The sequence below is a fragment of the Podarcis pityusensis genome (genome assembly GCF_964106645.2).
Source record: "Podarcis pityusensis genome assembly, chromosome: 3".
Lineage (NCBI taxonomy): Eukaryota > Metazoa > Chordata > Lepidosauria > Squamata > Lacertidae > Podarcis > Podarcis pityusensis.
The window spans coordinates 96,593,570-96,715,465 of NC_138026.1; the positions used below are offsets into that span (position 1 = coordinate 96,593,570).

The following is a 121,896-nucleotide window of genomic DNA, read 5'->3' on the forward strand; positions in this document are numbered from 1 at the left end:
CCAATACACTTGTCCAGCTCAGCATTGATGGAGAGGTTGTGTGGGTTGGTTTTACTGCTATTGTAAATGAATATTTTATAACATCTTGCATAAACCCCTCAGAGATTGATTAAGTGGCATACAGATTTTGCTAAATAAATAACGTTAGGTTGATGGGCAGAGCAAATCTAACTTCCTCCAGGGGACTGAAGAGGCAGAACCGCCATGGCATCTTGAGCCCCGCTGCTCACATCAACCGGGGCAAAAGGTGGAGGTGGATATAGCTGTGGCTTTTGCTGCACCAGGTCCAGATCAGACTCTTTTCTAGGAACTGGCTTGACTTAGGATCCAGCAGGTCCTTCAGCTCTGCCTCTGGCCCACTCTCCAGACACCAGTGGGGTAGCATTGCAAGTGTATACAAGCAATATTCATGAAATTGCTGGGGACTTCTTGTTTATGTATAATTAACAAACACTGATTTTTCTACTCAGAAATACTGTGCAACATATTCAGTTGATCAAGCTTCTTTCCTCTGGAATAAAATAAACAACCCAACGAGGTGGTGCCTTATTCCTCTGGAATGTTATGATTTTGATTTTCATGGTGCAACATATGTTTAGTCAAAATGGTTTCCCTTGCAATCCTATAAGAATTAAGGGCCCAGCTATTTGACCAACCATCAAGTTACTTTCCTAATCCTACTCCCATGAACGTAATTTATATATTGGACTATAGGAGACCATTTGCCTTAAGAATTTTTTCCCAATTGTGTTTAAAAACAGCACCGGGACAGAACAGCTGAGGTTCTCCCAATGGAAACAAATTATGGCAATAGAGATATAGAACAGTTATTCTGAGTATTAGTACATGGTAGGCAGGCAGAAAGGAAAGAATAGTTTATTAGGTGGGAGGAATAATATGAGCTAGTTGATCCTTATCTTTCCCCTAAAAAACTATGGGCCAGAGCACAGTGCATTCTAGATAGATTAGTGTGTTTTTAAATTTTTCAATTCAGCAGTTTTGCTTGCTTCTTCTCTATGTTATCCACAAAAGTTTGGAGGCAGGAGAATCAAGAGCCGATATAACAGCTTTGCTGCTTTAAGCAAAATTTTGAGAATCTGATGGTATCCAACAGAGGAGCAAATGGTCAAAATATTAAAGGATCTCTAGTCAAAATTTTAGGATGCTCTCTGTATTTAATAGAAAAATCCCCTTTCCCCCACCGTCCTCTCCCTGTCTTGAAGCAGATGAGAATTCCCGTCAGTAATTTTGAACATGCACTGCCAATTGTCTGCAGCATCTTGGGTCTTACAACTTATCTGTGGACCTGAACCTCCATCTCTCAGCCTAACCTACGAGGGGCATTCATTAAAGATTTCCCCTGACGTGCTTCCCGTGGACTGAGACAAATGAAACTGGGCACAGTTATTAGTCCTTCTCTACATAGATACCAGCAAGAGTCAAACACTTCTCCCATCGCTTTATGCAGCTGTGGAGACCTTGTCTGTAGAAGTCGGCAGGTTGCGTCAGAAGCCACAACTTGTCAGACATCAGCATTTCATCGTCTGGAAAAAGCTTGCCCTTCAAAAATAACTTCGTGGTTGGAAAGAGGTGGAAGTCCAATGGTGCAAGGTCAGGAGAATAAAGGGGGTGAGGAAGGATTTCATAGCCACAGGACCATGCTTCCATCTGAGTAACATGCAAGTTGTGAATCGAGGCGTTATCCTGCAGGAGGCAGACACCTTTGGTCAGTATACCATGCTTCTCAATTTTGATGGCCTTCCACAATTTCTGCAGCAGTGAAGCGTAGTATGTCTCGGTAATTGTAGTACCCTTTGCCAGGAAATCCATCAGCACTACTCCGCACTGGTCCCAAAAGACCATGAGCTTGACCTTGCCCACTGACAGTTGGACACGGGCCTACTTTGGCAGTTGTGAGGCAGAGTGCTTCCATTGTTTGGAGTGTGATTTAGTCTCTGAGTCATAACGATGGACCCATGTTTTGTCTTGAGTCTAATGGGGCCTTAGTCTGGCGAAGAGGTCATCATGGTTTTCATGACACATGGCCAAAAAAGCCCATGAGCATTTGACTCATTCCTGCTTCTGGAAAGGCGTCAGCAGCCAGGAAACCCATAGTGCGGACACCTTTCTCATGTGCAAATGGTCATGGATGATTTTTTCTACAGAGCCCACACTGATCTTGACATCTGCATCTAGTTGGCAAACGGTTATGCGGCGATCCTCCAAAATGGCGGACATGCCGCATGGTGTCTTCATCAATAGTGGACTGTGGTCACCCAGGAATGGGAGCCTTTCCACCAAAGTCCGACCACACTTGAACTGACGATGCCAGTGCTTGACTACGTCATACGATGGGGCATCCTCTCCATAGTCCCTTTCATCTCATCGAACGTTTCCCATGGTGTGCGCCTTTCAAGTACAGGAACCTGATGACCGCTCTGGATTCAACTGGTTCCATTATCAGACGTTACTCCATGTTAGCACCCGTAACAGAGAAACCATTAGGAACTCAGAGCTACAAATTACCACGTTACCTATGGAGAGAGGTATCATTATACATGTGCAATTTCACCCTCCTACAATAACCAGAAGTGGGTCAGGGGAAATCTTTAATGAATAACCCTTATAACTCACAGGCTTGTTGCGAGGGGAACAAATGGGAAATTGGGGAGCCATGTACACCACCTCAATCTCTTTGAATAACAACAAAAACCAATTTATGTGTTTATACAGGCAGCACCAGCCCACCCCCAAAAATCCATATTCCCCTCCCATGGGTTGAAAAGCAACTAATAAACCCTTCCTGCATATTGCTGCTACAATCAGTTACCCACTGGTCCATCCCATTGGCCTAGAGAAAACACACACATACCAAGAGATTGGATAGCAACACAATGAACATTTTTCTCAATTCCACTATCCCCTGCTCTACTGTAAAAACAACAGCAACAAAACCTTTGGACAACTTGATATATATGAAAGAGTAGCATCTGTTACTGTATAATCTGTAATACAGCATAGGCCAAAAAAAGAGATGAATAGAGACTAGAAATAAAAAGCTCACAAAACCAGGAAAGAAGACAACTTCCCACCTTCCATGCTTTGATTGCTACACTCCAAGTTAGGACAGCTTTGCCAACAACTATCCATATTAATCTCTGAGCTATAAAACCCATTGACTAGTAAAGGAAAGATTAGTGCATAAGCATCAGATCAATCGTTAACCTTTTGTTTGCAACGACAGGATCATGGAAGGGAGTCTGCATTTAACAATTATGATGAAATGCTTTTTCCAAAACAGGAAATGAATGGTTCTCGTCTTTTTCATGGCTCTTCTTGAGAGGCTTTTCACATACAGTATTTCCAATAAAATCTTTTCAACAAAACCACAAACGCACACCCTTTCAGGAATGGACAGCTATGAATCTCCCAGACAAATATCGATCTCCTTTGGTAGGACTTTGATTCTCTGTTCATCTTTTATGCTAGTTTGAGCCCAGGTGCCTTAGAAAATATATTGGGATTTATTTTTCATGGGTTGGGAAACCTCAAGTCCTTTCCCCCATTTCTTTCTGAATATATGATGGGAGTTGTACAGGCATTTGAAAAGACATGGATGGCAGAGGTGGGAACATCATGCTGGATGGGCAAGGAGAAACTACGTTCACTGCCCTCCATGCAGGCAGCCAGTGGCTGTTGCTTCTCAGTGTCTTGTCTAGGTCCAGTATCAAATATTATTTTCATTCCATTATAGGAGCTTAGGACTAGTTGAGCATGAAAGACATACTACATTTTCAAGAGTTTTTCAGGATGTTGTTAACACAGCTTGGGCACTGCATTATTAAGGGATTTCCTTCTACTATGTACAAGTTCCCATTAAGATCAGCTAAGTCAGGCCAGTTCCAAATTCTGGCACTGTTAGATCCTTAGGGTCTTGAGATTGGACATCTTTAGCATGGAGTTCTCTAGGCAAGGATGCTCCCTCAGCTTCCAATAGCAGCTTATAACTTTTTCTTTATTTTTTTGAAACCTCTTGTCCAAAATTGAGGGATGCATTTTAAATTACCCCTATTTGTTCTTACACCCACCCACCCACATTCAAAAGGCATGTTTTTACATTTTAGCATTTTAAAAGTGTATAGTCCAAGACACTCTTTCTGTGTGTGTGTGTGTGTGTGTGTGTGTGTGTGTGACACACACACAGAGAGAGAGAGAGAGAGAGAGAGAGAGAGAGAGAGAGAGAGAATGATTTTTCTTAGGTCACATTCCATTGCTTCACTTCATTTCAGTTATGTAGTTTTGGCTGTTTGCAAAAGATGTGACCTTTATGGTTGGTCCTTTCGATTTTTTTACATTTCTACATATTTAGACAAAGATACATTCCTACTTCGGAATACAATGAAAATGAAAATAGGGCAACAGAACAGCAGGAATTTCTCCACTGTAAAAAGGGCAAGGACTAGAGACTTGATATCGCAGTTATGACTGTATTAAGTTGCCAGATGAACAGTTCACAAAATAACTCTTCTTTGTAAATGATTATTATACTTCATTGTTCGTAGCAGGGCCGGCCCACCAATGAGACAATGTGAGGCAACCGCCTCAGGTGGCAGGATCCAGAGGGGCAGCAGATCCCTATATAATCTTTATTCCACCCCTTGTTCCTGATGTAGATCTCCACTCACCCCTTCTTCCCTGGCAGGGAGGGGCTGCCATTTTGTGGTTTGCCTCAGGTGCCAAAATGCATTGAGCCAGCCCTGGTACATAGAAAGCAATTTTCTAGAGCTTGGAGGTGGGGAAGGGGTCTGCGGGCAACAACCCATCACTACCTAAAGCCTATTTGGGCCCCCACAGGCTAGGCCAGAAGTTGGGCAGAGCCTTTTAACAATCTTTTCCCCTTTTTCATTTCACTATTGCGGCCCGTCCCCCACCCCCACCCCCACCCTCTGCTTCTCCCTGGTCCAACTGGTTATTGGGAGCTAAACTAAGTATGCCAGCTCCAGGTTTGGCCTAGTTGTCTCCCATGCTAGGGCCACACCACTCAGTCCAAAACCACCCCTGACACCCTCCCCAAATGCCCCATTTTGACCCCCTCACACTAATCTCAAAGCTCCAAGAATAAGCCAACAAAAATAGTGGAGCTTTCTGTGAACACAAAAGAGAGGCCTCTGCATGTGGACCACCCTGTCTGAATGTAGGGAGGAGGGTATGAACATCCTATGACCCCTAAGACCCTGAGACTGCTCCATTGTGCTCTACCTAAGAGCTGCAGAAAACTCAAGCTGAATAAAATGACATAACAGCATAGACCACCTCCCCACTTTTTAAATGAAACTACAAATATTAGTAGAATTTATTTTCCAAAAATTCATACTGAACCTCTACCTTTCCCCCAACACAGAACTTTTGTGACATTATTTTATTCATTTTTTGGTTTATAAACCAGCTCCTAAACTCCTAACAATGGGTTACATATTAAAAACAAAATGCACCTGGGAGCAAGTTCTATTGACTCAGCGGCACTTGCTTCTGCTTAATTCATAGGACTGCACTGCAAGTTTATTTTCTGCCTGAGTCTTACTTTTTCTAATATCAAGAGTGACAAATACAGTCTTTCCCCCCCTTTCCCTCCATCTGTTTTTTCTTTTTCTTCTTCTTTCTCTTTCTGCTCTGTGTTTTTATTTAGATTAGTTTTTTTTTATCCTTGGTAAAAAGAGATCCAATATTAATCTTTGTAGCCCCCCCCCCAAAAAAAATTCAATAAAATTTATTCAACAAGAGAGAAAGATAAATACAATCAAGCAAGGGCCGAGGCACCACTCACTCCTCAACCACAACCACAAATTCCAGTCATGGAACAGAATTCCATGCTTGGTGATCAGGGCCGTCTTTAGCATATGCGTCGACACAAAAATCGGCCCAGCGCCCCCAAATTTAGTATAGCTGCTCCCAGTTGTTGAGCTTTTTGGGGAAGGGAGAAAGCCAAAGTTGTTGACCTTTTTTGGGGGAGGAAAATTGCTCACCTATAACAACGACACAGTGAAAATAACTGCTTTTGTTTCCTGACTCATCAGGAATATTTGGCATTACGGTGTATCAGAGCGATGGAGGAGGGGGGTGGGGAATTTTGCTCCATTGCTTTTCACTGCTGCCAATCGAGAGGGACTGGTATACAGTAGGTATACATTTGGCGACCCCCCAGAATACATTTGCTGCCCCCCCGAATTTGGCACCAAGGTGCACCGCACCCCTTGCACCCCCGGGTAAAGACGGCCCTGTTGGGGGTGGCCAGCAGCCCATTATCCCAAAACCAACACCATTCCTACCACTTCTGGTCCTGCCACTCCACATACAAGCAGGCCTTCTTGGGCTGGAGAAGGATGATGCCCTTTTTCTGGGGGGGGGGGAGATGTCATAATACAAATTCTTAGAAGAATAATTGAAAATCAAAGAGATTCATGTACATGATTTAGTAAAATAAACAGAGCATCAGCAAGTGTGTTTGTGTATGTGTGTGTTTTGTGTCCGCAGTGTCGACAATTCGAAATCTGTAGCCTGCAGCGGAGAGGTTTCTCTGCCCTGGCACAGGAACGTTCGGAATCCATCTCAAATGTTATTGTGCTCTTGTAAAAACAGTATTGTGTAACATGCATTGCAACACTTAGTTCAACCTGGAGTTTCTCAAGTTGGGGGATAATTCGTATAATTCCCCTGTTGATAGGACTATGAGGGTAAAATTGAGGTTTACTAAAATAAGCTGCATGGCAAAAGGTTCATCCCGATTCCTTCACTACCAATCCAGGCCTTTACTCAGCTCCCACAGGACATGCATCACAGAGTAAATAAGAGTGTCAAAGCAGTTGCTTCACTATCACATGTACTTTAGCAGTGACTGACTAGGACTGCGTGCTGTTGCAGCAATAATTCTTCTTGCCTTTGTATAATTCAGTGCAATGGTTTAATTACAAGTGGTTCAAATTTGCTATGAATTAATTTAGATGCAAAAGTGACCTGACTATTTTTCTTCTGGGTATGGGGCATAGCAGTGCTTAGCAGAACTAGCACTTTAAAGATACAGGGGTTTGCTTAGCCTTTTGTTTTGGTTTCTGTGCTAGAATGCAGGCAAAGATGAAATCAGCTTCTGGGTTGGGAGTGAAGTAAGCCCTCTTGAAAGGTGAGGCCATGATCATAGTTTTGAATCTATGTCCTATGTGAAAAGATCAAAGCTGAAGAAGTGTAGAGCCTAGGGATGGATTTCAGTTTCTCATTTTCCCAGTCTTAAATTCAGTTCTCCACGTTTCCACATCGGTCTGCAATTTTTCTTTTAAAGAGTCTTCATGGCTATTTATTGGCATTTTGGCGCAAATTTCTCCTAATGTACACATTTTTGAATGCAATTGTCCCCGATGTACATAGTTTTGCAAAGCAATGTCCCCTGATATAAAACATTTTTGTATGCTATGTTCACTAACATATACACTTTTATGCACATTTTAGTATATGAATTTTTGTACACATTACTTGACTGGGGAATTGCATTGCAAAATTTGTGAAAGTTTGAATTCTGCATGATGGCTGTGTTTTGGATCACACGTTGTTTCAGAAATTACCAATTAGGTAGGTTTGCCTTTAAATGTGAATGGAATCAAAATTCTACTCCATCTTGAACAGTGGTAAATCTAAGGATACAATCTCTATACTGGACATGCAAAATTCAGAATCCTTGAATTCCACCACCATGTTTGGGTGGTGCTGAACTCTCAGAAGGTGTGAAATATTTTCAGTAGTTACAACATGCGGTTTCAGTATCCTACATAGATCTGTATCTGTACCCTATGATTGGAAGATGCAGAATAACTGTATACAAAATAAACAACTCAAGACTTCTACGTTTGAATTAATTTGTATAATTTATGCAGGTTCCTGAGCTTCTATTAGCACTGACTATTGATATTCAAAGGGACGCGGGTGGCGCTGTGGGTTAAACCACAGAGCCTAGGACTTGCTGATCAGAAGGTCAGGGGTTCGAATCCCCGCGACGGGGTGAGCTCCCGTTGCTCGGTCCCTGCTCCTGCCAACCTAGCAGTACGAAAGCACGTCAAGTGCAAGTAGATAAATAAGTACCGCTGTGGCAGGAAGGTAAATGGCGTTTCTGTGCACTGCTCTGGTTTGCCAGTAGCGGCTTAGTTGTGCTGGCCACATGACCCGGAAGCTGACCCGGCTTCCTCGGCCAATAAAGCGAGATGAGTGTCGCAACCCCAGAGTCGGTCACAACTGGACCTAATGGTCAGGGGTCCCTTTACCTTTACCTTTATTGATATTCAGCACATATGCAGCATGGGTAAAGCAAGAAGGTAATTGAGAGATAATATGTGAATTATGCTAATATTTTCTTTGAATATATTGTCCAACTTGGATTCCTCTGTCTACTTCAAACTCACATTGATGCTCTCTGAACAATTGTCATGCTGCTAACCTTATATTTAGATATATACATTGCATAAAAAACCCTTCATTTACCTGTAAGCCCAATTAACCCTCTGGTTTCTCAATCTTTTATATGCACTGGGTGAGAAAGAGACAAAATCCAGAAGCAGCTGTGGTCTGAAGACACAGATCAAGGGAGCCATTTAGCTGGCTTGCTCACTTGCAAGTGCTAGCCCTTCTTAGTACAAGCATCTCAGCTGATACCCTGGGACCCTGCAGAACTGAGATGTTTGGCTTTCTGAGCATGAAATAAGAAAATGAATCCACAGTGAAGCAGTTGCCCACATCAAGGCTATCCATGCCAGGATTTTAGGTGATGCAGTGAAGCAACAAGGGGACTTCCCCAATGTCTGCTGATTGCTTATTATAAGTAGCATACCGGGAAAAAGTAGCTCATCATGCGAAAAGGTCCTATGTGTACCATTCTCAGGAATTGCTAGGGATGGAAATAGGAAACCACAGACCTAAATTCTGCTGCCCCACCCAGTGAGTCACTCAGGGCTGTAAAGGGAAAGATTCCCAATCTGTATGAGCAGATCTGCTATATATCTAAAGCACACCTAGCACACATTTAAAGCAAATGACTCCTCCCCCCAAGAAGCCCAAGAACTGTAGTCTGTAATGGGTGCTGGTAATTGTAGCTCTGTGAAGGCAGCGGTGTCAGAAGCTGTGGCAGGACGGAGTGTGGAGGGTGAACAAAACCTGCTGTGCCAGCCCAGCTCTTGCCGTCACCAGGCAGGCACGGGGCATAGAGGGTTCACAGGGTCACGCTGTACCACCTGCCTGCCCACCCACGCAAGGGGGAGCCCGGCCGGCCAATGTGCCCCTTGGCGGGTGCATCCCCCCCCCAACACTAGCCAGGTGGTCATTCAGCAAAGGGGCTGGGGTTGCGTCGGCAAGGTCAGGCCAGGCTCCGGAGCCCAGAGACCCCCAGCAACAGGCAGGGCAGTATGCAGATCCCTGGGGGGGGGGGCGTTGCCTGGTTTTCACCCCCTCAAAATTGTACTCCCGGGGCTATGGCGCCCCTGCCATCCACTCTACACCCCTGTGTGAGGGGAAAATTTAGGGGAAGTCATGTGTTTTGGATATGCAAATGCCCCTCCACATGTACCAAATTGTCAGCCCTCCCTTCAGTCCTATATATTCTTTAAAATCACATTTCTCATTAAAAACAAAGACACTTTAAACTATCACCTTAGATTAACAGGGCTACCCCTCTCAAAAATTTCTCATTAAAACTCTGTCTTGGGTGTTTTAATGCTAAATTTTGAAAGAGGTAGCCCTGTTAGGCTACTTTCCCTTCAGTCTAGAAAACGTGAAATCATCTATTTCAAGGATCCCTACAGGGAATTCTGTTTTTATGTCACACTATATTTTCAGAGACCTGTGGTCACTTCATTCTGTAAGGGGCAACCTGTGCCGAGATAAGGATTGAGTATCAATAAGCTCGTCTTGAAGCACAAGCCAAATCAGATGTTTTGGTTTAAAACTGTGAGATTTAAAAACTGTTGAACCAGAAGAAGCACCCTCCCCTATATTGTTTCTACTCCCAGAGATAAGCACTTTCGATAAGCAGAGTTAACAAGCTCCCCTCATTGCAAACTGCAGATTCTGCAGATGTGCTCAGGAAGATCAAACTTCAAAGTAGAAAGAACTAGTGTCAAGGCAGGGAACTCTGGTGGAGGGGAGGGGGGGAAATGCCAGAGTGCTATATTTTCTAAGGAATGTACTTACTCTGCTTTGAAGGGGGAATTCATGGGTGTGATTCTGCCTTCTTTCAGTCTTCCCAAAGGCACTCATTACCGAGCGCATACTGAACAAGGAGGAGACGTTGGTGTGACTTTACCTTCCTTCCTCTCCTGCCTGCCTGGTCCCCCCCCCCCCCGATGAATAACAATAAGCTAACAGAATTCTTAGCACTGTTGACAAAATACAGCTTCCAGGATTCATTGAGAGAAGCCGCAATGCACACCATTCATTCCTGGACCCACTTACCTGAGGAATGTATAGGATTGCACTGTTTCTTCAAATTGGCAAGTCTCATTTGACAGCAACTAGAAATTATATCTTTAGTACAGAGCTTTCCAAACTGTGTGTCATGACATGTTAGTGTGTTGGCTGCAGTGTGTGGATGTGTCGTGTGAATGCTCCCCGCATTCCTCCCGAGGCTGGAAAGCGGTTAGTTTAATAATAATAATAATAATAATAATACTAATAATAATAATAATAATAAATTTTATTTATATCCCACCCTCCCCAGCCGAAGCTGGGCTCAGGGCAGCTAACAACAATCAAAATAATCCAGCATTCTAAAAACATTCATTATAAAATTAATTAAAATCAAATTGATGGCAACCATTAAGCAAAATTCTGTGCAGAGGAGGGGGTCAGGCTGCGCCCTGACCAAAGGCCTGGTGGAACAGCTCTGTCTTGCAGGCCCTGTGGAAAGATGTCAGGTCCTGCAGGGCCCTGGTCTCTTGTGACAGAGCATTCCACCAGATTGGAGCCGCGGCCGAGAAAGCCCTGGCTCTAGTTGAGGCCAGCCTAACCTCTCTGTGGCCTGGTTTAACCTCCAGTTTGCTAGTAAAACTGAATTAAAGGTAAAGGGACCCCTGACCATTAGGTCCAGTTGTGACTGACTCTGGGGTTGTGGCCTCATATCACTTTATTGGCCGAGGAAGCCGGCGTACAGCTTCCGGGTCATGTGGCCAGCATGACTAAGCTGCTTCTGGCGAACCAGAGCAGCGCACAGAAACGCCCTTTACCTTCCCACCAGAGCAGTACCTATTTATCTACTTGCACTTTGATGTGCTTTTGAACAGCTAGGTTGGCAGGAGCAGGGACCGGGCAACGGGAGCTCACCCCATTGCGGGGATTCGAACCGCGACCTTCTGATCGGCAAGTCCTAGGCTCTGTGGTTTAACCCACAGCGCCACCTGCGTCCCTAAAACTGAATTACTATGTTGCAAAATGATGTGTAAAAAGTGTGTCACCAACATGAAAAGTTTGGAAAGTTCTGCTTTAGACTCATCAGCCCTGTAATGTGGAATGTTCTGCCATCAGAGATTCAGCAGGTGGCTTCTATTTCAGCATGACCAGCCCTCTCCCTGTCATGGCCCGCTGCATGCTGAGGAATGGTGGGAGGCACCAGCTGGGGAACCCCCAAGAGAACCCCCAAGGGAAGAAGGCTCAGAATCAGGGTGGTGGGACAGACGTCTTGGAAGCTGAAGAGCAACAGGGTTTAGTGAACAAAAAAGAGGCTGTGGCAGAGGGCAGTCCAGAATGGGAGGCAGAAGTGGAAGCTGGAGAGGAGGGGAGCCAAGAGGCAGAGATGAGTCAGGCTGGTGAAGAAGCCAAGGGGTCTCCCGCTCCTGCTGCAACCAGCTCCCCTCTCCTCTGGGCTCCCAGAGACAGACGAGGTGTGAAGAGGGAGGAGCAAAGACAGACACGATGACTTGGAAAGGAACCCAGGGAGGAGGAGATGGGGAACTTCAGTCCCCACAACTGCCTCATAGGGGGCAAGATCTGCCAGGATGAGTTCCTGTGCTGACTAGGCCTGGCCTCCTGAGCTGACCTTGTTTCCTTTAATAAAGAGCTAACTTCATGCCATGTGATTTATTGTTGCCTGCTCATGACACTCCTCAATGCAACTCTTCGAGATCCTCATCCAAGGCACTACCTCTCCACCATTGTGTCATCAGGATGATTGACCAATCCACTATTATTTGCATATGCCAATCTGGTAGTCCCACCCACCTCTTGGTTGAACTCTGCTGTGACCAAAATACAGTGACTATTTACGTATAGAAGGCAAAGATGAGATTTTTATTTTTATTTTTTAAATTATCCTAGCACTGCAACTGAAAAATTCTAGTTTGTATTCTGTCCTAGAACAATGACAATATTTTTAATGCAACTTGCAGTTGAACCGTTTGGTTTACTGGGATACTAAGCTTCTAACACCAGGTCAAGATTAGTTTGACCAGGTGTCCATTCTGCTACATTTGCCAAATAATCAAGGAGAAGATAAATCAGGCCGTGGAAGGGTGCCAGAACGGAACATTGCCTTCCTATTGCTTTGAGTTTCCCATACTTGCCTCACTGTTTTAATCAGCTGTTTACAGAAATTCTTACTCCACTCTTCCGATACATCTACTTCACCTAGAGTGGTTTACAACAGTTAAAATCCTACGTTTGTGATGCATGTAGTTAGTCGTCAGTCTAGCTTAAATTTCATCTCTTTGAATGGGCACTTATATCAAGCAATTGACTTTTAGTTGTAAGTAACTAAACACATTCCGTTGTGGGCTGTGACTTCAAAGACAAAGAAAGTTATGTACCCCCCCCCCCAAAAAAAAAGCTCTGATAAAATATGAGGGACAAAAGAGAAGTTGGTATGAAATGACCCTTACACAATGGTATAAAATTCATTGCTATAAAGTATTTTACTGACAGGTGAGGCTGAAGGGAGACTACAGCTGAAATCCTGTACATACTTGATGTGCAACACAATCCTGTGCATATCTACCTGGAAGGAAATCCCACTGAATTCAAAGGATTTACTCCCAAATAAGAGAGCATGTGATTGTATCCCTAATCACGAACAAAAATGCATTCCATATAATGAGTTTGGATTAATTAGTCTAATACATTGGCATTTACATATTATGATATCCAGAGGCTCCAAAAATTAGACATACAAATGTTTCAACTTTTAACAAATAGTGGCTGCAGTCCTAAACACATTTACTCACAAGGAAGTCCCATAGAACTAAGAAGAACTTAGCTGTGAGAAAATAGGTTTAGAAATGCATTGTATGAGGTTCAGCATCAGTTAAGGTTGCATTTTTTGTCAACTGAAAATCACAATAATAGAAACATAACAAATTGAGTTGTTGGTTAAGTATTGGCTGGTGCATAGGAACAATCAATGTTCAGTAGCTCCAAAGTAGGTTTTATTTATTCTAGTTCAAAATCCCAACTCTGGAGTTCAGACATTCTGAATCACCAACACATCACAATGGTTGTGATAATTGCATTTTGATTTGTAGCAAGGATACTTACAATGGAAGTGATACCGTGCTTGAAGGTTCATCATTTGGTGGTGTAATTAGAAATCAGCATGCTTTTTTCCTTCCTTGGATAAAGTAGTATTGTATTTCCTTCCCATTCCTCCAAAAAGTGATTCACTTTGAGCCATTTCCTTCAAATAGCATGTTTCATTCTTAAGTGCATGCAAATTTTGTGTGCTTATATTTCCTTTCCTAAACAATCAAGCGATCACCCACAAGTCAATAAGCCATTAGTGGTGTTAAATCTATCACATTTGCATGATGATTTACATCTTCCAGCACTTTACAAGGGATGCTTGATTTAACTGCAAAATATTCCTCATGGAGGTGCCTCTGATAAGTGTCCCTTACGACAATGGGGAAAAACACAAGTAGGTAATCCTCCAGAGGAGATTAAAAGGCAAGAGCTTGTGCATGAGTTGATCAGAAAAAATATTTATTTTTACTTCCTACCCAACCATTATTCACGCATAAGGCGTGCCTGTGCTGAATGCAATGCCGCTGCTACTGTAATAGTATCCAAAGAGTTGTTAGAGACTCAGCGGGGTTTGAAGTACATAATATTTTCCATTCTTTAAAGGACAACAAGATCTACATGGCCAAAGTTTATTTTTAAGATCCCGTGGTCACTAAATGAAATCACAATGTGATGTGTGTGTCTCTGAAGAGCTGCTCCTCTCCTGTTATTTCACACAAATAAAGGCATCTGGACATTTTATTTAAATAGAAATGCCTCGTTAGTTTTAAACTCCAAAACTCGCCATCAGGCACTACCTTTCCTAGACCAATCCAAACAACACAGAATGGTGGCAAACTTTCAAGGCCTCCAGAACTCATCAGGCAAGATGTTATACAACATAGGGGGAGATGGGGGAGAACAAGGAAAAACAAGAAACAAAAAAGTACAAAAACTATATTTGATGTTGTAGTCGTTGTTGGAAGTTCAACAGCTAGGATCAATTAGTTTGTAACTTAAGGGTTAATTACATTATATTAAAGTCAGCTAGCCAAGAGGGGGCTGGCTGGAAATGCAACCAGGCAGAGTGCCATGATCCTCACTGAGGTAACACATGCTCTGATTGGCTGTATAGTTCTGAAGAGTTTTCCTCTGTATGTTTGGTTGTATGTCTCCCTGTAATATACAACACCCAAACTAAGAAAGTCAAAACCTCTCCTCAAATAATACACCGGGATTATTCAGTTTGCTCAACAAAGTGTTATCCAACGTTTTCGCTCTGGTTTCCATTTATGTTAGTTATTTAAGTGAACAAAAACAGTGTGTAATCACACACCCAGGATTCTGGAATAAAGAAGCAATGGCTGTTCCCCATTTTTGAAATTTACCTGATCTGTCACTAGCATCACTGCAGCTTAGGTTAGTGTGGTGCAAACACACTGGATGAGCCAATCCAGTGCTCTCTCAGTGTGTTTGCACCACACTGACCTCACTGCCACCTCCACCTCCCAATAAGCTGTTGCAAGACCAGTGGTGGGAGGCCAGCTAAGCGCCCTGCCCTGCCAACCACTTCTGCCCCTCTTCATGCCTGAATAGGCGCCAGACTGATTTATTGCTGCTTCCATGGGTTTAGAGGATAGAAAAGAGAGGTGGGGTTGCATATCACATGCATACTAGTGATACTTCAGCCCAGAGCTCTAGATAGCAATTTATTGTCTTTTCCTAAAGAGATGAAAATGTTAAGATAATCTCTTTTTTCTTTAATTGCCACCTTTGATGCAGTTCTGTAGTCTCCCCTTTTTAATCTTTGCAAATTACATTTATCCCTGTGTTGGGGGAGAGGGGAACTGCTTAAATATATTTGTCAACACTTCCAAATCCACATTTCCCCACTTTACTAAAAGAAATGCCTCCCACAAATGGTTTCTGTCCACCTCTGACTTTTCCTCTTGCCAGCCTCTGAAGAACTATATCAGCTTTGGCTTTTGACTTCGCTGAAGTAGAAATCTATTTATGCAGCTGGATCCATTTGTTTTCATTTAAAGAACAGGGAAAACCCACAGGAACTAAGAAGCATATTTTAGCCTGATTGAAGGGGGAAGAAAAGGTATAGCTTTAGGTATTGACAGGAAATCCCAATTAAGAGAGGTTGAAGAATATACATGAAATTCTAAGCCCACCGAAGTCAATGAGGAAATAAGGTGCCTGGGAGTTAAAGTGGCACCACAGGGAGTTGATTTGCAAGCATACAGATAGAAATTCTTTGTTAAGGAATCGTAGGAGCTAGGGCTTAATCCACAAAAAGTGGTCCCTTCAAAGTAGACATTATGACGGGAAGCAGGGTTGCATTATTTAGTACTGTGAGATACAGTGGTACCTCAGGTGAAGAACTTAATTCGTTATGGAGGTCTGTTCTTAACCTGAAGCACCACTTTAGCTAATGGGGCCTCCTGCTGCCGCCGCGCCTCTGCTGCACGATTTCTGTTCTCATCCTGAAGCAAAGTTCTTAACTCGAGGTACTAATTCTGGGTTAGCGGAGTCTGTAACCTGAAGCGTCTGTAACCCAAGGTACCACTGTATTTGGGGGATGCCTTTAAAAAAAGTTTATGCCTCTCTAACATAACTGCCTACCTAAATAAATATGCTTGCTAAATTGTTGAACCCGCCCCCTGCCCCCGGCCCATACTCACATCATGAATTCACCCATCCATTGCCAAAATTCCAGACAGTATCAAATTACAGTGGTACCTCAGGTTAAGTACTTAATTCGTTCCGGAGGTCCGTTCTTAACCTGAAACTGTTCTTAACCTGAAGCACCACTTTAGCTAATGGGGCCTCCTGCTGCTGCTGCGCCGCTGGAACACGATTTCTGTTCTCATCCTGAAGCAAAGTTCTTAACCCGAGGTACTATTTCTGGGTTAGCAGAATCTGTAACCTGAAGCGTATGTAACCCGAGGTACCACTGTATTGCATTCCAGAATTGTCATCGTTGCTCTCCCGCAGTTGTTGTTGTTGTTGTTGTTGTTGTTGTTGTTGTTGTTGTTGTTTTAAAAGGCCTGGTTTGCAGAGATTTTTCTGAACTTGAATGGAATAGCAGCACATGTGGATGGACTGAACTCTATTGATTAACCTGGCTTGCATTTCTGCCATTGCACGCCCTTCACAATTACATGTCCCCATTCCATTTGCAGCCACTCTGGATTGTATGTTGTTACTACTACAACAACACAAGAACGGCTCTATCATTAGGCAAAGGGAAACGTCTGTCCCAGGCAGAAGATGCTGGGATGCTGGAGGACATCTACCTGAAACCTCTGAAGTGTCCTGTATTCAGTTTTTAAGGAAAGTTCAGCTGCCCATCTGGTTGACTTCTGCACAAGGAACTGGGGGAGTAGGTATCTTGTCCTTTGCCTCAGGCAGCAAACTTTCCTGGGCCAGCCCTGAAGCTACTTCATTGTACAGAAGCACAGGAGCAGCAGTATTTTTGTTTAAATCATTTGGATGCTAGAAAAGGGAAAGAAGGTATGAGCTTAACCCTGCAGCTCTGAGCTATGAAGAAGCCTGCAAGCAATGAGAGGTCTTACTGCTTTCTAAGCCTCTCAGAGACCCAACACGAGTGAGGGAGAGTTCCTTGTTCTTTCCCCCTCAAGAGCACAGGAAAGGGGGGATTTCTTTAACTTACATCTTGCTGAGCTGTGGGAAGACATATTTAACTGTTCTATAAGTCTCTCTGCAGTCCTACATAAGATCTGAAAGGTTGGGAAAAGGTTGGCAGATTTCCCAAGAATAAAAAATGTACATGACAATGAACTGGGAGTGCATTAAAAAACAACAACACATCAGCACTATGATCCCTTCCCATATTTGTACAGATCTACGTTATGACCTGTGGGTCCTAGAAGCTGTCAGCATGCAACAGTGGCCACATCCTGGGAATGGCTTCGATTGGCCATTTAAACCAGGTGAGGGCAGCCAATGGGATCTCAAGCCCTTGGTGGGTTGGGGTCTTCCCTGCCTGCAAAGTCAGGCTCCAACTGATTGAGCAGACAAGACTGATAGTGAGTCCTATGGTCATGAAGATGGCTTCTGCACATACTGTAGAGGGTGATGAGGGGCTGATGGGGCTTGTCACCCTGGGAAGGTAGTCCAGCTAGGAGAAGGAAAAAATCTGATCCTAAACCTCCATTGCCTTGCAGGATATCTTCAAAAGAGGCTAAGGAGTAAGAACCCTACACAAATGCAGAGTGCGGTCCCCAGATGGTTGGATGGTGCCTTGTACACCTCCATCTGGCAACTCCTGCAGCTAAGCCAGTGCCAAACATATAGTTCTGCTTTCCTTTGGGCCACATCAGCAAGGCGAGAGGGGGGTCTTGTCATCTGGGCAGCCCAGGACCACAATACACACTGCCCAGGCTTGCACCCCAGGGAATTCACTTCAGTGCTACGGATGCAGCAGTTTAACTTCACCCCCAAGGGCACATTTCATTGTCTCTTGAGACTGATGGATGCCATACTTGGAATACTATGTAGAATTGTCGCTGCATCTCAAAAAGATTGTTGCTGTATGTTTTTGGGGGAGGCTAGTTTAGATGTCATCTTTGGGGTCGCCTCCAAACCTATGAGTGCATATCTCTATTTTCTGCAAAGAAAATAGGGCTGTTAAGTTAGTGGTTCTAGTCTGCGCCTGTGAAGAAGTCTTGAACTGGGCTGAGAAGAGCCTCTAAGTTGAATCCAAACTATGGTGCCTAGGCCTCCCTGCTAGAAACCTAAGGTTATGTTTGTGTGCAGATACAAGATATGTTGGGAGTGTTAATGCTGTGCACCTTCCATCTTATGCTCAGCCAGTATATATGTATAGATAAAACTTACAAGGAAAACGCCATCCACCTCCAGTGACCTTCATTCTAAGGGACACCTAAGATCTCTTACCACTAGGAGATAGGGGTGCACATAGCAATACTGTGCAGCTGGAAAAGAAGCAGGAGTAAGAGGCAAACCAATATGAAACAGGGTTGGAGAACATAAGGGGTGCTACCATGGAGATGGCGATGGCTTTCTCATCCTGCTTGCAGACTTCCTAGGGGCATCTCATTCACCAGTGTGAGAAGCAGAAGGCCCGTTGGTCTAACCCAGCAATGTTCTTCTTGTGCTTTGGGGTTCTTTATTTTCTGCTCATTGTGTGTGACTGAGTTCACGCTGAGAAAGCACTAAAAGATTGATGTATTGCTTGGAACTCCAGCAAGTGGAAAATCAAACAAATGAACTTCTCTCTCAGCAAAGATCATAATGCACTGGCTATGAGTAATAAAAGCCAGCGCAGGTCATTACCGAAGAAGCTGAGAACATGATCACTGTTTGTGGCCTGGGGCTGCAGGACAGAGTTTCAAGTCGCAACTTGAAGCAACTCTGACTTTGTACAGGTAGCTCATTTAAAAGAAGAAGAAGAAGAAGACATGAACTACTTCCTGATCATTGTATTTCAGGAGACAAACAGTGTAATCCTCTACCTATCTTCTCAAGTTTGTTGTAGGAACATAGGAAGGCACCTTATACTGAGTCAGACCCTTGGTCGATCTAGCACAGTATTATTTACTGGCAGCAGGGTGTCAGATGGGTGGGGGGTATCTCTCCTAGCCTCACCTGAAGATGCTGCAGATTGATTCTGGGTCCTTCTGCATTCAAAGGAGAGGTTCAGCCACTGAGCTATGGACCACTGAGTTGAATCAAGCTTACTCCGAGGTTATGGGATTGTGGCCTAAATAATCATTAGTGACATTATTGAGGCACTCACTTCTAGATGTTTCTGATCAAATTGGGGCAGGTCAGGCAAATAAGTTCAGATTCAGTAGTACCTGGCTCACAGGTGGACTTATCAGGTATAGCAACATATACAAGGTAAGCTCAGTTTTAAAAAGAGATTGGCATGCCTAATCTGAGTGATTTCAGTGGGTTAAATCTGCATGGGTACAGTCTGCACATGAACAGCTGGGGTGTGATGTGGGCAGTTTATTCACGTGACTACTTACACTGACTAAAATGGTTTTGCTCTAATATGGCTGATATATAAGATAACTATATTCTTGCATGAGGAGGACAGAAGTGCCTGGCGTGCTCTGGTCCATGGGGTCACGAAGATGAAGAAGAGTTTGGATTTGATATCCCGCCTTTCACTCCCCTTCAGGAGTCTCAAAGCGGCTAACATTCTCCTTTCCCTTCCTCCCCCACAACAAACACTCTGTGAGGTGAGTGGGGCTGAGAGACTTCAGAGAAGTGTGACTAGCCAAGGTCACCTAGCAGCTGCATGTGGAGGAGCAGAGACGCGAACCCGGTTCCCCAGATTACGAGACTACCGCTCTTAACCACTACACCACACTGGCTCCTGAAGAGTCGGACACGACTAAACAACTAAACAACAACAACATATTCTGCATGAAAGAGTGAGAAAACGCTACAACAGGCGCACCAACTCAAGGGGGCCAATGTGTCTCCAGCCTCCTCAACGTTGCAACCACTGCAGTAAAAGTATTTTGCTTTGTTCAGGACAGATGCACCAAAATGGCCAAGGAGTTTCCTTTTGATAGCACTGGGAGTGAGGACGACATAGAAGAGGAGGACTTCAAGAGGTGCAATTGGTGAATTGTTCCCTCCTGCTCATAATACGCCGGTCCTACCTTGCATTGTATTCTTCTCAGCCATCAAACCAACTTTTTACTCAAGTGACATTTTCACTGGGGTCAATGGAAGTTCTGTCTAATTATAACTTCAGGATTTGGCCCATGTGGTAGAATGTTCAACACACTTAAACTCCAGTAATGAGATTTCACACTAGGTAAAAATACGATCTGCTCTCAAGGAGAACAATAACATTTAGCACTATTTCCTGCAAGCACCATCCTTTGAAATGTTTTTTGCTAAGGCAGTTTGTGGACTATTTCCTAGGACGTTCTTCACAAGCTCACTAGAAATGTATCATGTGAGGCAGGTTCTCTGTATCCTTTATGGTAAAAGAGGACACGCTGTTGATTCACCCTGTGCTATTATATTGGGGAAGAAAATTAATATATACTTTCGTGTACTCCAACTATTCCTATTTAACAGGGACAGTCTCTGCAGCTTCTGCCATCCCTGCCCATTGGCCATGCTGTCTGGGGCTGATGGGAGTTGGAATCAAACAGCACTTGGAAGCACTGGTGGTTGGTGCCCATTGAGAATGGTAGGGCAGGAGGTCAAGAGTAAGGAGAGGCAGAGCCAATGAGAGGTGGAGCCCACCAAGTCTAGTTTTGCCCCCATCCTCATCTCTGTTTAGTTCTACAGTGATTGAGGAGGGATAAGCTGACTTCCAGAACCACGTACTGGACTGGTTGGATGTGAGAAAGAAGGGAGGCAGGTGGGGATTGACTGAAGGCAGACCAAGGTCTCTTTCCTTGGCGGATGTATCCCAAGCAGCCTCAAACTACGTCGGGGCATTGATAATCTCTGTTCCTCCATATGCATCACCCTGCTTGTCCTTGGAGTAAAAGGGGGAGGGAGCTTATCACAATAGACAAGGCGGACTCCTGGGATCCTCCTGCAGCCTCTTACACATCTCCTCTGCTTCAGCCTCTCAGTCTGTGCTGCTCCATCACAGGCTATCCTTGCTCACTTAAGCCCAGGTGCCCCAACTCCTAGGGGCCGAGGCAGTTTTGGGGCCCCCAAAGTATTTTTTAAGGGGACCAAGCCCCCTCAATATTCAGGGGGAAATCAGCTCCATCCCCTGGCTCCTCACGGCATTGCACACATGAAAAGTGTTGCCCACTCCTTCTCTAATGGCAGGGCCGGCCCAGTGTTGGCCTAAGTGAAACTGTTATTGAGTCCCGAGTTTTGGAAGCTAAGAAGAGATTGGATTTGATATCCCGCTTTATCACTACCCGAAGGAGTCTCAAAGCGGCTAACATTCTCCTTTCCCTTCCTCCCCCACAACAAACACTCTGTGAGGTGAGTGGGGCTGAGAGACTTCAAAGAAGTGTGACTGGCCCAAGGTCACCCAGCAGCTGCATGTGGAGGAGTGGAGACGCGAACCCGGTTCACCGCTCTTAACTACTACACCACACTGGCTAAGTGTTGTTTAAGCAGCCTGTACTGATTTAATGATGAAGAGGGACTGCTGGCAGGTATAACTTTTCATGCAGGGATGAGAAAAGCTGCAGGTGCAAAATTCCATCTTCTGTACCACTGCTGAAGAGATCTGCATCCTGCCTTGCTTTGTATCTGGTCACTGTGTGCTTGACATATAACAAAGCCCTTAAATTAGTAAATTACTTTGCATCCTGAACTTGCCTCTGCTAGTCTTCCTAAAGTCATCAAGCCTATAGGAATAACAAAGTTGCTGCTTAATAACTTAAAAACAGCCAAGAAGCATTGAGCTGTCATGAAATTTCATCTTTCTTTTTTTTTACTCTTCAGTACGCAAATAAACAACAAGCCTGGCTTAAATGCATTATTAAAGGTTACTAACAGACCAAGGATATTGAATTTGAAAGTCCCAGAGAGCAAATGATAAATGCATAAATAAGATGACAGGGTTTGATGCAATTATTATGTCCTGAGATTCTAGAGAAAATGATTTTCAGTAATCATTTCCTTCTCAGAAAGCCTAACCAGGCAAATAAAGGGACAAATGATCCGGAGAACGGGAGGCAGGAACATTGTGGCTTATAACCTTTGTGGGGAAATTCTGTACCATGGTTGGCTCAAACATTCCCTGTGGTCTACTTACCCTACAGAAACAGAAGCATCTGTCTCCGAGAGATGTGCATCATGCTAATTCATAAAACACTCAAGAGTTTTGCAAAAAGAATAGAATTGCAGAACAGGAGTTTTTAATGTCTAGCATTTCCATGAGTTGGAATGCACAAAGCCTTTACCATAAATCAAATATAAGTCCATTGCAAAAACAGATCCATTTCCTGGAAACTATTACCATGATATTTTAAGAAGGGAGGGGATTCCTCTGATGGCAGATGGTGGAGAGGTGGCGGGGGGGGCGAGCAATGGGGAAAGCGAATTACCCTGTAGTTTGTAGAGAAGTAAAGGGCTAAAAGAGGAGAATGAAAGAACTAGGAGTGAGTCGAAGTTGCAGTCCAAACCCCAGTTTGCTGGGAGTAAACCCCACTGAATTTAATTGGACTTCTGAGTAGACATTGCTAGGTTTGCACTGTTTGTTATTGTTATAGGAGGAAGGGGGGTCCGTCTGGGTCCCTTCCAAACTTGTGATCCTGGGACTGTGAGGTTAACCTCTACAAGAGGAAACCTGGTCAGTCTAGTTCTTTTGTTCAGGTAATGGCCTTAGCTGGCCAGTTAAGTGCTCTCAGCATCTCAAAGAGTAAGCCATGTTGCCATGGTGCTCTCTGAGCACTAGGCAATACCTCCACTCCACCCCCTTACCTACCTGGGTGCAAATTCATCCCGGGATGTAGAACAATAGGCCAACGGAAACTGTGTATGTGTGAGTTTTGGCTGTTGCTGGAAGTCAGAGAGACAGAGGCATGTCTTGCTCAGCGCTGGACCCAAAGCTGAGCTTGGAGCTTCTCTGGAAAAATAAAGGAAAGGCAAGATCTGTTGGAGTATTGATGCTGTCAGCCCTCACATTCTATGCTCAAGCTGTATATATGTGTAAATAAAAGCATGGCAATCTCCACTGCTGCTCAGAGATTGGGGTGCACACAACATTATGTAAGAAAAACCTTGATGTCCAAGAATATAAATAGCCTGGACTAGAGATTTGTTTGTGAATCAGATGTTGGGCTTGTTCTTCTTTATGTTTCTCTCTTGGGAATAGGGGACACAAGCATCATATTATTCAGATAATTTTCAGTTAATCTTCTATCCAAGTGTATCTTTCAATTCCAGGTTATAGCATGGCGGGCAGGGGGATTATTATTTCTTTACGCTGTTTCTCAGCAAGGACTCCAACCATTTATTGCAATCTTGTCTCAATTCCTTTGTTTCCCAGGGGATAACTTTTTATTCGGCATCTCATTCAGGGAGGGGTGTGTCATGTTCCCGCACTGAGGAGTCAGTGAACCAATTTCAAACTATGATGGCGTCCAATTATGGCTAGCCAGCCAATTACAAACCATGGGTTTTCGATCATGCCAAACTGTATTCAAGTTTCTTTAGCCATGGCTTGACGTGATGTCTAAACTGAGGCTATAAAGAAGGCGCACAAAGAGTCTGAGGTTTGGCTAAAGGATTTCCACCGTAAGCAAGAAAGCTTAATTATTTGGATTGCATCTTGGTAATATCTCCTACAACAGGGATGGGGATCCTGTAGCCTTATATGTTCAAATGCTGCTCCATTGCAGAAGCAATCCCTTACACTGTTGCTCAGACTGTTAGTTTGTTATGTGGAGAAGCTTTCTAGCTTGCAAGGAGGCAGAGAAACGCTTGAAGTCAGCAGTGGTACAGCCCTGGCAGGTTTACTACTTCAGTGACAACCAGGCCTTAGATATAGGATGGAAGGGGAAGGCACTGAACAAAATATTCCTACAGTAATCCATAAGATACACCAATGACAGCTTGCACATTGTAAATGAGCTAATTACCCTTTCTTCGTTAATGCCATTTTCCCATAATCAAACTGCACAGCAGCGGATTAAATGCCAGGGATATAGAAAAGTATAATGTCAGCCATTTGACTTTTTAATACCAACCAATAAAGCAGATAACGATATTTCTCAAATGCACTCGTGAATATCTTGAGTACTGCGAGTAGACCTTATTGTTAAGGTTATGCTTCCACTTGTACATGAAATTATCCCTAGTTAGTATTCAGCTGCTGTCAGTTCAGGGTAATGCACTTGGATATATGAACTAAAGACTTGGCCTTGCAATTATTATTTAGGTCAGGAGAACTTTATGGAGAAGAGCAGTTCCCAGCCACTAGGGCAGGCTTCCCAACCTGGTGCCCTCCAGATGATTTGGACTATAATTCCCTTTTACATCCTAGGGTGCCTGACCAGAAACAGATTTATTTACAGGAAGGTAGAATGCTTGAAATGGCAAGGGGGAAGGGCATTACCTGCATATACGTTCATTCACATGTAGGTGCTGCAACCTGTGTGTGAAATGGCATTATAGGAAATCTTGCAAACAAGTTTACTTACTTGCATCTTGCTATTCAGTTTGAAGCAGGCAAGGTTGAAATCTCGCAAAATCTGCTCAGGCAGGAAAATTAGCACGACTTTCATAGTAACATAGCACCTTTTCCATTACAAAATCAGTAAATTGTGTTAGGTCGCTCAGATACATGAGCCCAAGCCACATGTTGTGGGATGCAGTTATTTAGGAAATTCCTTGGATGTATAACTTAATAAATTTGGGGGTGGAATTTTGGCCACTCTTAGTATTTAAAACAAGAGCTAATATGTTTTGCCACTTCACTAATGTGTAATTGCCTGTTTCTCATTTTGACAAAACAAAATAAACTCCCTTTGGCATAAAGAATGGACCACCAAAGAATAGGAACATGTTCCTTTTTGCATATGGAAGGTGATGCCCTAAAACTGCAAAAGGAGCCTGAATTAAACTGGGTTTCCCCCCTTTGCTCCAGTTAAAAAATCTGAATTATTTTCAGATATTCTCATAGTGTACTTGACTTGCAATTGTACTTCTTATAGCTGCATTTTCTCCAAGGTCCAGATAAATAAATAAATACAGTGGTGCCTCGCAAGATGAAATTAATCCGTTCCGCGAGTGTCTTCGTCTAGCGGTTTTTTCGTCTTGCGAAGCAACCCTATTAGCGGCTTAACGGATTAGCGCTATTAGCGGTTTAGCGGCTATTAAAGGCTTAAAGGCTTAGCGGATTAGCTGCTAAAAGGCTATTAAAGGTTTAGCAGCTTAGATAAAGGGGGGGGGAAGTGAAAAAAAAATCTCAAGACTCGCAAGACATTTTCGTCTTGCGAAGCAAGCCCATAGGGGAATTCGTCCTGCAAAGCAACTCCAAAACGGAAAACCCTTTCGTCTAGCGGTTTTTCCGTCTTGCGAGGCATTCGTCTTGCGGGGCACCACTGTATCCCCATTCACCAAATGCTAATATTGAGTACAGGGGCTCTGGACACCATTTTCAAGGCAGTGACCTGAATGACAGCATTTGAATTTAGTGGAGAACTAACTCGGTGAATATTTATTTCCCCCAAAAGTTGATTCTCCTGCTGCCTTAGATTTAGAGGCACGCTTTGCACTCCTGCAAAATCAATTCACACTGACAAGAATTTGAACCCCTACGAACGACGTGTGTAATTATTTAAAAGTTTGGACATTTAAGAAGGGGTCTGGGGCAATAAGCTTCCCAGTCTTAGCCTCTGTAACCTAGATGTAACTTTTGTCTGAGCGCTCCACGGTTTCAAAGCTGCAGAATGATAAAGTGCAAATGGAAAGGTCATTTTGCACCTGCCCTCTGTCAAATTACCCTCTCAGCAAATTCATCCCAAGAAGCCATTTTAAGAATGTCTTATCAAAGGTGGATCTAAGTTCAACATCAATCTCCTTTATTATAGAAATCATTGAGGTTTTTCTGCTTCTTTTTAAGCCACCAAAAAAGTCCAGCGGAGGAGAACATTTAGAGAAGAGAAAATGAGGGAAATTATCCTGGCCTAGCTCCACCTCCAAACCTGAGAAAAGTAACAATTTAACAGTTCCACACAAAAAATGCACAAGAAAACACCCAAATCCAAAATACATTTTCAATTTTTGTTTCCCCCAGTTTTGATTGAAGCTATAATCCCCAACCTGGTGCCCTCTACATGCTTTCCAGTACAACTCTCATGATTTCTTCCCATTGGCCATGTTGGCTGAGGTTGATGAAACTCTCCTACAACAAAGAATTCACTAACACGAGATCAAGCGATGGACAGCTTTAAAATGAGATAAAACAAATTAATGGACAACGAGGCTCTCCATTGATGTTAACTGCGATGGCTAGACTTCCTACAGTATCAGGGACACTATGCCTCCAAATACCAATTGCTAGAGAACATGAGTGGGGGCTGTGCTTTTGAGCTGAGGTCCTGCTTGCTGGCTTCCCATGGACATCTGGTTGGCCACTGTGGGAACAGGGTGCTGGACTAGATGTTGGACTAGTTTGTGGTGTGATCTAGCAGGGCTCTTGCGTTTTAACACCAGGTTGAGGAAGGCTGAATGGAACAGAAGAATATCTTTATCTGTGACTCTCAGTAGACAATGCTTATGGCAGGCTTTCTCCATCTTGAATACATATGGATGACATAGAAGAGATATTCCTCACCAAGAGCATGCAGTTCGTGAGGTTATTGTCATTGTAAAGTTATGCAATATAATAGGACACTTTGACTTAGCTGGGGATGGATAGTGTAACCTGTGAAAAGTATTTAAGATCGCAAACAGCAAAGAAAAAAGCAAATTAACAAGTAATCGACTCTTGTTGTTGTTGTTTAGTCATTTAGTCGTGTCCGACTCTTCATGACCCCATGGACCAGAGCACACCAGGCACTCCTGTCGTCCACTGCCTCCTGCAGTTTGGTCAAACTCATGCTGGTAGCTTCAAGAACACTACCCAACCATCTCGTCCTCTGTCGTCCCCTTCTCCTTGTGCCCTCCATCTTTCCCAGCATAAGGGTCTTTTCCAGGGAGTCTTCTCTTCTCATGAGGTGGCCAAAGTACTGGAGCCTCAGCTTCAGGATCTGTCCTTCCAGTGAGTACTCAGGGCTGATTTCCTTCAGAATGGATAGGTTTGATCTTCTTGCAGTCCATGGGACTCTCAAGAGTCTCCTCCAGCACCATAATTCAAAAGCATCAATTCTTCGGCGATCAGCCTTCTTTATGGTCCAGCTCTCACTTCCATACATCACTACTGGGAATACCATAGCTTTTACTATACGGACCTTTGTTGACAAGGTGATGTCTCTACTTTTTAAGATGCTGTCTAGGTCTGTATCGACTCTTACAAATAGGATAAACCATGATGCACTAAACTGAGTCTCCAGATGATAAGTCTCCCTCTCATCTCCAGCACCCACTTCCACTAATCTCTCATGTGGCGCTGTCTTTTATCTCTTCCGTAGAACAGGGGATGGGAAGAGAAGAGAAAGTGGACAATTGTAGGAGGGGCACAAACAAATTTAGAGGAGCAGGACCATTTCTCTGCAGTTTGAAACAAGCATATTTCAGCGTGTGACCTTATATTGCAGTTTTCTGCTTTAAAATCTGGAAGGATTGTCTTACGCACATGTCCAAGGTTTTTGTTCGATTTCACAGAATTAGGCAGTTGAGGAATTACTGGAATGAGACAACAGTTCTCTTCCTGCAAGGAAATGAGAAAGGGCCGCTTCCAAAAGTATGACACTTACTGAGCGAAACCTTGTCTCTCCATAAAACTGTCGGGTTCTGCAAAGCGGCCAGTTTCACGCTGTTGATTTGGTATGTGCTTGCTTTGATCAAGGCCACATGGTGTTGAGCCCCTGGCTGTGAGTGGCAGTTCAGCAAACGAAGTGAAGAAAGAGGCAAAATGGACACACAACACACTTTGAACTGAGATGGGAGCTGGCTTGAACCATTAAGATTCCTGCTGTTCCGATCAAGGTTTCGAGCTGGATCCTATCTTTAAACTAAATTGTGAAAATGTTGGATCCAATCTGGATGCCACTAAACCCAGTAGTGATGTCAGCTGAAAGCAAAATCTAGATTCTTCATGACTGGCAAACAAGTAGTCATTTTTTTGTGGAGTCGAAGTGTGCATGCACACGGAATCTTATACCCAGAACAAACTTAGTTGGTCTCTAAGGTGCTACTGGACAATTTTTTTATTTTTATCTTATTTATTTCATTTTTAATGTTTCCTGTCCTCGGTACAGGTACTTGTACTTTCAATTAAGCAGCACCCACTGGCTTCCAGTCGCATTAGTAGATCGGGTACCATAATTATTTGATTCTGGCTGCGTACACACTTTACTTTTAAAGTTCGTTTGAAATGCATTCTTTCCCTCAATGAATTCTGGGCGTTGTAGTTTACCCCTGACATATTCACAGTTCCCAGCAACCCTTAACAAACTACAGTGCCCATAATTTTTTGAGGGAAAGAATGCGCTTTGAATGTGCTTTAGTGTGTGCTCAGTCTCAGCGTGGTGAGGTAGCTGAAGAATGGATATTTGGACCTTTTTTCAGATGTCACTTTATTTATGAACTGTGTGAGCAACCTGATGAAAATCATTCGTATTCTTGGCCCATCATCAACAATAATGCCATATTTTGTGGAGTCGTTATGGACCTGAATAAAATTAAGCAAACAATGGTGAATATGTGCCAATACTTTTATTACGATCAAGCAAAATGTCACAAAATCATGGCAAGCTTTCAAGTTCCCCAGAATTCTGTTACATAAAGCAGGGAACAGGGAACCACTCCCTGACCTGAAAAGATGCAGGCATTGGTTTGTGGGTATGCATTTTGAGGGGTTGGGGGAAGGGAAACCCTGCCTCTTGCAAACCCCCCCCCCCCCATTTCAGCATTTGACAAAGGTGAGTAAAACAAGAATAAATATATTCTCCATTCATACTGAGGGCAGGGAAAATGTCTGACTGGCATTGTGGCACTCATGACAGTATCAAACGGTCTACACCATTCCTGATTGGTTTTATCATACAGCCAGAATTTTTTTAAATTGGAATTGTACCAAAGCATCCGTTCTCGATTTTAATATTTTTTCTAGCAGGTCCTTGAGGGCCATGACATGATTCTCCTCACCCATTTCCCATTCTCTATGGACCTTGGCCCCATAGTAGATTTAGTGGGGGGGAAGTGGGATTACGGAACCTTGAGCAGTGAATATGTTTTCTGTTGTTGTTGTTGTTGTTGTTGTTGTTGTTGTTGTTGTTGTTGTTATAGATTATTATCTGCCCTTCACCCTAAGGTCCCCAGGGTAGGTAAGAACATTAACACAAGTTTAAAATAAATTATTGACACAAGATCTACCCACTTTGGAAGAATGGCAGATGAAGGTGATGGACTATATGGAATTGGCAGAAATGACTGGCAGAATCCGAGACCAGGGAGAAGAGTCGGTGTCGGAGCCAGCCGTTACAAATGGCACAGTTTAGCATAAAATAAAGACACAGAGAGCCAGCAATATTTTCAGGATGGTATGAGCAGCTCCTTTCGAACTTCCCTCTCCTCCCGGTAGCTTTTTTATTATCCTTTGTCTCTCTCCAGCCTCATGGCCGTTTGCCAATGTCTCACGTTACCTCATCCGGTCAAGGCTTTTATTGCCCCCATCACCATATAGGGTCATCACTGCCCAGAGGAAACACAACTCCATTTAAGGTCAATACATTCCAATACATTGTAAAGCTCAGAGTGCTGGTCAGCCGAGGTCAGGGGGCACCCTGCAATATTACAAGCCTTTACCGTGGCTTTATGACTCCCACATGCCCTCTTTCTTTATTTTATTTCAGAGTCATATATGTCAGTACCAATACAGTTATATCGAGCGCGATAAGCGACTCTTTGACACCAGAAGCGGGCCGCGGACTGGAGAACCATGCAGTACATATAGAAATTAAAGAAGGAATACATTGGATACAGCAACACAAAATAATGCAAATAACTACTATAATGATCACTAAAATCAATAAATGTCGAAGCCAACTTCCATCCGGAAGCCAAGAATATAAGAATTCTGATTCCAAGCTGCATGGTAGGCTTCCTTTCTAGTTTATTAGCCATGCACTGGTGTCACTCCTATAGCACTGAGATTGGTCACTGTATGTTCCTGTAAGAGAACAAGAGCTATTAAAAGTGAAATTCAATGTATATTGACAGTTTGGATATATGCCCCATGATTCTTTCCCCTCTTTAATTTGAAAATAAATGGGGGCAGGCTCATGGAGGGTCAATTGTACTGGAGGCCAAAAAGTTTGCTTAGGGGATATAATATTAGTAAATTGAAAAGATCCATTGACAGGCACACCATGAAGCATTATGCCGGAATGACTGGCATACACACCCAACATTTAGAAGCATGCAATAAACTGGCAAACATATCTTGTACAAAAATATTATTCCTCCATATCTTATGATAATTTTCTCCCCTAAAAGTCTTATTCAACAGCGCTGTTCTTCTAGTTCGAAAGTGGCTGAGCCGTGGATACTGCCAGCCAGAGTAGGAAGCTGACAACAGCTGCTTGCCAGCCGATGAGGTGAAATATGGTGGTTTCAAATGGACAGGGTCGTCTGCTTCTCTTCCTTGTATAACGGTGCAGCAAAGGATGGCAAGGCAAATGGTTAGGAAGGCAAACACTGCCAGATGCAGCTCGTGTGCAGCACCTCTAGGTGGCGCATGCGGAAAGGTTTCAATGCTTCACCCACAAAATGTTGACAAAGTGTAGGGGAGTTCCGCATGCCTTGAGGCAGGACAACCCACTGATATCACTGGGTGGGCTGCGAATTGTTATATACTGGCAATGTAAAAGCAAACCGTTCCCTGTCTGCTGGAGCCAGTGGGATGAAGATGGTTCAGTGTGGCCGAAAGTCAATTGTTCAGAAATAAGCTGGTCAGAGATAGCTGGTGCCGCTGCTGCGGATTTTTCTTTTGGTAGAGGCCACTGTTCTACCCACACGGGGGTATCGGTGATCCTGGTTTGCCACACTGGAAACAAGTTGTATCGGTGGCTACAGGCTGGTTTTCATTTAGCGCTGCTGCCAGCAGATGAGCCTTGTGGGTGGCTGTAACTACAGACTGACAAATGCGAAGCATGGCTGCTGTGTCTGTGGCAGGATTGTGTATTATCGGTCGCAATGCAAGTTTACAATCCTCATTGGCATTTTCAAAGGCCAATTGTTTGATGATTATTTGCTTGGCTTCAGGATTTTCAATTTGGTGACTCACTGCTGTAAGCAGCCTATCCATAAAGGAAGAATATGATTCTCTTGCCTCTTGCCTGATTGAACCCCACCTTGATTGAATACTGGGTTCTGGGATTTTTCTCATGGCTTGTTTAGCAGCAAGAGCAGTGTCCCTCAATAAGATTTGCAGCAGTGTGGCTTGCACTGAAGCTTGAGCGAAGGGACCACGCCCCAACATGGCATCTATGATGTCTGCGAGGGTAACATTTGGATTATTTCCTCTGACTTGTTGTAACAAGGCTGGAGCATAAGCACGGCAGGCAGTTTCCCATTCGTGGGCAAACAAAACACCAGCTGATGGGGGTAACACTGTATGGGCCAAAAGCTTGATGTCCTCTGGAACCAAGAGCTGGGCTAATGTGGCTTCTAAAAGCGCCTGCGTATATGGGGCTTGGAGTCCATTGGCCTTTACTGACTGTTGCAGCTCTTTCAAAATCTTAGTCAAAAGGTTGGTGTTGGGCTTGGGTGCCTGCCGGGGCACCAGCAGGAGGCACAATAACAGGGAATGCCATAGTATCCTGAATTAAGGAACAGGCAAGGACTGCACATTGAAAAGGGGTAGCTGGTTCTGCCGCTGAAAGAGCAGGGTCATTTCCAGCCAGACCACGGTATTTTTGCAGGATTGGGTCCCCTGGTGAGGAACTGTAGTCCGGAGGTTTGGGGTCTGGAGCTGCTGGCAAGGCAAGTATTGGAACAGATGGCAGCACAGCAGGCTGAATTAAAGAAGCTGAAGGTTGTGTTGGCAATGCAGCCATGGAGATATTTTTTGGTGATAAAGAGCCCATGGCGTAACGAACCTTGCACCATGCATTTAGAATCCGAACACCTATGCTGGGGTGCCCATGAAAATGTGCCCCAATCTTGTCCCAAAGTTTTAATTCCCAAGTCCCATCTGCAGGAAACCAGGGGGAATGCTCTTCGATGGCCAGAATGAGCTGTATCAAATCACCCTCCGGAACTTCCAATTTGTTGGAGGAGAGGAGAAATTTTAAGTCTTTAAAAAAATTCTGTTGGGGAGCAGACAAAGAGCTGCCCATTTTTCTAAAATCAATATAAAAAAAGGGATCGAACTCACCGGGATCTTTTTAAGATGATTAGCGCTATGCAACCCTTGCCGGGCGTGGTGAGCCGATGATATCTTTTGCTTGGATCGAAAAACCTCACACGGTTTCCTTTTAAAATCCTCTTAGTCTGCCTCAGACTGTTTTCTTTAAGTTGCCTCACACGGTTTTCTTTTAAAAGCCTCAGACGTATTCTTTTAGTCAGCCTCACACGGGGCACCACTTGTCGGAGCCAGCCGTTACAAATGGTGCAGTTTAGCATAAAATAAAGACACAGAGAGCCAGCAATATTTTCAGGATGGTATGAGCAGTTCCTTTCGAACTTCCCTCTCCTCCCGGTAGCTTTTTTATTATCCTTTGTCTCTCTCCAGCCTCATGGCCGTTTGCCAATGTCTCACGTTACCTCATCCGGTCAAGGCTTTTATTGCCCCCATCACCATATAGGGTCATCACTGCCCAGAGGAAACACAACTCCATTTAAGGTCAATACATTCCAATACATTGTAAAGCTCAGAGTGCTGGTCAGCCGGGGTCAGGGGGCACCCTGCAATATTACAAGCCTTTACCGTGGCTTTATGACTCCCACAAGTCGGTGGAAGAAGATTGGAAGAAATTTAAAGACTATTTACAGAAATATTGTAAAATTAATGAATGATAGAATGATGTTGGATAGTAATTAAGCGGTTTCCAGCTGTAATGCTCTAAGAGAATATGAAAAAAGGGTTATAAATGGGTTAAAATCTAATGGTAAGGATTTGCTGAACCAATAAATTGAAGTGGAATACAAAAAAGGGAGGTACGAGGAGGTCCGGGAAACAAGCTAAAGGAAAATAAGTAATAGAAAATATGTGTGTTTTTAACTGTTTTTATTTTGTATTTTTCTTTTTTCTTTTTCATTTTCACTGCAATATTTCAAAAAACCTTAATAAATATCTTATATATATAAAAAAGTTTAAAATAAATTATTATCAGGAATGTAGCATGTGTTCTGACACCTCACATGATAATGCCAGAATAGAGAGGTGTGCCTTCAGCATTTGACAAGAACCGCACAGTGAAGGTGCTAAGCTCACCTTTGTGGGGAGGGAGTTCTACAACTTAGGGGGTGCTACAGATAATGCCCTTTTCTGGGCTAGCCCCACCCCTGTGTTTCTGGAGGCGGCGGCGGCGGCAGAACTATCAAGAGGGGCAGCTCTGCCAGTCTAAAGACCCGGAAGGGTCTGTAGGGAAGGAAACAGTCTTTGCGGCCTATGTCATCCACGGCTTTAAACACTATCATGAGAACCTTACTTTGGTTTGGAAATAAACTGGCAACCAATGCAGCTGTTTTAAAATGGGGGTTATATGAGATCTAAAGGGAACTCCAGCCAGCAATCTGGCTGATGCATTTTGGACCAACTGACGTTTCTGAGGCATATTCAAGGGCAGCCCCACGCAAAGCACCTTGAACTGTTATGGTCCTCTGTGACGGATTTAAATTTTCTGTGGTGTGGATTAAGCACCCTGCCTTGCAGCAGAGGGTTAGATTAGACAGCCTTCTACCTAAAAACATTAATTCTGTCTATTCGGATGCAGGGGGGACTCCGCCGATACTCTCCTGCTGCAGTGTTTATAGTTCATAGGTTAACACATAATTTCCTGGGGATAGCAAGTAGAGCTGTGAAAATTGAGACAGGATGTATCCCAAGAGGGTCAGGATCACACGGTACAGGACAAATTGTACAACACGCTGGTTGATATTGTCACTGAAATTTACATTAAATATACACGGTCAACAAGCTATTTGTGGCTTTTCTTTTCATTCACATCCTTCCTGTTGGTCCAGGTTTCCAGATCCTTACTTTAAATTGGTGATTAAAATATTAACAAATTAGACTTCCTGGCTAAAGGCCTGGCCAGTATGTTTTAGTAATTTATTGTGCGAAGAAATTGCAGAATTCCAAGAAGCATGCGGTGCTATTTATATCTGCAGGATGACAGATACAGACAGATATTTTAGATCAAGTGCCAGTCAAACTGGTAGCTCTTGTTGCTTCAAGTAAAAACCTGTGTATGTGTGTCAAATGCAGAAATGATATGAAAGTGAGTGGAGTTGCTTAATCACTTTCAAGTCATCGCTTTTATGCTGTCACCAGTTTATGGCCTATCATGCGGTGAAGGTTTACAGCAGGAATGGAAACCTGTTGGGGGGCGAGGAATTGAAAAATAGAAAGTATTTTTATGAGATTCTGGGTACTAGGCACTTCTGATTCCTGGATTCAGCAAGTGTTATAATTGAGCCAAGGTTTAGGGTGTTAAACTGAGTGTCAGACTACTCTAATCCCTGGATCTAGCAAGTGTTAGCAGCTAATTAAGCCAGGCTAGCCTCCTGGTTGCTGGGCCATTAAGGAAACAAAGGATCAAAGGGTTTGTGCTAGACAGGAAATGGTTGCCCCCACCTCTCAATAGATAAAGCAAGCTGGAGAGAGCAGGGGAGAGCAACTGTGGGTCTGAATCTAAGGCTGCGGCTATGGGAGAAACAAGACTCTCTTGGAGTGTTAAAGCTGAGAACCCCTCCATCGCTGGCTGAGGTTATATATATCTGTAAATGAACCACGTATCATGAAGGCAACACATAAATTTGCCTCATTCCCAAAAGGGAACAGGAACCCTGGGTAAGTGCCAGGAACCCCTAGATCAGCGGTTCTCAACCTATGGGTCCCCAGATGTTGTTGGACTACAACTCCCATCATCCCTGAGCTCTGGCATTGCTAGCTAGAGTGATTGAAACTGTAGTTCAACAACATCTGGGGACCCACAGGTTGAGAAAGGCTGGACTAGAATCTCGTGCTGCTTGGAGATTGGGCTGGCGTGCAACAGCTTTCCATGAAGAGTGACTCAGCCATTTTTTATTGTATGTTATATGCGCTTGAGACCAGGGGCGGAGGAAGGGGAGTGCAGGCCACCCTGGGTGTCACCACTGAGGGGGGTGACAAAATGCGGGCGGCACTCATCACCGGGCCTGGGAGAGACGCAGTGGCTCAGGCGCACGCAGGCTCTGCACTGCCCAAACGGTCCACCCCGCTGCCTTGCCCCCCTCCCAGCTGTAGGGTGGCTGAGTGGGACGAGGCAGGCAGACTCCGGAGGCCCTGCGGTGCGCCCCGCTCCTATGGGTGGCTTGCACCGCCCCAGGCGCCGGAGCGGCTTCCTCTGCTGCTGCTTGAGGCCAGATTTTAGACTGTTATGTGTTGTTAACTTTAACTATGTACAGACATACCTTGGGTTACAGACACTTCAGGTTGCGTTTTTTTCAGGTTATGGACCGCCGAAACCCGGAAGTACCAGAACGGGTTACTTCCGGGTTTCGGCAGTCACGCACGCGCAGAAGTGCTAAATCGTGCTTTGCACGGATCACGTTCACAACCCGAGCATTCACTGTATGTTGCTGTTTTCAGATTTTTTGTTGTATACCAATAATGACGATAATAGGGGCAGGAATGGGAAGAGGAGCCGCTTCTCCCTAACCTTTGTCAAACCTAGGACACCTTTAATTATTTTATTAAATTCATATATCGCCCTTTGTCTGAAGACCTCGAGGCAGTTCACAAGCTGAAAATACAGGATAAAAGCACAAATAAATGGTTAGAACAAAAACATACCCAAACAATAACCCCCACCCCTCTTTGTCCTAGTAGAAGTGACTTGTCAGGTGGGACACAGCCAGCATGCTAGTTCTTCCTGGCAGATGGATCAACATTTCTGACCAAAAGGGAGGAGGGGCAAGGTGGTGGGGAGATTGGCACTGTGCAAACACAACTGCAGGAGCACTAGACTGGCTTCACTGGTGTGTTTGTACCACACTGAGGTCACTATCTCACCCACCTTTGTGGAAGGCAGCTCAGCAGCTCTGACCCACCCTGTTTGGCCAATTCTGCCTCCTAGGTTTATGACACTTGGTGGGAGTTCTGATTGGCTTTTGGAATGAACAGTACAGTGGCAGTGTTTATTCTTATACATTATATTCTTCCATTTGAAATATATTTTTGTTTTGGGGTGGGGGAAACTGCTGGCGTGTGCTCGCTTTTTGAAGAAATTTCTTCTCTGAGGTTGCGGGGCGGGGGTGGAGATTATCTTCTTGTTGACTCTCCTTGTGAGAATTCTCTTGAATGTGCCATGTCATCATAGCGCAGGATAACAAACACAGGCAAAACCAAAACTAATAGGTATAAGCTGTGTTCAAAGCTCTGGCTTGCTGTTCTGCTCAAAAGCATTCCTTGGTGTTGATCCTACTTGTGGTTTTAAAAATTAGTAGAGAGGAGGAGGGCAAGAGAACGAAAGCTTGTTAATGTTCACCTTTTGGTTTGTTTTTATTTATGAATCACCCAGCAAAGAATTTGCACTAGCTAGTGTCCTGCAGTTCAGCCATGTTTGTACAGCCAGAGAGAGTGCTTCACAGAAAATGCCACTATAGCTAAATTTGACCAGGGATGTGTTTTGCAAAATGCTTAAGGTCTTTAATTCCAAATTCCAGCTGATTGAAAACATGCATTACCTTCCTGAAATTGCACAGAAAATGTTCCCTTGATAAATGGGCAGGGGTGGTCCTTTCGCTTAAATGGATGGGACAGCTGCCTAGGAATCAGCTCCGTAGGGAACATAAAACAAGTCGCTTGCTGAGTTCTTCCTCCTGCAGCACCAGGTGACTCTGTTGCTGCTAGAAAGGGAGGGGTAGGTAAGCACAGGATACATATGCTTATTCGAATGCACGCATCATAGCATGGGGCTGCCTGGGAGACAGGCTGAGACCTTTCCAGGCAGCCAGATTTTTAAGCGTGGTCTTGGCAAAAGGTTGCACACCAACACAGAGCCTTTGCAAACTCCCCCTGCCCCTGCACTTAGCCATATTAAAATAAAAAGGCAATAATGGCCATAAATAATAGCACTGCCAAAATGTCGCTACAGTTATGTTTGATGTGCAGAGCTTTTGTTTTATTTATTTGCCCTACCCTGAAAAACGACTCTTAAGTAGGGAAGGAGCAAAGAAACGATATTGCAATGTTTGATAGCTGACATTCCACCCTGGGTATATAAATTATAAATTCAATTCAACTAAAAGTCCTACTCTACTCAGAGTAGAGATGGAAATGAATGAGCCTAAGTTAGTCAGGTCCATTAACTTCCATGGGTTTACTCTAAGTAGAACTAACATTGACCCCCCCCCCATTCATAGTAACTAGTGCAGCACATAATGACAAATAAAGGGAAATGGGCTTTTAAAAAAATCAGTGATAGAAGCTGATTACGTACTCCAGTGTCATCCTCAATGTGAGGGCTATTTCATATTTATGTTCGTTTCCAATCAGTATACAGCACAATGCAATAAAACACAATATTACAGTTTTAAAGACAGCATAACAGTTAATCAAACAAGCATCCAAACAACCCCAAAATTTAGCAGATCTGTAATCAACAATAAATAGCATAGTAAATAACAGGCCACTTGAGGAAAAAGCCAGCACGTTTCCGAGCACAATTCAAAATGTTGGTGCTGACCTTTAAAACCCTAAACAGCCTTGGCTCTGTATATCTCCTCTCCCATCATTCAGCCCGGACACTGAGGTCCTCCTCCGAGGGCCTTCTGGTGGTTCCATGACTGTGAGAAGTGAAGTTACAGGGAAACAGAAAGAGGGCCTTCTCGGTAGTGGCGCCCGCCCTGTGGAACACCCTCCCATGAGGGGTAGTTATGAAGGGGATATCTTTGTTTATTATTATGGTATGTATTTTGTGTTTTCATATTGTAAACTGCCCCGTGATCCTTGGGTGAAAGGTGGTATAGGAATAATAATAATAATAATAATAATAATAATAATATGCATCAGGACACACACACCCCAATTAGGTCTGTCACAGATTTCCATAATGTGGATGTGAGACCATTGCAAAGGAAGGTATGCAAACTCCTTTGCTCCATCCCTTTGCCTCATGCCATCTCAATGCCTCCACGTGTGTACTGCAATCTGTGATGTCAGACGCTACTTTCAAGTTTTAATTAAACTCATATCGGGGAGGGGCAGTGTTGTGTTAAGTTATTGTTTTTTATATGCTGCCTTTCAGCAAAAACAAACAAACAAACGCCCCCAAGGTGGCTCACATGTGCAAAATTCAAATGCGATGCAAACTGTAAAAATTCAAGTCAGCAAAATCTTAACGTATGTATTAATGACCCAGTGCATTGATGCTCTGGGCAAAGGGCAGTGCCCACAAAAATATATCAGAGAAAGAAGTAAATTCTTAGGCGGCAGCTTCTCCTTAAAAGGGTCCCAGGCTGGGTGGGGGTTGCTAGGCAGTTTTAAAAGCTTGCCCCTGGGGGTTCCAGCAGTCTCTCCCCTATAGCAACCTGCCCCTTGTAGTGGGCCGTACAGTCTACTCACACACACCCCTCCATCCCTGCCCAAGTCATGAAAACTGAGGGTTCTACTATGCATGGGAAGACTTTATGGATTTCATTAACACTTTCATCAACTGGCTCAAGTGAAGAAGAGAGAGCACACAATGACAGAAGGCTTTTTTGGGCAGTGTGGGTATGTTTCTTCTCAAGCACAACTTGTTAATCACACATCCCAAGCGCTTTGCGTTTTCTCTCAAACCTGAAAATCCGCATTGATTTCTCCCTAACTCTCTGCACGCACACACGCACACACACACACACACACACGGGCATACGCTTCTAATCTTTATTGCAGGAATCTTGAGACTTGGGACTAAAAATAAAAAAGTGTTTCTATAAATAGAGATAATTAAAGCAGCTTTTAAAACTCCCAAATAAACGCGACTGCTTTGAAATAAAAATGCATTTTTTATGAAGAACTCGGTGGGATTACAAAAATCACTTATTTGGAAGAGAATGTCTCCTAAACCAGAGCAAAAACTGTCTGGGGAGTGCTGCCTGCAGCGCAGAAATGATGTCACTAAGGTAGTAAGGCAGTTGCTCACAGACAGCTTTACCACCTTGAGTCGGGGATATAGTGACAAATTTTGAAATATAAAAGTTCATTGTGACAGTTCCTATAGTCATGCTCCCAAGGAGATTGTACAAAAATGCCAGTCCAAAATTTTTTCTAGGATTGGTTTTACTTTCTTCACCCCACCTTTTCCCAAATAATTTCAGAAAAGCCTGCATGCACACTGTACATTTAAAGCACATGTCTGCCTCCCAAGAATGTTGGAAACTGTAGTTTGCACCTCCCAGAACTACATTTCCCAGGACCTTTAACAAGCTATAGCCTTCAGGATTTTTTCAGTGGGGGAGAGCCATGAGTTTTAAATGTAAAGTGTGTACGGAGCCAAAGTCTTCATTTCCCCACACGCGTGCTCTTGCTCTCCAGAAAAAAACAATTCCACATGGACTTAAAAGCATTTCAGAGCAGAAGCCGGTCTGGCCTAGAATGACCCAAGCTCTGAGGTTTCCAAGTAGAGGCCTGTTTGCCCTGAACTGTTCATTGCTCCCTGGGTGACAGGTTTGTAGTTCCTGTTGTTATGGGAATAATCTCACTGCTCACTAACACCTTCCTATAGCCTTTGCAGACTTCCTGAGAGAACGCTGAGAAACGCACTCACTTTCCTTTGCGCCCAGAACGAGACGGTTTTAGCCATTTCAGCAGGGTAAGAAAGGATCTGGGCTTGTTCCTTTCTTTCTTCCCCACTTTCCTCTTTACTAGAAGTCTGTTTGTTCAGCGAGGGAGGGAGTGTGTGAGAGAGAGAATCTTGTTTTTAAAAGCTCGAATTGAAGCATATGTCTCTTCCCTCTCTGTTCTGTTTCCAGTCTTTGCAGTAGCTCTCAAAAAGAACAGGAGATCTGAGGACACCAGGAGTTGAGTGGGTTTTTGTTGTTGTTCATAGCACAAAATTAGCAAAATTGGTCTTGCTTCACACACCCCACACCCCTTCCCATCAAATGCATTGTATTCTCTTTACATATGGACTCCAGCCTTCCTTGCATGTCTCAACTGTTCCAATTTGTCAGCATGGTGTAGTGGTTAGAGTGTTGGACTGGAGCCTAGAATAAAAAGGTAAAGGTAAAGGGACCCCTGACCATTAGGTCTAGTCGTGACCGACTCTGGGGTTGCAGCACTCATCTCGCTTTATTGGCCGAGGGAGCCGGCGTACAGCTTCCGGGTCATGTGGCCAGCATGACTAAGCCACTTCTGGCGAACCAGAGCAGCGCACGGAAACGCCATTTACCTTCCCGTCGGAGCAGTACCTATTTATCTACTTGCACTTTGACGTGCTTTTGAACTGCTAGGTTGGCAGGAGCAGGGACTGAGCAACGGGAGCTCACCCCATCGCGGGGATTCGAACCGCTGACCTTCTGATTGGCAAGTCCTAGGCTCTGTGGTTTAACCCACAGCACCACCCGTGACAAAACTCAGTGACTGACCTTGGGCCAGTCACTCACACATGTTTAATAGGCATGTAAATATTAGAAAGCACACAAGAAGGAGGTATCAGCAAGCTAGAGGGATGCCCAAGGTTTGCAAAAGTTACCCTCAAAATATTTATTAACTATTTTATGACATTTGCATGTTGTCCCATAACATAAAGTTATCTAGGCAGCTGGGGGATTTTAATCAATTTAAGACACTCACTTTACAAGAGTTTTAGCTGAGTGAATTGACATACGGTAAATCTGGCTACAACCACCTTTTCCAAAGGCAAGAATTGTATTTTGTTTGTTTTTAGCAGATGCACACATCTTAAAGAGGGCCTTCCTTCTGCATGTGGGAGGAATGAGAATACTTTTTCTTGGACGGTGCTTGTGTTCTGCAGTTTTTATAAGCGTGTGCACCGCAGATCATTACAAAAATCTGCCCAGTTCATTTACTGTTTTAAAAGTAAGTTAATAGTCTGAAAGATCTATTATTCTAACCAATTAATCAACCACACACACTTGTCAATGCATTGTTGTCCCTCCCCAGTGCCAACGAGATCCAACCAGATCCATTCCGGGACTGTAATTCTGTAAAAGGTTATTAAGGTATGAAAAGCAAACTGTTAATGGTCATTTTACAAATGTACCCCGTTTCAGAGGCTGCTGCAGAACAGGCTGTGCAGTGTGACTGAATGCTGCAGAACAGCAGGCAGAGAAGAACCTTCTGTGATGTGTGATAATTGTAGAAGGAGTTTGTAGGCGGTGATACTTGGTGTCAGAATAGAGGTATTATATGTGCTTAAGAGTGTCCCCGTTTTTGTCTGCGGAATGTTAGCAGCATATGCTAAAGAGCTCAGAGAACACTGACATGGAGTTGTCGAGCAGCCTCTCGTTCCAAGATAGAAGTATATCTGACATTATACTCGGGGCCTGGTATCTCATTCCAGGTTTGAGAATTTAAGAGCGTAAAAGCGCTCCTGGATCAGACCAAAGGCACATCTAGTTTAGCATCCTGCTCTCAAACTGGCCAGCCCGCAAGCAGGAGTGCAAGAACGCTCTGCCCACTTGTGAATGCCAGCATTCAAAGGCATGCCACCTCTAGGACTGGCAGTAATACATAGCCATCATGGCTAGTAACTGCTGATAGCAGCATACTGTATAACTTTTCAGTCTACCTGTGAAGTCTTTGTATTGCTTTTTAAAAGGCATAACTAGAGCGAGTCAAATACATATTTGTTGTAGCTCGAAGGTTGCATTTTTTCTTCTTTTTAATACAGTGGTACCTTGGGTTAAGTACTTAATTTGTTCCGGAGGTCCGTTCTTAACCTGAAACAGTTCTTAACCTGAAGCACCACTTTAGCTAATGGGGCCTCCCGCTGCCGCCACACAATTTCTGTTCTCATCCTGAAGCAAAGTTCTTAACCTGAGGCACTATTTCTGGGTTAGCGGAGTCTGTAACCTGAAGCGTATGTAACCTGAAGCGTCTGTAACCCGAGGTACCACTGTACAGTCATACCTCGGGTTACAGACGCTTCAGTTTGTGTTTTTTCGGGTTGGGGACCGCCGAAACCCAGAAGTACCGGAACGGGTTACTTCTGGGTTTTGGCAGTCGTGCATGTGCAGAAGTGCTAAATCACGCTTTGCACATGCGCAGAAGCACTGAATCGCAACCTGCGCATGCGCAGACGTGAGTTGCTAACGTGCATCCTGCACAGATCATGTTCGCAACCCGAGCGTCCACTGTAGTGCAAATTAGCAAAGGGACCTTAACAGAGGATGAATCACCAACAGCATGGCATCCAGTTTGGCATTCTTGGCCCACCCTCTATAACATTGGCACAGCCCTACTACAGTCTTGTTCGTTTTATTTGCTAACTATTACATTTGTATCTTACTTCACCTTCAAGGAGCTCAAGGTCCCTCTCAGCATTTTGTATTCACAACAACCCTATAAGGTAGGTGAGGCAAAGAAACAGTGGCTTCATGTCTGAGTGGGAATTTGAACCCCGATCTCCCAGCTCCGAATCCAATGTTTTAATTGCTATGCCACACTGGCAAAATGACAGGCAGAATGGGATAATGGGCTACTTCAACTGGTAGGGACTGGGAAACATCATAGCTGTGTTTCCATGAGCCATTTTGCCTGCCTGCTGATTAAAACTGCCCTGAACAATTGGAATATTTGCATTCCTGATGGCCCTGCAGTCAGGGCAGGACACGGTACGATTACAGAATCCCCAGCAGTATTAATATAGTCCCGAGAGCAAGGCTCTTGTGGACATGATCCAAAACAAATGGGGGAGAGAAAAATGAGATACCGGTTCTTTGTTGTCTCGTTATTGAACCAGCATCAGGAAGAGTTACTTCTGTTCTCTCCTCCCCTGCAACCATCTCTTTTGTGACTTCTCCTTGTACTGCACAAAAGGCGCCTTTGTTACCTTTGTAAGAGATCAGGCTCGGCGCTGCTCACTGCTGGGAAGCAATGGGGATCAGATATGATTGGCTCTATCTGGAGAGGCAGCAGAGCTCCAGACAACACACACAACCGGCCTGCATCCGGCCACACTGGTGGATAGAACAGCTGTGATTTAGAATCTGATGGGCAGTCAATTTGTGTCAGGCCTTGACACACGGAGACTTTATTGAGCACCAGCCCATCGGGCAATAATATGCCGCTGTCTCATTGCTTAATAAAATGAGAGTTGCTCTGTAGCTCTTATTAAAAAGTGCTCACTGCTGGTGTTTGTGTGCCCAGGGCTCATTAACACAATATTGGAACGGCGGTGTTGTGATTAAAGCCCGCACCTTCATGTGCTGAAACTTACAGCGGTGGAACAATTAGTAGGAACCTCGGGTGTTAATAGTGGAGCAAATTGTGAAGCAAATATTGCTGATCCATGAAGCTAATCCTTGCTAGTTTTCGGGTTGACGTACAGCAAAGGCCAGCAATTAGCAGGTCTACAGTCCATCGAGAGGTGTCCTCAGTCACTGGCCTCTCTTCCGAAAAAAGACACTCCTTTTTCCTTTTCCCCTATTGGATTCCCGGAAATAGAGCGAACGTCTGCACCGAGACAACATAAAATTGTATTGCTCTACGATGCGGGGAGCGGGGACACTTTTAGGTATGTGAAATGGGAAGGTTGTGTTCCCAATTCTGCAAATCATTTAATGGCAGGCTGTGAAAGTAGCAGGGGCCAAGATTTGTCACTGGTTTAGTTGCTCCAACAGTCATTTTACCACAGAACATCTCTTTGCGTTGCCAAATGGCCATCAGAAGGGAAGAAGGAGAGTGGGGACCACCATGTGTAACCCCTTATATTTTAAAATGTGAGGTTTACACAATAACGTCTCACCTAACAGCCAGGAAGAGAGACACTCTAGATTTAGATAGACAGCATGTACCATCTGTAGGATTAATAGGGAGCCGGGACATCATTTTGGGAGAGGAAAAGCATAAGGAAACTTTATTTTCCTGGATGCAAACTCTGACCTTCCTGCATCGTGCCACCTACTGGCCCTTGTGCATATGCAACTAACACCACAACATTCACCTAGTCATTTCTTTCTTTCCCTTCTTTCCCTTCTTTTTATAACTATCCCTATTAATGCCAATACATTGGTAACAGAACAAACTGATTGTTTGGCAGTAACAGGGCTGTTTTTCCAGGGATGAATGCTGTATTATCATTCATTCTTCTTTGTGGGGTTCATTTTAAATAAATTAAATTTTTATGGTTTTAAACTCAATATTATACGTTGGAAGCTGCTGTGGGATGGGTTAGCCCCTAAAAGGAGGCCAACAAATAAATGCATTTCAGCAGTGTATCAAAGAGACCCATGCCTGCAATATGTATGGCAGATCCTTCAAGTGTCCCTATTTAGAGAAGCCATCTCAGTTTCTGATTTGATCCTGGAATGTCCCGCTTTTCTTTAGGACATCCCCATTTTCATTGGAGAAGTGTTGGGGTGTATGGCATGTTGGTATATACTCCCATTCAATAAAATGGGAGTAAGGTAAAGGTAAAGGGACCCCTGACCATTAGGTCCAGTCGTGACCGACTCTGGGGTTGCAGTGCTCATCTCGCTTTATTGGCCGAGGGAGCCGGCGTACAGCTTCTGGGTCATGTGACCAGCATGACTAAGCCGCTTCTGGCGAACCAGAGCAGCACACGGAAACACCGTTTACCTTCCCGCCAGAGCGGCACCTATTTATCTACTTGCACTTTGATGTGCTTTCGAACTGCTAGGTTGGCAGGAGCAGGGACCGAACAACGGGAGCTCACCCCGTCGCAGGGATTCGAACCGCGACCTTCTGATCGGCAAGCCCTAGGCTCTGTGGTTTAACCCACAGCACCACCCGCATCCCTAAAATGGAAGTACCCCCATGCAATAACAATTGCTGGTGCAGGTTCTCCAAATCAGGACCGTAACACTAGGAGGCAAAGAGCTAAAACCCTCCAACAGGTTTTCCCAGCCCTCAGCCAGGGTGTGAATCCAGATCAGGTGTTCGCATTGGCTGTTTCAGCCAGAAACATCCTGCACTCAAAGCCTCTTCAGTGTATTGTGTTGTCTGGCCAAAGATGCCGGTTTTGTCCATGTAAGCATCTGATGCAGCAATAGCTCTTAAATTGAACTTATCTCCAGGACAGAAGACACAGCGATATTAAATGGTTAAAAAACCCCATGAAAAATAAAAGTTGTAGCTTCAGATTAGCACATGTTAAAAAGCAGTAAGATGCAAAATTTAGAAATTCATTCTTTTACTGTCCACCACAGAATTAGCACCTGTGCGTCAATTGCATCAGGAGGAAGCAAAAGAGACAATATTTAAGAGAGAACCTACTGAACAAACTTATCACAACTGGAACAGTGAAAGGGTAATCTGTATACATTTGCATTTTAGTGTGTGAAGTCTTAACCATGTGTTTTAACTGAAGGTTGGTCTTTTTGTTTTGCTTTTTGCCACTGAATCTGTGTGCTACTAATGGCAGAAGAATAGCCACTTGGCTTTGATTAATGGCTGGTCTATTTTTAAGCTCTAATCAATCCATTAATCGGTTAATCAACTCTATTTACCGGTAAGTGTTTGTAGCTTTTAAAGCAGCAATTGCATCCAAGTACCAGCAAACCCTGAATCTCAACATGAGGTTTGATTGAGAATGCATTAAGATACCTTTTTAGAAAGGGAATAGATAACTGAAGGGAAACACTTGTGTGCAGCAGCAGCAGCAGCAGCAGCAACCACTGCCTCTATCTTTCCAAAAAGGTCAAGCAACAGTAGTAATATCTGGCAGTGAAATTCAAAATTTCCATAAGGCAAATTGTGCTAGCAGATGGGTTAACACCAGGAGCAAATTCTGAGTAGCATGGGAAATGTTGGCTTTTAGATTAGCGCTGGGCCAAATTTCTTACTTGAGAACATTCAGCAAGATTTTGGGACGGTTCACATGTGAAACCATTCAGTTTGCATTTCAAGGTGAGTTTGCCTAATTCGCACTTACTGAACCAGTAAGTGAACTGAATTGTAGCCATTCCTTGAAATTTGAACTTCCCTGAATTTTGCAATGCAATTCTCTAGCCAAGTAACATACTAGATATTCTAGGGTAAAAATATGTGTAAAGATGTACATATTATTAGTGACGATAACATACAAAGGGAAAAAAGCTTTTCAAAAATTTCATTTCATATTTCATTTTTCATTCACTTTTTAGAGTAAAATGTCTCAAAGAAACCTGGCAAAAATAAAATGCAGTGTATTTAAAACCAGAACAAATTAAGACACTAATACAAGATGCATCAAATGCTCATGCAGCAATAATTTTGTAAGGACCAAGTACTACTCACCCCACCAAAAGCTGAGCAGCACTATAGGAGGCAATATTAATTAACCAAAGGCCTGGGTAATCAGAAAAGTCTTAGTCCAACACCTAAAAACTGACTAGAGAGAGCACCAGGCTTGTCTTCCTGGCAAGAGTTTTCCATAGATGGGTGGGCCACCACCGAGAAGGCTTGTGTCCACCCTCTGCACTTCCCTCAGAAGCATCTGGCTGGCCACTGTGAGAACAGGATACTGGACTAGGTGGGTCATTGGCCTGATCCATCAGGCTCTTCTTATGTCCTCCCGAAGCGACGTGTCTTTAACCATGCTTCACTCATGATTTTGGCAGGTGTTTTGCTAGTCATTTTACTAATATTGCATTGATAAGATATTCTACTCTCATTCATAGAGCCTGCCTTCCTATCTCCCCCTTATCTGCACCAGAGACAAGAATCGTATCCCCCCTCCCCCTTGCTAATGGAAACTAGCAGAAGTGTTTTGCTTCCACAAAGCTTTGGCTCCGTTGGGCTAAAAATGTCTTTTGCCATCAGTGGGAAAGGTGTTTAATTCCTCTCCTCTGCGACATCTGTAATGAGCCCCACAGCATGGCTGCTAGTCTGAGAGGTGCTTTGACTGTAATAGAAAGCAATCAGGTTCTCCGGTCCTTCCCCCATGTGGAGGTCAAATGCTGATGAATGGACTGCCTGGTGTGTTCTCCTCTGCTGAAAGCCTGCGTGCTGCCAGTGGGGCCGACAGAAGTGTAAATTTTATTATGCCAAAAAGTTATAAAATGCAATCCCTATTCAGACAGAAAGAAGGAGAAGAGCTGCAAGATAAGAGGGGACACATGACTAGCCCCTTGATCACCAAAGAAGCACAGGACCATTGCAACATCAGATCTTTTGTGTACCAAAGGTCAGGTTCTGTCCCTGACATTTTAATTTAAAGGATTCAAAGGGAGCGGGGCTGGAAAAGACCCCCCACTGTCAAAGGCAGTATGCTTCTGAGCACCACTCACTGGAAACTGCAGAAGGGGACAGTCCTCTTGCGCCAACAAGCTTCCCATAGGCATCTGGTTGGCCACTGTGAGAACGGGATTCTGGGAAAGACAAACCATTGGCCTGACCCAACAGGTTCTTCTTATGTTCCCTGCCAGACTGATAAGGCAAGACTGGGTTAGATGGACACACAGTGGCTGGGCTCTGACATAATGTAAAACTATGGTTTGTGCCAACCATAGTTAAGATAAGAATTCGGTGAAAATTAAGACTTCATAAAAATCACTGCAAAAGCCCCTCCCCCACATGACCTGGGTTGCTGTGCGTAAGAGAAACCTGGTAGACAAGGAAGAGGCAAGAACAGGTCCAGCTGCTGTGTCCAACCATGTCTCTGTCTCACATGCCAGGTCAATTCCCCCATCCATGCTCAAATCATGGATGGCACTGGTCTTATTAATCATTGACCTGGTATTACACAGCACCACTTTGAGGTCATATGGGATGCCACTGTTGATACCTGTATTCCTCTGGCCAAGGCCAGACCTGAAGGCAGGGATAGTCTTCAGACAGTGACTATACCTGCCTTCTTGGTAATGGCATGATCTGGCCCTCAAGCAACCCTCCTCCTGCCCATCATCACTGAGGTTGGGTGTCCTATTGCATCCACCCTAGTGGTACCTGCCCCAGCCATTATGTTGGCTAAGGCCCACTCCCGGGGCAGCCTTGACCCTCTGCCCTTAAAAAACAAACTAACTTATATGAAACTAAACTAATAAAAAGTTTACATGTAACAATTTCACAATTTAAAACATCCCCACCTCCATTAACGCCATTATGGATACTATTTGCCTGTTCCCAAGGAAGCATTTTTTCATGTCTCTCAAAGCTCAAGAGGCATGATAGTTCAAACACACCCCTGTCCCATCCACATATATATACAGGAACCAGGCTCTGGATGAGACGATAACAGCAACAACAAAGGCCATACTTCTCATTGTACTTCAGGAAGATTAACCAGATGTCTCCATAGATGGAACCAGTTCTAAGAGAACCATGATGCAACTTATGTTATTTATCAAGCACAGTAGGGTCAAGCCTGCTCTTACAGAAGATCTTTCAAAAGTACAAGACCTTCTGTATTTGATTAATATCAGAACTTGCTTTGCGATGCTTCCAGAACTGGTGCCATCCCAATTTCACACCACTGTAGTTTCATAATGTCAAGCTGAAAGAACGAAACCATAGTAGCTGCAACGCAGCTTAGACTTACTTTAGAGGATTTGCTAGTCATCATTTCCTCATCCCTCACAACGCCCATAAAGATTGTATAAATGACGGCCAGCATTTTTGGCAACCCTACCACAATTCTAAAAATAAGAGAAAGTCACTAGTGCGACACACACAGCCTCCCTGGGCTGTTTTGCCTCTACCTCACTTAGGCAGTGAAATATACTCGGAGTTGAGAGTGGATTTTATGCTCTTTATTCAGCTCATAGTGGTGAGGAGGAATGGAAGTTCCCCCACAATATCTGCTTTATATACATTTTTTACACAATGGGCTGCACGTGATTGGCTAATTCTGGGATTCTCCTGTAGGCCAATCAGGTTGTGGATTCACTTTCACCTGGAGCTGGATTGGGTGGCTCCTGCAGACCAATCATACTGCTGCATTGTTCTAGGACCAATCAGACTGCTGCATTCTGAATCCTATTGTTCTAGGACCAATCAGACTGCTGCATTTTGGATCCTATTCAACTCAATACATAACAGGCAGGAAGCTAAAGGCTGCACATCGTAGGTGCAGAAGGCAGAACAATACCTACAGTATAACACTCTGTTGTAGCCAAGTCTGTGCCCCACTGAAGCCACAACTCTTTCCCCTTTTCATTAGCTCTTGTGTCTTTAACAGCAATGTGTTGTAGAAGTTAGGAGTTGATGGTGTTTTAACTTTGTGCCATGCAAAGTTTCACCTGCTGATTGCTGTGGACCAGGCTGCCTAAGGCACAAATGTATGCCAGGCTGTGTCCTACTCACACTGCAACCCCACCACTGGTATCACCCTGGTCACCTCTGCATGCCATAGATGCTTCAGGCAGCTAGCTAAGCTGCTGCTGCTGGTGGTAGTTTTCCTGTAGCGAGAAATAAGAACAGTGCATTAAATTATAAATGGGATGATATTTAAGTATGCACCTAAAACATGAAGGAAAGCGGACTTCCCAGGAGGAAGATGGTGGACTAGAAGGAAAGCTATTTTTGCACCCAAACCCCAGGGTCTTTTATTAGAGAATGTAGGAACTGATAGAATCTAAGCCAGGGGTCAGCAAACTTTTTCAGCAGGGGACCGGTTCAATGTCCCTCAGACCTTGTGGGGGGCCAGACTATATTTTGAAGGGGGGAAAATGAATGAATTTCTATGCCCCACAAATAACCTAGAGATGCATTTTAAATAAAAGGGAACATTATATTCATGTAAAAACACGCTGATTCCCGGACCGTTCATGGGCTGGATTTAGAAGGCAATTGGGCCACATCCGGCCCCTGGGCCTTAGTTTGCCTACCCATGATCTAAGCAAATAGAAAAAAGCACAGAACAAACAAAATGAAAAGGCTTGTGAATTTGAACAGCTTACTAGAGCCTCTCTTCCATTCGACGACTGTATTTTCAAATCAAGTTCCTTGCTTGCTTCACAATTTATTGCTACTTGTTGAAGGTAAAATCATAGAGCCCTGGCAGGGAGCTAATTAATTTTCTTGGGTCCCCATGGTGGTGTCTTCTCTCTCTTTTCTGTTTTCAATCTTACTTTACTCAGGGCAATAGCTCACCGAACTCTTCCGCTGCAGATTTGACAGAATAAGCTCCAAAACAAGGACTTTTGGATACAGCAGAACCAAATAAATTAACAGTGGATCTCTCATTTCCCCATACTCTTTGGGGGGGGGGTGTATATAATAGCCTTTCTGGATTTATATATGAATAGATCATCCAGGATCATCATGTGAAGTATAGCATAATCATGAAAGGGTCCTGTATCCTCTCTGTCTGCCACCTAATAATTTGCCGGACTGGAACTCAAGTGTTATGAAATCTGATTTGTGACTATTTGTGTATTACTCCCAAAGATGGCTACACACATCCCATTCTCCAAGTGCTAAGAGGTTTTGGGGGCCCCAACACAAACTTTGGGTTTGGTTTTCTTGGAATGAAGACAGATGGAGATCGGTGGTGTTTTCTTTGATATAAGGTTTATGCACACAGATGTACTGATTGAGCATGAGATGGAAGGCTCATAGCACTAATGCTCCTTCTCCTCCCAATGGGTTACAGGGGTCCCCACCACAGCATTGGTTTCCTCCGTGTATCAGTCCCAGTTCCAAACTGCCTGACAATTCTCGCTCGCAGACACCTAAATGACATTACCTCCAGCCAGGAATAGGGAGAAAGAAAGACATGTCCAGGAAAAGAAGGGCTTCCAACTATTTGGTTTCTTCACCTGTACTTGGCCTACTCTTTATTTATGCAAAGACTCATTCTCCAAAGGCAAGGGATGGTGGGAGCTGCAGGGGGTGAGGAGGAGATGGTAAAGGAGCAGGGAAACGCCAAAGCTTGGCTGCCACTCAGCGGGCACAGCAGCCAGGCCAGCAACCAATAGAAGTGCCCCAACCAGACCCCCCCCCAGGGCGGCTATAGCCATAGAAGTGGTGCTAGAACTCCCAAATGGGCACCCAGTCAAGGTGAAAGGGCTGTTGGATTCAGGCAGTTCCTGCGATTTCTTCAGCAAGGACTTTGCACTAGAGCACCAGCTCCACCTGCTGCCCCTGGATTTCCCCTTGCAAGTAACCACCATTGATGGCAGGGAGCTTCTGGGAGGGGAAGTGATGCACCAGACCCCACCAGTGAGAATGAGGGTTTCCAGGCACACGGAGACCATCGCCTTTCACGTAGCCTCACTGGCAGGGCCCCCAATAATATTAGGGATGAGCTGGCTAGCACAACATGATCCAGTGGTGGCATGGCATCAGAGAACGGTCACCTTTGGGTCCGCTTACTGCTTGGAACACTGTCTAGGGGGGGAAACCCCAAGAATGACCGTGGCCAGGGTGGCTGGGATAGCTGTGGAGCCGAAAGGGGAGGTGCCACCACAATATGCTGACCTGCAGGAGGTCTTCAGCGAGAAGGAGGCAGATAGACTACCCCCACATAGGCCCTTTGACTGCCAAATCAACTTGCTCCCTGGGGCGCAGCTACCGGTGGGTAAACTGTATGCCATGTCGGACAGGGAGATGAAAGAGCTGCGGGAATATATTGACAAGAACCTGAAAAGAGTCTTCATAAGAGAATCAAAAGCGGTAGGGGGCAGTCCAGTGTTCTTTGTGGACAAAAAGGACACTAATCAACCCAGGCTCATTGTGGACTATAGGGGGGTCAATTTGGTATCGGAACCAGTGACCTTCCCAATGCCCAGGATTGACGACATTTTAACACGGGTGAGGCAGGGGAAATTTTTTACCAAGCTTGATCTCAGGGGGGCATACAACTTGATTAGGATGAGGGAGGGGGACGAATGGAAGACCACAATGTTCACACCCCTGGGGGCCTTTGAGTACCTAGTTATGCCTTTTGGATTACAGTCAGGCTCCGCCTGTTTTCAAGCTTTCATGCACCACGTGTTGGGGTCCCTGCTGTACAAGAACTGCGTAGCCTTCCTGGACGACATCTTAATCTATTCAGACAATGAGGAGCAACATGTCAGAGACGTCAGGGAAGTGCTAAAATGACTGCAGAAGCACCAGTTGTGGGTCAAGCTGGAAAAATGTAAGTTTCACGCCAGAGAAATCGAGTTTCTGGGGTACAAGTTGTCAGACAAAGGCTTAGCGATGGACCCAAGCAAGGTGCAGGCAGTGCTGGAGTGGAAGACGCCCAAAACCCGGAGGGACGTGCAGAGGTTCCTAGGGTTCAGCAACTTCTACAGGAAGTTCATCAAGAACTTCGCCCACTTGACAGCACCCATCACAGATTGTCTCAGTAGCAAAAGGAAGTTCGTCTGGACAGAGGAGGCCCAGCAGTCCTTTGAAAAACTGAAAAGGGCGTACGCATCGGAAGAGCAGCTCCTGCACGTGGATCTGGAGAAACCCATGAGGCTAGAGACTGACGCGTCCGACAGAGCCATTGGGGCGGTTCTTTTGCAGCCAGGGAGGAGCAAGCAGGAATGGAGACCGTGTGCCTTTTTCTCGAGAAAGCTGAACAAGTCGGAGCAAAATTATACTGTGTATGACCGCGAACTGCTTGCGATCTATGCGGCGTTTCGTCGATGGCGCCATCTACTAATAGGGGCGCAGCACAAGATCCAGGTTTGTACAGATCACAAGAACTTGGAATACTGGAGGACCGCACGAGTGCTCAACCAGAGACAGATTCGATGGGCACAGGAGTTCTCCAAGTTTTCCTTCGAAATCCGATACATGCCAGGAGAGGAAAACGTGAGAGCGGATGCTCTCTCCCGGAAGCCGGAGTACTTGGAAGGAGAGGGGCCACCGGAGATACGACACGTGATCCCCGAGGACCGATGGGTGTGTGGGGGAACCTTGGTGGGGCAACGAGAACTGGCTGGACTTACTAGAAACGACGTGTTCGCACAAACTAAAACCCGGGAACTCCGAGACGGTAGAGAAACCCAAGGAGGGTTTGAGGAGAAGGAAGGGGTGCTGTACTATAAGGGGGCGCTGTATGTACCGGGGGAGGCTCTACGGGGGAAGGTACTCAAACAACTCCACGACAACCCCACAGCTGGGCACTTTGGACAGCACAAAACCATGATGCTCGTCACCAGGCAGTTCTGGTGGCCCAGGGTGAGGGAGGATGTACGGGAATATGTACGGGGGTGCGACCGCTGCCAAAGGGCAAAGGGGGAGCGGGCTGCCCCCGCAGGATTACTGGAACCCTTACCCACGCCGGGGAAACCGTGGGAGGTGGTGTCCATTGATTTTATGACCGATTTGCCCAAATCCCGGGGGAAGACAGCGGTCATGGTAGTGGTCGATCTACTAACCAAAATGTGCCATTTTATAGCTTGCTCACATGCGGTCACGGCAGAGGAAACAGCCAGGTTGTTTGTAGACCACATCTTCAGGTTGCATGGGGCTCCTTCGAGGGTTATCTCCGACCGCGGGAAACAATTTACTTCCCGTTTCTGGAGGAAGCTCATGAGCTTGCTGCAGGTCGAAGTGGGCTTCTCAACGGCGAGACACCCAGAAACCAACGGGCAAGCAGAAAGAGCGAACAGTATACTCCAGCAATACCTACGCTGCTACGTCAACGAGAGGCAGAACGATTGGGTAGAGAAACTAGCGCTGGCTGAATTTGTGTACAATAACGCTGAACATGTGTCAACGGGAATGAGCCCGTTCCTGACCAATTATGGGTGTCACCCCAGGGCCTTCCCGGGGAGTGGGGAGGAAGGTTGGAGCGTACCGGCGGCAGAGCAGTTTGTGGAAGAAATGGAAGCCCTGCACCAGCAACTTAAGATGAACTTGGAGCGGGCCAAGGAAATTTACAAGAGGCAGGCAGACAAGCGCCGTAGGGAAGGGGAGACCATAAGGGTGGGAGATCGGGTGTGGTTGTCAACCCAAGGGTTACCTTTTAAGGGGGGGGTGCAAGAAGTTGCAGCCCAGGCGGCTGGGACCGTTTGAGGTAACACAGCAGGTGAACCCAGTGGCATTCAAGCTCAAATTACCTGACAGCATGAAGATACACCCGGTGTTCCATAGGTCCCTACTCTCACCGTACACGGAAGGACGGGGGTTCCCGGGGCGAGAGGGGGAAGTCACCACACACCTGCAGGTAGAAGAGAGGGAGCACCGCAATTTGGCCACGGAAATACTCGGGTCGGAAAACACGTGGGTTCCCGCGGAGGCAATCACTGACGGGTATCTGGTGGAGGAATTTCACCGCCTGTTCCCGGACAAACCCAAACCACTAGGGAGATTCTGGGAGGAGCCATTTGGAACCACAGACAGTTAAGAGGATTTTGTGGGTTTTTCTGCCTCCGAAGGGGAGGGAGAAGAGGCTTCGGAGGAAGAAGGATCAGACTGGGAGGCCCACCCAGCGGGAAGGGATCAGAACAGGTGGGAAGCGGGTTTTGAATCCTCAGAGGATGGTGACAGCTCCTTCCGGGGGTTCCCCGCATCGTCGGCCGAAGAAAGGGACGAAGTTGGATCAACAGGTTGGGCCGGGGGTGGAGGGGGTCCTGGGGGGGAGGTGGATGTCAGGGAACTGATATCGGAGCTAGAGGCAGAGGGAAGGCTCTCAAATGATGCTGGAGAAGGGCCCAGCAGGGAGAGAGGCAGCTCAGCAGATGGGGAAGCAATTCAGCGCAACACCAGGAATAAAGAGGGGCAGATGGGGAATCGGTGAGAGGGCTCCCAGACTCTTCACTGGACACCAGCGGGGAGAGCACGGGTCCTCCACTACCCACGCCCTCCCTGCGCAGAAGACTTCTGCGCAGAGAGAGTAGGAGGAGACTGGGTGTCAAACAACTTTTATGTTGGAAAAGGTTTAACGCCCACTGACGAATTCGGCTAGCGACTGAGGCAGCCACGAAGTGAAGGGCTGTCCAGACTGAAAGGTTTAACAAGGCAACAAAGCCAGGAGAGGCGGCAACTTACGCACGAGCAACCCATACTCTTTACAATAACCAAAGCAACATAAGCAAGCAAACAAACTGAGTAGTCCTGTTTTCCTTACTCACATCCACTGTATGATGACAAACAATAAAAATTGTCATTCTAAGTATTCATTACTTATGCCCATTTTTTCCTCTCTCCTCAAGGGTCCCAGATAGCCATGATCCCAAAGTATTCCTTGATGGGGCCTTTCAGAGGACACATGAGTATCAAAAGTAGCTGTAAGTACTAAAGCATTCTTAGCAAAAACAAGTGCTACAGTCTTATTTCAAAAACACCTTAGTGCTCATTCCCATGTTATTTGCTTCCAGAAAAAACCAACTGGTTTTTGAGGAAAGGGCTTTTAAATAATGCTGTGCAGTTTTTACTATCTTTGATTTAATAGGTTTGTTTTTATATTGTTTTAATTCTATTATAGTTCAATTACTTTATTATTATTATTATTATTATTAATATACCACCCTATACCCGCAGGTTTCAGGGCGGTTCACAAGACAAAATTACAATATAAAAACACAAAATACATAATCAAAATATAAAGAGCCGAATAACCCTCCAAAAACACATGAAAATGTTTAAAACAATTAAAAATAATTAATTTATTTTTATATTAAAAAAACAATTAAAAAGCAGTTTAAAAGAAAGTAAACAGTACACTCTGCTGGGCAACAGCAGTCCTGTTGTAGTCTGTCAGGCCTGGTGGAGAGAGGCAGGAGCAGGACCCTCAGACTTTCAGCAGGTAAATTACCCTTTACAGTCATACCTCCGGTGAAATATGCTTCGAGCTGAGCACATTTGAGTTGCGCTCCTCGGCAACCCAGAAGTAACGGAGCGCATTACTTCCGGGTTTCGCCGCTTGCGCATGCGCAGAGGCTCAAAATGACGTCACACGCATGCGCAGAAGCGGCAAAAAGCGACGCGCGCGTGCGCAGACGTGCCGTCGCTAGTTACGTTTACCTCTAGATGCGAATGGGGCTACAGAACGGATCCCGTTCGTATCTAGAGGTACCACTGTATATGTTATTAGCCTTTTTGTCTTTTATTTGTGTGGTTTTCATTTGCGTAAGCCGCCTTGAGTCCTTGTCTAGTATATTAACAACAGCAGCAGCAACAACCTCAGTATTATCCAAGCTGACTGGCATCACTTCTCCAGAGTTTTCAACACCTACCTTTCCCCTGGAGATGTGAGGGATTGAACCTGAGGCCTTCTGCATACAAAGCAGGAGTTTTGCAGCGCTATGGCCTTTCCCAAATGAAACACAAGCCAAAGTGACTCATCCCATAATCCAGCTCCAAGCTTCCAGAAATGCCACTCGTTTCCTGCTTTCCTGTATATGTTACTCATCCGTTCCAACCAGCAGGGCTGGACTGCTGCGGCCACAAGTGCCGGTGCAAATGGGGAATGCATTCAGGAAAATTACTTTAATGGTACCACTTTAACTTGGAGTTGCCAGAAAGGGTTACTGTGACCCACACTGCCCATCACATATGGACACCCACTTCAGATTGCTTTTATCCCTGCCTTCCTACCAAATAAAAATGCTGGAGCCTAATACTGACAATTAACATTGCCCCTTGTTGGCACAAAGCATTCAACAGTCAGTCACTTTTACAGCTCCAGCTGCCATCGCAGACTTGAACTGACGTAGTGAAGTATCTGTGGGTGAGAGCCAGCATTGCACCAGCAGACATGACAGGCCTTGCCTTCCCCTTGCAGGCCCCCCATGCCCCTAATTCTCTCCAGGAGGGGGTAACCCAGCCATCTGGAACAGATTGGGGGCACATGTGGGGGTGCAGGGGGGATAAGAAAGTCCTGTTGGCATGAACAGAAGCCCATGAATCAAATGGACCCACACAGTTGGATATCACTCTATCTTACTTACTTACTTACTTAGGTAGAGCATTTGTAATATGGTTACCAGATTTTTTTCAATGAATCCGGGGACACTTCTTCTTCTTCTTCTTCTTCTTCTTCTTCTTCTTCGAAGCAGAGTAGGAACAGGGAATCAGTAGTGGGGATGGTGAGGCAAAAGACCCTGGGCTCAAGCACACATGCATATTGTATAAAGGAGCAAAGCCCTTCTTTCGCACCCTGTGAAGCTCTGAGTTTTTTTAAAACTGGGCAAAAACTGGCCAACTCCTGTGACATCTGAGCCTCCCCCGATCTCCTGCCCACTTCCCCCTTTGTTTTGACTGATCAGGGGACATTCCGGGGACAGATTTGCAAATCTGGGGACTGTCCCCAGGAACTGGGGACATCTGGTAACCCTGGTTTGTAAGCTACCCTTTAGGCAAAAAGATTGGCTTGCATACAATTAAAATAAGACTGTCCCTGCCCATAGGCTTACAATCTAAACACACACACACACAGCACACAAGGGAGAAGGGACAGAGCGGGAAGACGAACAGATCTAATTTGGGCACCAACAATTAAACAGTTGTTCTTATAATAACCAGTTGGTGCAGCTGAGGGCTAGAAGGTTCCTGATACAGGCGGTCTTTCAGCAAAGCTAATGGAGTGAGCTCTGCTTCCCACCTCTCCCATGGAGCCAGCCGGATGCCTCTAGGTGATGGTTGAGGGAGAGGAAGCCTAATGGAGCAGGTCGGTCACTGAAGAGCTGGTGGGGTGAGCTCTGCTTCCCATCTCTCCAACTTCTGTTTCCAGCAGAAGACCATTGGTACTGGTAGGGCAGAATGCAAGGAGGCTGACAGGAGATTTTTTTCAAATGCAAATTGCAGGCGTCAGGGACCTGACCTGGACCTCAGAGGAGGGCGTAAGGTTAAAGCCTGCCTGTATTGCATGTCTGGGTTCCAATATAGATCACGCCCCTGCAGCTGCTATTTGCATTTTAGGGAGTGGGGGAGAAGCTCTTACTGCAGTGAAGATCCACAATTCTCCAAGGTATATAAAACAAAACCTGAAGGAGAAAAAGAATATTGTCACTTTGCAACTGGCCCCAAAGCAACCCTCAGCTACAGTTTAATTTAGTTTATGGTCAGCTAGTGACCCTGTTTACAGGACTACAGTTACAGTTACATGATGACATCACATGTGATGAATATTTTAGAGTGGCAACTTTGGAAAGCAGAAGTAATGGAAGAAGGTATTCAGATTTCCCGAACTTTTATATGTTTCTCACTTACTCATTTAATCTAAAAAACAAAGTCCTGTCTGCATATTTGTAGTGCAGTGAAAATAGGCATGCGTACATTTCTTTCTGCTTTTCCGCCTCCATCCCTTTTAAATCTTTCCAAATGAAGATGATATTGAAGATTAAACAACAGCAAGCACCATGTTCTCATGAGAGCTTCAATGGCAGATGATACATAAAAATTGTGATTTAATAAGAATACAGAGAGAGAACTCATACATTATTTATTGTAAACTATACTGACTGAGTAATCAAACAGGAGTGGAGAAGCTATGCTGAATTATCACTTATTTTGCTTCAGATTTCTCATACAGTGTATTTCTTTGTGTAAGAATCCAGATCTTTCAAAATAAATGAATGTGCAAGATACTTCTTAAACCCACTGACTGAAAAAACTTTTTGTTTTTTGTTTTCTTAGCCTTTTCTCCCAGTTCTTCATGCAAGTTGTCAAGCCAGTACATCATTCAAGATCACATGTCTACACATTACAGAAAATTGCTATCTGCCAAAGGTATTTGGACTGTCAAATAATAAGTGTGTCCATCAAGCTGATAGCTACAATCACATAACGGGACTTGTTTCTTTGGCGGTTGACTGGCATCTTAGCAACTGGCAGAAAAACTTAGGCCTAAGAGAGTATTTCTCAAATGCAAAACCAGAGTGTGAGAGTAATTTCTAAGGGATCACATTTCCAAATGTTATGTCTCAAAATCTTAAATACATATTGAGAGTTGAGTTTTAATTCCCTGTTTCGTCTAGCAAGTGAGGTAGTCACTACTTAGAACAGGGATGTAGGTAAACTGTGGTCCTCCAGGCATTATTGGGCTTCATCAACCCCAGCCAGCATGGTTAGAGATGGTAAAGGTAAAGGACCCCTGGGCAGTTAAGTCCAGTCAAATTTGATTTTGGGGTGCAGCGCTTTCTCCACTTTCAGGCTAAGGGAGCCAGTGTTTGTCCACAGACAGCTTTCCAGCTCATGTGGCCAGCATGACTAAACAGCTTCTGGTGCAACAGAACACTGTGACGGAAGCCAGAGCGCACAGAAACGCTGTTTACCTTTCCACCACAGCGGTACCTATTTATCTACTCGTACTGGTATGCTTTCACACTACTAGGTTGGCAAGAGCTGGGACAGAGCAACAGGAGCTCACCCTGTCCCACAGATTTGAACTGCCGACCTTCCGATTGGCAAGTCCAAGAGGCTTGGTCGTTTAGACCACAGCGCCATCCGTGTTCCTTGGTAGGGATGATGGGAGTTGGAGTCCAACAACTTCTGGGGGGGTCACAGGTTCCCCAATCCTTGATTTAGAAAAAAAAACATGTGACCATGAGCAAAATCTGTGTTGCAGTCCCACCTACATGAATGAGAGACGAAGGTGATGATGATGATGATGATGATTTATTATTATTATGTCATGGCATCTTTTATTATTTCCTGGGCCTGTGGGTGTACTGATTCCTGGTTCGTTCCAGTTCTGTTCCTTAAGGCAATTCCATCATGCTTCCTACTTAGCACAGTCTGGTCTTGTATGTTAAATATGCTTTGAGGTTCCAAGACCAGAGTCCTGTCTTGCATGATGCGGTGAGATCTTGGGCCTACAGTTCTCCTGCTGAAATCTTGCAACTGGTGTATATCACAAATATTGGAGGGTCCAGGGAGGTTGGTCCTACTTTTGTTGTGCTGAAGTGTAAGAGTCCCCTTCCAGATAGCAATAATGCAGTAACATTTGGGAAGTACAGTGGTACCTCAGGTTAAGTACTTACCAGTAATTCGTTCCGGAGGTCCGTACTTAACCTGAAAGCACCACTTTAGCTAATGGGGCCTCCTGCTGCCGCTGCGCCGCCGGAGCACGATTTCTGTTCTCATCCTGAAGCAAAGTTCTTAACCTGAAGCACTATTTCTGGGTTAGCGGAGTCTGTAACCTGAAGTGTATGTAACCTGAAGCGTATGTAACCCAAGTTACCACTGTATTGAAGAACTAATAAAGAAGAATGATTTGTGGATGATCCTGTATAAATCCACTATTATTGCATCAGTTACATGTTACAGAATATGCCTACCAAAAATACCACAGGTGTGTTTGTGTGTTTTCTCTTTTAATATGCCATCATGCATAGGTACCCCTACCCGTTTTCCGTCTGCAGTAACATTTGTCCACCTTTGTCCCCCAATGCATTTAAATCACACAGAAACAGCCAGGATTATTGCAGGCAAAGCACCCAAACTTTCACCATTGGAAATCTCATGCTCATAAATGTTCAGAAGCATCTCAACTACGTGAGGGGAGGCATCCATAATTCACACCTGCTAAGTGAGAGATTTTACTTTCTTGGGCTCCGTGATCACTGCAGATGGTGACAGCAGTCACGAAATTAAAAGACACCTGCTTCTTGGGAGAAAAGCAATGACAAACGTAGACAGCATCTTAAAAAAGGTCCGTATAGTTAAAACTATGGTTTTCCCAGTAGTGATGTATGGAAGTGAGAGCTGGACCATAAAGAAGGCTGATCGCTGAAGAATTGATGCTTTTGAATTATGGTGCTGGAGGAGACTCTGGAGAGTCCCATGGACAGCAAGAAGATCAAACCTATCCATTCTTAAGGAAATCAGCCCTGAGTGCTCACTGGAAGGACAGATCCTGAAGCTGAGGTTCCAATACTTTGGCCACCTCATGAGAAGAGAAGACTCTCTGGAAAAGACCCTGATGTTGGGAAAGATTGAGGGCACAAGGACAAGAGGAAGACAGAGGACGAGATGGTTGGACAGTGTTCTCGAAGCTACCAGCATGAGTTTGACCAAACTGCGGGAGGCAGTGGAAGACAGAAGTGCCTGGCGTGCTCTGGTCCATGGGGTCATGAAGAGTTGGACATGACTAAACAACAACAAAGCTGAGTAGCACCTTATCTCTGCTCTCTGCCCCCACATTGTGAAGATGGAAAGAAGAGGTTCCCAACAGAACATGAAGGAACTAATTCAAGGACTCGCATGACCTTCAGCCAATTCTTTCAGTCCATTACATTCATTGAAGCCGAAGCCAAAATTTATAGGGACGAATTCTTCACACGCCAGGACCTCGGATGGAAGATTTCATTTGTCCAAATCAACTTCAAGTCTTACTTTTGCTCCCACGTTGAAACTGCTCACTGGAACAAACTCTAGCATGCTCTTTTTAAGCTGCAAACCCTTTTACGCAGAGTGGCAAGTCGCAGCTACATCTGACCCAGGTTTCAGGCATTCAGAAGAAATCTCCCTCAAAGCTCAGTTTCAAGCATTTAAACTCTGCACAGAGTCATTGGAAAGAATCAAAGCACAAAATTAAAACCTGTGAAGGATTTCTTTTCATGCATTGCAAATCTTTTCCACCAGTTCCCTACTGGGCTAAACAGGGGAAATGGAGAAAAATGGCAGGCATGCTTAAATAAAAGCTCTGCATGTGAAAATATAGGTAGTGCACTGTTTATGACTCCCCCTCCCCATAATGCCATTGTATCCCTGAGGTGCAGGTATTGAAATAGTAAAACTAACATCCATTGTTCCCTTAGGTATTCCGGTTTTAGTATGAGTTGTATCATGCCTAAGAACAGAAAACATTCATCTTGAATGGAAAGGTTTTGCTTTCACTCCCAAGCTCATTTACTGACATATTTTGGATTAGGGAGGCATTTTCCTTCCAGTCAGGTTGTCTTATTTCGATCCTGGGAATTTCACATTATCTTGTAGTTTGGCTCCCAGAGCCCACCTGGTGTCCCTTAGTAAGTAGATAGCTTGTTATATATGTGTGTAACTCGGGAGATTCAAAGCTAATTTGAAACAATTTTATAAATATATATAACGGATTCCATGCATCTGACCCTACCAAAGAACAGTAATTCTGAGGTGGGCTTGAGCAACACCTGGTGACTTCTGACAAGGATAAGGTGGCTGTTGCTGGAGCAACTGAGGAAGACTCCCATCCATGCATGTGTTTCCACGTTTGCTTGGGAGCCATTTGTCCAAACAGGTCTGCAGAATAAGCCCTTCTGTACAGTACCCTTGATTTCTCAGGGCTCTTAGCAGCCAATTTGTAGGCAGAACAGCGAGGCTTTGATTAGAATGGAAGCAGAGGAAGGTTAGGATTTTGTTATCTCAGGAGGTTCCAGACTAGCTGAATATCAAAACAAACAAAAAGTTTGCCAACCCTGAAAAATTAACAAGCTAGCAATGTTCTAAATATGTGCGGTTTCAAAACTTTAGTGTCTAAAACTACCAGCCCACAGCCTACCCTACAGGACTGTTGTGAAGATAAAAGTGGGGAAGGGGAAGACAATTGTTATCTACTGAGTTGAATAGGATCCAAATGCAGCAGTCTGATTGGTCCTAGAACAATAGGATTCAGAATGCATCATGGGCTAATTTAAGTGACCTCTGCGAAAGAAGACGACGGGTTGGAGAAACAGGAATATTTTACGATGAAGATACACCAAAGGCTGGGTATGTTGACAACGGGACTGAATGGGGGGGGGGGGACCTTTTTTACTTTCCTTTTTTTTTTAATATAAATTTTATTTTATAACACCATACAAACAAAAAAGACAAACACAACACATTCACACCAAAAAAAACTAAATAAAGAAAAATATATATATAAAAAATATATATATATACTCCTGACATAAGACAACAACAAATTAACTACATTAACTACATAACACACAACACTGACTGACTTCCCTTCATCTCGGTTTCGGAATGTGTTATAAAATTTTTCTATCTGCAGTTTCTTTTCCTCAAAAAAAAATTCTTTACATCACAAGTGTTATATTGCACCTACTGTGTTTTTTAGTTTTTTTTACCTCTGTTTCCATGTATGCCATGAATTTATTCCAATCTTTATTAAACTTTGTGTCTTTTTGATTTCTTATTTTCTGTGTCATTTTTGCCAATTCTAGATAGTCGAGTAGTTTCGATTGCCATTCATTTATGGTTGGGATTCTTGGTGTCTTCCAATTCTGCGCTATTAGAGTTCTGGCGGCCACTGTCGCGTACTGAAAGAGTGTTTGATCTTCCTTTTTGATTTCCTCTCCAATTATCCCCAGCAAAAAGGCTTCAGGTCTCTTTATAAAGGTATATTTAAAGATTTTTTTTAGTTCATTGTAAATAGATTCCCAAAATTTTCTAATAGGCTCGCACAACCACCACATATGATAAAAATCGCCCTCCTTAATCTTGCACTTCCAGCATAATTTATCACCAGTTTTATATATTTTTTCCAGTTTTACGGGCGTTACGTACCACCTGTACATCATTTTGTACATATTTTCCCTGAGTGTTGTGCATGCCGAGAATCTCATACCTTTATTCCATAGTGCCTGCCATTTATCAAACTCTATGTTATACCCAAAGTCCATTGCCCATCTCACCATTACCTCCTTTACTTCTTCATCTTTGGTGTCCCATTCGAGCAACAGGCTATACATTTTCGATAGGAGTTTTGTTTTACTTTCTAATATTTCAATCTGGAATCTAGATTTTTTCTCACTTATCCCATTTTTTTTATCCTCGGTCCAGATAGAGTTGATTTGATGAAATTGGATCCAACCTGTCAATTTGTTCTTTATTTCTTCATATGGCCTAATCCTCCAACCGGTCTCTGTTTTTACTAATAAATCTTCGTAGGTCTATCTTCCTCCTTCGATATTTGTTTTTTTTATTGTCAGGATATCGATTGGCGAAAGCCACCAAGGGGTATTCTGTTCCAATAATTTTTTATTTCTTTCCCACACCTCCAGTAATGGCCCTCTGAAGATATGGTTAGAAAATCCTTTATGGATCTTTCCCTTATTACGCCATAGGTAAGCGTGCCAACCGAATCTTAAATCAAATCCTTCTAAATCTAGCAGATCTTTATTTTTTATAATAATCCAATCCTTGACCCAACAGAGGCATGAGGCTTCATAATATAACTTTAAATTTGGGACTGCGAATCCTCCTCTATCTCTTTGGTCTGTGAGTAATTTGAATCTAATTCTCGGCCTTTTTCCTTGCCAGATGAATTTAGAAAGTATTTTCTGCCAGCCCTTGAATATTGATGTTCCCCTGATTATTGGTATATTCTGAAATAAGAATAGCAGTTTCGGTAATAGACTCATTTTTATTGCCGCCATTCTCCCCGACCAGGATAGCTTTATTCTATTCCAGGTATCTAAGTCCTTCCTTATTTCTTTCCATGCGGTTGTATAATTATCTTCCATCAAATTAATGTTCTTTGTCGTTAACCAGATTCCAAGGTATTTTACTTTTTTGGTTACTTTAATTCCAGTCTGAGATTCAAGGTGGTTTTTTACCTTCTCTTCTACATTTTTAATCAACATTTTAGTTTTTGTTCTGTTTAATTTAAAACCGGATAGTTTTCCGAATTCTTCTAACAGATCTAACACCTTACTGACACTCTCTTCTGGATCCTCCAAAGACAACATAAGGTCGTCAGCATAAGCTTTCAATTTGTATTCTTTCACTCCTATTTTTATTCCGCGTATCTCTGAAGTTTTTCTTATCTTATTTGTAATTATCTCTAACATCATAATAAACAGAAGAGGTGACAGAGGGCACCCCTGCCTAGTACCCTTCGAGATTTCAAAGGGTTCTGTTAAGTTATTATTAATAATTAGTTTAGCACTTTGCTGTGAGTAAATTGCTTTTATTCCTTCCAGGAATGTGCCCTCTATCCCTGTCATTTCCAAACATTTTATAAGAAAACGCCAGGATACGTTATCGAATGCCTTTTCGGCATCAATAAACAGTAAAGCTGCAGGGATTTCGTTTTTGCATTCTAAGTACTCAATGATATTTATTGTATGTCTTATGTTGTCTTTTATTTGCCTATTGGGTAAAAAACCAGCCTGGTCGGTATGGATAAGATTAACTAGGCATTTTTTAAGTCGAGTCGCCATTATATCTGCATAGATCTTATAATCATTATTCAATAGTGAAATCGGTCTGTAATTCTTAATATTCAGCCTATCCGAGTCAGGTCTCGGTATCAGCGTAATGTATGCCTCTTTCCATGACGCTGGTGTTCTTCCTTCTCTTAAAATCTCATTCATTACTTCACATAGCACTGGTGTAATAAGTTCTTCTAGGACTTTATAATACTTGGCTGACAATCCATCTGGGCCTGGGGCTTTCCCCAGTTTCATCCTCTTTTTTACTTTCCTTCTATGTGATTTACAAGAACACCTCCTCATTAGAATCATCGGTTGAACTGACCCAAGCAGGATGATTAAGGTCTGTGTGGAGATAAACTTTAACCAAAAGTATGCTTTATGGAGATCGAGAAGCAATAAGAGCTTTTGGAATGGCGCAGCAATTAATTCGGAGTTGCCATCTTGCCAAAGGATTTATAGCCGAGAGAAGGAACGGACTTGTTTTCAGACTGCATTCCCAGTGAATCTCCTCAGAGGTTTTGAGAAAGGAGGCAGATTGGTGAAGATTAATGACGCTAAGACTGTTTTGATGTATGGAAGTGATGTTACATGGAAAACGTCTGGATATGGCTACTGGATAAAAAATAATAATATCCACACAGGATTACAAACTGTCTAACCAGCTTGTGGAGACTATCAGAGGTCACAAAGAGAAAGGAAAAATATATGAAAATAACAACAAGAGATGTGGAAAAACAATAAGAAAGGACTGGATAGTACTGTGAACATCATAAGGTTAGATTTGTGGACATTAAAACAGCAGTAAGAAGCAAGAAGTTGATTGGATACCCTTCAGAACTTGAAATATGGGTACCCCCAACAAAAAATTAAAATTCGGCTTTGTAATTTGGAATTTATGTAATTTGGTTTGATTTGATGTGATTGGTCGGTTAATAAAAAATTATTCTTTAAAAAAAAAGGATTCAGAATGCATCAGTCTGATTGGTCCTAGAACAATAGGATTCAGAATGCATCAGTCTGATTGGTCCTAGAACAATAGGATCCAGAATGCAACAGTCTGATTGGTCCACAGGAGCCACCCAATCCAGCTCCAGATGGAAGTGAATCCACAGCCTGATTGGCCTACAGGAGAATCCTGGAATTAGCCAATCACATGGGGCCCATTGTGTAAATAATGTATATAAAGCAGACATTCTGGGGGAACTTCCATTCCTCCTCACCACTATGAGCTGAATAAAGAGCATGAAATCCACTCTCAACTCTGGGTATATTTCAACAATGCAGCCTTGAGCTCCTGGGAGGAAAATCAAGATGCAAATATACAACAATGAACAACAAGTATGTGCAGTTTCACGACGCTCAGCAAAACATATGTACACACAAAACATTCTCCCTATATGTGTATGTGTTCATATGTGTATGTTAAAATTCTTATAGGCTGTACGAAATGCGGTATATCCTTGTGTAGAGCCTATAAGAATTTTAACTTAGAAAGTGTTTAATTATTTTATGGTTGTATTTGCTGATTCATTGTGGAAAGCTCTCCCCAGGATGCTCGCCTGTTCTTTATTTATTTCATAAAATCTATTCACCACTTGATTGTAAAAAAAACAAAAACCCTCAAAGATAAAATAGTATATGCAAGAAAAAATAAAGACCCTGTGTTAAGGGAGTTAGTTCTGAGTAAAACATCCCCAAACCAGCCAGTTGTGTTTTATTCTGCAAAAGCTGGAACACCTGGGGAGTGACTGAAATAGTGTGGACACAAGAAAAGTGCTTTAATGAACATACCCCAATATTATCCACCATATTCGCCTACATTCCCTGCTGCTGTAAGGTGGCCCCCTTCTGTGTCCCAGGTGGCAGTGGTCAACACTTTTTCCACTGTCTGCCTAGCAACGGTGATTAAATATCCTTAGCAGTGGTGCTGCCTACCAAGTGTCAAAGCATCAGAGTTGCTTCCACATGTTCTAACTTTCTTCAGAAATATTTGGCTGACATACTTAAAAACACACACACACCTAAAAATGAAGAGTCTGGGGTCCCTGCTCTACCCCCTGTATGCAGCCCTGGACACATTTAATTGAGAGCAAACCCCTCTGATGTTCGCTTCAAGTGAGTATGCACAGACTGTACAACAAAATAATTGGCTGGTGTAAATCACAAGCCCAGTGACTACAGGGAGCTGAAAGTCTTCTGCTCTTTAAGCTGGCTAAGGCATACCACTGCTGTTGTTTGCTCATAGGAATAGAGTAAAGATATCAGAATACCTTGCATTGCCCAAACTCAGGAAGGATTCTGCTTGCAGTCAGTGAGCTGTTAAACACACCCAAAGGAAGAAAGCCATTCAGAATATAAGGGATTTGACCCTTTGGCTTTCTGATGTGTTGAATACACTTTCTGTATGCTCTAGCCAAGTTGTGGCTGAAGTTATTAATTTGGATGTTTGGTCCTATATTAAAAATAATATATTGAGGGTCTCCCCCCCCGCCGCCATGGAATAAATAACATTTTTTGAGGCAATTAACCATTGTTTATTACATTGGAACTTTTACCTTTGCGTAGTACAGACCCGCAAAATGTCTGGCTTGCTTAATGCATGATATACTATTTACTCAGTAATTACTAAGGTAACAGCTGAAGTTTTTTTAAAAAAAAAATATGTATTTTTTATTAAAGATTTCTTACAAAAGTATGTGCAATGTCTCTTTTTTCAAGTTACATTTTCTACAGATTAGTTTCATTTGTTGAGACATTAGTGTTACATTAGGAAGAAAAGGGGGGAAGAGGTGGAGGGGGCCATGGTGGATGGGGGTGGGGTCGGGTAGCGATGTTTCTATTTTACTTAACGTATGCGTGGGGTTTTGCGTCGGCGTCGCTTGTGCAGGTTCTCTTTGCTATTTGCTTGTGTTCCTTTGGTGGTGAGAAAAGTTGGGGTTGGCCTAGGGTGTGGTTGTTTGTGATTGGCTGTGGTGATCTTTGTTTTCATGTGTGAGTGGGGTGGGTGGGTGTTTTGGATTGCAGGTTAGCCATATTGATTTGTATGTTGTTGATGGATTTTTGTCATTGTCTTGTTGGGCTGTGTATTTGATAAAGGAGAGCCATACTGGGGTGAAGGCGTCTTCCTCTATTTGTCCCCGCACCAGTTTCAGTTCATTGGTTGATTTTTCTAGTAGGGCTGTTTCCCATACTATTTGGTACCATTGGTCCATGCTTACTCCTGACAGGTCTCTCCGGTGTCTGGTTATGGTGTTTCTGGCTGCTGAAAGTAGGTGGGTTATGAGTTCTTTGTGATGTGAGTGGGCATTACTGTCTTGGAAGAAGGTAACAGCTGAGTTGAGATGTTGAAAGATAACCTTATCACATCAATGTCACATGCAATGCTTAATCTTTTAAAATGCAGGGCTCTGGCAGTTGTTCATGGTAATGAGATGGAGCCATGCAAGCATCTTAACTGTGAGCACACTATCTCTGTTTCAATCATTAAACCAAGCCTGTGTAGGGAGCATGATGCTATGCACCCCAGGTCACATTCGTTCTTCCATATGCAGCCTTAGCCACCAAAATTTTAAGCTACAGCTGAGGATTTGGCCTCATAATCAACGAAGAAGAAATAGAAACCTACCACAAATAATTTCCTCTTTTATATATCCCATATTGCGGTTAGATTTCTAAATAAAAGGTTTAGAGAAGGAGGTTACTTAAGAGCACGCTTTTAATTGAATCCAGACTTTCAACAACCCTATCGCTTAGAAGCAGGTCATACATTACTCTTTCCTGTAATTTGAAAGCAAAATACTGCAAACATAGATAAACAACTTTTTGTTTTGTTTTGTTAATTCAGCTGCTGTTGATTCATCTGCTCCAAAGAGTTTGAACACGAGCATTAAATGTAAGTATAACTTGTTTTGCTTTCAAAATAACGTCTGGCTTCACCTTGTTTGGTCTGGAAATATTTGCTTTGGATGATCCCTCTCGTTCTCTCCTAAAACCTTCATGCCATTTCCCCCAAACCACAATACTTTCAGCATCCCATATAGCACTGACCTGTTGGCAAAGAAAAATAGCACTGTCCGTTACTTTAGTATCGTCTGTGTTGCATGGGAAGGGTGCTGTTGCATCTGAATTATTTGCATCTGTTCATTAAAGTATCCTGCTAACATGTATTTTAATCTGATTCTCACAATAGTGGTAAAATCCAAAAGTCTAAGCACAAAGTGAATTTTTCAAGTTTAAGGCTGCAATCCATTATAAGACATTTATTTATAAGCACAGGTGCATTCCTTTGCATCCCAACGCCCCCTATAGGCAGGAAGTGATTCGTTTAGATACATTGAACCTCCCTGTTGAAAAAAAAAATCATGGATTATACAAAAGATAATACTGATTTCAAGTTTGCTGCTTCAAAGTGCATTGAAACCTCTTGCACTCTTGGGGTGAATGAGTTAAATCCAGACTTAAAAGCATTTACACCATGTTTTAAAAGAGAGGCAGGGACCCTTTTTTAGAGCATGAGGGCCGCACTCTGTTGCAGATAAATTTCCAGGGGCCACATTGCAGTGGTGGGTGGGGGCACAGGGGAAGGTTGCAATAGATATGGCTTTGACCTTTGTACGTTATATTTCAATAGCACAAAATTCAGGAATGGTTACACTCAGACCTCTCCATCCTCCATTCAGACAAGTGAGAGGTTTGAAGACACATTCCAGCCAGGCAAATACATCCAGGAGCATGTCCTGGGGAGAAGGAACATGGCCTAGGGAGAGTCCCACAGGTCAGCACAATCCTACGCATGTCAATTTAAGATTCAGTGGCACTGCAGCCGTCTTCAGGCAGTCGCCCTCCCACCGTTAACAATAGGGTGTAACCTGCCCTAGGTGTGCATAGGCTCCCTCTGTGATTTAGAATCTTAATCAGGCAGAGTTCTAACCAGGGGACAGGGAGCCTACCCACTGAGAAGAGAGTTTACTCCAGGCCATCCCTCCAATGTGTGGATGATGAGGGGGAAGGGCTGCCTCACTGCCCCCCTCACATGGTTTTAATCCCGTGAGGGCAAACACCAGAAAGGGGCTTGGGTTCAAGGGGATTTATTCTTATCTAAGTGTGTGTGTGTTAACTATGCTTCCACATATCAACTTTCCTGTGGTCTTTGTGTCACCTGTCTGACTAGCTGGATAATGGCGCTGCCACCGATGTGTTTGGCGCCATGATGGGGCAAAACCTCATTCATGAAACCTCCTTCATAGGGAGGTGTGCCTGTTCCCTATACATTGGTGGCATTTGGACACCAACTGTGAAAATTTCCATTCACCCAGGCTTTTGAGAAAATCAACGTTTACTAAAATTTTGGCAGCTCGTATTCCATTGCACGTTTTTGTTGTTTGTTGTTTTTGTTTTAGAAATATATTTTATTGCATAGATTGTGTTTTTATGCCGTTCACTGCCCTGAGCTCCCATGGGAGGAAAGCTGGTAGAGAAATGAAATGAATAAAATTATTTAATTTTTTTTGTTATTTCCATAAAGAGCCTGCAGAAAGATGTGCAGATTGTAAGCAACAAATAAGAAATGGATGAAATGCTTTTTGCACGAAAAAGGATGGTGTGTGGAAGGGCCCCTGGGAGTATGATCCTAATTCTGGGGAGTGGAAAGAGGAAGCCATTTCATAATTCTACAGCCCTCTAGATTTTCTGGTTTGAATAAACTCCAAATGTCACAATGGGTCCCATGCAAGCAGACCTCTCCCACCTCACTCCACACACAGAGTTACTACTGAATTCTGGGTTGGCTTCTGGACTTTATTAGCTACCCCTCGTATTACCTTCCAGATTCATTCTCATTACTGGGCAGATTATTTGCTGAGCAAGCATTCCTCCCGAAACAACGTTCCTTGCAAAAGTGCCTTAGAATGATTAAAGAAGCGCAGTCCTCCTCCTTATGAGAGAAACAGCAGGACTTGCATAGCGTAGCGAAAAGGTGGCTGAGAAGAGAAGGAGAAGATTGTACGACATAGCAAATGTGTTGCTAGCTCTGCCCTTAATCTGGAAGTTAGTCTTAGCTCATTAAGTAGCTTGTTCGTCAATGGCATTGAATCTGCTCCTCTGCCTCTCCGCTGTCTGTGGCAGAACACGGGTTGCTTGACTCTTGTTGTGTCTCTATGGAAAAGCAAGTTAATTGGGGAAAATATTGTGGGTTTGTCTTATCTGCTGCCATTGCACCCACTGCAAGCCAAATCTATGGATATAGATGATGCAGGAGCAAATGGAGCGTATTCTTGGGCTGGATCTGCACTGACTCTTTTATCGTTATTAGAATGATGTTAGATACATCATTCTGAAACATCACAGGGCATACTGGTAAATTTAAAATGTTCCTTACCTTGTTGTGTCCGTAATAATGCAGTTTCCCTATTGCCAGTTCCTGGTTGCTCTGTTACAAGCAGAACACAATGTGTCCATCTATGTTGTGAAAATCATTCCTTAACCCTTCCTTAATGTTATAAACCATTAATGTAGATCCGCCCTACGTCCACCTCTAACCAATGGATACCACGTCTAACTTTTCTCACTATACCTAAGAAGAGCAATTCTGCTGGACCATGTTAATGTTTTACACAGCAATCCAAGCAAGAGGAAGCCAGAGTGATTTATGCCAAGGTAAATTATGCCGGTGGAGCTTCCTTGTTCCAAACTCCTTTCAGAAGCAGGGCTACTGCTGGCTTAGGTGGCCTAAACTTGGCAGAGGGGAAGCAAGACTTTCAAAAAGAGTTTGACTTGCACCACTCTTTTTGCCAAGTTAACTACTGTGGGGTTGCCGGGTCATGTGACCAAGCTGAAAGGAGACTGGAATGGGATAGGTCTCCCCTGCCCGGCCCCAGAACACCCCTTTTTTGAGATTTCAGCTCAGCCCTGGTTCATCTGCGATGGAGGTCCTACATTGGTATACAGTGTCTCTGGCTTTAGCTGGTGTAGCTCAGCCAGAGATCTGCCTACAGTGGTACCTCGGGTTAAGTACTTAATTCGTTCCAGAGGTCTGTTCTTGACCTGAAACTGTTCTTAACCTGAAACACCACTTTGGCTAATGGGGCCTCCTGCTGCTGCCGCGCCGCCGGAGCACGATTTCTGTTCTTATCCTGAAGCAAAGTTCTTAACCTGAAGCACTATTTCTGGGTTAGCAGAGTCTGTAACCTGAAGCGTATGTAACCTGAAGTGTATGTAACCCGAGGTACCACTGTATTCGAAACCTCCCTCCTCCCAGCACATCTTGGGTTTTGATTTGATCCCTTACCCTCTAAGATCCTAGGCAGCAGATTTGCCATAGTTCCTTTCAAGGATAGGTGCTATCCTTGTAATCATTTGAGATTTTGAATCGGTGTCTCCCGTTCTTCTACTGTAGATTTTATCAGTGAGTTAGATCAATGGTTCTCAAACTTTTTTTTTTTATCTGGGCCACACTTTCAAAATAAAAATTTGCTTGACCCACAACAATTTTTTTTATATAAGAAATACATTGGAAAACAAAAAGAAGTAACTCCTAGCAGTGCTGGATTTTTAACATAGAACACTACTTTATAATATGATCATGGGACAGCCAGAAAATATAAAACAATGCAGCTACATAAGAACATGAATCATTTGCGAAATATAATATTGATTGTCCTTGAATCTTCCCAACACATTTGCCATCCTCTCCTGCCACACCCATGTGGTGTGCCACATCCTTTGAGAATCACTGGATTACGTGATTCACAATGTGTTTCCTGGTTCATTCTTTGAGGCCACATTGAGTATTTTACTTCACAGGCCTATTACTGAAGAGGTGGCAAGATATCTGAATGTTGTCACATCGCTGAGATTTGCTATGATTGTTAATTCCTAGCATGTCGACGCTAGTGATTAATAACTTGTTCTGCTGAGGTTATGCATTTGTACATTATATTTTGTACTCTGTTTATTGGTTGGACAACGGTAAGGAACACTTGATTGACTGAAGTAATGTCAAGAGAGTTTTTAGGCTAAAGAAAATCAGTGCTGTGAGATACAGAAGATGCTAACAAGTATAAAGCCAAGATCTGGGGGGATGTAACAATGACTGGATTAACCGCTTAGAATCGTTTTGAACATAATGTTCTTTGTCTCAACATGCATTGGGCTGTGTCAATATCCAGTCAGCTAAACTCACATCCAATCCACGCTTTCATGTAAATCAATCTTCAATTTATTCATTTATAAGGTAAAGGTAAAGGGACCCCTGACCATTAGGTCCAGTCGTGGGCGACTCTGGGGTTGCGGAGCTCATCTTGCTTTACTGGCCGAGGGAGCCGGCGTACAGCTTCCGGGTCATGTGGCCAGCATGACTAAGCCGCTTCTGGCAAACCAGAGCAGCGCACGGAAATGCCGTTTACCTTCCCGCCAGAGCGGTACCTATTTATCTACTTGCACTTTGATGTGCTTTCAAACTGCTAGGTTGGCAGGAGCAGGGAGCGAGCAACAGGAGCTCACCCCGTCGCGGGGATTTGAACCGCCGACCTTCTGATCGGCAAGTCCTAGGTTCTGTGGCTTAACCCACAGCGCCACCCGCGTCCCTCATATTCATTTATACATCATATTTATATCCCACATTTCCTCCAGAAGGAGCCTAGAGCAACAAATATCTTTGACAAAATTAAAATTAAAAGCCAGACGTATTTTAAAAATGGTTCAAATACAGTAAAACGTGTGACCAAATCTTGTGTCTCAAGAGGCCCAAGAAAGCAGAAATGTTTTTAGCGGGTGTCTGAAAGAATACAGGGATGCTACCTAATATCAAGTGGCAGGGAGTTCCAAAGTACAAGGAATGACTTCTTACAAGTGAAGAGCAGGCATTGCATGCCACATGTAAACAAGCAAGTTCTGCAGATCCAAGCAACTGAGTGGGCATATATGGGGTAAAGTGATCCCTTAACTAAACTGGTCCCACAACATTAAGGGTTTCAATACCAATAGTAACACCTTGAACTTGGCAGCCAGTCAGAAATCCTGTCAGAAATACTGCTGCAGGATAACTTGTAATAATTTAGCAGTAACTTGAGCACAACCTGTACATCAAATAATCTGCAGATGATCCAAGACCTAGCTGTAGAAGAAGGAATAATGGATGGCTGAATCTGACTTGAGATAAAAGAGATGGTGGAGATGGGGTGAAAGGTCAATGCAAGGCCAGCTGCAAATCAGTTTTCTTCTTCTGACCTAAACAGGATTAAATTGCTACATAGGGATAACCTAAGGTGCGATCAGTTGCTAATGGATTTACAGAGAGGAAATTAAAGCAGTTCTAAATACAGAGACTAAGGGGGAAATAAAACAAACAGCACAATGAGGCAGAACATCTACTAGCTGAGGGAGAGAAAATGTTCTCAGTTCCCAAAACATACAGAACAAATGTCAAGGAAGGGTAATTTTAATATGTTTCAGTAGTTACCTGTTGGAGTTTGGATTCCCTCCTCCAAACTAATTTTGTTATTGGACTAGATAATTCCCAGTGCTATTGAAACCTTACTTACAGTTCTGTAAAAGTAAAGGTGAATCTACACACAGAAAAGCCCCCTGCTATAAATAAGTCAGAAATTAAATCATTACAAAAGAAAAAAAAAACGCAATGGAAAATCGCATAGAATTTTTTTTTGCTTTCCAGCGCTATCTGGTGTTTTTTGACTAATATAGCTGAGTCTTAACTTTCACTTTTGCATTCATGGTTGTTGTTGTTGTTTCCTTTAAAAAAAAGAAAAAAAGACTGTACTGATTTACCAAAATGCTCAGTTCACTACCACAGGTAAGTCAGATCTGAGGTGGCTCTTGTGACCTAATGAACTCATTTTATTTATCTAAGGCAGCAATTCTCTACCTACTTACCTGGGAGTAAGCCCCACTGAATGCAGTGGGACTTATATCCATTAGGACATTATAGGACTCTAGTGTAACATTTCAAATAAGGCATCCACTCAAAATAAATACTGTAAGGTGCTCACTCAATGTAAGCTCTAGGCACAGAGTTCATAGGCCTAATGAGCAAACAATTCTTTAGACATAAAATGACTTAATATCTACCAGAAGAAGGTCCTGATTAGTATTTGCATTTGTAAAGCTACTGGATAAACAAGGAGTATGTCAGAGTGATGTGGGGACATTGTCAATTTTCTGTTGTGTGAGGTATGCAGTTACCTCTTTAATACATTTTAAAATGATAATGGAGAAGACTTGTCCCTGATTAACGACATTACCACTGAATAAATATGGAGTCATTTTTTAAAAAACCCGTGAAGGTTACAAAAAATGGCAAGTGCCATGATAAACAAGGGCCTTAACATAATCACCCGTCATACTGAATGGCACCAGATTTTTATCCTTAATCCATGAAAGCTCATAAAGATGCATTCACTCTTTGAAAGCATAGCATGTACGTCACCTGTCCCACAGATGGAAAACAATAAATTCAGGTAATAACAAAAGATAAACGTATAAATTGTTCAATGGTAGCTGACAGGGTTTTTTCCCCAGCTGGAACTCAGTTCCGGCAGCTCTCAGATGGGTGCCATTGCAATTATAAGAGAACAAAGGAGGCATTCATGGAGAGTTCTGGCACCCCTTTTTGTAGAAAAATAGCAGTCGTTCTTGATGACTTGATAGGGGACTTACAATTGCCTCTCCCCCCGGTAATTACAGTGGTACCTCGGGTTACATACGCTTCAGGTTACATACGCTTCAGGTTACAGACACCGCTAACCCAGAAAGAGTACCTCGGGTTAAGAACTTTGCTTCAGGATGAGAACAGAAATCGTGCTCCGGTGGCGCGGCAGCAGCAGGAGGCCCCATTAGTTAAAGTGGTACCTCAGGTTAAGAACAGTTTCAGGTTAAGAACGGACCTCCGGAACAAATTAAGTACTTAACCCGAGGTACCAGTGTAGCTTGGGGTGGGTGTGGGAGAACCCCCAGAAAAGTACACAGGGAGGGGGATTGTTCCGTCTGGCAAGTTGATGTGCTTGTGCAGATGGAGCATTTATAATAGCACCATGTTGAATTCCACCCAACGTGTCCTCAAAGTGCGGTTGGACTACAGCTTTGTTGAACTATAACTTCCATCATCCTTGATCCATGATGGCTGTGTACAACCTCCAGGATCCACCTGGGATGCCTCTGCAATACCAGCACCTGGCTGGCAACTTTGAGAACAAGGTGCTGGACCAGATGGGCCTTTGGCTTGCTCTAGCGGGGCTCTTATGTTTTCATTGGTCGTGTTGGCTAGGACTGGTGGGATTCCAACAACATCTGGACTTCATCGTGTTGGCTGTCCTTCACATACAGCAACTAAATTCAGATTCAGCGTAGATCATCATCATCATCATCATCATCATCTTTTATTTGTATCCCACCCTCCCCGCCTGAGACTGGGCTCAGGGCGGCTAGGATAACAACAAATAGGGAACATTATCTATTTAACAATAACCGAGATGCCTAAAAAAATGTAACGCAAATGGGTCTGGGACCATTTTTCCTTCCTGAGGTAAATTCCAAGGTATCTAGGGGTAATAACATATCCAAAACACATTTTTAATGTATTTTTGAACAAAGAACTGTACTGCGAAATGCATAAATGTGCAGAATCCAATGGATAATTACATTCTGATACACATACAGTGGTGCCTCGCAAGACGAAAAGAATCCGTTCCGCGAGTCTCTTCGTCTTGCGGGTTTTTTCGTCTTGCGAAGCAAGCCCATTAGAGGTTTAGCGGCTTAGCGCTACAGTATTAGCGGCTTAGTCGGCTTAAAGATCAGCTGATAAGCGGCTTAACGATCAGCTGATAAGCGGCTTAAAGATCAGCTGATAAGCTGCTTAACGATCAGCTGATAAGCGGCTTAGCATCAGCTGTTAAGTGGCTTAAAGATCAGCTGATAAGCGGCTTAGCATCAGCTGTTAAGCGGCTTAAAGATCAGCTGATAAGCGGCTTAGCCATCAGCTGATAAGCGGTTTAGCGGCTTGGGGAAAAGGGGGGGGAGGGAAAAAAACCCGCAGGAACTCGCAAGACATTTTCGTCTTGCGAAGCAAGCACATAGGAAATTCGTTTTGCGAAGCACCTCCAAAACGGAAAACCCTTTCGTCTAGCGGGTTTTCCGTCTTGCGAGGCATTCGTCTTGCGGGGAACCACTGTATTAGTTCAGGACTTGACTTACATCAGAATTTTAGAAACTGAATTCCTGTGGATCATGCAGGATCTCACAAGAGTTCTAAGGGGATGGGTTAGCCAAGATGGGTTAGCCTGTATAAATCCCACAGTTGCCCAATAATCGTCTTTGCCTCTTCAGGTAAACTGAATTCTGTTTTTAAAAGCTACATTGGAGCTAAGATTAGTCCTTTAGGCTCTTTGATAGCCAACCTGACAAACTGCAAGCAATGCTTCCATCCAGTCCAGGGAACAGCTATTAGCTTCGTCTTATTTGTTCCCCTTGTAGAACTTAGCAGGGAGGAAGATGGGGACAAAATTAGAATTAGTTGGCTCTGCCTGTCATTGGCTCTGGCGCCACCTAGAGTTGGCCTCCTTGCTTTGTGCCAAATGGGCACCAGCCTCCACTGAGTTCTACTAATTGATATAAAGCAAGTACAGATGAGACAAAAATGTGCATGCAGCTTCTTCTGTACTAATATATAGTTGTTCATATATTATGATGATGATGATTTTTGTTGTTGCAATTGTGGAAATCTGAATGAAATGGCACTTGGGTCATCATTAGCATTACACTCAGCTTGTGGATACTGGCAGAATCAATGAAACATAACATGCTGTGTTTGTTTATAGCAGATAAAGATGGTCACTGGCTAAAAATAATACTTGCAATGCATAAAATTAATAAGCTTGGGTCAGCCACAACACAAAAGCAAAGTTTAGTACTACTTCCGGGTTAGCGCCATCGGCTAATGGCGGAGTTCCTCTGACCGGAGGAACCCGCTCAGTGGAAACTGGGTCTACCCGCCGCGGCGAAGGTGGGGACCCTATAGAAATCCCAGGTGGAGGAAGCCTGGGAACGTGGGATTTGGCAGGGCACCAAGAGCGCCTCCCCTACTCGCGGGGGAATCCCATTCTGGGGCTCCGGAGCAAAGTGGGGTGAGTGGAGCGGTGCTGCGAACGGACTGCTACTTTCACAGAGTGAAGCCGCACAGCCGTTGCCGGAGAGCACTGACTTTTTCCTGTGGACAATTGGATTTAAAAGTAACTACCCGTGAGTAAAAGTGAAGAATTGGAGTTTAAAAAACGGAATTTGACAATGAACGGGGGGAGGCTTAAAACAGGAAGTCCGCCTTCCTCTTTTTGTAAATAGTCGGAAGCAAAAAGATTTAAGTTAAAGTCTATTCTAAACACCTAAATTTCCAGCACAAAATAGCAAACCCCCCCTTGGAAGCAGGGGAAAAGGGGGGAGAGATTTTTGGACGTTATTTGCCTGCCAAAAAAAAGAGAGGGAGAAGCTAAATTTCCATCGCTCGGAACCTGGGAACGGCAGCCATTAAATTTGCTGTACTTCGGAGCTCCGCATAGACTGTGAACAGATTGCTTATTTGACTGTCAGTGAAATAGTGAAACTAGAGGGATACATTGTTTTAACTATCTTCTACTATCTTTTACTGGCTCAAAAGTTTCAATTACCTTCTCTTGATTTAAAAGTCGAGATTTGATACTAAATATATTGGTGCAATTGAAATTTCTTTAAAAAAGGGATACTTTGGACTAACATAATATAAACAATAACAATTTCCCTCTAGAGGAGGACTTTGAAATTGCTACAAGGAGTGGAATTTTCCAACTTTAAAGATAAGACTCTGGGACTGTATTTAACCTTGAAGGGCCTAAGTGTTATGGCAGATGGGAAAGGAAAAATAGATCCCCCAATAACAAGGTCTGGGAAGTCTTTTCGAAGAGCCTCTACATCTGACCCCCCTGTCTCATCTGCAGCTGCATTAGTGCACTCCAAACCAAAAGGAATGATTTCAGAAGAAGCTCTGGCACTTGCTCTGAGCAAAATTAATAATTCACTGGAACAAATGAATAAAAAATTGGATCAAAATACACAAAGCATAAATAGTTTGGGACAAAAAGTTAATTCCAATACAGAAGCTATTGAGAAATTGGTCAAGGAGTCTAATTCAACCCGACAGATTGTAGAGGAAGTTAAGGAAAAGGTGGTTACTGTGGAAGTGAAGGTAACCCAACTGGAGACAGAGAGAGTTCCAGACTTGCAGAAGCAACTTGAGGATCATAAGTTGGCCCTTTCTATGATTGAGCTTAGGAAGAAACAGACAAACCTGAGGATTAGAGCTGTACCTGAACTAGAAAAAGACTCTCTGGTAGATTATCTTACGGAGGAATTTACAGTCCACTGGGACTTGGATCTGGGAACAGAGGAGTTTAAAATCGTGAGGGCCTTTAGACTCGGAAGAGGAGGGAAGAAGGAGAAGAATAGAATAAGAAACTGTTTGATTACCCTCCGATCTAAAGAAGAGAGGGACAAAATTCTGGGCTGGCACTACGAGAAAACCTTGGTAATACATCAGTCAAGAGTGGAAATATTCAAAGATATTCCAAAACACCTTCTGGACCTCAGGTTCAACTTTGGAGATCTAGTTGCTTTGCTGAGAAGGAACAAAATTAACTTTAGGTGGGAATTCCCTCAAGGCCTATCATTCAGTTTCAAAGGAAGGAAAATAAAAATAAGATCTGTAGAAGACAAAGTAAAGTTTCTGTACAATCACGAAGAAGATCTACAGAAGGGAATTGGAAAAGAGCCAACAACACTGGATGGAGGATCATCAGACAGAGGACCAGAGCAAAGTGCAGTGGAGAGAACATCACCAAATAAAGGAACGTTGGACATATCAACATTATCTTTTGGATTGGACCCCCCAGTGAACGTGCCAACATCATCACCAACAGAAGAGGAGCAAGCTTTGGGGGCAGTGGGGGGCACAAAAGTAACTACATGATGGCACTGCAAGTTCTGACTTGGAATGTTAATGGACTGAACAGCCCAGAAAAAAAGGCGGAGAGTATTTCATTTATTGAAAAAAGAACATCTGGACCTGATTTGCTTACAAGAAACACATGTGATACGGTCACACAGGAAGTTATTGAATAACAAAAGACTAGGCCAAGAATTTATCTCATCGGATAAGGTTAAAAAAAGAGGAGTGGTCCTCTATGCAAAGGAGAACCTAGCACCAAAATTTAAATTTAAAGATGATCAAGGAAGATTTGTAGCAATTGAAATTCAAACGCAAGGAGAAAAATTCCTGATAATAGGTATTTATGCACCAAATGAAGGAAAATCGGAATTCTTTAAAAAACTACACGAGACCCTGACGGACTATATGGACTATAATATGATTTTGATGGGTGATATGAATGGCGTAGTGTCTACAAACATGGATAAGGCACAAAGACAGACACTTACTAAGGATGGAAGACTACCAAAAACTTTTTTTGACATGACTGAAAATATGGACTTAATTGATATTTGGAGAACGAGGAACCCTTTGGGAAGAGAGGGAACTTTCTTCTCCGAGGCTAAAATGACATGGACAAGAATTGACCAAATTTGGGTAACTAGAGGACTGGCCCCGAAGATTAGCAAAGCTGAAATTTGTCCCAAAACCTGTTCTGACCACAATGCCGTGAAGATGGAAATGAAATTGATGCCAATTGGTTCCTTTAGATGGAGGGTGAATGACTCTTTGTTTAGGAATGAAGAATTTATTAAGAAGGCCCAAAAAACTTTGAGAGACTATTTTGAGATAAATATGAACACTACTGTGGAAAAAAGAGTAATCTGGGATGCAAGTAAAGCTGTTATGAGAGGATTTCTGATACAACAGAATGCAATTAAGAAGAGAATGCAAAATGAGAAAAAAGATAAGATCCTGGAAAAAATAAAGGAAGGAGAGAAGAAATTGAGGGTGAAACCAAAGTCCCAGGAGATCTTGAAAGAGATAAAGTTATATCAAGTACAATACATGAAAATGATGAACCAGGAAATAGAATGGAAGATTAAACAGATGAGACAAAAGACATTTGAATCAGCAAATAAGTGTGGAAAACTGTTGGCTTGGCAAATGAAAAAAAGACAAAAACTTAACACCATTACGAACTTGGAAGTGGTAGGAAAGAATGTGCAGAACCCAGTGGAAATAAGAAAGTGCTTCCAGAGGTATTTTAAACAACTTTATACACAGGAGAAGCAGAAAGAAATGGACATTGAAAAATTTCTGAAAATCAATGGACTACAAAAAAATTCCCTAGAAAATAAATTAATGTTGAATTATAAAATAACAGAACAGGAAGTAGAAGGGGCCATTCAGAATATGCAATTGGGTAAATCTCCAGGACCGGATGGACTGACTTCTAGATATTATAGATCTTTGAAAGAATGGTTAATACAACCTTTAAAGGAAGTCTGTAATGAAATACTGGAAGGGAAAAGGGACCAGAGTCGTGGAAGGAAGCATACCTTACACTTATACCGAAAACAGAGACTGAAAAGACGCAGCTTAAGAACTACCGCCCCATATCATTGCTTAATGTGGATTATAAAATCTTTGCAGACATTTTGGCTAAAAGATTTAAAAAGGTGCTAACAGAAGTAATTCATAAAGATCAAGCGGGCTTTCTCCCGGGCAGACACTTGTCTGATAATACGAGGAATATAATTAATATCCTAGAAAAATTACAAGTGAAGATCAATACTAAAGCAGTTTTGATATTTGTGGACGCGGAGAAAGCCTTTGACAACATTTCCTGGAGTTTTATGAAAAAGAATTTACTGGGGATGGGGGTTGGTCAAGGTTTTGGAAACGGTATAGGTGCAATTTATTCAGAACAAAAGGCTAAATTAATTTTGAACAACGTAGTGACAGAAGAATTTAAGATTGAGAAAGGAACATGACAAGGTTGCCCAATCTCTCCATTGCTTTTTATTTTGGTCCTGGAGGTTTTGCTAAACATGATTAGAAGGGACCAATTGGTAAAAGGTATACAAGTGGGAGCCAAACAGTACAAATTGAAAGCATTTGCTGATGACTTGGTATTGACTTTACAGGAACCAGAATCAAGTACTAAAAGAGTATTAGAACTGATTCAAGAATTTGGTCAGGTAGCAGGATTTAAGTTGAACAAGATGAAAACTAAAGTTTTAGAGAAAAACTTAACTGAAATGGAGAGAGATAAGTTTCAGAAAGAGACAGGATTAACACTGGTAAAGAAAGTAAAATACCTAGGGGTTAACATGACTGCTAAGAATGTGAATTTATTTAAGGATAATTATGAAAAATGCTGGGTTGAAGTGAAAAAGGATCTAGAAATATGGTCAAATTTGAAGTTATCATTGTTAGGCTGAATTGCTGCGATAAAAATGAACGTATTGCCAAGAATGCTGTTTTTGTTTCAAACTTTGCAAATTTTGGATAAAATGGACTGTTTCAAGAAGTGGCAGAGAGATATCTCTAGATTTATCTGGCAGGGCAAGAAACCTCGAATAAAATTTAAGATATTAACAGATGCTAAAGAAAGAGGTGGATTTGCCCTGCCAGACCTTAAACTTTATTATGAATCAGCCGCATTTTGCTGGCTGAGAGAATGGATGCTTCTTGAAAACACGGATGTGCTGGTTTTGGAAGGTTTTAACAATGTATTTGGTTGGCATGCATACCTGTGATATGATAAGGTTACAGCACACAAAGCGTTTAAAAACCATATTGTCAGAAAAGCATTGTTTAATGTCTGGATAAGATACAAGGATTTGTTGGAAAATAAAACCCCAAGATGGTTGTCACCAATGGAAGCAAAGGCACAGAAAAAAACTTAATATGGAGGCCAAATGGCCGAAGTATTGGGAAATCCTGGAACAAGAGGGAGACAGATTAAAATTGCAGAGTTTTGAAAAACTAAAAAATAGAGTACGAGATTGGCTCCACTATTATCAAATAATGGAGGCATATAATTTGGATAAAAAATTAGGCTTCCAGGTGGAAAAATCAAAACTGGAAACAGAATTGTTAGACCCTAAAGTTAAGAATTTGTCAAGAATGTATAACTTGCTGTTGAAATGGAATACACAAGATGAAATGGTGAAATCTGCTATGATTAAATGGGCACAAGATGTTGGACATAATATCATGATGGCTGACTGGGAACAGTTATGGACCACTGGCATGAAGTTTACGGCATGTAATGCCTTAAAAGAGAATTTAATGAAAATGATTTATAGGTGGTACATAACACCAGTCAAGCTTGCAAAAATTTATCATTTGCCCGATAACAAATGTTGGAAATGTAATGAAACTGAAGGTACATTCTTTCATCTTTGGTGGACATGCCCAAAGATTAAGGCATTCTGGGAGACGATCTATAATGAAATTAAAAAGGTATTTAAATATACCTTTCTGAAGAAACCAGAGGCCTTTCTCCTGGGCATGGTCGGCCAATTGGTGTCAAAGAAGGATAGAACTTTCTTTATGTACGCCACAACAGCAGCAAGAATACTCATTGCAAAGCACTGGAAGACACAAGATCTACCTACCAGGGAAGAATGGCAGATGAAGCTGATGGACTACATGGAACTGGCGGAAATGACTGGCAGAATCCGAGACCAGGGAGAAGAGTTGGTGGAAGAAGATTGGAAAAAAATTAAAGTATATTTACAAAAACATTGCAAAATTAATGAATGTTAGAAGGATGTTGGAATGAAGCTATATGGTTTTAACAGAAATGTAATAAAGACTTAAGTAAAAGTTGATTGATAATGGGTAAAAATGGAAAAATTAAAGGTTAGACCATTAAGATAAATTATAGAACAAAAATTGAGAAAGATGGAAAGAATTTGCTGAAATAGTTAACTGAACTAGAATACAAAAAGGGAGGTGTGAGGAGGTCGATGAAACAGGTAAATGAAAGGTAAAGATAAGGAATATTGGATGTGTTTTTAAATGTTTTTTGTTTTTAAATGTTTTTCCTTTTTTTGTTTTTATTGTTGTGCTGCATTGTTTCCTTTCTAATCTGGTTTTTATTTTATTTTGATGTAATGTATTGTAATTTTTTACTGTTTTTTTTTTCCTCTTTTTCTGTAATTGTTAAACTTTTAATAAATATCTTTAAAAAAAAAAAGCAAAGTTTAGTACTTCTCCTTTATAGGACAATTTATACTCCCAGGATGCCACAAGCCATGATGGGCAAATTGGTCAGTTTCAGTTCAGTCAATTTTAAGTTCAGTTCTCCACTTTTCCTCAGCATTTTTTTTTTTTTTTAATGATCTCAAGAAAATTCATTATTATTTTAGGGCGAACGTCTAATACACACATTTTTGTATGCAATTTTGCAAAGCCATTCCTCTTAATATAATGCATTTTGTATCTGTTTTCACTAATGTTCAGTCATACGCAGACTTTACCCTGGTATGTGCATTTCTTACCATGTTACTTAGCTGGAAAAGTGCATTGCAAAATTCAGAGAAATGCGAATTTTAAAGGGATCAGCCGTGTTTCTGTTTGCATAGGGTTTCAGAAAGAGCAAAATATGTATGTTTGCCTTCAAATGCGAACCGAATTGAAATTCCCAGTGGCTACTAAGCATGCTTAGCTCTCACTGGCCTGTTTTGGGTTGTTTCTTCTATTAGGGATTTTAATAAGGTTTGGGGGGCTTTTTTGGTACTTTGCAAACCATGGACTTCCCCCAAGCCCATTGATTTATCCCTCTTCTGTATGTATGATTCCAGTTTGACTACATAAGGATCACCACTCACAGTATGTAGGATTTTTTTTTCCTTAAAAAAAATACTCATACCTAAAGGGAAACATATTTATGCCAGTGTATATCTATATCTAGAAGCTGCACAGAAGGTCTGATCATCTGCTATAGATAAATATGAGTTATCAGCCTGCTTAGGTTATATATAGAACTATTTTGTGAAGCCAATATTTCTGGAAAAGGGGGGGGGGGAATTACCTAGTGTAGCAGATTGTTTTTCTGTCAGCCTAGCAGTTTAGCTTATAGCTCATAGCATGCTGAGACCTTGCTTATTATTATCTTCTATTTCACTGCAGTAATCTCTGTGGGGCAAATATTAGTCAATTAAATTAGTTTAGAATAGCACACTGCCTTTTTTTATTAAGTTTGTAAATTGTTTGGGAGCTCAGTGCTGATTTAAGACTGCAGAATTTCAGAGCAATGTTTCTACGTGGATTTCTGGGCATTTGGGTCCAAGCCAGCCAAAGTTAAGCACTCATTAGTCCTCGATAGTGGACAGTGTAGTGGGGCATTATCACTCACTTGACCTCCTGGTCACTTGCATAATTTCTGTGTACTAGGAAGTAGAGGGACAAGGCGGTGGGGTCAGTGTGGTGCAAACACGGCAGTGGAGCCAATCTGGCACTCCCACTAGTTTGTTTGCACCACAACAACTTCCCCTCTGCCTCTTGCCTCCCCTTCTACCTCCCAGTAAGCAGCAGCAATACACATGGCCAGAGGTCAGGTAGTGGCATCACCCCATCATGCCACCCGCTAATGGATTAAGATGGGAGAGCTTATGCTTGAACTTATCTCTCCCGCTGAATTCAAAGCGTACTGAATTTTAACTGGATTCTGCCCTTTATTTATTTGCTACTTCATTGTAGAAATGTACAAACGAATGTGAAATTGCCACAAGAGAAATCCAGCCTATATGAATGATCTCCATCACTCAAGCAAGTCAGCAAGGCTCTTTTCCATGTAGGATTATTACTCCCTATTAATCAAAACTAATGAAATTGTATAGCATTTCGGAAGAATCAACTTGTTCAGTCGCTCAAATAACTATTCAGGGGATGGCTTCTCTTTCTCCATCTCCACACTGCTGTTTTTGCTAGTTGCCTTCTGGCAATTATGCATGATGTGAGGAAACCGATGCAAAAGATTGTTCTTCCTCTCTCATAATATTAGAACCTTGGGTCATCGGAGGAGGATGTTCAATGAGACAGACAGACAAAAGGAAACGTTCCTTTGCAACACGCATAGTTAGCCTATTCTTTCTCTCTTATGAATGGAAAGGGGTCTAATATTTGAATTTGAAAGATAAAATTGTGTCCTAAACATGCATTTTAAATTTCATTTCAGTATCTTTCACCATTCAAGAGAAATATAATGTTGAAAACAAAGAGAGAATGCCAAATAGGCCAGTAAACCTCAGGGTCTTGCTTTGCCAATATTCTTTGAGGCTTTAAAAGGATAACTGCTAGGGTTGCTACATTTCAAAAAGTGAAAATCCAGACACAAAAGTTGTTGAGCCTTTATTTGGCAAAGTTGTTGAGCTTCTCTCTCTCTCTCTCTCTCTCTCTCTCTCTCTCTCTCTTTTCTTTTTTGGCCTAGGTTCCAGGTTGCCGGACATCCAGATTTTCCCGGACATTTAAGCAATTTTCGACACAGTTTTTGACAACCAAATCCCAACTGTGTCTGGCGAATTCCGGACATATGGCAACCCTGGCGGCTGCAATCCATCAAAAAAGAGCATTCCTGGGATCTCCCCCCTCCTTTTCTCCCAGAATCATTTTAGTTAGCATGATCCCTGATTGGCTAGAATTAGCTCCTGTGATTTAATATAGGAAGCACTGTCCTCATTTTAAATTGGCTTCATTTGCCCTTAGCGACGTCAACTCAATGTCTGCGTAGCACTATGATGCCATCACTTTGAGAATGTGACCCTTTATTGATTGAAATTGCTCCATGACAAATGAAGCAGTAACAACAAAGAGGGAAACAGGGCAGTTGTGAAAAGTGACAGGAAAATGTAAGATTCAAGTGTTTTCAGGTGGGGATTCAGCTGCCCCTAATGTTAGTCAAATTCTACCTGCTCAAGTGGCCAGACTTTTTAACCATACTATCTTGCTGCCTCTCTCAGTGTTGATGTGTGATACACTTTTCTGGTTAGTTCCTGCCTCCAAATGGTTAATTTGATCATGAGGATGCACATCTGATTAAAAAAACTATACGAAACTGTTTTAAAGGAGTTTCAGGTGCTAACCAGTTTCCTATTTTGATGTATGGGAATGATTTGCTTGGCAGGGATTTTTATTTTTTTTTAAGCATAAGGTTTTGGCTCTGGGTAGATTAGGAGGAAAGGCGTAGCTATGAAGACCAATTGACATACATTTATTCTAAGGTTAAGTGATCAGAATTACAAGTGTGTACAGATGAGCGGTTTGCGGCAGGTGCCTAGTGGAAACAGCATGTTGACACAGTACTAAATGCTACTCAGATAGCAAAAGGATTATACAGCCAATTGGGAAAACCAATCACTCAGCTTGTTCCACAGCAATCTTCCACTCTGTATCAATCTTTCGCAGTTTAATAGCCTGCCTGTTTTCACACACTGCCACCCTCTGTATTGCCATGGACCTTGTCTTTCTGAAGTAACAGTACTGCAAACCTTGCCGCATTTGAGTTTCCTCAAGTCAAGTACCACTCATTGCTTATTGAAGCGTAAGCAAATAGCTATTTGGAAAAGCTACCTCATTTATGATTTTATCTACATACATGCCATAAACTCTCTATAGCACCCATAAATGCAACAGATAAGCTAGTCGGGTGAAGTGCCTTTGAAAGGCACTGCGTTTTTCTCTTTTCTGTAAGTCTCGTACCCACTTATACCTTTTTGTGGTTAACAATGTGTCCTCCTGTGAGCTAGTGAAGCCACAAGCAGTGTGTCCATATAACACAGGCATAGGCAAACTCCTGCCATCCAAATGTTTGGGACTACAATTCCCATCATCCCTGACCACTGGTCCTGTTAGCTAGGGATGGTGGGAATTGTAGTCCCAAACATCTGGAGGGCCGGAGTTTGCCTATGCCTGATATAACGCAGTAGTGTCATCCCTGCAACGGCATAATGGCAGCATCACATAATTTTTCTGTGTCCCAGCAATGTAGCTGCTTCCTTTTCCTTGTAGGAGGAGCGAATGGTGACTCTTCATTCTGTGGAAGGATTTAAAAGGGTGAACTCAAGGACAGTGTTAGGGTTAAACCTGTGCCCCTGGCATCTCATCGACCCCAGTCATTCATAATCAAGCATGCTCAGATTTGCTAGCTCCATCTTGGGTTGATGTTGCTTTCCTTGGCCATGCTGGACTGTGGCAGAATGTCAGGAAGTGGGCATTCATTTCCTCAAGCCTCTGGAAAAATGTCATGGTCCTATGGCATTTTTCGCAGGGAGAAAGGCAAACATGGCAGAGAGGGGCATGTTTGCCTCTGCTGCAAAGCATATGCTGCCACTTTGAGCTATCCCAGGAATAGGGATGGAGGAATCTCAAAATTTTTGTTCCTTCTCATTTTTAAGTTCAGTTTGCAAACTCTTCTTTTAAAAGTCCTCCTGAAGATTCATCAGCATTTTACTGTGCTTTCCCGCTATCGTACACATTTTGTATGTCATTTTGACTAATATACACATTTCTGCAAACAATTTCCCCTAATATAATGCATTTTTGCATGCTTTCACATAATGTATGCATTTTTCAATATTGTTGCATGCCACCCTAATCTCTGAGCAGTGCAAGATTCCTGGGGTTCCAGGTTCTTTCCCAGGGTTCATGTTTTCTTTTGGCAATGAGGCACAGTGGAAACTGTGGTGTCTTCATGATATATGCTTTCGTTACACATATGTACAACCTGAGCCTGCAATGGAGGGGTTCCCATAGTCAAAGCTTTGGACTGCAGCAGAAATCTCACTCTCCGACTTCTGCCTGCTTCTCACCCAGCTCCCCCCCCCCACGACCACACACTCTTTTGTCTTTCTCACTATCAGCCAGGTGAGGGAGGGGTCCACCCATTTGCCCTGTGGCATAGAGCAACTTCTTTGCTCATAGGACCCATACTTAAGGACCGTTATGGCCCTTGCCTGTAATTCAACAATGGGATGCTCCATTAGTGTTACCATTACTGGATCCAGGAATTAGAAGGGACTCTGGTATCAGACAGCCTAATGGTTCCCTCAATTCACAAGAAAATATTTTTTATTTGGAGAACTGCAATGCAAAATTGGGGGTTTTGAAGGATGGCTGCCCCTTGGTGTGTGTATTGTTTCAGGAAGTGCATATTAGGTAGCTTTGCATTAAAACTGTGAAGCCAACTGAATTTCACCTTCATCCCTAGCCAGCAACAATCTAGTATCCTCATTACCCCCGAGGATGTGGACAGGCTGCTTGGACGTGTGAAACCAACCACCTGTCTCCTTGATCCTTGCCCATCCTGGCTAATAAAAGCAAGCCGGGAAGGGCTGGGCGATGGGCTCTGCGGGGTGGTGAATGCTTCCCTCTGTGAGGGAACATTCCCAGATCCGCTGAAAGAGGCGGTCATTAAACCGCTTCTTAAAAAACCATCTTTAGACCCGGCCAGTATGGCCAACTATCGCCCAGTCTCAAATCTTTCATTCTTGGGCAAGGTGATTGAACGCGTGGTTGCTGAACAACTCCAGGCACGCCTGGAGGATGCGGACCATTTGGATCCCTTCCAATCGGGATTCAGGCCTCACCATGGGACTGAAACTGCCTTGGTCGCGCTGGTTGATGATCTCCGGCGAGCTAGGGACAAAGGTGAGAGTTGTTTCCTGGTTCTGCTGGATCTCTCAGCGGCCTTTGATACAATCGACCATAACATCCTTCTGGACCGTCTAGAGGGGCTGGGAGCTGGGGGCACTGTTAGACAGTGGTTTCGCTCCTTCCTCCTGGGCCGTGTTCAGAAAGTGGTGGGGGGGGTGAGTGCTCAGACCCCTGGGCCCTCACTTGTGGGGTGCCTCAGGGTTCCGTCCTCTCCCCCATGCTTTTTAACATCTATATGAAGCCGCTGGGAGAGATCATCAGGGGATTTGGACTGGGTGTCCATCAATATGCAGATGATACCCAGCTCTACCTCTCTTTCAAATCAGAACCAGTGAAGGCGGTGAAGGTCCTGTGTGAGTGCCTGGAGGCGGTTGGAGGATGGATGGCGGCTAATGGATTGAAGTTGAATCCTGACAAGACAGAAGTATTGTTTTTGGGGGACAGGGGGCGGGCTGGTGTGGAGGACTCCCTGGTCCTGAATAGGGTAACTGTGCCCCTGAAGGACCAGGTGCACAGCCTGGGAGTCATTTTGGACTCACAGCTGTCCATGGAGGCGCAGGTCAATTCTGTATCCAGGGCAGCTGTCTACCAACTCCACCTGGTACGCAGGCTGAGACCCTACCTGCCCGCGGACTGTCTCGCCAGAGTGGTGCATGCTCTAGTTATCTCCCGCTTGGACTACTGCAATGTGTTCTACGTGGGGCTACCTTTGAAGGTGACTCGGAAACTACAACTAATCCAGAATGCGGCAGCTAGACTGGTGACTGGGGGCGGCTGCCGAGACCACATAACACTGGTCTTGAAAGACCTACATTGGCTCCCAGTACGTTTCCGAGCACAATTCAAAGTGCTGGTGTTGACCTTTAAAGCCCTCAACGGCCTCGGCCCAGTATACCTGAAGGAGCGTCTCCACCCCCATTGTTCTGCCCGGACACTGAGGTCCAGCGCTGAGGGCCTTCTGGTGGTTCCCTCATTGCGAGAAGCAAAGCTACAGGGAACCAGGCAGAGGACCTTCTCGGTAGTGGCGCCCGCCCTGTGGAACGCCCTCCCATCAGATGTCAAAGCGATAAATAACTACCTGACATTTAGAAGACATCTTAAGGCAGCCCTGTTCAGGGAAGTTTTTAATCTGTGATATTTTACTGTATTTTTGGTTTCTATGGAAGCCGCCCAGAGTGGCTAGGGAAACCCAGCCAGATGGGCGGGGTACAAATACTAAATTATTATTATTATTATTATTATTATTATTAACACTCACCCATAAGACTGGGCTAGTACTTGTCTGAGTGGGCTGGATGTCAAGTTTTGCTTCTGAAGCTTTCTTGTTGTTTGTTGTTGTTTAGTCATTTAGTCGTGTCTGACTCTTCATGACCCCATGGGCCAGAGCACGCCAGGCACTTCTGTCTTCCACTGCCTCCTGCAGTTTGGTCAAACTCATGCTGGTAGCTTCGAGAACACTGTCCAACCATCTCGTCCTCTGTCGTCCCCTTCTCCTTGTGCCCTCCGTCTTTCCCAGTATCAGGGTCTTTTCCAGGGAGTCTTCTCTTCTCATGAGGTGACCAAAGTATTGGAGCCTCAGCTTCAGGATCTGTCCTTCCAGTGAGCACTCAGGGCTGATTTCCTTCAGAATGGATAGGTTTGATCTTCTTGCCGTCCATGGGACTCTCAAGAGTCTCCTCCAGCACCATAATTCAAAAGCCGCCTTTATGGTCCAGCTCTCACTTCCATACATCACTACCGGGAAAACCATAGCTTTAACTATACGGACCTTTGTCGGCAAGGTGATGTCTCTGCTTTTTAAGATGTTGTCTAGGTTTGTCATCGCTTTTCTCCCAAGAAGCAGGCGTCTTTTAATTTCGTGACTACTGTCACCCTTTGCAGTGATCATGGAGCCCAAGAAAGTAAAATCTCTCACTGCCTCCATTTCTTTCTTTCTTTTTTTTAAATGATATTTATTGAGAATTTTAAAGTTACAAAGAGGAAAGAAAGAAAAAACAAGAGAAGGAGAAAAAGAGAGAAAGAAGTAGATAAACATAACAATTAAGCAATACAGATCAATAAAAACCAAACTAAAACAAAAATAACAAAACACACAATACATCTAAATCAAAAAACAAAAATAAACAAAAAATTAAAAAAGTTTCTAATATTCCCAAATCCTTAACTTTCATTAACTTATTTCAACGACCTCCTCACACCTCCCTTTTTTGTATTCTAGTTGTTAATTATCTCAGCAAATCCTTTCCATCCTTCACAATATTCTGTCATTAAATTACCTTAACCTTATCTTACCCTAAAAAACCCTAAAACTTAAAACTTAAATCTTATATATACCAAATTCTTTTAACCATAACATATTCTTACATAATTCTTTTTGACATTTCTGCTAAAGCCAAATAATTTCATTCCAACATTTTTCTAATACTCATTAATTTTACTATACTTTTCTAAATAAATTTTTAAAACTTTCTTCCAATCTTCATCCATCGTCCCTTCTTCCTGGTCTCGGGTTTTGTCAGTCCTTTCTCGTCCATCTAATCCATCAACCTGGTGCTCTTATGTCCGAGGCTCTTAAGTCTTTTCCATGTCCCTTCTGCAGGTCTTCTTCTTGTTTATACCTGCCCTTTACTTTGTCTTTTGTTGATCTTTTTCTTATTTTCTTTCCTTTCTCATGGGGTAGGTCTCGGGAGGATTCCAATCCAAAAATATCTCCATCTCTCCTCTGCAGATCAGCCCATTCCCCACAGTCCCAATCCCCATTGTCAACACTGTAATCCAGAAAGTATTTAAAAGCATGTTTCAAAGTCTTTCCAAAATTAAGAGCCCTCACAACTCCAACCCCCCCCTGGTCCACTCCAGATTCAAACTTCAAGAACAGCGGCTTATACTCCTGCAAGGCCTCGGATATCTCCATTTGTGTTATTTGAGGTTCAACAGCAACCTCCTCCATTTTCTTCTGCACTTGCGCTTGCCCTATCAAAACAGATTCCTGGGCTGGTTCCTGAATGGTTTCTATATGGGTATTCGCCGTTTGTCCAAAGTTTTTAACTGCAACAGTCATCAAATCCATCTTCTCATGCATCTGCTCCAGCAAAGCACTTGTCTTGCAAAAAGCAAGCACCAAGACTTCTTGTAAACACATTTTTTCCCCCCAAGGTTAGAGTCTGGTCTCACGATCCTAATTGTACAGCTGTGAGGTCCCCAGATCAGCTCCGGCAACAAATTAACAAGCTCCCTCTAGAGGAGACAATTTCTATTTGTATCCATCTTTTGAAAGCAGGACCAACAAAGAAAAATTACTTTCAGTTTTCAAATATTTTGTTTCTTTTGACTGCAAGAAGCAACATTGGAGTCAATTTATTTCTCTCTCTTTTTTTTTTTTTACTATCTGTCAAAAGACATTCCATTCAAAGTCGATGAACTTCCCCATAAATTTCTGTCTCTGACACCCCGTTCCCAGGTTTGAGACGGTGGAAAATTTATCTTTCTTTACTCTCTCTCCTGCAGGCTTAAACAGTCAAAAATCCCCCTCTTTTCTCCTGCTTCCAAGAGGGGTTTTGGTGGTGATGAATGAAGGAAATTTAGAACTTTATAAACGACTTTCCAGACTTTAGCTTACAAAGTTTTTGCTTCAATCTATTTATAAAGAACGGGAGGCGGACTTCCTGTTTAGAACCTTCCCGTTTCGGTGCCAAATTAAAATATTTCTTAATCCAATTTTCCGTTCTACTCACGGGTACTTGTTTAGAATCCAATTGTCCACAGGAAAAAGTCAGCGCTCTCCGGCAACGGCTGTGCGGCTTCACTCCGTAAAAGTAGTGGTTGATTCAAAACACCGCGCCACTCACCCCACGTCGCTTCGGATCCCCGAAAAAGGGTTTCCCTGCGAGTAGGGGAGGCGCTCCTGGTGTCAGCCGAATCCCACGTTCCCAGGCTTCCTCCGCCTGGGATTTTTAAAGGGTCTCCGCCTTTGCCGTGGCGGCAAGACCCAATTTTCACGGAGCGGGTTCCTCTCGGTCAGAGGAACTCCGCCATTGCCGATGGCGCTGTCCCGGAAGTCCCACTGCCTCCATTTCTTCCCCTTCTATTTGCCAGGAGATGATGGGACCAGTGGCCATGATCTTAGGTTTTTTTATGTTGAGCTTCAGATCATATTTTGCACTCTCGTCTTTCAACCTCATTAAAAGGTTCTTTAATTCCTCCCCACTTTCTGCCATCAAAGTTGTGTCATCTGCATATCTGAGGTTGTTGATATTTCTTCCAGCAATCTTAATTCTGGCTTGGGATTCATCCAGTCCAGCCTTTCACATGATGAATTCTGCATATAAGTTAAATAAGCAGGGAGACAGTATACAGCCTTGTTGTACTCCCTTCCCAATTTTGAACCAATCAGTTGTTCCATATTCAGCTTTCTAACTTTCTAGCATGGAGTAAATTGTTTTATCACATTGTTTGTACTGAGTTCGACAAATTGGTTATACAGTGTCCTGGATATGTTCCCAAAAGAGTAATGGTGACTGAGAAGACAGCTGTCACTTATAGCCATGCCAACAGGAGCAAGGAAAACAGGGTGGTGATGATGGGCAATCAATTCTGTTAAGTCAACGGTGCCAGACACGACTTCTCCTGAATGTGAGTGGGTGCCAGATACTAATGCACACAGCTGATTACCATGACCAGAAGAAAATGCTAATGAAAATATTGCGAAAAGCAATTGTTTGTGGATGGAAAAATAGATGAGTGGATTCCTTTCTGCAAACAATTGCTTTTTCCTGGCTTATGCCATGTAGCATTTCCCTGCTAATACACAAAACACTGCTAGTCATGTTGCAGGTAATATAGGATGATGCTTTTTCCAAGATTCCTTACTCGGAGCAGAGGCTGGTGGGTATTAGATGATGTGCTTTTAGAGCAATACTTTTTGCATTGACTTCTAACATCTCAAAGTTGGAGGCACCACCATGTCCTTCAAATCGCTCTGGGGAGATAGTGTAACAAGGCACACCGAGACTAATTATCTTCAATCTTTTTAGACCCAACTTTAACTCGGCCTATATCATAGGACCCACTTTTAATTTTTTTTATCATATGATGTCCACCTCTCTCTTTCTTCCCTCCCTTCTGTTTCCCTCTTAGCGTCTCTTAATACTCCTCTGTTTTTCCTACCTACAGCCTATTGTTCTTCCTTTCCCTTTCTCCTTCACTTGTCTTAAAAGCATTTGAAAGAATCATGGTGCCACCACTGCAACCCATTTGTTCTTCACAAGCTGCAGGGAATTGTCATAGCTCCATGGTAGAGAATCTGCTTTTGCAGTTCCAGGTTCAATCCCTGGCATCTCCAGATAGGGCTAGGAAGGTCCCTCACCTGAAACCCTGGATAACTGTCAGTGCCAACAGTGCTGAGTTGCAGGGACCAATGGTGTGACTCAGTGTAAGGCAACTTACTACATTCCTAAGCTGAAGACCAGTGACTGACCCTGATCTTAGAGGCTGAGAAGAGTGCAGTTTCGGCACTCCTTACAGCTGCAACCCAAAGATTATTTGTTTACTTATTCAATTTGTATACCGCCCTTCATTCAGGGATCACAGGGTGGTTCACAATACGAAATCACAAAAATACATAAGATAGTAACAAACAAAAACAATAACTCCCACATCTAGTCCAGCATCCTGTTCTCTCAGTGATCAACTAGATGCCTATGGAAAGCTTGTAAGAAGGACCTGAGTCTAACAGTGTTTTCTCTCCCCACTTGTGACTTAAAGCAACTGGTGTTCAGAGGCAAACATGTTGGTGATGATCCCTGCTTCTTTTTTTCTTTCTCTTTTTTGAAATAAATTTTATAACAATACAAAATGCATATCCATATTTAGAGATTTCTCCGAATCTCTGGACTTCCCACCTTCCCCTCCATGGGTCCTATTGTCAACCTTTTCAGCTGCATATTATTTCATAATCCATTTTTTATGTCTTTCCATTTTGTCCATAATATTTGCTACATTACAAGTATTAGTACAATCCTGCTAATGTTTTCATCTGCCTATAGTGGTCTCCAAGATAAATTTTTTATTGAAATTTTGGTCTTCTTGGTTCTTGAGCCTTCCACTTACTTTTGCCATTTTGGCATAATCCAACAGTTTAGTTTGCCATTCCAGTCTGGTAGGGACTTTGTCTTCTTTCCATCTCTGGGCTAGTAATATCCGTGCGGCTGTTGTCACATACATAAAAAGTCTTTTCTGCTCCTTTGGAATATCGGTACCTACAATTTCTAATAAAAAGCTTCTGGTTTTTAACAAAAGCTATTTTAAACATTTTTTCCCCAATTCATTATATATCATTTCCCATAATGCTTTTGTTACCTTACATGTCCACCACATGTGGTAGAAGGTGGTGACCATTACTGCTTTTTTTGTGGGGGAACCAATTTCTTTGTTTAGCAATGTGCTGGCTGAAGAAGTGACCTGGACAAGAAATAGACTTGAGACATCCATTCCCAACTAGGTGAAGGCATACATGTAATTGCAGGAGCACTCCTTGTCCAGCTTCTTTCCATGCCATTGTGCTTATTTATTGTACTCCAAGAAGCTGAAATGCCATTTAATTTGTGCTTACAAACCCTTCCTGTTTTCCCGTGTGCAGACCAGGACCAGCAGAAAAGAGAGGCGCTCATTAAAGCAGTTGAGAAATACAAAAAAGAAATGTCCCGGATCCCTTCTGGACCTCCATGTCATCCCAGGAGTGTTTCCACGGAGAATTGTAAAGTATGCAGAGGATATTGATTGTGCAATCTGTATGCGACTTATTTCTGAAGGCACTGAAACATTAGCTGCCTTTCTGTTTTGCTCCCAAGGGACAACGTCCCAAGCTAGCTCAACCTATGGCTGGCACTTTCCACTCCTATTAAGAATTCTGACAATCTCAGCTTTCCATTTTTTCCTCCTCTAAAAAAGTAAAGCAAGCCTCTAGACTTCCAGGTTGTCCATAAATGCTTGAATCTAAGCTGGCAGCTGGAAAGAAAATAAGAACTCAGTCATGCCATCAGGGTAGGATTCGGGGGGGAGGGCAGAGGTCCATGGCCCCACTCAACAGAATGAGAAGCCCAGCAAGGTTGGCTTACCACATTTTAAAATTATTATATAATATTTAATTTATGAATTACGTGAAGTAGCACACTCTACCATCTAAAAGAAGTCCTCCCCATTTTAGACCAGTAAGTCCAGAGTCTAAGTTACCTAACTGTACCATTGAAAGAATTATATTGTTTTAAAATTTCATGGGTCTCCAGACATAGTTTCATATGATAGTCTGGTGATGACCATGGGGGGAAATCAGGATAATCTTGCATTTGGAATGAATCATAGAATTGTAGAAGGGACCACACATTTAACACACATTTAAACCATGTTACTTCCCCTAAAGTATCCTGGGAATTGTGGTTTGTACCTCACAGTTGCCAGCAACCTAAACAAACTAAAATTACCAGGATTTTTAAAATCTGCTTTCTTCCAGGTTGGAGGACCTGTGTGCTGAACAACTCCTTTGGGTTGGTGGCTGCTCAGTGGCACCCCTGGCTTCCCCTTACTCAACGAAGCTTGTTTTTGTTTTAATTAAACTTCTTATTACTATTACATTAGCATTAAGCTAGGCATTGCACAGTCAGTATTTAATTTAAACTCTTTTCCCCAGCACCATTTGTTTCGCCCACTCTGCAACTGAAACTAATTGGCACATGCCCCATGTGATCTGGCATGTTCCTGTGAGTCAGAGACATTTGCCATAAACATTGACACGATGACCTAAGCTGTGCTCAGTGCCACCTTCTGCTCAATATCCCAGTCACTCACTTCATCCTGTTGTTTTTGCCTCACCTGAACAAGAAACAGTGATGCCATCGTGACAAACCTGCTCCCACCTAAAAAACCCCCACAGCTTTTGGGGACTTCTAAGTCAGACCCTGACTTAGGGACACGGGTGGCGCTGTGGGTTAAACCACAGAGCCTAGGACTTGCCAATCAGAAGGTTGGTGGTTCGAATTCCCGCGACGGGGTGAGCTCCCATTGCTCAGTCCCTGCTCCTGCCAACCTAGCAGTTCTAAAGCACATCAAAGTGCAAGTAGATAAATAGGTACCGCTCCAGTGGGAAGGTAAACGGTGTTTCCGTGCGCTGCTCTGGTTCTCCAGAAGTGGCTTAGTCATGCTGGCCACATGACCCGGAAGCTGTACGCCGGCTCCCTCGGCCAATAAAGCGAGATGAGCGCTGCAAGCCCAGAGTCAGCCATGACTGGACATAACGGTCAGGGGTCCCTTTACCTTTAAGTCAGACCCTGGCAAGGTAAATTTTATGTGCAACCAAGTCCTCAACTGTAAACATGCCACACAATAACAGGGTAAGAATTCTGAAGTGATCAAGTTGTCCCACTGCAGACTTTGGGTAAGCAGAGTTTTGCATGTTTCCCATGCATTTAAAAAAAGTAAAGGAAATCCTTGCGGTTAGAAAATACTCCCTTGCATTAAAAAGAATCCATGGAACTAGGAACCTAGCTGGGTAAAGAGCTGGCTGGGCTGAAAACAATAGCCGCTATAGTTCAAGAGTGGCCCTTTAGATGGCAATATTGCAGTAACATCACTGAGCAGCTAATTATGTGCGGATGGTTCAGTATAAATCTACCACTAATGCTTCATTATTGCACCAATGACATGTTGCAGAATATACTTGCCTCCAAAACCCATCACCTGCCTGTCTGAAGAGGCCTACTTTCTCTCTGGACTTATAAGCAGGAAGTCATGTAACATCTAACCAAATACAATTTAGAGATCTCTGCAGAGATGAAGTATTGTGGTTACTTCTATGTTGTAAAGAAATTGTTTTTGTCAGGTCTATGCAACTGATGGCCCACTAGTGATGTTCTGTAGGTGCAAACCTACAAACCGCAGCCACAATATAACACCAGGTAGCATTAACTGTGGTTTACCGTGACATGTGAACCGAGCCAGTCCTGAACAAAAGCACACATACATAATTATTTATGCCGCCTTTCCATAATTTAAACCATACTGATGGCGGCTTACAACATGAAAAAATACCTTCTCTACAATGTAACAAAAGTAGTCAGGAAATGTTTTTTCTCCCATCTGCAGTGGCTACAGAGCAGCCCGACTTACACTTCCAGTGGACAAATGCGATCCTTGAAAAAAACAGAGCAGCACTCTCCTCCGTGTTTCAAGAAGATGCTTTCAAGTAGCCACTCCCCAGTTTTGAGAGCAGAGGAGGCCATCCATGATATTGTCCGGTGGTCTTTATCTCAGACTCAAAACAGTGGCAGAAGTATATTCCCGCAACGTCCTCTTTCATCCACCAAGTCTCGCCTGCCAGTTCTGAGCCATGCCAGAAAGAAGAAGCTTCAAATCCATCAGAAGAATTTTTTTGCTGCTGATCTCCTGGACAGACATGCACAGTGGTTCACTGAAACAGTCCAGCCTTTTACTCCCAGAGTTTTGAAAACAGCAAGCAAGCCATACCTTTCAAAATACAGGTATTATAATGGCCCACATGGAAAGAAAAGCCCCTCGCTTCATCAACAATCGTTCAAAAGACCAAATAAGTTTAACAGGTAGGCCACTCATCAGCTTAGTTTGCATGTAGTGGGCTAAACACAGCCATGGCTTGTCAGTGTTATTCAACATTTCATTTTTCATTTTTCAGGTCTTCAGAAGATGAATGTCTAAGATCTTATGCAGATTACTCTGTGAGGCATCCAGTCAAGGTTGTTGTTCCCTGTTTGGGTGCTGAATGAAATTACACGAGCAGAAATATTCAGAAATATAAGCAATTCTGGTCTTGAGCATAGTGTGATTTTAAAAAGCAATTAGAAACATGATAGAAATGCATCCGGAATGGCTAAACTTTTTTAAAAAAACAGTGAATAATGTTATTAGGTGCTGTTAAGTCAAACTGTTATGAAAGCAATTGGAAATTGTACTTGGGAAATCTAGTATTTCGAGGGGGATGATAACAGTGGCCCTTTTTGATCTAAAACAGGGCTAGCATTAAAATAAACAGTAGAATCATAGAATCCATTTGCCCAACATGGGGCTTGAACCCACAGCCCTGAGATTAAGTCTCACGCTCTACTGACTGAGCTGTCCCTAAAGGATATGACAATAGGTGTTTAAAAGCATAACTGCTGAATCACCCAACAATAATTGCTGAATCACCCAACCCAGTATTCTCCCTGCAAAAAAAGAGACCATAAAATCACAAATAATATGTTCAGTTAAAGTAATGTTGTTAGAGATCTTGAGGAACACAATATCCTTTCACTTTGCCATATTTTACCCTTTAAGAAAATAGCAAAGAAAAACGTCTGAACGTAAAGTTTCTCCTTTTACTTTTCCTGATTAATGCATTTTTTTTAAAAAAAAATAAAAATGGAAAATAAGAGCAGTTTTAGAATGCAGGGAAGGACTGTAGCTCAGTGTTAGAGCATCTGCTTTGAATGCAGAAGGGAGTCAAACCCTGATATTTCCAAGTAAGGCTGGGAGAAACTCCTTGCCTGAAACCCCTGGGATCCAGGGCTCGTCAGTGTAGACAATACTGAGTTAGATGGAGCCAATTCTGGGCTCAGTTTAAGGCAGCTTCCTATGTTCCTAAGGTATCACAAAATCACATGTATAATCATAAATGCCTTCCTGAGCTGGTATAAAAATGGTGTGGTTAGCTTATTCCTACCTAAGCAAAAATTTCCAGACCTGTTTTGCACCTTTCAAAGCAAGGCTCAACAATGAACATCATAGTTTTGCCTCTTTGGTAAAACAACGGACAATAGGGCACCATTGGGAGACTAATTTGCCTGGGTTTTTGCTTATTTTTCACGAGATCAGAAACAGCGCAATTGTAACCCTCATGCTGTCAGAAGGTCCTTGATCCGGTGAAGTCTTCTTTCAGCAGAACAGGAATGAAGGCAATTTTTGCTGATCCTTTCTCTGTCCCACAACCCCACCTCACCTCCAGTGAAGTTCTGAAGGGTCCCTCAACCCTTTGGAGTAGACTGTGGGGTGGGGAGTGGGGTCAGGCAACTGCAGTGGGAGGGAGAATCAGCAGAAATCCCTTCTCTTCCTGTTCCACTGCTGAAAGTCTCCACTGGCTCAAAAAAACTTTCCAACAGCATGAAGGACACCTCCCTTATGAACCTATTGTGAAATTTGATCAGGGACTCACAGATTTTAAGCTCTGAAGTTTTTACAGGCAAACCCCGACTCTGCACAAGGGTTGCATAAGCCCACCCTTCCCCTCTTATGCCCTGCCCTCTTCCGGGTCAGAAAATGACCTGCACATGCTTTGAATGTGCACAAAATGGGAGCTGCCTGTACCTGAGCATTTGCCCTATTTTATTTAAAACAATAAGTATTTTTTGTTATCTACATCCAAGCAGAAAGCAGGCTCAAATGTGTTATGTAGTGCACTTCTTTTGTAAACAATATTGACATGTAAAACAAACAAACAAATAAATGCAAGGAGTGTGTGGTTTATATTGTAAGAACTGCACCCGAGAGAGTTATGGTCAGTTTTCAAGTACCTTTCCTCATACTGATTCCTAGGACATCTTCTCTGTGCATGCCTACACACTGTGTACCTTATGAGCTTCCCTATTAAAAGAGGGTACTTTTCTAGAAGCAAACAGTGGTTAGACCACTGTTGGTTCACATAATGCATCTAGCAGGAAGCTAGCTATTGTAGAATTACAAAATACAAGATTAAGCGATACTAGAATAAAAGCAATTGCTTGTTTTCTTTTTGTCCATTGTAGAAACACCCACATAACTCAATTTCTCTTCACTCACTGCTTCTTGCAAAGTAAGTATATTGTACATTATTTAATAATAATCATAATAATAACAGCAACACACCCGTCCCTATGTAATGCAATACTAAAAACCTAATGCTTATAAAAGATTCAGACAACCTGGAATATGAAGATAACTGAGTTATAAGAACTTCAGAAGAGGCCTGCTGGGTCACACCAAAAGCCAAATGGTTATGTAGTCCAGCATCCTGTTCGCAGGACAAATCCTCTCTCTGTCTTTGTAACTTTTATCTTCTCAGTGATCAGTACATATAGGCGTACAAGGAAAAAGAAGGAGGATGTGTCTGGTTCATAGACTGCAGTACAGTCAAAGTTGGATAAGTGCTTTTAAAAGAGTTTACTATTAATGAAGAGTCTGGACTTATGTAAAACTGAAGCCTTTATTTCTTCAAAATAAATATCATTTCTGCTGCTGTGCTTCTCTCCTGCTCTAACTCCTTACTCTCTGCATTGATTTCCTTGCTGGTTGAAGGTGTGTTCCCTTCAAACTATGTTTTTCTTTTGTGTCACTGACTTTCTCCTCCTGCCTTATTTCCTGATTCTCTCACTTAGTTCCCATATTGATGTGACATTTTGTGCCTCAGGGGCAGAGCAGACTTAGCCTGCAACTGGTTCTATCTTGTTCTATCACTGGCAATTAAAGGATTTTAGTGCAGTAACTACATGAGGCTGTGAAGTAGCCTGTAAGTTAGCTGAAGGGACCAATAGCCCTAGACCCCACTATACATCTAAAACAGTCCTGTACCACTTTAAACAGCCATGGCTCCCTGCACAGAATCCTGGGAACTGTAGTTTGTTAAGGGTACTGAGTTGTACTCCATTCATGGTACATAACTACAATTCCCAGGGCTCCCTGGGAAGAGGGGTTGACTGTTAAACCACTCTGTGAATTATAGCTCTGTGAGGGGACTAGGGGAGGGTCTCCTAAAAACTCTCAACACCATTAACAAACTACAGTTCCCAGGATTCTTTGGGAGAAGCCATGACTATTTAAAGTGGTATGGTACCGCTTTAAATGTATATTGCAAATGGGGCCCTTTTTAGTATGTTCAGGTTCGGCATATCTAATAGGGGTATGTGTTAGATTCAGATGACTCCTGAGTCCCACAGCAAAGTGGGGAGTCTCAGATAGATTTCTGGAATTTCAGAGGTGAAATGCGATCTCCATGACATGGCATGAGTTGAAGCCAGGGCCTCTGAAATGCTTCATGGTATTTGAAGCAATCACAACAGTAAAAATAAATAAATGCAAGAATAACACCTATTAGCTTTATTGTCGCATTCAAATCAGTGGGTCTACAAAATGCTTAAATTTGACAGGTCATGCCCATTGATCTGCCTTTCATCTAATGTACTTGAAGTTGCGAGCTTCCGGGTTGGCGCCACCGGCAATGGCGGAATTCCTCTGATCGGGAGGAATTTGCCCCGTGGGAAATTGGGTCTGGCCGCCACGGCGAAGGCGGAGACCCGCAAAAAATCACAGGCGGGAGAAGCCTGTGAACGTGGGATTCGGCGGGCACCTTCTGCGCCTCCCCTACTCGCGGGGAAACCCGTTTTCGGGGCTCTGGAGCAACGTGGGGTGAGTGGCGCGGTGCTTCGAATCGTCTGCTTCTTCCACGGAGCGAACCTGCACAGCCGTTGCCGGAGAGCGCTGACTTTTTCCTGTGGACAATTTGATTTTAAAGTAATTACCCGTGAGTAGAGCTGAAACGGGAGAATTGGATTTCTAAAAGTATAACTTGGTATCGAAGCGGGGAGGTTCAAAACAGGAAGTCCGCCTTCCCCTTTTGTAAATAGACTGAGGCAATGAAGCTGTAAGCTGGAGTCCTGGAAAGTCTTTTGTAAAAGATTAAAGTTCCATTGGTAAAGAACAAAACCCCCCTTTGGAGGCAGGAGAAGAGGGGGGGGAGTTGTGGACTGAGTATGCCTGCAGGAGAGAGCGAAGAGATCTAAAACACCGCCGCTCTGACCCGGGAAACGGGCTACTAGTAGGACTGACGTATTTTGGAATGTTCATTGACAGTGTTTAGAACGTTCATTGACAGCTAGTTAAACAAGAGAAATACATTGTTTCTACTGTTTCCGGCTGCTTTAAAAAGGAGTAAAAGTAACTGAAAATTGAAACTAACTTGAAACTAATTTTTGGATTGTTTAAAAGAGGATACTATTGACTATTACAAATAGAAACTGTTTCCCCCTAGTGGAAACCTTTGAAACCGGTTGCTTTACAAGAGTTGGGTTAGGGGACTTTCCAGCTGCAAGTTAAAAACCGTGAGACTCTGGGACTGACCTTGAATCTTTCAAGTGTTATAGTAAATGGAAGAGGAAAAACAGACCAGTCAACTGCTGACAAAACATTAAGGTCTGGGAGGACTTGGCAACAATCCAGGAGAGGTCCATCATCAGGCCCCCTGCTTTTTCTGTTGCAGCCTTTGTACCAGTATATGTAAAACCAAGAGAAATGTTGACAGAAGAGGCTCTAGTGGCTGCATTATTTAAGATAAATGACTCATTGGATCAGCTTCACAGGAAAATGGACACGATAAATGCAAAAGTGGATGTTTCAATCATTAAAACTAACTTAAATATAGAAAGTATAAATAATACTAATATAGAAACTACGCAGAAATTGACACACGAACCTATTTCGATACGGCAAACTGCGGAGGAGGCCAGGGAAAAAGCTGTTGTTGCTGAATGTAAAGAAACACAACTGGAGAGAAAGAGAAAGAGAGCCCCAGCCCTACAGAAGCAACTTGATGAATATAAGTTGACGCTTGCTATGACTGAACTTAAAGAAAAACAGACGAATTTGAGGATTAGAGTTCACCTTTGGTGGACATGCCCAAGGATTAAGACACTTTGGGAGATGATTCATAATGAAATGAAAAAGGTATTTAAATATACCTTTTTGAAGAAACCAGAGGCCTTTCTCCTGGGCATGGCCGGCCAATTGGTGTTAAAGAAGGATAGAACTCTTTTCACGTATGCAACCATAGCAGCAAGAATACTCATTGTGAAGTACTGGAAGACACAAGACTTATCTATCCGGGAAGAATGGCAGATGAAGTTGATGGACTACAGTGGTGCCCCGCAAGACGAATGCCTCACAAGACGAAAAACTCGCTAGACGAAAGGCTTTTCCGTTTTTTGAGCTGCTTCGCAAGACGAATTTCCCTATGGGCTTGCTTAGCAAGACGAAAAACGAAAACGTCTTGCAAGTTTGTTTCCTTTTTGTTAACACCGTTAATACAGTTGCGACTTGACTTCGAGGAGCAACTCATAGAAGGCGGTGTGGTAGCCTTTTTTGAGGTTTTTGAAGACTTTGGTGATTTTTGAAGCTTTTCCAAAACTTCTTTTAAACTTTTAAAAATTTTTGGGGGGGTTTTGGATTTTGGGTTGGGGTGTTTGGAATTCAAGGACTTGGTGTTGGGGAGGGGTTTGCAATAATCTGGAAGCTTGTGTGTGTTTTTTTCCTGCATTTTTATGATTTTCTGTGACCATTGGGCCACTCTGCTGTTTTTTTTATAAAAAAATCTGGATTTGAATTTCTGTGTGGTGTGTGGCTGGGGGAACAGTTGAGGAGGGGTTTGCAAGAATCTGGAAGCTTGTGTGGTTTTTTTCTGAATTTTTATGATTTTCTGTGACCATTGGGCCACTCTGCTGTTTTTTTTAAAAAAAATCTGGATTTGAATTTCTGTGTGGTGGGTGGCTGGGGGAACAGTTGAGGAGGGGGTTCTTCAGCAAGAAGCAAAGAGTGGAAGAGGAACCTTCTTCTTCTTCGAGAACCCCAGAGTCTTAGAAAATGTACTGTACACTTTGTTGATTTTTAAATGTTTTTCTGTCATGTTTAGAAACTTAATTTATTGTTCCTTCGATTTTTGAAATGCTCTTTACAGTATGTGTGACTTTAAAGAGCACTTAATAAACTCTTGTTGTACCAGATTTGGCTTTGTTTGGACTTTTTTTGACCATAGGAACGCATTAATTGAATTTCAATGCATTCCTATGGGATTTCGTGCTTCGCAAGACGAAAAATTCGCTAGACGAAAAAACTCGCGGAACGAATTAATTTCGTCTTGCGAGGCACCACTGTATATGGAATTGGCGGAAACGACTGGCAGAAATCCGAGACCAGGGAGAAGAGTCGGTGGAAGAAGACTGTAAAAAGTTTAAGACTATTTATAGAAATATTGTAAAAATAATGAATATTAGAAAAATGTTGGAATGAAGTTATATGGCTTTAGTAGAAATGCTATAAGGAATTAAGTATAAATAGACTAATAGAGTATTAAAGGGAAAAATAAGATTAGAATATGTTAAGATAATTATAGGATAGAAAACAGAGGAAGATGGAAAGGAATTGCTGAAACAATTAATAGAAGTGGAATACAAAAAGGGAGGTGTGAGGAGGTCGTGGAAATAAGGGAATGAAAGTTAAGATATTGAAATTGTTTTGTGTTTTAAATGGTTTGCGTCTTGTTTTGTTAATCTTATGTTTTTTCTCTTCTTTTCTTTGCTTTTCCTTTTCCTTTTTTGTTTTCTCTGTTTTATTGTGTTTAAATGGTTGGAAAATCAATAAATATTATTTTTTTTAAAATGAAGTTGCTAGCAAAATTGGTAACGCATAAAAAACAGTATTTCTTTAATTTACTTATCTTGGTATTCTGTTTCATGCTTATGAAGAGAAGAAGAGTTGAAGTACCTTCAGTTTCTCCAGGAACTTGCAAGTGACATTTTGAGGAGAAGCTGTTTCCGCAAGGAGTGAGTACTCAGTTTTTTCTAATCGTTAATTAATTCAAGGGTGGCTAATCTGTGAACTTCTGAATGTTGTTGGACTACAGTCCCAGTCAATCATGGGTTTTCAGAATTGTACACTGTTCAGATATGTGTATATGTCTGCTGCAGTATAAAAACTCAAAACCCACTAACAACACAGCGGTAATAATAAAACAATGGCAGACAATGCACTAGAAAAGTGCAGTATAAAAAGAAATGTTGCGAGTTAGGTGCCTAAAAATTAACGGTGCACATATGTTGTCTGGTACCCGGTGAAATGATGAAGAGTTAGACAGAAAAGAAGCTTTACCTTACTATTGACCTTTTCTTGCCTTTGCTTCTGTAAAGTCATTGATTATGTTCTCAAACACTAGGCTGCACAGAAGACTTGCTTCTGCACTCATCAGCACCAAAGTGTTTAGTCTTGCATTCAGCACGCTTGCCCTTACTTCATTTTTTTCTTTGTGCGATTTTTGAAAACCACCTCTCGGCACTGAAGTTGGTGATGGGCAACCACAAGTAAATTCAAAGGGCAACATCTACATTTAGGAAAGAGCCCTCCATTTTGTTATCTCATATATTATTTAGAGAAGGCAGTGGCAAACATGACAGTTTCACAAGACACTTAAACTGGGGGGAAATGCTTAAGGAAATGATTTAACAAGGTCTTTGGGGGTAACATTCTTGTAAATCTGTAGCAGCATTGAAGATGTTTTCGCTCGACATCTCAGTCAAATTGCTGAGGAATCGAAAGTTGTTGAGTGCAACTTTGAAGGCACTAATATGTGAACTTCATGCAAGTGAGTAACCTATTAATAATTGGATAAAATGATTCTGCTCTGAACTTTTGAGAGCCTTCTAAAACAACTTTATTTTCTCATGCTTCATCAGACATGGGCCTGTGGAAGTGTTTAGGGTTTTTTTGCTGTTGAAGACATGATTTCTACTCATGACATCACTAAGGCCAAGTACTTCTTCCTCAAAACTTTGAAAACTTTCACACAAAGTAGCAATGTAGGCGTTAAAACACTCCAGCAAATGGGCTCAAGCACAAATATTTAGCATTTCTTCTTGTAGGCTGACACTTCCAACATGGAATCTTTCAAGGATGGGTTCCCACAAGACAGCCATAAAGGCGACCTCTAGTTTTTCCATTTTTTCACCATTTTGTGTTGCTCATTTTTTTCTTTTTCTTTTCTTTTAAGTCATGTATATATTTCTCTACAAAACACTAACAAAGCCTACCAAACATTCTTCGATCTCAACATCAGAAGTTAACATAGCACAAGATGTAAATCAACTGGTCAAAGTGTGGTACGTCAGGAAAAGAGTCAATGACTATAGAGGAGTACTTGGCAGTAATTATTTCCATGCACAAAGCACCCCCCCCCATTTAATAAATAAAATGTTTAGGTGCAAAGCTCTACACATGCTGTCTCTGCGATCCTGTACACACTTACTCAGGAGTAAACTCCACTGAAGTGAAAGGGACTTGCTTCTGAAATGACATCTGTAGGACTGCTCTGTAGATCTTCTTATGTATTACACAAACATAATATGTGAAGAAAACCTTAAAGTTGTTTCTATGGCGGTGGCCCTTACTTTTTTTTTTATAACATTAAAGTGGAAATCCTAGGGTAGAACCAGGATTTCTCTTTACTGCTTTGAAAAATAGGCCAGCATCTATTTTTCTTGTTGCTGTTTTCATTGCTTTATTTTGGCTCTCTTTCATGTCTCTGCTGATGTACATTTTTCATTCTCTTTCTAAGGGCAGTGAGCCATGTATTTCAGATGCACACTAGAAAGAGAAGGTATGACCTTGATGAGGTGAGCATACACACACACACACACACACACACACACTTGTGTCTCCCTGTGTGTGTAATTAAACGTGCTGTTACCAGCAGTGCAGTAGCCCTGCACCTACGTAGATCGAATAACAATATATACCATTTGGGCTGCTACCCTTTTTAATTAAAAAGAGAATACAATTAGGTGCCTAATGAATGAATTAACAGCTTCAGAGTGGATTATATGTGATGCAGGCAAAAAAACCCTCCAAGCTCAATCCTTCCCTCCCCTTGGCGATAAACCGATAATGTAACTTAGCATTTGATGAAGTATGCAGCTGTCCAGGTCCTCCTTTAAGTGAAGGAAGGCCCTTACTGCAAAGCAAGCCTGCCACTATACATTTCTCCTGTTTGAAGCAACAGATAAAGCCAGTGAGGATTTGTAATCCTCCAGTTTTAGAAACGAGTCAGTTAGATGCATGAGCTGAACTACAAAGCCTTGCCACCAACTTTGAAGTCCACTTGGCTTCAAAGGGCCTTCCTCGAAACCTGCTTTGATTGTGCAAAGTGCATGTTAAGAGGAACCAAGGCAGCACCAGGCGTGACTGCATCTTCAAATAAAAATACAAAATGTTATGGGGGGGGTCAGGGAGGGAGTCTTGTAATCCAAAATGAAAACTTCATAGCCATGTTCGCCATAATGCAAATCTCAGTTAATGATGCATTCGTTGGTCCAGTTCACACATCACCAGTGGCTTGATGTGAATGAGCAGTGCGCTGGTGCACACTTCTCAAAAGTGCTTGTGCTCCCACTGCATGGCAAACAAAGCAATCCAGAGTCCAGCTTCTTTGTTTCCTGAAACAATCTTCAAATACTAGGTTTATTCGTTTGGAGAGAAACAAACCGCGAACCCAGATCTGGATGGTGGAACAAGTCCAGCTCTTGCTTGTTCTGTCCATGGTACAGCAACAGAAGAAGTGGGGGATAGGACTGCCATATGACTGGATTTACCGGGATTTGAAAGGTGGAAGTGACGTCTGGGGGGAATTTTCAGGAGGTGGTGGTTTGTCCTGGATCTTTGGCAAGGAAAAAGTGTGTGTGTGTGTGTGTGAAAAAGAAAATCTCAACAACTTTCGGGGTGTCCTGGTTTTTACTTTTTGAAATATGGTAACCCTAGCAGGGGAGGAACACTGCAAGAACTTTTGAGCAGCATGCAGTAGTGGCTGGTTTGGTGGGGCAGAACTGCAAAGTGTCCCTCCTAAGACAGGTGACACTACAGTTTACCAACATGGTGTGGAGCAGGGTGGCTCACTTATGAAAATCTTCTGTATCCCTGCCCCCCAAACCCTCTGCTCACAAATGTTTGCAGTTGTTGCCCTCCTGTTTATGCTTATCTAACATAAACTGATTTCCTGTATAGTCATTATTGCTTTAAAATGATTCCACAATTATGGGACACTGGGTTATGACTATTTTCTCAGCTTCTGGGAACATCAGACGAGGCCTGCTGAGTTCAGACCAAAGACTTATCTAGTCCAGTTTTCTGTTCTCATAGTGACCAACCACATGCTTTCAGGAAACCCACAAGGAACTTATTAGGGCTGATGGAAAATTCCCTACCCCAATCAAATACCCCAATTCAGCTCATAGAGGGTGAGTTGGAAAAGGGCATTTTACCAATTTCCAGGAAGATGAGGTAATTCTGAGAAGAGGGAAGAAGAGGGAGGGATGTATGTAGTATGGTGGAGCAGTGGATTCCTTCTGATTCCTTTATCTCAGGAGCAGGGGGAGAGTAATGGAGATTAAGGAGCTGGTCACCCAGAATGAAAGCTCTGCTGATGGAGCACTGATGAGTTCCCTGCTCCAAAAAGATGCACTATGTAGGTTTGCACTATGACGTTCCACACAGAACGTATTTCTGGAGGTGGGAAATCATGGCCACTGGCTGCCCATCAGAAACCACTTGTCAGCAGAACTCTTGCAAGTGACTGGCCAGCTAAGTGTCCTCCCATAATGGACATAGAACAAAAAGGGGGGGAAGGGAAGACACCACATGTGTAAACTAAATCTGCAGCCTTCCACTTCCCCTTGAACCACCTTGTAGATTTTCTTTGTGCCAGCTCCAAAATCAGTTTCCCATTTCAGGTTTGCCATCACTCAGCACCAGCACTCCAAATTGCCAAAACAAACTGGGATTGTGTGGGTGGGGTTTGTTTGTTGTTGTTGTTGTTTTGGTGTGTTTTTTTGCAAACCAGGAAACAGCTGCAAATTGCACTAGATATCCTAAAACCACAAGCCTGTTTCATCTTGTTGTTAAGCGCTAGAGTTCTTCAACAGTGTTCCCTGAAACAAGAGGTTATGTGGGAGTTAACTATGTTCACTATAAAGGACGATTAAGAGGTAATCTAGATAATTGCAAAGTAATTAGGTTGTAGAGTGGCTTCGTGTCATTCTAAGTGGAATGGGTAGTTTTGGTGACGATAGTGTTCAGACATTAGTGTGAGTAACAGTTAGTGGGCTGTACAAAATCTGTTCAAGCACAATCAGGGAAGAATTTTAGGTTATTTTTCTTTTTAGAGAACGACACTCCGCAAAATGGTTCATCAAAATGAATGGATTTATATTGTCACTGGCTAGGCAGTTAGTTCTGAATTCATCCCTCATGGAAGTCAAATCCTGCATGGTATGAAGACATTTTGATATGATCACACTGAAAGATCTGATATTTGAACATGTTGACCTTCAAGTAATACACACAAACATACACACACACACACACACACACACACAGGCCCGGCAGAGTGAGGCACCTGCTTCAGATGGCAAATTCTGAGGGGTGGAAATTGGCTAGAAATGCGTGACATGTGGTCTACTTTGCATCTTCTAAGCTAGCTTGCTGCCCTCAAGTGCAGTGGAAGACTTTGTTTATCACCATTACTGCAGTAAGATCCAACTACCAGTTTAGTCATATTTTGGGCACAGAATGGGCAATGCACCATCCCTGCGAATTCACCTCAGGCAGCAAAATGGCTTGGGCTGCTCCTGGCGAACAGTGAAATAAATTCTGTTGATCTTTACCATTGCAGCTGAAACTTGGTGAGCTGCCATTGCAAATCCTCTGCCCGCAGGGCACCCAAGAATGACTCCTATCCTTTGAGCCATGTCGCAGCAGGATCCTGTCTTTGAATGCAAGCACCTTTGATCCCAGTGAAACCTATTTCTGACTAAACATGCATGAGTTTTGAACTCTGTGATTCCTTGAGGGATTCCTGTTTTGCGTTATCCAGGGTTCACACTGTTTCTGAAAAGAATAGGCTCCTATTCCCTCTTTCCCTCTTGCTCCTGATGTAGCTCTTCACTCACTCCTTCTTCCCTGGCAGGGGAGGCGCCATTTTGTGATTCACCTCAGGTGCCAAAATGCCTTGGGTCAGTCCTACACACAAATACAATTCTTTGACAATATACTATGAAACTTGGGTGGGTTTTTTCTTCTTTCTTTGTTGTACCAAAGTTGTATATTTGTTAGCGGAAGGACCGCAACTCAGTGATACAGCATCTGTTTTGCAGATGATCCCAGGTTCAATCCCTGGCAGCTCTGGGTAGGGCTGGTGGAGAGCTCTGCCTGAAATCCAGAAAAGCTGTTTCCAGTCAGTGTAGACAGTACTGAGCTAGATGGACCAACAGTCTGACTTGGTATAAGGAAGCTTCCTATGTTTCTATGTATATGCAATGGTACCTCTGTTTTAAAACGTCTCTGTTGATGAACGTTTCGGAACTCAAGCGCCATAAATGCTTCCATTTTTGAATGTGCCTCGGAAGTCGAACTTTCAAGTCGGCTTCCTAATAATAATAATAATAATTTATTATTTATAGCCTGCCCATCAGGCTGAGCCTGCCCAGCCACTCTGGGCAGCTCCCAAACAAGTGTTAAAAACAGTACGGCGTTTTCCGTTTTGAGTTTTCTGTTTTGAGGCTTCCATATTGAGTTTTTGTTTTTCAAACGTTTCAGAACTCGAACGGTCTTCCAGAACGGATTACGTTCGAAAACTGAGGTACCACTGTACATTATTGATATATACTCGGAGTAGAGAGTGGATTTCATGCTCTTTATTCAGCTCATAGTGGTGAGGAGGAATGGAATGTCAGCTTTATATACATTATTTACACAATAGGCCCCATGTGATTGGCTAATTCCGGGATTCACCTGTAGGCCAATCAGGTTGTGGATTCACTTCCACCTGGAGCTGGATTGGGTGGCTCCTGTGGACCAATCAGACTGCTGCATTCTGAATCCTATTCAACTCAGGTGTAAACCCCTTTGTGTCTGTGTGTGTTTGTAGCTACATCTGTTGTGGAAACACACAAAAGGTGAACATTCTTGAAACGTTCCTTTTTTCCTAGAGAATATTCTGCCTGCCCCACAAAAAACTACTTTAAATCCAGACACCAGACATTTGGTGCACTTATACTGTAAGTTCTTTTTATGACAGGATTTTAAGCACTTCCTTAGAACTTAATCCAATTAATGGGTATTTTTAAAAGATGATGATGATTTAGGATACTTCTACTTCCTTCACAAGCCATGAATATTCCCTTCCATATGTTCTTGTGTTTTACATCTTCAGTTGTCAATATTCATCAAAAAACCCACACGTTTTTGTCTAACATCCTCTTATTTGGTTGCACTCCCCTATTGTATGTTGTATATTAGTGCAACCGTATGCATGCTTACTCAGAAGTCCAGCTGTATTCAATAGGCCTTATTCCTGGGTAAGTGTGTTTAGGGTTACAATCTAAGTTGCTCTGCTTTGACACTGATATATGTTGAAGTCTACTTTTCATTGTCCTCATAAAGAGTCACTTGCAGAGCAGAATAATGAGCCATTAAAGAGCATTTATCACCTGCAGCCTTAGTATCTATGACTTGAACACGTTTCAGCTAAAGAGGCCATAATATGTCTGTGATAAATATTTTTGAGAACTTTACTGAGCCTACCTGGGTAAGTAACGCCAACAATCCAGCAAAGCAGAAAGAGCTCTTTCCCCCTTTCTTTTTTTAAAAATTAGCCACCAAGATGTATCTGTAAAGTGCACACTACTTTGTGCAATGGATGGTAATAAGCTCAAGAGCTGCAATCCTGATTTGTTTTCTGTGAGGTGTCTTTCTCAGTAAATTCTTTCTGGGAAAGCTGTGGAGTTAAATGAGAGGGTTGCCTCATATTGCTGCTATTTGTGTAATGGCTTTAAACATACAGCATCTCAAAAGTCCTCCCTCACTCAAAACTGCACAAAAATTATATATAACTGAGTAAGGTGAGGGCACAGCAGTTATTTTACGGCTTCTGTGGTCTGATCTCGTAGCTCAGCATTTCTCTCCAACAAGAAACAAGGGGACAAGGAGTCCCACATTTATTCACTGTAAAGAAATCCCACTAATGGATTTTCTGCATTGGCTGGGGGTTGGATTTGACTACCTTTGAGGAATCATCCAATTATGGCATCATCATTTTTTTTCTGCTGTTATTTAAGATGTTTTCTTCTTGAGATTTTAGTTTGATATATTGGATTTGTTTTTAACTCATGATTATATTGATCACCTTGAATAGTTGGGTAGAACAGAAAGGTAGGGTGGCTGTATTTTAAATGAGTCACTAAAATATTTCAAGTGTTCAGGAAGAGAGATGTCTTCACCCTAAGTAGCCATGCCTTTCCTCCCATTGTTCCCAGTCAGCTGCCTCCCTATTTCCAAATGTGCCACATTGCTAAGGAAAAAAAGGGGGGGAAACGAGAAAGCATAAAAATTGGATCATCAATAGCCCAACTAGCTTTGAAACTACAATTAATCCAGAATGCAGCAGCTAGACTGGTGACTGGGAGTGGCCGCTGAGACCATATAACACCGGTCCTGAAAGACCTACATTAGCTCCCAGTACATTTCCGAGCACAATTCAAAGTGTTGGTGCTGACCTTTAAAGCCCTAAACGGCCTCGGTCCTGTATACCTGAAGGAGCGTCTCCATCCCCGTCATTGAGCCCAAATACTGAGGTCCAGCTCCAAGGGCCTTCTGGTGGTTCCCTCCCTGTGAAAAGTGAGGTTGCAGGGAACCAGGCCTTCTTGGTAGTGGCGCCTGCCCTGTGGAACACCCTCCCATCAGATGTCAAGGAAATAAACAACTATCTGACTTTTAGAAGACATCTGAAGGCAGTCCTGTTGAGGGAAGTTTTTAATGTTTGATGTTTTATCATGTTTTTAATATTCTGTTGGGAGGCGCCCAGAGTGGCTGGGGTATAAATAATAAATTATTGTTATTAACAATTTAGTGTACTGTCTATGAACATAGAGGATGTACTTTTGGTATTATGACTTTGTAGTCATTTCTATACTGCTGTTCCATGTATTTTAACCAATTACCTATATATACTATTATATTAGTAAGCGTCGTCATCGCAACATCCTAGGAATCCACAGATTAATTATGTGAAGAAGTACTCACAGCAACCCTGTGGAAGGGACTATTAAAGTCCCTAAATGAACCTAGGGTTTCCACAGCAACCAAAGCAAAGTGTCCATTTAAATCCCAAAATAAACCCACCCACCCCCTGTCAGACAGTCCAGGCATACTAATCTAGCCTAAATGCGGTCCTGAAAGAGAATAATATTTCTGCAGTGCCAGTGAAAAAGAAATAGCTATATTTTTGTTCATTGTGCATAAATATTATTTTATTTTATTTTATATACACACATAGAATGGATTAGCTCAGCTGGACACAGCTTAACTTCTGAGTCGGCAATGATAGTTACAGCTGAGATTGTCGGTTTTAGGTAATGAGTATCTGTTGAACATTGCAAGTGTTTTACAATTCACACAGGCACAATATAGCATTGTTTGTTTCTCTGGACAGGAAGCAGTAAAGTAAGGCTTGCCATACATCCAGAAAATTCCAGACATGCACAGTGGTACCTCAGGTTACACACGCTTCAGGTTAGAGACGCTTCAGGTTACAGACTCCGCTAACCCAGAAATAGTACCTCGGGTTAAGAACTTTGCTTCAGGATGAGAACAGAAATCGCACAGCAGCGGCACGGAGGCGGCGGGAGGCCCCATTAGCTAAAGTGGTACCTCAGGTTAAGAACAGTTTCAGGTTAAGAACAGACCTCCGGAACGAATTAAGTTCTTAACCCAAGGTACCACTGTACAGAAATCGGACACCTAAAATAGCATCCGTGGAAATTTGTTGAAGGTTAAGAAATCTCCGTAATTTCCCGAATGTATGGCAACCCGCCCCCCTCCCATTTTTGTTTTTTTATTTCCTGGGGAGGCTGTCCCAGCAGCAGCAGCAGAAGTGACAAAATGTCACTTCCCTTAGCCGGGGCGGGGGGGAGGGAGGAGGCTGTGGAGGGAGGGAGGCGACATAGCGGTCTAGCTGCCCCTAGCTGGTTGAAAAAGGGACTCCATGCCGGGGTGTCCTGCGGAGTCATGGTGGCGGAGGCAGCTAGAGGGGGGCTGCAGCTGGGCACTCAGGAGCTGCTGGCACAGCCACCTCGCCTGAGGGGGTTGAGGTGGCCGTGTTAGTTCCGCTCACCCATCAGGCACATAAAAAGGTAAAGGTACCCCTGCCCGTACGGGCCAGTCTTGCCAGACTCTAGGGTTGTGTGCTCATCTCACTCTATAGGCCGGGAGCCAGCGCTGTCCGCAGACACTTCCGGGTCATGTGGCCAGCATGACAAGCTGCATCTGGCGAGCCAGCGCAGCACACGGAACGCCGTTTACCTTCCCGCTGGTAAGCGGTCCCTATTTATCTACTTGCACTTTGACGTGCTTTCGAACTGCTAGGTTGGCAGGCGCTGGGACCGAACGACAGGAGCGCACCCCGCCGCGGGGATTCGAACCGCCAACCATGCGATCGGCAAGTCCTAGGCGCTGAGGTTTTACCCACAGCGCCACCCGCGTCCCATAACGTCAGGAACTTGGCTGCAAGCAAATCCTCATATTGTCAGGGTGGGCTTCAGCCATTCATGGCCACCGTCCACTTTCAGCTGCAGCACCATCAAGGCGGAGATGGGGGCCAGGCAGGGAACAGTGTGTGTGTGTGCACAGGAAAGAGTTTAAACGAGACCTGGATAGGCCTGAATAGCGAGGGCAGCAAACTGTGAGGAAGGGGAACATAACCGGCTGTGGTAAGTTGGGGGGGGGAAGGTTGCAGTGCCTCAACACACATTTCTGAGGGCTGTTGGGGGCCTGAGCAGCTGGGTGGGGTGTAGTAGAGAGGAAAGTAAGGTGGGGGCCATGTTGGAGAAAGGGGTGCAATAGAGCCTGGCCATTTTCATGGGGGGGGGGTCTCCCAGGGGTTTTTCACGCTTAAAAAAAAGTTGGGGGGAATCCCTTCCTTCTCTGCTCTAAGAAGAAGAAGAATTAGCTCTTGGAGATTCTGGGGCTCAACAACTTTGGGGTGTCAGGAATTTTACATTTTTTAAAATATGGCAATCCTAGTAAAGTAGAACTGAGTTGTCAGGGAACTGCCATCGGAGCTGGAAGCGGAGGGAAGGCTCCAAAGGGATGGCGGAGAGGGTCCCAGTAGGGAGAGAGGGAGCCCGTCTGCTGTGGAAGGAAATCAGCGTAACACCAGTAGAGAAGGGGGGAAGATGGGGGAATCGGGGAGGAGGCTCCAAGACTCCTCGCCGGAGACCAGCGGAGAGAGTACGGGTACTCCACTGCCCACACCCTCCCTGCGCAGAAGACTTCCGCGCAGGGAGAGTAGAAGGAGACTTGGCGTCAAGGAACTTTTGTACTGGAAGAAGTTTAAGAAACGCCCACTGATGGATTCTGCCAGCGACTGAGACAGTCACGATGCTGGAGGCTGTTCAGTCAGAAAGGGTTAACCAGGTAACCTAGCCAGGAGTGGCGGCAACTTACGCACGAGCAACCCCTAAACCCATTACATTAGTGAAGTGTGAAACTAAGCCAATGAACAGTCCATAATTATAGTGCATAATTGTGAGGGTCGGAAATGTAATGCATTGACTATCAGCAAGGCTATTTTGATGTGTGCTGACCTGCTTGTTTTCAAATAGATCAATTGTGTTAACTAATTTTAATATTGATTGTATTTTTTATATATATATTCTCAGACTCCTATACAAAAAATACACCTTCATGCAGCTCATTTCCCTCCCACGATGATGGCCACCAACTTGGATGGCTATAAGAGAGGATTAGGCAAGTTTGTGGAGGAAAAGTGGTCAGAAACTATGGTGGTTACGTTCTTCCTCTGTGGTTGGATGCAGTATGCTTCTGAATACTAATTGCTGGAAACGGCAGGAGGGGAGACTGCTTATGCGCTCAGGTCCTCCTTGCAGGCTTTCCACAGGCATCCGATTGGTCACTGAGAACAGGATGCTGGAATAGATGGGCCACTGGTCTGATCCAGCGGGGCTTTTCTTATGCATGCCTTCTCCCCCGCCCTGCTCCACCAAAAGGTTCTTTACTTTTTATTTTTGCTGCTGCTGCAAGCGACAACGGCTGCCACCGTGTTGGCAGCCTAGCTATCATTCTGTATCATTCATACTGTACTGAGCCTAGTGTCATTCCAGGATGGAGGGTGAGGGGTTTGTGTTTGTCTCCTGCCAGAAAACAATATACAGAGAAGGTCCTGAAAGATTCTCACCTTCTTCTCTAGAAGAAGAGTGAGAGAGGAAAACCTCAGCATATTTCTCATGGGGGTAAAAAGTCTTCTGAGAAATTTCAGCTCAGCTTGTTGCTTCCAGGATCGCACCTGAATTGCCTCACATATGACAATCAACACAAGCGACTTCCATTCAGTGAGATTCTTTGGCCATTTGAATTTGAGCAATTGTTTCTGTGACATTAATAAATTTCAGGCCTCCAAAAGTACATAATGGAAACACTTGCAAATGAGGAAACAATCACAATTGTGACAAAAGATGGATTTCTTGTTTTTTTGTTTCTTCCCCATAAATTGTTTCTAAGGGTATCAGGTAAAAATTTAGATTGCTGCGTACTGCTCTTGATATTAAATTCAAGAGCCAAGGCTGAGAAAGGACAAGGAAGGACAGGTATTTGCATTATGATTCTTGAATAGCACATTAAGTCAGATATTAAACAACAAAAATGGATCTATAAAATGCAGGGAAATATGGTGAGGGGGCAGGTGAACTTTCTGGGAGTCAAGCTGGCAAGACATAGGTCTGTCTATGCCAACCTGATGCCCTCCAGATGTTTTGTTCATTTATTCAAAAGCATTTCTAAAAATCTTTTAAGTATTTAAACATTTAAAAATATTTTGAATATTTAAAAGCAGTATACAAAACTAACAGGAATACAATAAAACAATATCACAAAACAGCATTATAAAAACATGTAAAACAATAATTCAGAAACAGCAGGGTCCGACCTTATGGATTGTGGAAAGTCTGGACAAAAATATATGTAATCACAAGACATCTAAATCAAGGAATAGATGATTCATATGTGGCAGGGAGAAGGACATTCAATGGTTACCAGTTCATTAAGGGAGGGGATTGTCTCTATTGCCTTGAATGAGATGGTGGTACCACCACTCTTAAAGAAGCTGTCCCTGGACCTATTGGTCTGGACTAATTACTGACCACTCACAAATACTGCCTTTTTAGGAAAGGGGTTGGAGTGGGCCATGATGGGGCAGCTACAGGAATTCATGGATGACATGGATTCTCTAGAACCATTTCAATACGTGTTCAAATCAGCCTTGGTCATTTGGATAGATGATAGTGTAGGTGTTGGCATACGTACCTGTTCCAGAATATCTAGAGGCACTGTTTGACAACTGAAAGCTCTTTGAAATTGCAATGAGGCCCATACAGAATACATTCCTGTTGCCCCACATTGTTCAGTTACAGGACTGTAACTACAGTACATATGTGTGTGCAACACTTTTATAGCCCTGACAAACTTTCTCTTCACCCCCTTTTTTTTGTTTTAATTAGGTAAAAATGCAAAGAATTTTTCAAGCCCTGAAGGATGATTTGAACATCTGCCCTCATCTGCCAGATTCTCCTGTCTGTTACACTTGCTTGAAGCACAGGAGAAGCTGTCTCAACACAGCCACCACTTTTTAAGTCACAAATGGTCTTCTGAAGCATCGGACTCAAACAAGCATAACAGACTTTATAATAAGAGAGGAAGAAAATTTACAATGTAGAGAGCCATTCAGAGTACTGTAAACATTAATGAAACTTAACTTGAATCATTGTACTATCTGAAGAGAATTGCGGTTGAATCCTAGATTTCTCCTTGCAAACATTTTTTAGATTCTATGTACTAATAGTTAACTCATTCTGACTGTTGGTAACAACATCATTCTTACACAAAAGGGAGTGGTCAGTAGGCTTGGGGGAACTCTAAAACACCCTCAGTCCACAGGTCAGCAACTATCTGAACAGCCTCCTTCCAAGGATCAGCTTGCCAGATGCAGTATTGCTATTTTCTAGACGAAAGCAAAAACAATTCTGATCCAGTCTTTGTGCTAATTTTTCCTGGAATGAATAATGTAGGAACTCATCACTGGCTACTTCCAGATGCAATGAATACATCATTCCTTCCTTCTCATCATTGAGTATAATTTTATGTTCTGAAAGAAGTTGGTTTGAGCAGAGTCATGTGAATGAGCTAACAAGGACATAAATTGAAGGACCAGGAGGCACAAGGAGAAGCTGAAAATGAACTGGCTGCATTTTAAAAGTTCATTAGGAGAACTGTACAAAACGAAAGAAGGATGCAACTGTTTCAGTCAACTGTGGTTAAAACTCAAGCTAAGTATAATGAAATGGTCATTATCATTAAAATGATTTTATTCTCTCTGTCTCTGTCTCTCTCTTTGGGTGGCCACCGTGAGAACAGAACACTGGTCTAGATAGGCCATTGGTTTGAATCAGGAGGCTCTTCTTATATGTTTTCTTTTTCTAGGGTACCATACAGTCCAAAGTCGGGCTGTAATGCTATGTCCACTTGCTTCTAAATAGACATGGATAAGGTAAAGGGACCCCTGACCATTAGGTCCAGTCGTGGCCGACTCTGGGGTTGCGGCGCTCATCTTGCTTTATTGGCCGAGGGAGCCGGCGTACAGCTTCCGGATCATGTGGCCAGCATGACTAAGCCGCTCCTGGCGAACCAGAGCAGCGCACGGAAACGCCATTTACCTTCCCGCTGGAGCGGTACCTATTTATCTACTTGCACTTTGATGTGCTTTCGAACTGCTAGGTGGGCAGGAGCAGGGACTGAGCAACGGGAGCTCACCCCGTCGCGGGGATTCGAACTGCCGACCTTCTGATCGGCAAGTCCTAGGCTCTGTGGTTTAACCCACAGCGCCACCCGCGTCCCTGGATAGGATTGGATGGATAGGATTGTACTAAAAGTATCTCATCCTGCTTCCTACCCATCTTCTGAAGATGCAGTATCAATTTCCATCCAAATGCACTGACTACTAGAAGCAGGTGAAAAGTCAAAGTTTGGACTTTGAGTAATGTTAGTGGATGAGTGTTTGACACTCCGAGGCGCATTTTGCAACAGGGAATTTCATTGGCGCGAGCAGTTTCTGAGCTCTGGGTGCAGTACAGCTCCTGAGAATTCAGATTAAAACTACAGAATGGAAGGAAAGGAGGACCTTTTTCTGCCTCCCCCTTCCAGCTATTCTTTGAAGACTGGAGAAGAGACCCTCTTAAGAATATTAGGGTGGTGGGCAGGGGAAGGACTAGACCATGTGGAAATGAATGTAAGATTTTAGCTGCAGTTCATTCATTTTCAGCTTTGTATTTTCGTTATAAAAAAATGTGCCTAGACATTCCGCTGTTGCACTCATAACCTAGGTACAAGGTGCAATTTAGCTCCTAGCTTTCATATCTCAGTTTCTAACACTGGAGTGAGTGAGTGAATGGATGGGATTTACCTAGGGCAGGAATCCCCAAACTCGGCCCTCCAGATGTTTTGGGACTACAAGTCCCATCATCCCTAGCTAACAGGACCAGTGGTCAGGGATGATGGGAATTGTAGTCCCAAAACATCTGGAGGGCCAAGTTTGGGGATGCCTGACCTAGGAAGCCCTGTCAGCAGGAGGCTCACACAAAAACTTCTGCTTATGCCATGGGGCTTTCCCTCTCTCCTCCCCCACAACATGCCCCCCAAAATTGGCTCAGGGGAGTCGGGGGAAACCCCAGAACAGCACAAGGGAGAGGATCATTCCACCTGACAGGCTGAAATGCTTCTGCAGACAGAATGTTCCTAAGAGTGTGACATTGGATTCCACCTGGAATATTTAATTATTGCAAAATTTCTGTAAATGTGTTTTAGACTGATGAACACTGTGAGGTTGG

General features: G+C 43.2%; 2 protein-coding genes across 15 annotated transcripts in view; one reads left to right on the forward strand and one right to left on the reverse strand.

The window, feature by feature from the left end:
* KCNK2 (potassium two pore domain channel subfamily K member 2) overlaps nucleotides 1-13,647 on the reverse strand; it is a 135,215-nt gene extending 121,568 nt beyond the window's left edge. The window contains exon 1 of one of the 2 annotated variants that reach the window (XM_081000583.1): nucleotides 13,552-13,647. In XM_081000583.1, coding sequence (XP_080856709.1) covers nucleotides 13,552-13,585 — 34 coding nt within the window. In that variant the 5' untranslated portion in view covers nucleotides 13,586-13,647. The remainder of the gene's footprint in view (nucleotides 1-13,551) is intronic. The other variant, XM_081000584.1, reaches the window with a different exon arrangement.
* A 26,413-nt stretch (nucleotides 13,648-40,060) lies between these two features.
* On the forward strand, nucleotides 40,061-120,389 carry LOC308474363 (spermatogenesis-associated protein 7 homolog). Of its 13 annotated transcripts, XM_081000599.1 has the most exons (13): nucleotides 40,321-40,338; nucleotides 41,444-41,502; nucleotides 55,540-55,614; nucleotides 58,964-59,056; nucleotides 68,873-68,925; nucleotides 69,314-69,361; nucleotides 96,738-96,859; nucleotides 99,236-99,708; nucleotides 99,801-99,861; nucleotides 101,905-101,951; nucleotides 106,648-106,725; nucleotides 108,510-108,567; nucleotides 119,515-120,389. In XM_081000599.1, exons 4-13 carry the CDS (start codon nucleotides 58,983-58,985, stop codon nucleotides 119,644-119,646), a joined length of 1,146 nt encoding a protein of 381 aa, XP_080856725.1. In that variant the 5' UTR covers nucleotides 40,321-40,338; nucleotides 41,444-41,502; nucleotides 55,540-55,614; nucleotides 58,964-58,982; the 3' UTR covers nucleotides 119,647-120,389. The 13 variants fall into 13 exon arrangements, with proteins under 13 accessions (XP_080856714.1, XP_080856715.1, XP_080856716.1 ...); XM_081000597.1 differs by lacking the exons at nucleotides 40,321-40,338; nucleotides 41,444-41,502 and adding an exon at nucleotides 40,067-40,130; XM_081000593.1 differs by lacking the exons at nucleotides 41,444-41,502; nucleotides 68,873-68,925 and adding an exon at nucleotides 40,068-40,130 and having other exon boundaries at nucleotides 40,291-40,343.
* The last annotated feature ends 1,507 nt before the right edge of the window (nucleotides 120,390-121,896 follow it).

Excerpts from the sequence above, each read along its gene's own strand:
- LOC308474363 (XM_081000588.1), top strand. The coding sequence starts at position 55,554 with ATGATCCCAAAGTATTCCTTGATGGGGCCTTTCAGAGGACACATGAGT. Across the intron at positions 59,057-69,313 it reads AAAATTGCTATCTGCCAAAG|CTGCTGTTGATTCATCTGCT; the intron begins GTATTTGGACTG and ends TTGTTAATTCAG. Across the intron at positions 106,726-108,509 it reads AGAAGCTGTTTCCGCAAGGA|GGCAGTGAGCCATGTATTTC; the intron begins GTGAGTACTCAG and ends TCTCTTTCTAAG.